This window comes from Mesoplodon mirus, assembly GCF_964341445.2.
Source record: "Mesoplodon mirus genome assembly, contig: SUPER_3_unloc_15, whole genome shotgun sequence".
Lineage (NCBI taxonomy): Eukaryota > Metazoa > Chordata > Mammalia > Artiodactyla > Ziphiidae > Mesoplodon > Mesoplodon mirus.
In genome coordinates this window covers 356888-501066 of record NW_028295592.1, presented here as the reverse complement: position 1 = coordinate 501066, position 144179 = coordinate 356888, and positions in this window count along the sequence as shown.

Sequence of the window (144179 nt, the reverse complement as noted above, 5' to 3'; positions counted from 1 at the left end):
CCTTCCTTTCTGAAAACCTCTAGATTTAGAATGCTAACATTTGCTTTTGGATTTTGACATTGACATTCAGAAGTGTTTAGCCTGTAATTTCTCCTGTCCTGTAATATCTGCTGCTGGTATGACATCAGTATTCTCCTGGTCCGATGAAAGCAGTGTGGGTGTGTTCCCTCTGTATCTGTTCTCTGGAAGAGTGTGTAGGAGACGGGCATCATTTCTGTCTTAAATGTTTGGTAGAAATCAGAGGAAGCCACCTGGGCCTGAAGTTTGTTTTGCGGGGAAATTTTTTTGCATCTCTTTCTAATTGAAGTTTACTTGGTGTATTGTACAGGGCACAGATCTTAAGTGTAGAGCTTTATGGTGTCTTGTAAATATAAACACATCTATTACCAACACCCAGTTCAATACACAGGACATCCCCAGCACCCTCACAGCCCCCTGTAGAAGGGGAGAAGAATAAGTGCTAACTTATTCGGTTCTAAGAATGAAATCAGTTACTCCGTGTATATTCCAAGTGCAGTGATTTACACACAAATAACTCAAAATTAGTGTGGCAGCACAATCAGAGAGTAGTGGAGGGCGCTGGAGGGCTGGGAGAATCCAGTCCCTTTGGGATTTCCGCTGTGGAGGTCTGGGGCCAGAGTAAGGAAGCTGAGAGGAGCTTCTCAGAAGCATCTGGGCTTTTACAGAGGGAAAAACTACTGCTCCCCAGAGTGGAGCGCCCATTGTAATTCACTGAGCCCTCCCTTTGCGGAGAGTGCTTTTCTATACTTGTGTGTTATTTTACATAGAAATGTTTAAAAAATAAACCAAGGAGGAGATCAATTTTGCTTGATGTAAGAGCCTCCAGTGTTAAAAATAAAACATATATCTAAAATTAATGCTAAATCTGTACAGCTCTGACAGGAAGTAACCGGCACTCACTAGCTGACTCAGGAGCGGAGGGGGAGCAGAGAGGCGGCCCTCCTTCCTAGGCCTCGTGTCTCATTTAAGCTGCCAGACGCTGCACAAGCTCCATCCCCTCTGAGTCTCAGGCTGAGGCCTCCAGGTCACGGTCTTCACAGGTGTCAGACCAGAACCTGCCACACAAAGGCAGGGACTGGAATCAGTGGGGAGGTGGGCTCCCTGGGGTCGGTGTGTGGGGCCCAGGGGGCTACTCAGACCCTGGAAGTGACTTTGGGCCCTGACATCCACAGGGCTCACATCCTCAGGGCACTGAGGCCTGTTTGCTGCTCTTTGCCAAGTGTGTTCTGGTATAAGAGAGAGATGTCCTACAGGGGCGATTTAACCTGGGCATTTGGCTGGGCGGCGTTCAAGTGACTGGTCCCCTGAACAGTGAAAGTGATGCAGAGGAAAGGGGAGGCCCTGGGGCTCCAGGGTGAAAAGTGTGGGTCCCTCTCACCTGGGCACTGTGAGGAGTGGGAGGTCTGATGACACAGGTGGGAGTAGTGACCCTGTCCCTCCAGCCCACACACAACACGGCCCATCATGAGACCAGCACAGTGGAAGTGGGCAGAGAACCGTAATGTTCCCTTTTCCCCTAATACTCATTTTTCTTTCTTTAACACCCCAGCCAAACTTGCCTGTGCTTTTTAATTTAAAAATATCCTGATGATCACTGCTTTGTGACCGCCTGGAGGGGTGGGATAGGGAGGGTGGGAGGGAGGGAGATGCAAGAGGGAAGGAAAAAAAATAAAAATAAAAATATCCTGATGCTGTGGTAATAGAATCATAAATTTTATAGCTTTGCTATATCCCAACATGAAAAGTTTACAGAAGACACTGCCTTTCAGAGTGTAATAAAACCAGATGTATTTGTTATTTAATTTTAAGGTCATAATTAATTTGGAATCCTGGTCCTTCAATTCATCCTAAATGAGCATTGCCTTGAATTGCCTTCATTTTTTGTGTGTGTTGTATTCAATTTTTACACATCTATGAAAAATCTATAGAACCTCAGGTTGAGAAATGGTGCCATGAGGTGACCCAGGCCTTTCAGTGGGGCTCCACAGAGGCTGAGGGGTCCCCAGTCCCCAGGGGTTGGGAAAATCCCGGCCAGGTGTGGATCCTGCAGTGTCCCCTACTGGATACCAGGGCTACCGCGTGCCCACAGGGACGCAGCAGCGCTGGGCCAGGTGAGCTGTCTTCTTGCATGAGAAGAAGCCCCGGTGCCTCTGTCCTCCTCACCCTTTCCCCAGGAGGCCTGAACTGGGGGGTACCAAGGCCACTCCAGATATCTCACCACACCTGGTGATTAACTGGGGATGTTGCCTGCTGACCTTGGCGGGTTGGGAGGGCAAGGCTGGGTCCTGCAGAGGGAGATGTTGAACCTCACCAGGGACACTCTTTACAAAGAACACAATGTGAACACCACCACCAGGAGTGATGTATGTGGTGACCCCACAGACGCCTCCGGCCCCCCTCTAAACATAAGAGCCTGGCATCTTCAGGGGTTCTATGGAACGGGGACCGTTACCTGGCGAGATGCACTCAGGTCATCCTCCAGTTGCCTGCGCAGATTACCACCATTCTCTTGTCTCCACCTTTTTGTTCACACGCAGTGGTGACCACCTCCGTGCTCTTTTCTGGCTTTTGGGTTTTCCTGAAGCGCCAAAAAAAAAAAAAAAAGTCAGGGATGGTAAGGGAAGCACATACACTTAGTTGCCTTCTGCTCTTCCTCCTACCCTCTCCACGCTCACATTTCCTCTTCTTGTTCTTCCTCACCCTTTTACTTCATCCCTTCTCTTGAATCCAGGACGAGAGAATTTCTTTTCTTTTTAATTGGATGAGTCAGTCTTCTTTTATTTATTTATTTATTTTTAACATCTTTATTGGAGTATAATTGCTTTACAATGGTGTGTTAGTTTCTGCTTTATAACAAAGTGAATCAGCTATACATATACATACATCCCCATAACCCCTCCCTCTTTTGTCTCCCTCCCACCCTCCCTATCCTACCCATCCAGGTGGTCACAAAGCACCGAGCTGATCTACCTGTGCTATGCATGCAGCTGCTTTGCACTAGCTATCTATTTTACGTTTGTTAGTGTATATATGTCCATGCCACTCTCTCACTTTGTCACAGCTACACTTCCCCCTCCCCATATCCTCAAACCCATACCGTTTTTATGTTAAGTTATATTCTACATGTAGCTGGAAAAATGTTAAAATATTTTAAAGAACTGCACATCTATTTTTGAAGTTGATTTGTCTGTTCAAGGCTTGCTAGCACTTTATCCATCTCAGTACTACTTCACTTAGTAAACAAATGCAGTTGCCATAATTGCTGCATATGTGTCTGTGTTCCCTTCTAGGTTATATGTTTTTGAAGTTAGAAACTATATTTATATCACAGCCCCTATGTATAGCACAATATCCATTGCTAATTCAGATTGTGTTTTAAGATATGAGACAAAATTTAAGACTTTTATTATAGTCATAAACATCTAGCAAACCAACCAGAAAATAAAAGCTAATTTTCAATTGGTTGTCCAAGAACAAAAAAGAGAGGAATACCTAGTGCAAAACCATATCTCTAATAACTACTGTTGGATTTAGAGCACACACATGCTAACCTTATTTTAAAATATCTTCTTATCAAAGATTTGAGGTTGAACCTGAAAAAATTATATCAGAAGTGAAAATAATTATGTGGTCTGACCAGCCTGGATCACACAAAGTAAGTGTACACTATATATAAAGTAGATAAACTACGAGGTCCTACTCTATAGCACAGGCAACTATATTCAATACCTTGTAATAACCTATAGTGGAAAAGGATCTGAAAAAGAAATATATATATATATACATACATATATATATATATATATATATATATATATATATATATATATATCTGAATCACTTGGCTGTACACCTGAAACACAACACTGTCAATCAACTATACTTCAAGTAAAAAACAAAACAAAACAAAACAAAACAAAGTAAGTGTAAAGGGAAATATAGATTTATAAATTCACCTCTGATATCCAATGGACCAACTGAAAGACAACAGAAACTACAACTTTCTAGGAGACAGGACATGGCTAGCAAACCAGGCCGTTACCCTCGGTAATGGTCATACCTGCCAAAAAATATACAGACTAGCCTGCATTCATGAATACATAGGTATTCTTCACTTATCTGGCATTATTAGGCAATGAGGTATTGTATGTTAGGAGAAGTTTTTTTTAAATGACAAATTTAAGAGGAGTTATTTTAACCTTCACTCGGTAATTTTTTTCTAAAATTAAGAAATGTATCCACTGGTGTATCTAATGTTTCCGTGATAACTCGGGGTCATCAGTTCAATCAACGTTTGCATGAATAATGCAAATGGAAACAAGACAGGCATGCTTAATGAAACTGAAAATGACATAGCACTGGCTGGAATAACTGATGAGAGAGCAAGAAAAAAACAAAAATGAAAACAAACCGTGATCAAGAAACAATCAGTCAAGTTCTGACTTTCTGTAGTTAGTTTCAAAAAGAGATATCACAAATCCCAGCGAGAGACTCCAGCATCATTAGCTGTCTTTCTCCTTTGTTTCCACCTTCCTTTCCTTTTCCTTCTACCCTAGATTGTTCCAGGAAATGTTTATAGCTGCTTCCAAGACAAATGCTAATACTTACTTTCTCTCACACAAACTTCACAATATGTCACGTGATAAATAGTGTGGAGGTAAAAGACAATTCATCACAGGGACATCTCCTATGAAAATAAAATTAGAAACTAGCTTCTAAACATGCAGAGAGAAGGGCGTGGTGTCAGGCACTAATTTCCTTGCAAATTCCTCTCCATTTCTAATAGACGTTCTTATTTACCAAGATCCCTTTTTATTGGTGTCCTATTCCAGACTGCTCCACTCCGCCCATCCTCATCCTGTAAAATACATTCACACTCTTTTGTGACCCTACTTATTTGCCCATTAAATAATCAATCATAGAATTGTCGGAATTAAACATAGCGTGAAATTAAAATACTGGAGTCACTTGGAGGGTTTAAGCAGCTCCACCAGAAAATACTGGGCATGGATTTAAAGAGGCTGTGCGGGATTTGCTCTTGTCCAAGTTCTTTCTCAAGAAGTATCTGAAATAAGCCTAAATTCAGAGTTAATCAGATTGGCCTGCTTTCTCAGGGGGACTGGAATTCATTGTTCTTTCCCCTCAACTCCCTGATGTTAATGGCACTTTCCAGAGATGAGGTGGACTTCTCTGCCTACTGCAGAAGCTCAGTTCCCCCCGGGCCCACTTCCTGTCTGAATCCCACACCTGAGGCCAGATGCCAGCCTTCCCAGAACATTCGTGGTCTCATTTCAGTTTTTGACCTGCTCAGATTGAATCCCTGTAGACTCTTTCTCAGCTTGAAACCTGATCTTCAACCCCTTTCCCTGACCTCGATGGTTACCTTCCTACTTTAGGTCTCAGGTGCTTTAGCTATAAAATGATATAGTTGCCCTTAATTCTAAAGTCTTCTTTCTAAAGCTCTACAATGTGGTGGCTCCTTGAAAATGTTTCTCTTTGCTGGTTTTAATTTTGTAGAGAATTAAAACCACAGCTACTCTAAAAGACAGTAAGTTACATTGGATAAGGAAAGTGTGTTTTTGTAGTTAGATTAACAGGGATAGAAGACGACTTAGTATGTTTTAACATACTCATGATCCATTCTCGGGAGAGTCAGGGGAAGAAGGGGAAGGGAGTTAATAAAATACCAAATCATTGTGACAAATTAAGTTAACCAAGATGTAGCTGATTAGTTACTACTTGAATAAGCCACACATATCCAATTCAAGTTTTCCTTTATTTTTCTAAGAAGGGATCCCAGTGAACTGAGTCCCATGTTCAGTAACTCCACACTCAATGGCTTAGTCTTTAAAAACTGTTATGTTGCTGGAAGAAGAAATATTTCCCATCAGTCTTAATTGATGTTCAGCTATCACGCACATTTGAAATAAATTTATTACTTTTCCTGATCTCAGTGTAATACATTCCAAAGGGGGCAAAGAGCACACGAAAATTTATGAAGTCTCTATCTTCTACACTAAAGTGTGTAATAAATTACATACTATTTGTCTGTGAAATTCACAAGCCATAGAAATCACACCATTAGCAATGTATACAGTGGTAAACAGGTAATGATAATGATATAAAACAAAATAGACTGTGTATGTTGGCACTGCAGCCAATAAAGTAATCATTAAATGCATTCATATGCATCTATGCTAGTTAAGCTCTTTGAGGGCAATTGCTATGAATTCTACATACCTGTCAGGATATTATATAAAGCCCAGTTTCTATGGCCTTTATTCAAAGATGCTGAGAAAGGGTTACTGTGGGTAAATTCAGACCTTTTCTCAATATAGAATTTGGTCAAAATGCATTCTGAACAACAAAATTTCACACTGCTTTCAATTTTCCTACATTAATTGCCACCTCAACAAATGCAGGATTAAGTATAATGGATTATAAGAAGTTAGAAAGGAAAGATGGAAGAAAAGAAGGAAGGTAGAAAAAAGGTGGGTATGGAGTACTTCAATATTTATGTAAAGAGTGGACCTAAAACTAACCTGAGGTTACCCTAAACTATTAGCGTATGATATAGAAGCGTAAGTGAAAAAATAAAAAAAAAACAGCAAGGAAAACTCAAAGATTCTTTGTTTTTTCACTTTACTGCATATACACATCCATCTTAAACAATCTATATGCTTATATCCAATAAGAGAGCATTGTTTTGCAAGGCTATTTGGGTTCTATCAGCATATAAAGGTTGGACAACTCAACTTTAGCAGAGTTAGCCTTCAGGTGAATAATTGCTTCTTTCAGGTTGTGAGCATTTCAATTTTCCACAAATGTTTCCCAAAAAATGAAAACTGAAAGAGTCCTAGGACAGCGTCCTTTAGAAGTTTTATAGTATCAAGGTTTTTGGAGGAAGAGTATCCTTGTCAATTATCAACACAATGATTCCAAGCAGGTCAATTTATGCTGAGAATATTATATAACAGAACCCACTTCACCTCCATTATACTGAAAATGATCTTCCTTACTTCAACCTTGTGCTTCTTAGTAAAGTTGAAAATACTGAGCCAAGAACAGACAGTGACAATGCCAGAGACTCAGATGTACCTATAAGGTGCCTTCAGACAACATCAGCCACCCAGGCTAAAGTCCTGGTTTAAAACATCCCAACATGAATGAATCTCAAAAACCATATGCTGAGCAAGTGAAGCCAGATCAAAAGGGCACCTACTGTATTATTCAACTTACATGAAATTCTAAACTGGGCAAAATTCATCTCTAAAGATAAAAATCAGATCCGTGGTTGCCTTGGGGTGGGAGACGGGGATACTTTTGCAAAAGCCTAGGAGGAAACTTTCTAGGGTTTTAGAATTGTTATCTATCTTTATGGGGGTGGTAGTTATACAAATGTATACATTAATTAAAAGTCACTGAACCGTTGACTAAAAATGTCTGCATTTTATTGTGTGTAAATGATACCTTAATAAGGTTGATTGCAAAATGAACCAAAAACAAAACAATGCAGAGGAAGTACCTCTCAAGACCTCAAAGGAAATACACTGTTTTCTTCCAGGGTACCAGATTGGAAATGAGGCACTGGTCTGTTCTACCCTCAGATTATCCCGAGGATTATCTAGTCTATTTTAAAGCACTAGAGTCTCCTATCAGAAAATCTCACCCCATGTTAAATTACTTTGATTTCTTCTCTGCCTCTTCTCCCAACACAGTGAAGTCATTTACGGAAGAAAAACCAGCTTTTTCCAACTTTGCATCATCACATATTCTTTCCAAATCTATTATTTATGGAATAAAATTTAGCTACACTTTGTAAAAATCTAGCTTTTTGAGCCTTACAAATCTTAACAGTTAACCTATTGCCTCCATTGGAATTTTGAAAAAAAAATATTTTGAAAATGAATAGCTGAGATTTGACATTTTTGTGTTTTGTGATTTTCTCTTCACCTAAGAGAGAAGTGAGTAGGAATGAGAAACACATACATAAAGAAAAAGCAAATTATCTTGCTGCCTTTGCATGGTTATAATTTATAGGAGGCCCTTTTTAACAATAATCTATTATCAGGGTCAATAAAATATAATCTCCATGAAGGTCAGGCCAGGATATTTGTCTCTTTTTCAGCAGATTGCAATACAAACCACATTCATGGATATGCTTCTTCATGATCTTTGTAATACTGTAACAGCTGACCATTTCCTCATGCCTCTTCACCTTAACTTAAACCTGGTTTTTCACTAATGACCTCACATTTCCTTCTGTATCACTTGGTTATCGGCCTCTTTTCCAACTCCAACTCCAACTCGCATTTCACTCTGCAACCAAAGGAAGACTCACACCTTTCTGCTTTTTAGTGATACCTCAAGGTCATTACATATTGTGATCACCCTGAAGAATAGCCAGACAATTGTTATTTCAGAGCCATCTGACAGTTTGTAGCTCTAAAAATTAACTAAGGACCGCATTTGTTAAAAAATATCCTAGTTTAAGATTTTGGTAATACAGCAACAGTAATTCCGAAGTCATTTATGACAATCAGTGTGGGAAGCACCCTCCTTCGGGAAGATCCTTTGCCATACAATACACTTTCCCTGTCAGGTAATAAGGAAGCACGGCCATGGAAAGTAACCTTTTGTGGAAAGAAATACTTGGCTTCAAGAAGGCTTGAAGTTCATACATTTTTCTTGAATTAGATTCCCCATTAATTACTTTACCCACAAAGAGGTAATTATCAGAATTATGTAAGTGATTAAGGAGATGCTACTCCACATTCTTTCAGCTTGTTGACCTTTCTCACTTTATTTCATGTGGCTATCTGAAACATCAGTGATTTACATGTCTTTCTTTTTTTTAACAGATTTCTGTGTGTGTGTGTCCCCATGATGAAAACATCATTAAAATAAAATATCATGAATAGACTCTTAAGAAACAGAGTCTACGTAAAGTCCTGGAAAATGTGAAAGCACTAATATTCATGGACAATTCTACACTCTGAAAGTTACTCCAAATTTTGTTGATCTCTATTTTGTCTAGGAGTTTTTCAAATTTCCTACCATGATCATTTGTTAGTTTTATAATTACATAATAAAGGCATTACATCATACAATCTTTTGTTATCCATTGCAGTTTTAAAACTATTCCTTTCCTTCTCCTCAGCAGATATGTCATAGATTATTAGTACACAAGCAAAGACTTTCAACTTAACAGTACTTTATAGTGAGAAAAACTATACTGAGCTATCTCTATCCTAAGACAATGCACTAGAAAAGCACTAGGAATTCTTAAGCAGTAGGAATACAGAGACGATCAAGGGGCAAGTTCCTTGCCTTCGAGTATACATAATCATTATAGCAAATGCTTAAATAGCACTTAGTATATAACTCACCACAGTGGTCTTATTATACTCCTTTTTAATAGGTGAGCAGAGGAAGCCACAGGGAAGTCATAGGGTAAAGCCAGAATTTGAACCTAGGTAGACTAGTACACTCTCCATGGCTTTAACTAATATGTTAAAATATATATATATATATATATAAGTTATATATATATAACTCCAAGTATTCCAAAGTTACAAAACACTTATCTACGAAAATTCAAAAAGGAGCACACAAACTTGAATAGAAAATAAACATGTAAAAGGTCATAAATAAACCACAATATAACCTGCTCCACATAATACACTGACTGCAGTGTCCTGAGCCTCTCCCATCCTTAGGTAGCCGGAAATTACAACAAAATAATACTTTTCACTTTTGGAAGCCACACTATCTCTCATACCAACTAACCAATTACTTCCTTAGAGAGAATAGGAAATTAACCTGAATATCATAAAATATATCTATCTATATATATATAAATACTGATGTAGAATCTTTGTTTAAAGACAATAACTTCGATAGCAGAGGGAACTTTACCACTGCAGGCTTCAGATAACCTCTATATTTCTCAAAGTTCATGCTAAATCATAAAATGCCATACTGTGTCTGAAGCTATTTTATCCATAGTCCATTTTCTTAAATGGACTAGCAAAGCAGTAAATACTGAGGAACATTTTGGCTCCCAAATCCTAAAGCCATTCTGATTATGCCTGGGTCATCATGGGGACATCATCCGAACTACCAGAGGACTGGCAGAAATACCAGTGTCCTGGCCAGCTTATAAATTAGAAATTATACAGAATCCAAGTTTATTTTTTTGTTAAGTAATTCCTATGAGGTTTTTGGGATGTCAATGTAAAGTCCTTTCATGTGTAATGTTTATCCATAAAATAGGGAACAACGCCAATCCCCGTCATAAATACTTTCACAATCTGACACAGAAAATCCACTGTAGGGCATAGGACCTGCAAATAGGATATGAATCACACACATCCATCCACTCATTCAGACAATCCACAAATATTCATTTTTAAGTCTACTATATGCCAATAATGTACCGGGCTCTAAGATGCTAAACCTTGCTAAATGCTGAAACAGACATACTCAGTTCTGGCCCTCCTGGAACTTATGACCTACAGAAGTGCCTTCATTGTAAATGGTCAGGACTCAGCCGATGTTATTATCATCAGCAGGTGACCAAATGATAGAGCTTGCTTTCTAAACAAGCTCCACACTCTTTGCTTTCAACATTTTTGCTTTCCTTCAAGCCACATAATCCAGTGGTCAGTTTCTCCCAGTTAGTGAGGTTTGGGGAAAATGTACCCAGTGAACAATTCCTTGTGGCCTCACTCTTTCCTCACACTCTCCTCTGTGCTCTTGAGCTAAAGAGACCTGGATTCAAGTCACTTGCTCTAACCTTATTATTTTAAAATAGGGCTGCTCCTGCTTTGAGGATTTCCACGGGATCAACACAGTAGCAAAGCAGCACTGAATCAGAAGCAGGTACATTTCAAAATGACAGCTCTAAAAATATCCACTCTCCTTTTGTTCTCCTCCTATCCCTTTGCTCTGAACACCTCTGCTCTGAGGCTTTGCCTTTACCCTTCTCTGATTACTGCTCCAAAAGGGTTTCCAAGAGCGGGGAGTATTTATGGTTTCACTTGCTCCCAAGTCCTTGGTGGAAAAGGATGCTTGCTTCCTGATTCTTACTAATTCCACACTCACATCGTTAACACAAAAATCATCATTTAAAAAAAATTTCCTCAGCTTCATATATCTTCTGGGCCAACACTGAAATAATATTTTCAAAGAAACAATATCCTCTCTCCTTTGCTCTTCTGAGTTTCATGTTCTTACCTCCAGTCTCATTTTCAACCCTTATTACAGGATGCATCAACAAAATAGAAGAAAGTTCTTTCTGCTTTCCCTGTACCAGCCAATTATTCTAATTTGTTCTCTGTCTAACGAAGAGAATGCGAAATCAACACAAAGCCTGATTATGCGACCTCTTCCAAGGGAAAGGTCTGAGGGTTGTCTATTTACTAATGAAGCTCAGTGTGTATTAAGCGTTGACTGAAGCAATCATCAGGAATTTTCTTCCCTTTAATTAGCGTTTTCCACCAGATGCACATCGTTCATTTCAGATAATACAACTTTTAAGTTCAGGATACAACAGGACAAAAGAAAAGAAAAAAAAGTAACCAACACAACATTTGCAGTAATAACACAGTAACAGCTATCATCCTTCCCTGAGGAATTCAGCCCACTTTATGGACACAATTTAGTACAAACTCACAAGAAAGCTAACAAAGCCCAAAACCACTTCACAATAGCATAGAGAGGTAAAGGTCAAGAGTTATTACTGCCAGGCCCAGCAGACAATGGCACCTACCGGAAAGAGCACAGGACAGGAAAACCTGGAAGCCTGTGTTCCAGTTTCGGTTATTCCTGTAAGCATTAATAGGATCTGAGTGAACTCAGCCTACCCTGCCTTTTCCGTTTATAAAAGCCTACATCACCCTCTCAGTAGACTGAGATGCCACATCTGAAAAGTTGCAGATCTCTTTAGGAAAGAAACAAAACTCATGCTTTCCAACCAAAATGGAATAATTCAGTCAATGGAGACTTAATAAAAATCTGCCATAAAGCAGCTGTTTACTTGAAATCTATCTTTTACGGTATATTTATTGGGATAAGGAGTGTAAGGAAATCATAATTAGAGTTACCAATTATTCCAGAAATCAAGGTCATTAAGTTCAGATTCCAACTTTGACCTTGAACCAGGCTTACAGAGATGTAACATGTCCCAATACCTCATATCCACCATACATGGGAGAAACAAGGTATGCAGACAGATCCTCTTATGTAGTGGTTTTAATACAGGTTCTCAGATTCCTTGCCATTCTTTGCATCCACATGTGCGCATTTTCCCTTGAATTTGGGCAGGCTTTCCATGGCTTCAAACAATAGGGCAGGGGTCAGTAAATTATGGCTGGTGGGCCAAATCTAGGCCTCTACCAGCTTTTACAAATGAAGCTTTACTGGAACACAGCCATGTTCCTTAGTATATGTATTGTTTGTGTCTGTTTTCACATCACAGCAGCAGAGCTAAGTAGTTGCAAAAGAGACTGTATGGCTTGTAAAGCCTAAAATATTGACCATCTGACACTTTATGGAAAAAGGTCTCCAATGCCTGCAATAGTATATAATGAAAGTGATGTTATGTAACATCTAAGACTAGGTCATAAAAGGTCATGCAGGTTTTGCATGATTCTCGTGGAATGCTTGAACTCTGGACACTCATTTTTGGGATACTCTATCTTGAATCCTAACTACCACGTTATGAGAAGTCCAAGCCACATGGGCAGCCATCTATAGGCACTCCAGGCAACAGTCCTTGTTGGGTGCAGTGTTCAAGTCATCCCATCTCAAGGGCCAGACATGTGAATTAAAATTACCTAGATGATTGCAGCCCCAGTCATTTGAATCCTCATGAGCTGAGGTTTCAGACATCAGTCACAGAGTAGAGACAAGCCATCTCCTCTGCGTACTGTTTGAATTGCTGACCCACAGAATCTGGGCACATATTAAAATTTTTGTTTGTTTCACCACTAAGTTTGGATTTCTTTATTATGTAGCAATAGATAACTATAGCACTGTGTTTATACACAGGAGATCTACATTTCACAGAGCACATACTTTTAGATGTGAATGTTGACTGCTCAACTTCTAAGAGGAACGTATACACACATATAGGTACAAAATGTTTATGTATATGTAAATATTAGACCTATATAAACTAATCTATATTATCCATAAAATGAGGGGCCCTTGATAATGGCTAACATTTCTTTTCGGTATTTATTGTGTTCCAAGAACTGATAAATTCTTGCATTGTATGAATTTTCTCTTTTAACCCTCATAGCAACTCGCTGAGAGAAGTAATGTTATCTCTATTTTATAGATGAGAAAACTGAGGCAGAAACAGATAACATGCTCAAGAGTACTCAACAAGTAAATTTTAGAGTCAAGATTTGAACCCAAGGTCTCAAGTTTTAGATCCCTTACTCATAGTCACCAAGCTATATACTGAGAAAGGGGATGAAAGCTGAAGCCATTACCTCATGCTCAAGAAGTTAGACAGAAACTTAGCAGGTATGGTTGAAAGAAGACAGGACTTGGAGTCATAAGTCCAGAGCCTGAGTGATGAAATGAATTCTCCTCTCATCTAGATATAGGTTTGTGTTTAGAAAATGAAGAAGAGCACTGCATATTTTGATTGTTAATTTCTGTACTTAATGATGACCAAAGAATGGCATTTTACCAGGGAGCTATTTTGCAATGACATAAATTATTGATTCAAAATCAAACTTTTATTATAAATTCTTGATTCAAAATCAAACCTTTATTATGTCTCCCTTGCATCAGAAATCTTTCCCACTCTTCATTTGTTTTTAAACCCTTTTCTGTCTACTCTTGGCCAAAGCTTGAAGCCTAATTTAACATTTGGTAATAAACTACTGAAATAGTCATAACACAACAATTCCAATGCCTATTGAAATGGAGGCTCTAAATATTTTTTCAGATAATTTAGGAAATTAAAAATATTTACATCATAGATGCAAAGACAGAAGTTATTTGTGTAATAAAATAAATGGTGAGACAAAAAGTTTCTGGTCAAGTAGATTTGTTTAAATACGAACACTAATCTGAGTTCTACCCCTGTGCTAAAACCCAGTGACAGGTTGAATACAGCTTCTAAATGGATAGTTCAGTGCATTGGGTCAAATTCATGCCCTAAAATGTGGTATTAGTAGTAGTACTAGAAGACAGAGTGTGACTGTCTTCTTTGGGACATAGATGAAGACCCCAAGATAGACAATATCAAGGACAAGTTATGTAGAATGAGGTATTATCTCAGTCCTTGGAACATGTCATCCAGGATAGAACAAGAAGTAGATTTATTATCAAGTAATGAAGCCAGAGACAGTAAGCAATGAGTGGTACTTGGTTAAAATAGACAGGTTTTAGAAGTAGAGGCAGGGATGTAGAAAACAAACTTAGGGTTACCAGGGGATTGTCGAGGGGAGTCTACTGGGACTGAAATATACACACTACTCTATGTAAAATAGATAACTAATAAGAACCTGCTCTTCTTATTAGCACAGGGAACTCCACTGAATACTCTGTAATGGGCTATTTGGAAAAGACTCAAAAAAATAAAAGTGGGGCTTCCCTGGTGATGCAGTGGTTGAGAGTCCGCCTGCCGATGCAGGGCATGCAGGTTCGAGCCCTCGTCTGGGAAGATCCCATATGCCGTGGAGCAGCTAGGCCCGTGAGCCATGGCCACTGAGCCTGCGTTTCCAGAGACTGTGCTCCACAATGGGAGAGGCCACAACAGTGAGAGGCCCGCGTGCCGCAAAAAAAAAAAAAAAAAAAAGTGGGTATATGTATATGTATAACGGATTCACTTTGCTGTACACCTGAAACTAACAACACTGTAAATCAACTATACTCCAATAAAAAATTTCTAAAACATAGTTTTTAAGAACCATAGTTAGGGAGCAGTGTGGATTGGAAAGACCTGGCAAGAAATATTTCTGCAACCTCAGACAGTGCTCCCCAAGCTGGCTATTGCAAGGGTGAGCATTTAAGAGATCTTTGACCTAAGGAGGACAGGAGATTAACAATCTACCCCAATGTGCATGAATTATTCTCCTCGGTGCTATCAGAAATCAGATGGCATCCTAGAGCAAGGGTCAGCAGATCTTTTCTGTAAAGGGTCAGATAGGAAATATTTTGGATTTTGTGTACCATACCTCTCCGTTGCAACTGCCCATCTGCTGCTGTAGCACAGAAACAGCCATGCACAATACGTTAATGAATGGGTGTGGCTGTGTTCAAACAAAACTTTATGTACAAAACCAGGAGTCAAGCGAGATCTGATCAGTGGGACAGAGTTTGCGGACCCCAGTTCTGGGTCAGTGTTCACAGCTGAATGAGTCATGAGGCCTTAAGTTCCAGTTCTCATTGTACTACTTTCTACCTGGGTGAACTTGGGTTCATCCTTTTATTTATATGGGCCACTATATTAGTCAAGGTTCTCCAGAAAAACAGAACCAACAGCAGGTGTATACAATGTGCCCATATATATTGATAGATCTAGATCTAGATATCAATATTGATACCTAGATCTATATCCATATCTATATAAAGATAGAGAAAGAGAGAGAGATTTTAAACAATTGGTTCACACAATAATAGAGGCTTGGTCAATTCAAAATCTGCAGGTTAGGCTGGCTGTCTAGAGACTCTAGGAAGAGTTGCAGTTCAAGTTCTGTAAGTCTTCTGGCAGAATTCCTTTTTGCGACAGGGAGGCCAGTCTTTGTTTTATTAAGAGCTTCAACTGATTGGATGAGGCCCACCCATATTATGGAGGATAATCTGCTTTACTCAAAGTCCACCACCAATTTTAATATGAAATTCATCCAAAAACACCATCACAGGGACTACCCTGGTGGCACAGTGGTTAAGAATCCGGCTGCCAACGCAGGGGACATGGGTTTGAGCCCTGGTCTGGGAAGATCCCACATGTCATGGAGCAACTAAGCCTGTGCACTACAGTTACTGAGCCCAAGAACCTAGAGCCTATGCTCTGCAACAAGAGAAGGCACCACAATGAGAAGCCCACATACCACAACAAAGAGTAGCCCTCGCTTGCTGCAAATAGAGAAAGCCCACAGTTAGCAACGAAGAGCCAACGCAGCCAAAAATATAAATAAATAAATAAACAAACAAACAAAAATTTGAAAAAACACAAAAGCACCATCACAGAAATATCCAGAATAATATCTGACCAAATAACTGGGCATGGTGGCCCAGACAAATTGACATGGAAAATTAACAACCGAAGCCATAGTTTTGTCATCTTTTACTGAGAAATTTGAATTATCTGAACTATTCTGATACCTAGAAGATACCTTCTAGAGGTAACACCCTCAGGTTTTCACATGGTAGGCAGCAGAGGGAAAGAGCCCATTTGCCCAGTCAGATGACACCTAAAGGATAAAATTCTGTCTTCTCTCTCCAACCCACAAGGATGATTGCCAAAAATATATCATTTATATCTGCTTTAGCTAACATAGGATAGGTATGGAACAGACCTATGCTCCAAGTAAGTCTCATGAAATGCTGCTTCATCAAGGGGAGTGTTTACTTGTTAAGATTACAAGCAAAAGAGAGTGGTGGATGAAAAACTGCCCAAGGATATAAGTTCATGCAAGGAAGCAGGAAAGAGAATGGGTATCTGAAGATGTGCGCTCTAAGCCAACACTAATTCCACAGCATCAGGTTGTGATTCAGGGAGTCCAACTGCTGGGGGGTTTTCCCCCTCTTTTTTGCCCCCAAAGAGGGACAAATCAAGCATACTGACAAAGGAAGAGCATTAGTTACCACAGATAAATTCCTTTTTAGAGGTGATCTCGCAAATGATTTGGCTCAGTGTAGACTATGATTTGGCTCCAAAAACCATAAGCTAGAGCATTTCATTCCAGGTCCCTCCTCAAATATCCATGATAGGTAGAAATTTGGCATCAGTAGTTCTTGAAACCTCCCCAGGTGATTATAATATGCAACCAGGGCTGAGAATCTAGAGATGTAGAGAGAATTTAAATTGAACTTTAAACAGTAAAACAAGCTCTGACTCTACTGGCTGGAGCTCGACAAGGGATATGTATTTAGCGGGATGTGAAGATAGAGAACACTAGGGAGTAAATCAAATGTTTTATACCTGTGCTTAGCTAACTGCTACTCAGATAATTCAGACAATCTTACAGCACCTGAACCCTGAAATTCCTTAGTTCTGTTTAAAAAAAGTAACTCTTAAAGTAACTGAACTCTGAGAATCATGTAAATCATAAAGAAAAAGAAGAAATCTTATTTTCTGAATTAGTTGATTTCATATATACTGTTTCACTTTCATGATATTAACTAGTTAGCTTTCCATTTAATGTTTGAGGAAAGTAAGGCTTTAAAAATCTCAGTAATTTTCTCAAGGTCACTTGTTAAGGGTGTGGTAGGAAGCATAATGGCTCCTAAAAATGCCCTCACCCTAATCCCTGGAACCTATTAATATGATACCTTACATGGTAAAGAGAACTTTGCAGATATGACTGAAGTTATAAACCTTGAGGTAGAAAGATTATCCTGGATTACCTCATGGGACAAATCTAATTGCATGCGTCCTTAAAAGTAGAAAACCATTCCCAACTGTAGAAAGAGAAAGAGAGAGATGTCCTAATAGAAGCAGAATCAGAGAGATGCAACATTTTGTGTTTTGTAGGTGGAGAAAGGGGACTCTGAGTCAAGGACTACAAGTGGCCGCTGGAAGCAGATTAAGTCCAGGGAACAGAAACACCCCTAAGAGCCTCCAGAAAAGAATGTAGCTCTGCCAACACTTTTTTTTCTTTTGTAACCATCCTTATTGGAGTATAATTGCTTTACAATGGTGTGTTAGTTTCTCCTTCATAACAAAGTGAATCAGCTATACGTATACATATATCCCCATATCTGCTCCCTCTTGCATCTCCCTACCACCCTCCCTTCCCGATCCCACCCCTCTATGTGGACACAAAGCACAGAGCCGAACTCCCTGTGCTTTGCAGCTGCTTCCCACAAGCTATCTATTTTACATTTGGTAGTGTATATATGTCCAAGCCACTCTCTCACTTCATCCCTGATTACCCTTCCCCCTCCCTGTGTCCTCAAGTCCACTCTCTATGGCTGTGCCTTTATTCCTGCCCTGCCCCTAGGTTCTTCATAACCATTTTTTCTTTTTTTTTAAATTCCATATATATGTGTTAGCATATGGTATTTGTTTTGCCCTTTCTGACTTACTTCACTGTATGACAGTCTCTAGGTCAATCCACCTCACTACAAATAACTCAATTTCATTTCTTCTTATGGCTGAGTAATATTCCATTGTATATATGGGCCACTTTTTTTTTTTTTTTTTTTTTTTTTTTTGCTGTAAGTGGGCTTCTCACTGTTGTGGCCTCTCCCGTTGCGGAGCACAGGCTCTGGACACGCTGGCTCAGCGGCCATGGCTTACAGGCCCAGCTGCTCCAGGGCATGTGGGATCTTCCCGGAGTGGGGCATGACTCATGTCCCCTGCATCAGCAGGTGCACTCCCAACCACTGTGCCACCAGGGAAGCCCTGTGCCACATCTTTATGCATTCATCTGCTGATCCTGCCAACACTTTTACTTTACTCATTGGAGACCAATGTCAGACTTGTAAGGTAATAAATTTACATTGTTTTGAGTCACTAAATTTTTGGTAATTTGTATGAAAGCAATAAAAAACAAATAGAGAAGTCCTACAAGAGCCAGGCTATATATTTAAACTTAAGTATTTCTGAAATGAATTTAACCTTGTGATTGACAGCAGCAGCAGCTTCCAAGGGATCCCACCACACACCTGAGGCAAAAGCAGCCTAATACAAAGCAGTGACAGCAGCAGGTCACTGCCCCACACTTGGGGTAGAGGGGGACTTGATCTACTGTAGCAGCAGCATAGCCTGAATGGGAACCCATCCTCCTGTGGCACTAGTCCCATCAACATTAGTCTAATCTGTTAGCATCTGCTGTGCCAACAAGCCCAACATATACAAACCCTCCAACTCAGTAGCATTAAGTGAGCCAGGCTCAGTGTTTCCTGAAACTCATATCCAATGGCACTGGAAAGCCCAGATATCACCTACAGTTATGAAAACATAAAAAAACAATAATAGAAGACTGGGAACTTCAGAAAGAAAAGGGGAGCAATGGAATGGGTGAAAACAAATGGGGTAAATAGAAGAGACTATCATTAGCCTCATGAGTTTCTTAAATTCTATATGATGGTCAAAGCAAAAATTATGACACCATCTGATGTGGTTCTCAATGTAGAGAAAGGAAATACTACAGAAAATCATACTTTAAAACTGGGGAATATTAAGAGACCTAAATGGAAGTAAAAATTTGAAACTTCACTTGAAGTAATAAAACACTGATTCCAGTAGGCTATGATAAGTTACATATGTATAGTGTAATGCCAAAAGCAACCACTAAGAAAACTATGCAAACAGTATACACAAATGATTATAAATAAATTAAATTAAAATGGGCTTATTAAAAAATGTTTAAGTAACCCACAAGAAGGCAAAATAAGAGAAACACAGGATTGAGAAACTAAGGTAAAAGACAAAACAAAAAATAAAATGGTAGACCTAATCTTTAACATAGCAATAATTACATTAACTGTAAATGATCTAAATAACCAAGTCAAAGACAGAGATTGGAAGAGTAGATTAAAAAATCATAAGCATGATCCAACTATATACTGTCTATAAGAAGCTTACTTTAAACATCATGATATAGGTAGTTAAGAGTAAAAGGATGAAAATGATATATCATGTGAACGTTAATCAGAAAAAGCAGGAATGGATAAATTAATATCAGATAAAGTAGATTTCAGAGCAAAGGAAATTATTAGGGGCAAACAGGGTCATTACATAAAGATAACAGGAATAATCCACCTAGATGACCTAGTGATACTAAATGTGTGTGCACCAAACAACAGAACTTCAAAATACATGAAGCAAACACTGAAAAAGGTAGTAAAAGGAGAAAATTCTAAATCCACAATTATTATTCGAGACTTCAACACAGCAATTTATTGAACTACCAGAGAGAAAAATCAGCAAGGATATGTAAGAACTGAAAACATCATCAATCAACAGGACATAACTGACATTTAAAGAACACACTCAATAAGAGAAGAATACATATTCAAGTGTCTGTGGAACATTCACTCATATACCATATACTGGGTGATAAAAATCATTAGCAGATATAAAAGAATTAAAATCATATAGAGTATGTTCTCTAGCCATAATGGAATCAGACTAGAAATCAATAACAGAAAGACAACAGGAAAATCTTCAATCATATGAAAATTAAACACCACAATTCCAAAAAAACTCATGGGTAAAAAAGACGGCATCAAGGAAAACATTTTTAATGCATAGAATAAAAGAAAATGGAGATATAACAGATCAAAGTTTGCAGAATGAAGTTAAAGTGATGCTGAAAGGGAAGTTTACAGCACTAAATTGGGAAAGAAAATATTTCAAAGCAATAATCTCATTTTCTATATTACAATAGTAAAAAAGGAAAAGGAAAAAACACTAAACAAGCAGAAACAAGGAAATAATAAAGATGAAACAGAAATCCATGAAACTGAAAACAGGAAAATGGGGGGTGGGGGGAATCAATGAAACAAAAGGCTGGTTCTTTGAAATAAACAATCTAATCAATAAAGATCTAGCAAGACTGATAAAGATAAAAAGAGAGATGCCACAAATCACAGATATCAGAAATGCAACCAAGGATACCATGACATATCCTGCAGGTTAATAAGGGACAAGTTATTATGAACAAGGCTACACTATAAATTCAAAAATGTGGATGAAATGGGACAGTGCTTCTACACCCAAAACTACCAAAACTCAGTCAAGATTAAATAGATAATCTCAATTTTACTGTAACCATTAGAAACACTGATTTTTCATTTTAAAACTCCCAAAAGAAATATTCAGGCTTAGATGTTTCATTTTACCCAACACTTAAAGAATTAAAACCAATTTTTCCTGATTTGACAAAAACAGAAGTAGAGGGAACAGTTCCTAATTAATTTTATGAAGCCAGTATTACCTTGATACCAAAACCAGACAGGGATAGTATAGAAAGAAAAAAAACTACAGACCAATATGTTTTATGAAATTGCCTGTAAAAATCCTCAGCCAGATATTAGCAAATTAATTCCAGAAATATATAAAAATAATAATATACCATGACCAAGTGGTATTTATTCCAGTTATGCAAAGTTGGTTAAATATTTGAAAATCAAACAATGTAATCCACCATATCCAATAGATTAAGGGGGGAAAGTCATGTGATCCTACCCATTAATGCAGAGAAAGCATTTGACAAAATTCAATCCCATTCATGATTTGGCACATATATACAATGAAATATTACTCAACCATAAAAAGAAAGAAAATTGAGCTATTTGTAATGAGGTGGATAGGCCTAGAGTCTGTCATACAGAGTGAAGTAAGTCAGAAAGAGAAAGACAAATACCGTATGCTAACACATATATATGGAATTTAAGAAAAAATAATGTCATGAAGAACCTACGGGTAAAACAGGAATAAAGACACAGACCTACTTGAGAATGGAATTGAGGACATGGTGAGGGGAAAGGGTAAGCTGTGACAAAGTGAGAGAGTGGCATGGACATATATACACTACCAAACGTAAGGTAGATAGCGAGTGGGAAGCAGCTGCATAGCACAGGGGGATCAGATCGGTGCTTTGTGACCACCTGGAGGGGTGGGATAGGGAGGGTGGGAGGGAAGGAGACTCAAGGGGGAAGGGATATGGGAACAGATGTATATGTATAACTGATTCACTTTGTTATAAAGCAGAAACTAACACACCATTGTGAAGCAATTATACTCCAATAAAGTTGTAAAAATAATAATAATAAAATAAAATAAATTTTAAAAAAGAAGAAAAAAACTCCAAGCAAACTAGGAATAGAAAAGGAACATACTGAAACTCATAAAGATGATCTACAAACAACCTCTACCGACATTATATTTAACTGTGAAAGACTGCTTTCTCTGTAAGATCAGAAACAAGGCAACAATATCTGCTCTCAAAACTTTTATTAAATATATTATTGGAGGTTCTACTATGAAAATAAAGCAAAAATAAATAAATACATAAATTTAAAAGTTAAATTTTTAAAAAGTTTATTTAAAAGATAAAAGGACTATTCCTACTATGTTGAATAGGAAGGAACATATCCTACTGAATGTTGAATAGTAATATATCCTATTATATTGCCTAAGGAAAAGTAAAACTGTCTGTATCTGAAGATGAGATGATAATCTAAATGGAGAAAATACCAAGGAATCCACAAAAAGCTTGAGAAATCATATTAGTTTGTAAATGTTTTAGAGTACAAGATCAACACTATTTTATCAGATTATATATTACTAACAAATGTGTAGAAGCTTAAATAAAAATATGTGATGCCATTTACAACTGACCTAAATAAATACTTAAATACAAGCCCAATAGGACATTTATAGGACCTCTATACTGAAAATTACAAAATGCTGATGAAGAAAAATTTAAAAGCCCCAAACAAATAGGGAGACATACCTTGTTCATGGATTAGAAAACACAACATAATAAAGATGTCAATTCTCCCCAAGTTAAGAGGCTTAACACAGTTACTCTTAAAATGCCCTCAAGGTTTTTGTGGATATAGACAAGCTTTTTCTAAGATTTATATGGTAAGAAGAGGCAGAAGAATAGCTAAAACAATTTGTAAAGGAAGATTAAAATGGGAGGAATTAATCCACCCAATTTCAAGATTTTGCAGTAATGATGGAGGGTAGTTACATAGATCAATGGAATGGAATAGAGAACCCAGAAATAGACTGACATAAATACATTTAACTTGTTTTTGACAGCAGTGTGAAAGCTATAAAGGAAGAATAGGCATTTCAAAAAATGGTACTGAAACAGTTGGACATCCCTTGACAAAAACAAACAAACAAAAAATGAACCTTAACCTAAACCTCCACACCTCACACAAAAATTAAATCAAAGTGGATCATAATCTTAACTGCAAAAGCAGGACATTTTTAGAAAAAAAATAAGAGAAAATCTTTCGCATCTAGAACTAGATGAATAATTCTTAGACTGGACACTGAAAGTATGATCAATAAAAGCAAAAACTGATACATTGATCTCATCAAAATGAGTTAAAAATGCTTCATAGAAGATCCTTTTAAGTGGAAGAAAACTCAAATTACACAGTGGGAAAATATATTTGAAAATCCCATATGAGACACATGACTTGTATCTATAATATACAAAGAACTCTCCAAACAACTTAAAAAAATCCAAATGGACAATAGGCAGAAGACAGGAACAGACATTTCATGGAAGGGAATATACACATGGCAAAGAAGCACATGAAAAGATGCTCAACATCATTAGCCATTAGGGAAATGCAAATTAAGACCATAATGAGATATCAGAGAATAACTAAAATTAAAGTATATTGACAATATCAAATGCTGGCGAGTATGTAGAATAAATATATCACGTCACTGGTGGGAAAATAAAATGGTTTAGCCACTCTGAGAAACAGCTTGACAGTCTCTTTTAATCCTAAAAGTAGATTCACCCTACAACGCAGTAATTGTACTCTTGAGCATTTATCCAAAAGAAAGAAAAACTTAATTAAGTTCCCACAGAAAATTACACATAAATGTTCATAGAAGTTTTATTTATAATAGCCAAAAACTGACAATTACCCAAATGTCTTTCAATGGATGAATGTTGAAACAAATTGTGATAAAATCTTATGATAGAATACTACCAAGCAACAAAAAGGAACAAATTATTAATATATGCAAAAATTGAAATGAACTTCAAGGGAATGATGCGAGGGAAAAATTTTAAAAAGCCAACCTCCGAAGATTAAGTAATTCATGATGATGTTTACATATTATTCTTAAAATAACAAAACTGTGGAGATGGAGAACAGATTACAAGTTACCAAGGGTTAGAGATGGGTGTAGAAGGTACAGTGGGAAAACTTTGTGAGGTTTTTGTGGTCCCAGTACAAATAATACAGCACTCTTGGTTTTAATCCCTAAAGATGTTTAAAAGCAATTCCTAATAAGAGGAGTCCAGATATTTAGCAATGGCAGCAGATTACAGGTATAGCTCCCCAACATGACAACTTCAAAAGAGATCGTACTAATTCAATGCATATGTTAATTTTAAAAACGTCAGTCACAATACTTAAATGGTATATATCTTAACGATATTATTCTAAGTATCTAGCTATACCAGATGGACTAGAAGGACTTTCCGTACATTCAAGCTTATTTAAGACAGTAAATCTTATAATAAGAGAGTTAAAAAAGGAAAAAGAAAAAAACCCCTTAACTACAGTTGGATATTCTCATAGAAATGAGGTGAAAATATGTAGCAGTGGTTCAAAAGCTTAAGCAGTGGCACCTAAATTTGGCTGCACATTAGAATCATCTGAAGCACTTTTTATTTTTTTTTATTTTTTTTTTGAAGCACTTTTTAAAAACCCACACACTGACGGTTGGTCATCCTAGACCAATAAAATCATTTTAAATCTCCTCAGACGATGCCAGTGTCTAGCCAGAACTGAGAACCAGCAGACTAAGCAGAAGGGGATGTTTCTACAAAGATTTCTTAACAATAACTCCTTTCAACAATCAGATTTACCTTCCCACAAAGGGGTAAAGAAGGCTAGATGTTGTCCATACTTGCTTAGCTTTAATTAGCACTTGTGACTTGCCCAAATCCTAGATCATGTTTCCCCTAAATTTCATGTTATTCCCTAAGTTTTTCAAATCCAGGGCTAAGGGGTTTGCCAGGATGAGATTTTAAGTGTTCACACAGGGGAAGTCCCTGGCAAACCAGGACAGAGGTCACTCTACACTGAAATGTAAAGAATCCTAAATAACCCTGCCACTGCTCCTAGATACTAGTCTGTGCCAACCAGTGGAGAAAAGGCATTCTCCATTACTACCACGACAAATGCTGCTGTACTTGCCTTGGCTACTCCCTGTCTTTTCCAGGCATCACTCCTCTTCACCTGCTCTTGGACGCTTTGGCAGCTGACAATGCAGATATTTTCAAACTTTAAGGTGAATAAAAATCATCTGGAGGGCCAGTTATAACAGAGATCACTGAGCCCCATTAGAGCTGCTGATTCCATAGGGCTGGGACAGGGCCCTAAAACTTGAATATCTGACACATTATCAGGGGACGCTGGTAAAGCTGGTCAGGTTGTTACCAAATGCACGTTCGTGTGTCTGAAGCACAGTGAGGCCAAACAAACCGAAAGGTTGGAGTCTGGAGCAGAGAAAGGTTTGTTGCAGAATCGAGCAAGGAGAGGTTTGGCCCGTGTTCCAAAAACCCTGAAATCTCCAAAGGATTTCAGCAAAGCATTTTTAAAGGCCAGGTGAGGGAGGGACGTCCCAGGGAATGTGATCAGCTATTGCACAATCATCTGACTGGCTGATGTTGAGGCCACAAGGCAAGTGACATTATCCATCCTTAGGTGCCAGAAGGTCTGGGGGCTACGTGCTCATGATCATCAAGTTCATTTCTTCCATTGGGTGGTGGTTTTTAGCAACTGAAAACTCAAGAAATATGCCTGAGATACTATTATCTGAGTACTTCAGAGAGAAACTACAATAGAGGATATGGCGGATGGGTCTGTCCTAGGAAGGCCCCATAGGGTACTGCTTGGTTACAAGGTGACCATACTTTGAGAACCACTGCTCTAGTGGCTTGGAATGTTAAGAAAGTAATGGAAGAATCCCTTCCCAGATCTAGATTCTAGTATCACCAGCTATTTTGGTGGGAGGAAGGGTAAGTTTTGTCCTTGCTTGGACTTCTTGTTCATTTATATCAAAGCATATTTGAGGCAGTGCATTCGGCAGTCCTGCAGATCTGTCTTTTGCTTCAACAGTGTTTGGAATGAACAGACCCAGGGACACTCCTTGCTCCAGCCCCTGACACCGTCCAACCTTTCTTTCTGTCGCAACCTTTGGAATCAGACACTCAGCTATCCTCAGCCTCCAGGACAGGCCAACACCATTTTTTGAGCTTAGCTCCTTATCACTGATCAACCACGAGTTCCCAGGTTCATCAGAATTATTCCACCGAGGTGGAGGCCGCCGTCCACCTCCTGTTCAACATGCATCTGTGGAAACTTACCTCTCTCTGAGCTTCTATTTCGACAGCAACAATGGGACTCTGGACAGTATGGGCCACATTTTTCGCCAACTGGCTGAGGAGAAGTGTGAGGGCGCCCAGTGTCTCTTGAAAATGCAAAACCAGTGCTGTGGCCGCGCCCTCTTCCAGGATGCACGGAAGATTTCTCAGGATGAGTCGGGTAAAACCCAGGACACTGTGGAAGCCGCCATTCTTAGGGAGAAGAACCTGAATCAGGCATTATCGGATCTGCGCGCCCTGGGTCCTGCCCCCGCAGACTCCTACCTCTGTGACTTCCTGGAGAGCCGCTTCCTGGAGGAGCAGGTGAAACTCATCCAGAAGATGGGCGACCACCTGACCAACCTCCGCAGGCTGGCTGGTCCGCAGGCTGTGCTGGGCAAGTATCTTTTCGAAAGGCTCATGCTCGAGCACAAACAGGAGTCTCTGAAGTCCAGCGGCCTCTGAGGAGCCCCTCTGGCGTCAGAGCTTCTGCCTGAAGCCTAGCTCTGCAGCCATTAGGAAGCTTTGTAACTGCCCTGGAGCCCTCTCCCAACCCTGGACCAATGGAAACAATAACGCTTTTTGCAGAAGGAAAATAAAAGCCTATTTGAAACACAAACAGAATAAAGAGAAAAAAAGAAATATATATATATATATATATATATATATATATATATATATATATATGTTCATGTTCTTTTAACATATGTATTGCCCCACTTTATCTGTGTGAAATACATTTGTTCCTGTTATTGGGCTGGTTCTCAAGCTTTGCTGCTCGTATGAATTACCTAAAGAGCTTTTTTTTTTAGTATTAAATATTTTTTTAAATTAGTTTCTGCTTTATAACAAACTGTATCAATTATACATGTACATCTTTTCACATATCCCTTCCCCTAAAGAGCTTTTAAGAGAAACTTTGGTGTCTGGGTCCCAGCCCCAGAGATTTTGATTCAGTAGGTCTAGGGAGGAGCCTGGGCACGGGGAGGTCTCAGAGTTCCCCAGGTGATTCTAATGTGCAGCAACTTTGTGAACCACCTCTTGGCTTCAATCCAGCTAGTGATCAGATATTAAATCTAAGACACATGGGCTAGTGCGTGAGCTCTGTTGCTAGGTGTATTTCATTTTCTTCCTCCTGGAAGATTCGTGCCAGGGAAAATGATTGATAGTTGTGTTACTTCTCTGAAATGGATGGAAATTTCCAATTAGCATGAACAGGGGAGGGTGAATGGGTGAATGCAATAAGGTGTATCATTTATGTATTGCCCTATGTGTATGGCTAGAAGCTTTTGCAACTGAGGTCTGCCCTACTTTTCGTGCTAATGGTAATGCTTGTCCTCCTAATGCAGCTGTAAACTTTATAAGCTCATAGGTAGACAGCATCACAAAATATTTACCCTTCCCCACTGGCCCACTCTCAAGCTTCACTCCCCTTCCCCAATACACAAATGTACATCAATGCGCTTGAGACCAATATCAACACATGGACCTTCAATTCTTCTACTTTGCAGCTTCCCTCTTATCAGGGTGTGTCAGCATTTAGTGCCAAGAGGAGGCGATTCCAGTCATCTCAGCTTAGAGGTCAAATATCCAAATATCCAAATATCCAAAGTAAAAAAGGTTAAAATGAAGAAGAAGAAGAAGAAAGCAAGGAAGAAAAGAAGGAAACAATTTTCTTATCTCATAGTAATAAGGCAGTTTTCCTTAAAAAAAAATAAAGACTTAAGCCTTAAATTCTCTTTCCTAATCAAAATGTGCTTTTCTGTCTTTAGACTATTCTTCTTATATCCTGTATTATTCATGATGTTTAATTCTTGAAATAGCACATGGCTGAAAACAGAAGCTAACCTCTTGTCCACTATGAATTAAATCTTCTTTCGTAGGACCCGTCTACAATGTACAATTTGGGGTTTGCCAACATAATTATTTTCTCTGAAATAAGGTACAGCATTTTGCCTTTTCAATATATAGTTATACAATACATTGTTAACACAACATAGTTAATATAGTCAATATAGTCAATACAACTATAACACACATGATATGATGCCACTTTGGTGATTTTCTTCATCCATGTAATTCTGAAATTTGACAGTATAGTTTTCATATTCTAATGAGCTGAGTATTACCTTTGCAAGGATAGAAAAATAAAATAAATTCATAATATTCTTGTGTGGTTTGACCCTGGGGTGGATTACCATAATGGGGGCATATTTTTTTTTTTTTGGCTATGTTGGGTCTTCATTTCTGTGCGAGGGCTTTCTCTAGTTGTGGAGAGCAGGGGCCACTCTTCGTCGTGGTGCGTGGGCCTCTCACTATCGCGGCCTCTCTTGTTGCGGAGCACAGGCTCCAGACGCGCAGGCTCAGTAGCTGTGGCTCACGGGCCCAGTTGCTCCGCCGCATGTGGGATCTTCCTAGACCAGGGCTTGAACCCATCTCCCCTGCATTGGCAGGCAGATTCTCAACCACTGCGCCACCAGGGAAGCCCGTATGGGGGCATATTTGAGCCTTTCTCCAAGTCATTATAAAACCTCAAGCGAGTAGCCCCTCGTCCTCTCCAGGAAATTGTGGGAAAGTATCTTTAATCACAATAATCCTGGGGGAAGAAATCGCGGAAATAAGATATCTGCTTCTGTGCTTTGTTGTTTTGCAGAATAGCAATGATTGCTTTAGCAGCTTCTATTGCCATATGTGTATAGTAAGTAAATGAACATAAAATTGTATGAACGCATAAAGGAAGGATAAACCCACCCAGTTTAACAAATTCACTGTCTCACCTGCTGTGCCCTGAAACATGAAAGAAAGAATCACGGGATCATAAGGATTAATAAAATAACAGTCTCTGTTAACAATATTGACAGGAGGTATAAGGATAATTTGTCTGATGTGGGACCAACAGCTTAACTGCTTAATCCTTTATTTTTAAGGGCAAATCATTCATTTATTGTTTAAAGATTGCAAGACAACATCTGAATTTTTGTAGCACAATTTAAATGTTTTACTTTTTTGATAAAGCAGAGTATAATAGAAAAACAATTAGTTTTCAGTAATATCTATATATCTATTCAGAATTAAGTCTTCCACAGACATGTAACCTGGAAACAAAAGCCTGTTACAATAAGCAAAACTTCAACGGAGTGGCTACTTTCCAGGCCAGGGAAAGGTTCATCCCTATAGGAGGATGATGTGCTATGTAAAATGGCTGCAAGGTCACAGCCTTGAGGGCGTTGGAAGTCTAGTATCCTATTCCACATTAAGTAGTTTGGTGAACTTCAAATGACCGTTCATCTGCAACCAAGCTGCCAACCTTTAACTGATATTTCAAACAGGTAAAAAATAAATGAAAAGAAATCCCTACACTGATGTTCCTTGATTTACACTGTTAAATGGTTCATTAACATGTAATTCTGGCTAAGAATTACATTTGAGACTCCTTGCTCAGATTTTGGTTAACAGTACTAATCTTTAGAAATTCAATTTCTTATTAATCAATAATTTGTCAGCTAGGATACATTCAGGCATCAGCTGCAACTACAGAATAGGTGCACTGCCTCAGCGCTTTGGAAAGACATAATCTAAAACACTACTAGCAGACAAAATATCTGTTACTAGACAGCATGTGTGCAGGACAGCAAGACAAAAACATATTCATATGTGTCGCAGACCAGCCGGAGAAAGAGGATTTCACCGCCCAGGGTGAGAAGGGACGGGGTAAGGAACTGAAGTAGCACGGACGAATGGAGTCAGAAGGACCAAGACAACTGATGGTTGCAAGGCAAGTTTTATTATGCTATGGTTGCAGATTATATAGACTAGAAATGGAAGGTTGCCAGATGGTGGTTTACATTAGCTAATGACTGTCTCGGCTCAAGGTTAACTTCCCTGGGAGAAAACCCATAAGCCCAGAATCATCCAAAATAACCTGCACGTGCAGGGTGGAGACAGCTTTGCTTGTCTCATTTTACATTCTTTCTGATTTCTGGGCCCTGGTGATTTATCTCCCATGGAATGGAACAAGGAGGGGAACAAGTAGGGACAGTCCCTTTGAGCAGCGGCGGCATGCCTGGCATGTCCGTAGCCTGCTCTCAAGGCTGACTGCTTCCCACACATATGTTGGCTTGTTTAAGCCTCAAGCCCTCGATCCTTTGTTGAAATACAATAATTTCATTCCTATAGTTTTCAATACCAAAAACTCAACCTCCAGGAGGGCTAAAGTCTAATTTGTACTCCAAACCAAGTAGCAGTGCAGTTCGCTACTACTGAGGCTGAATCCATAAAGATTTCAAGACCACGACCAGAAGACAAGTTATTATATATAATACCCTAGAAGGCCTGAAACATAATTATCATATACATAGCTGGTCCTTCAGAGCTTTTTACCTATAACATGTTTTTTGATGAAAGTTATTTAATGTACTGGAGATAACTGTGACTTACTGATCAAATATTTGAATACTTATACTTACCTGGGATTTCATTTCTGCTGAAAGAAAAAGGAAGAACAGGACTCACCTAAAAAAACAAACTTTAGAAATGAAAGTAAAAATCTTATCACAAACTATCACTTTTGGAAGCAGCATAGAGGGGCAGTCAACAGTAAAACACTGGTGAAATAGGTCAAAACTCTAGGCCAAAAATCCATTATTATTATCGTCAGTGACAGTACCACAACTCTGCCCTTCATAATTAATAAGCACTCCTAAGAATCTTCATTTGGCACCAGATGATGTGTTGAAGAGAAACACTCTGGGAGGTTTTGAATCACACTTGGTATTTTGTTAGCCAAGTTACAGGAGAATTTTTAAAGTGGGGGGAAGGGAAGAAGGAAACGGACCAGAAAAAGAATTGAAGCCATCATCTACAAACCAACAAAGCACTGAGACTTCCAAACGTTATGTCAGACACTAAAGTGACTGATAGAGGCTCAAGTGGTTTATAAAACCTCTAAAAAGACTACACCAGCAAAGTCCCCATTTATCGGTAGAGTTCAGAAACTAAAACAAGGAATATTTTAGCTTAAAACCTTATCTCAAGAGAATCATATACACTTCACATGAATAAAAATACCTGAAACCAAACATTTTTAAAAGCTCCAATACCCAAAATATAAAGAAAAAAATTAATTCAGAAGACTCAATCAATCCATGATAATCACAAAATGGCTGGGCAATCTCTATCTCCCTTCCACACTAACCATCCATCCCCTGGAAGACCAAGGGAGATCAGACCTTCCAGACTTACCTTCCAGACCCTCCAGACACCTGGCTGCTGCAAAATTCGATGGAGACTCCTTGTGGAACAGCAGTTTCGCATCTCTTGGGTCTCTCCCTATCGTGATCATGCAGGAAGCAAGTCTGGCTGTGCTATTTCTTATCATTGTCTGTCACCCATCTGCACCATGATATTGAAAAAGTAGTTCCCTTTCCCCCAGAAGGTTGAGGCTCAGCTACAGGGGTAATTCTCCTGGGCACACAGTCATTATTTAGGCCGACTCAGTGACTTCAACCGGCTTAATCATGTGATCAGGTTTGTTGCCAGCTGCATAATGCTCCCACATCTGTAGGTAGAGCCGCTCTCGTTCCATTGTGTATTGTTTGGTGTTGAACAGAGGGCTAGATGTTCTCTGCTTCCAGACTTTGCCACGAATTTTCTTCAGGTATTCGAGATCAGTTCCCAGTTTCACAGCTATCTCTTCATATTCTTGCCTATTTTTAGCAATCAGCTCAAGACAGCCTAAACAAGTGAGCTGGGAACCTGCAACTCGGGAAGCAAGAGTCTCTCCTGGCATAGTCACCATGGGGGTCCCTGCCCAAAGGACATCCATCCCTGTGGTGTGGCCATTACAGAGTGGAGTGTCCAAGCAGACATCAGCCAGCTGGCCTCTCCGAACATGTTCCTCTTTAGGAGCAACAGGGGAAAAAATGATACGGTTCGGGGGAAGGCCCATATTTTGTGTGTACTGTTGAATATTAGCTTCTCCTGCTGCTGGAAAACGCAACAGCCAGAGTACACTATTGGGAACACGCTTCAGAATATTTGCCCACATCTGCAAAGTAGATGGGTCAATTTTGTATAACTGATTAAAGTTACAGTACACAATGGCATCTTCCGGTAACCCGTACTGAGAACGTGTGGTTACAATAATGGTACGGGGAACCTCCTCTCCAGTGGCAGCCTTATTGTTGATCAGGGTAGTTGCCAGGCCATTGCTAATACTGAATCCATTCATTGTAATCTGAATTTGTCCTCTGTTAATCATTTCAATAACTGCTTCTGCAACAGTATTCATAGGAATGACAGGCATATTAAGAGCTGTATTACTGCTGTCTGCGTTGTCTTCTCCATCAGGACATTTCATCTTGACTATTTGCACATCTGATAGACTATCAAGAAATGCTTGGAGGTCGATGCCATTCAGCACAATCCGATTGTCATAAAGGTGCCCATTGGACTTAAAATCGATGACGGCTTTTTTCTTCAGGTGAGGGAACATATTAGCATGATCACCAATAAAGAACGTATGGGGCATATAAGCCAGTTTCTCAGAATACTGCTCAGCAACTTCAGCAGGTGACGTTTCCTGATCAGTGATGATATAATCCATGAATAGCACGCCACTAGTCCCAGGGTACCCCAGCCACATTGCCTGAATAGGAGCTGGCCTGAGAGCAAAGAGTTCATTTCGAGCACCCCTGGTATAACCATTCATATTTACAAGGATGTGTATACCATCTTGATGGATGTGATCAGCTGCTTTCCCATTGCATGGAATCTGAGAAAGATCAGTGAAATGATAGGCTTCTGCCATCACCTTAACTAGGAAGTTTGTGCCATCATGTGGGCTCAGGGCATAAAAGAATATCTCAAATTTATCAGGATTGTGCATGCCTGGAATAGACTGCATAAGGTGAGAAGTAGGATGGTTCCCAAAGTCAGAACTCACGTATCCTACACGCAGTCGACCATCACTGAGCTTCAAGTCTTTTGGATGTTCATACGGTGGTTTATGAAGGACACTTATATTAGCCAAGCAGAGGTTCCCATGCCTCTCAGCAATAGCCTTCCTGAAGCCATGAGGAAGAGGATAGAGCATACTATGATGAGGCTGCACAGAAGGCAACCTATTCTTCTCCAACTGGTCAGCCACAATGCTGACCAACTTCTTCATTCGCTCATCATAGTCTGTCCAATCACAGACAACCTGCAGGCAATGAGCCAAATTACAATAAGCGTCAGGAAAATCAGGTTGAAGCTTCAGAACAGTGCGATAAGAAGCAATTGCTTCTGGAATATTCCCTGAATCCTGGTGAATGGAAGCCAGATTGCTGTGGGCATCCGCAAATGCAGGGTTGATCTGCACGGCACGAGTATAACACTGCAAGGCTCCCTGAACATCCTGCATCTCCCATAGAGTGTTTCCCATATTACAGTACGCATCAGCAAAGGTAGGACTGATTCGAATAGCCTCCTTATAATGCATCAGAGCTTCGTGCAGTTTTCCCTGCTGCTTCAATACACTTGCTAAATTTGAATGGGCATCAGCAAAGTCTGGGCAGAGCTCTAATGCTTTACGATACAAGCGAACTGCCTCTTCACTGTTTCCCTGTTCTCCTTTGATATTGGCTAGGTTATTCAGAGAGTCTGCATGGGTGGGACACAGCCGGAGAGCTGTATGATAACAATCTTCTGCTTCAGCAACACTGCCCTTCTCTTTGAGAGCGTTGGCTAGGTTGCAGTAAGCATCAGGGAAATGTGGTTGCAATTCAATAGCTCGCCTGTAGGTGTCTATTGCCAGATCCATCAGGCCTTGCTCATAGTATACACAAGCCAGGTTGCCATGTACCACTGCATGATTTGGACTCAAGCTTAGGGCACGAAGGTAAGCTGCCACAGCTCTGTCAAAAATCCGTGCCTCATTGAAGACATTTCCTAAATTGATATAAGCATCCAGAAAATTGGGGTCAAGGGTGACAGCCTTTTCAAAGTGATGAATTGCAAGCCAAATCTCCCCTTGTGCATTGAAAACACAGCCAATATTACTCCAAGCTACTGCAAAGTTCGGTTGCATCTCAATTGCTTTCAAATAACATGCCTTGGCTTCTTCTAAGCCACCCAGGGCTTTGAGCAGGTTCCCCAGGTCACTGAGAACACATTACAAAGAAGGATTGTACTGAAGAGCAGAGACGTAAGCTTGTACTGCCCCTTCCATGTCACCTGCTGCTACCAAAGCGGCTGCCAGGTTAATATAACCATCGATGAAATCTGGTTTGAGACGCAATGCATGCCGGTAATGCTCAGTTGCTTCCTGCAACTGCCCTCTTTCCTTGTACACATTCCCCAAATTCGAATAGGCTTCTGCCAGAAGAGGGTTCTGTTTAATTGCCAGAGTACTAAAGTGGGCAGATCTGTCCAGCCTTCGACACTGGAAGTGTATAGATGAAAGTAATAAAAGTACACCAGTATTGCCTGGCTCTTGTCTCCAGAGCTGCATGCAGTGTCTCTCAGCTGTCTCAAAATCTCCTGCCTGATATTCTCGATGTGCCAACTCAGCTAACTCTTGGAAGGAAAGCATACGTTTCGTTGGTTCTGTGCTGTCGGCCACGTTGCCCACGGAAGACGCCATCTGGAGCTTCTGGAGAGAGTGAAAAAAGGGGGTAATTGAGTCCCGCTGCCGCCACTACTGGCAAGAATGTTTCTAGTGGTAGCAAACACGAGCGCAGCAGCCATACCACTGCTTTGGCATGCTTAAGTGGTGGCAACAGTTACAGGCACCGAACCTTAGGAACTATGGTTGGCCATCTACCTCTCATGCTCTTGAAATCTTAATTCTTAACCCTGCCCTCTTCCACCATTTTTCTCCTAATCAGGGAATAAAAATTACCTATACATTTGCCTTAGGAGAAATCAAAAGTCAGTAGACCAAACACTTTTTAAAATATTGTTTTCTGTCCAGTTGGAAATGAAATACATGATTGACTTTTCTTCATCATTCATATAGTCAACGTGGGAAACATTAGGGCCGTGAATTTCAATACAGTAAGATGAGAAAATTTTAAATTGGCCTTCCCAAACCACTAATAAGTAACCGATGTTGTATAGAATGCTAAAATCTTAGAGACTGAGTTTGATATTTTAAAAGTTCTGCAAACATTAGCTAATTTCTCCTCATCAAATTTCTCATGCCTCAAACCTGAGTATTACTTTTTAAAAGATAAATTTATTTATTTTTATTTATTTATTTTTATCTTGGCTGTGTTGGGTCTTCAGTGCTGCATGCAGGCTTTCTCTAGTTGCGGCGAGCGGGGGCTACTCCTTGTTGTGGTGCCCGGGCTTCTCATCACAGTAGCTTCTATTGTTGTTCCACAACTCTATGGGTTCCTTTTTAGGTCCTACGAAGAACCCTAGAAATTAGTTCATGTAATTATAGGTTTTTGCAAAATTGTCAAAGTGAGATATTTTAATTTCCATCAGGTAAGTCCAGCGTCTATTTCTTTGTCAATTTTCCTTCTATCATATTCTGCTATGTTGGATCATATTGGATTGGTCACAGGCTTTCTTGAAATCTGGCTAAGGAGATGTTTTAAGTGAGGCTATTATGTGATTTTCAGACACCACCATATGTAATTGACTATATAATATCCCATTCCAGGAATAACTTCCAGTACTCTTACTGACTACTCTACTGACATAACTAGCACAAGACACAAAGCGTAAGGACAAAAACCACCTTACAATATAGCCATGTCTTGCACTTCACAGCTCTCAAAGCATGTGCGTTTGAAGAAGAAAAAAAGAACTGAAAAGTATAAAACCAGAAGTTATTCTGTGGAAAATTATTTCAATCATCAGGCATGTGAAAGATAAGTCAAAGATTCAGTTTTCTTCAATGCTTAGTCAAAACGGAAATTTCCTTCTGTCAAGAATATACTCCAGGGCTTCCCTGGTGGTGCAGTGGTTGAGAGTCTGCCTGCCGATGCAGGGGACACGGGTTCGTGCCCCAGTCCGGGAAGATCCCAAATGCCGCATAGTGGCTAGGCCCGTGAGCCATGGCCACTGAGCCTGCATGTCCGGAGCCTGTGCCCCACAACGGGGAGAGGCCACAACAGTGAGAGGCCAGCATACTGCAAAAAAAAAAACAGTATACTCCAGGGGCTTCCCTGATGGCACAGTGGTTAGGAAGCCACCTGCCAATGCAGGGGACACGGGTTCCAGCCCTGGTCCGGGAAGATCCCACATGCTGTAGAGCAACTAAGACCGTGTGCCACGACTATGGAGCCTTTGCTCTAGAGCCCGTGAGCCACAACGACTGAGCCTGTGAGCCACAACTACTGAAACTTGTGTGCCTAGAGCCTGAGCTTTGCAACAAGAGAAGCCACCACAATAAGAAGCCTGCATACCGCAACAAAGAGTATCCCCCGGTCGCTGCAACTAGAGAAAGCCTGCTCACAGCAACGAAGACACAACAGACTCAAAAGTAAATAAATAAATAAATAAATAAAAGAACATACCCCATCAATAATGTGTGTAATGGAATGGTGTGAGTGAGTATTTTATCAGAATTCCTGTAATGCACAAACCTATAGCAGTACTGAAATCAGTAATGCATTTATAATAGTAAATATTTATGAGGAAGTAATCCATAGAGGTTTTCTCAAAGTTAACAATGAACATTAATGCGACATTATCAATAATAAATTGTGACGCTGAAATAAACTTTTCTAAACTATTAATAACTAAAAGCAAACTCTAATCAACCATGTGAAAAGAAATCTATGTCTATAAACTACAAAGTTTATTTCTTAAAATTTTATTTCTAAAACACATAAACTGTCATATGAGGAGGCAGTTAAAGAATATATAGCTACAAGAGTGGGGAAAAAGTTTTATAGAGACACATCTGGCAGTAGTTAATTTTCAAATGTCATTTTTCTAGATTTTGTGACACCTATAGTATTGATATTTGAAAGCATTTAAAAAATTGTATTTTGAAGATTTGCTACTTCCAGGTAGAGTAAAATATTTTGAAGCAAAACAACATTTCCACTGAGAAAAATTTAAAAAGCCAAATAAAATAGTCAGCATTCAATCAAAAAGTTCTAGACATACAAAGACATAGAATCATATGACTAAAATTCTAAGAAAAGAACAGATAATACACAAATATTTATATAAGATATAGTGTATATTTATCAGGAAAAGTCTTTATCAAGAAAAGACTTTAAAATCATCAGAATTAATATTACATTTTATTTATTTGTATATTTTATTTATATATAGATATTTATATATTTATATAAAGAACTTAAAGATAAAGCCCTAGTTAAGGCAGTGACAAAAGCAGTAGCAGTGGCAGTGAAAAGAAATGGTTATATTCAAGGATATTTTGTCAGTAAAAGTCCAAGATCCAATGTCTGACTGCATACATGGGATGGATAGACGGAGTGGGAAAAATCAAAGTTAACTATAGAGGTTCTAGTGAAGATGGGGTTGCCATCACCCAACCCAAGGGGTTGCGATCATCCCCAAGGTCTAGGAGACTCAAAGGGAAGGTCATGGTCGAGGAAAAGTTAATTGCTGGGAAAATAAGACTCCCAGTCTCTCCATCTCCTTACACTAGTTTTTTTTTAAACATCTTTATTGGAGTATAATTGCTTTACAATGGTGTGTTAGTTTCCGCTTTAAAACAAAGTAAATCAGTTATACATATACATATGTCCCCATATCTCTTCCCTCTTGCATCTCCCTCCCTCCCACCCTCCCTATGTCACCCCTCTAGGTGGTCACAAAGCACAGAGCTGATCTTCCTGGGCTATGCGGCTGCTTCCCACTAGCTATCTATTCCTTATACCAGTTTTGTTTTTCTGTTCATATACGTAGCAGCATTTCATTCAAGGGGAAAGTCATTGATCTGACTGGTCAAATTAAACACCATAGTTCAAGGCACATTTACAGTGGTTAGTTCCTCCACAATTTAGAAAGGAACATTCACAATTTCCCTCTTCCTACACTGCGGAACACATTGGCCATTCCTCCAAAGTTTCCACTCCATAGAGTGGACCAGAGATGACGTTAGCCCAGAACTGAGAGCTTGGCATGAGATGGTGTCAACCCCACCTAGAGCTCTGGCATAAGTTATGACCCAACCCAGCTCTACAGAGAGTTCTGCATGGAATCTTGTCTCAGCCATAATAATGTGATTCTGTTTTTCATTTGGTTTTCTTCTTTGCTGAACTTTCCCTGGCCACTCTGACAAACAAAATTTCAGGCAATCCTGGGCCACTCACTAACTTTATTCCATCTAATGTTATCCAGATTCCCAAGAAAATTACTAACTATAAAGGGGGAAATTTGGAACATGGTGAGTTTTAGGTGCCTGAAATATACAGGTAACTGAATCCAGTTAAGTAGCAAATTATTTGGATCTCAAATATGCCAGTAGAAGAGCAGACTAAGCTCAATTTAATGTACTCTTACTGGAGACACCTGTAAATTCTGGGTCAGTTTTGAAAATGTTAAAAGCACATAGCTGAGATTAAAAGAAAGAAAGGAACACCTGCATGTTTCAGAAATTAACAGAGAAATTAAATCCAGAGAAATAAGAGCAGACTGATGTGTATGGGTTCCGTTCCTTAGTATAGGCCTTATGTACATAGGGGCTGGAGCTAGAAGTCTAACATTACCTTGAGGCCAGGAATTTAGACTCAGGATGGAACAATATGGAGAAGTTAGTACAGATATCCTACAGAACTTTCATGAGGAACTGCTTAGTCCATTAAGAGGGCCAAGGGAGGTGGTGAGGAAGATTGATATCTCTTGAAAACCTTCAGGTACAGAAAACATCAACACCTCTGAAAAGTAGGCCTGTCCTTCCCAGAGTTGTGATGGCCAGGTTGTCACTAACCTGTAAGGCCCTGTATGAATCAGAAACTGCAAGGAGAGTAATTCAAAGAAAACCGGATGCAGGATGGGTGTGGCAATAAATCCTAGGACCCTATCAGAAACAAAATTAAAACCACTCTAGAGGGAAATTTTAACAAACCAGGGCAGAGAGTATCCTAACCAGAACAAAATAATAATTCTGAGGAAGTTACTTTACTTATTTAAGTAAGATTCAATGCATTTCCATGGCCAGGCCCTTTTGAAGAATTCTAAAACATATACAAACAATTCATTTACATCTTAGATATCCCACCATCCAGGGCAAAATTCACTTAAGAACTGTACTGGTGGAAATTGGGCAGCACTATGGAGAAAATAAAATGTGTTTACCATCAAAAAACATGAAGGTAAGAAAGATAATGTCTAATTTTTTAATTATCTTGTGGTTTCTTGAAATCTTTTGGAAACCCAAACTAGAGAAACCTAGGAGGAAATGAAGATTTAAATATTTAGAGATTTATCAACTCATCTATAAAAGCTTTATTAATCTCTTCTTTTAATAACATTCCTGAGAGGTATAAATGTGTCCAGTGATAGGGTTGAATAAGCCTGAGAGAATTTCAATTGTTTACTATTCTTGGTCAGCTCTTAAGACCTTTCAGGAGCATTTTGATTTTCATGGCCTCATCCAACAAAAGCAGGATATTTTACAGAAAGTCCTGGGCCACTTTTCGGCTTGCTTTTGTGTTTATGTTTTTGGTTTTTTCACATCGGGTGGTACATTAGGCTACCTATTGCATACTCCCTCATTCATGCATGCATTCATTCAAACAATATTGACTGAGTTGAGACATTTAATTAACACTCAATAAATGATGTTTAGATGAATGAATGTGCTTTCTATCAAAGTAAGTGTAAGTACTGAGAAAAATTACAGAATGTATGATCCCAGCCCCACAAAAGCTTATAACTGTGTTGAGGATATAACATATGCTGATGAAATAACTAATATATCATATTGGACAGTGTCTAAGTTCAAAAATGAGTTTTTATAAATAATCAGAGCCTAAGGAGCACAAAGAAGGGACAGTTCATTATGGGTTGAATCTATCAATAAATGTACATTTCAGGTGAGGTTTGAGATTGACCTCAAAGAAGAGGACTTAGATATATGAACAGAGAACAAAAAAGGCATGGTGATAGCATGTGCATAGATAGTGTGGCCAATATTTATGTTCTTCATTAAAGATAGTCAGAGATAACCCAAATGTAACTGTTTCCATGGGTCCATTCTCAGTATCCAAAGAGAACGGCAAATCCTATCTTAGTAAAACTAATGAAAAACACAGTCTTTAACAAAGAGATTGTGAAGGAAAGGGGGAGAGAAAGGCTTGCATCCCACACCACACAACAAAACTTATTGAATTATTTGTTTAATTTTCTCCCTCTGAAAATTTCCTCTCCCTCTCTCTGTACGTGTCTCTTCTCCCACATCTGGCCACACTCTACCAGCCATCTTTCCAGATCTTTCCAGAACTCTCCATCCTAGTTTCATTAGGCCACAATTTAAACATCTCACAGGTCTCCAGGATGCATCCCCATCACTTATTCCACAAAGACAAACAAAGGACACTTCTCAGGATCACGTTTCTTTGAAGGAAGAGGTCATGAGGAGTGATTATAAATAATATAAGGTGGAGAGCAGTGACTTAAAATACCATTTTTCACCTTAGAATGTGAATACAGGGAACTTTGGGAAACTATAAAATCTAGAAAGGATTCACTGATAATTATTTATGTTCAATGAATAAATTTATGTTCAATGAATAAAATAAAATGTAATAATACGGCTAAACTCTGACAGATTCACTTTTTCAAAAGTTGCTTTCACACACCTTCACTATTGGGATGTTTGATAAACACACCTTTCCTTCTTTACTTTCTTCTTTCTTTGCAGATACTGGCACCAAACTTTCAAACAATAACAACCTTCCCATAAGTCCCTTGCCAGGCAAGATTAAGGTATAACAATCCAAACAAAGTTTTGAAGAAGATAACTGGTTGAAAGCACAGGAAAAGAGCTGGGTTTCTCTTATTCAACAGTCACATAATGAGTAATGTGCGAATTGGTTTCAAAAGTCTCTCTGCATGAGGGGCTAAGGTTAAGATTAGAACTTCTGAGGCCAGAAGAGCAAAATGACTACGACAATCCACATATTTTCAAGAGCTGCCCTTTGGATGTGAGGCATTGATTTTTCCCACTATTTTTTCAGCAACCCAACTGGTGTCTTTATTAAACGACATAAGGGAATACAGTGTGGCCAAGAAGGCTTAGATTTCCTTAGCCCCAAGTCAGATATTCTCCAGTGACTGTCCACTCAAATAAAAAAGAGAGATTTACAAGAGGGAACTGGATACAACTGAGTGTACTTTAATTTTACCTGAATTATTTGTTTTGTTTTCAATTCTCCGCTGAAGTGCCTACATCAATATATTTTTAAGAACATTTCCTTAAGTTGAAGTATGCATTCAGTATATTCATTTATTTTAATTTAGAAAAGCCAAATGATTTAGGCAAATTCATTTCAATATTGCCACAACAGTGTATTGTGAACTAAATGACACCTGGCAGTTCTTTACGCAGATACTAACTCAATTAGAAGGCAGAACAAGGATACCTACCCATTCAGGGAAGGAAAGGTCACTTAGCCTCTGTAGCTCTCTTAGGTCTCTTATCATCACAGTAACAAATTGAAGACTAAAAACCATATGATCATCTCAATAGATGAAGAAAAAGCTTTTGAAAAAAATTCAATATCCATTCATGGTAAACACTCTCCAGAAAGTGGGCACAGAGGGAACATACCTCAACATAATAAAGGCCATATACGACAAGCTCATAGCTAACATACTCAATGGTGAAAAGCTGAAAGCATTTCCCCTAAGATCAGGAACAGGACAAGGATGCCCACTCTCACCACTCTTATTGAAGGTACTTTTGGAAGTCCTAGCCACAGCAATCAGACAAGAAAAGTCAATAAATAAAAGGACTCCAAAATGGAAAGGAAAAAGTAAAACTGTCACTGTTTGCAGATGGCATGATACATAGGAAATCTGAAAGACACCATCCAAAAATTATTAGAGCTCAAAAATGAACTTGGTAAATTTGCAGGATACAAAATTTATATCTAGAAATCTACTGTATTTCTATACACTAACAATGAACTATCAGAAAGAGAAATTAAGGAAACAATCCCATTTATAATCACGTAAAAAAGAATAAAATACAGAAGAATAAATCTGCCTAAGGAGGTAAAAGACCTGTACCCAGGGAACTATATGACACTGATACAAGAAATTAAAGATGACACAAACAGCTGGAAAGATATATCTTGGTCACGGATTGGAAGAATTAATATTGTTAAAGTGACCATCATACCCAAGGAAATCAACGGATTCAATGCAGTCTGTATCAACATACCAAGGGCATTTTCCACAGACCTAGAACAAATAATTTTAAAGTTTGTATGGAAACACAAAAGATCCTGAATAGTTAAAACAGTCTTGAGAAAGAAGAACACAACTGGAGGAATCACGCTCCCTGGCTTCAGACTGTGCTACAAATCTACAGTAATCAAAACAGTATGGTACTGGCACAAAAACATCGATCACTGGAACAGAATAGAGAGCCCAGAAAGAAACCCATGCACTTATGGTCAATGAATCTATGACAAAGGAGGCCAGATATGCAGTGGAGAAATGTCTGGGCTTCCTTAGGGATGGTTTCATCAATTAATTTGTTTTCTTAAATGGACCATACTTTTCCATGTCTTTGTATACCTTGTGATTTTTTTGGTTGAAAATTTGTCTTTCAAATAGTATAATGTGGTATCTATGGAAATCAGATTCTCCCACTTTCCCAGGGTTTCCTGGGCTTTTGATTGTTGGAGGCTGTAGTAGTCTGTTTGTTTAGGGACCTTTCCAAACTATTTTTGCAATGACTATTTTCCTTATCGTATGTACGCACTGAAGTCTCTGTTCCTTTAGTTCATGTTTAGCTAATGTTTTGACAGAGATTTCCTTGAATTCCTGCAACTAAAACAAACAAAAATAAATACACACAAGCACATCCACATGCACACCCAAAACCACACACCTCTGCCCATTGTGCAGATTGCTGGATCACTCCTTCAACATTTAGCTGACCTGCATTGAGTTCAGGGCTCAGCCCATGGTAAAAGCTTGGAGAATCCTCTGGTGTTTTCAGAACATGCATCTTATCTCGAGTATGCATGTGGCTTTCCTAATTTCTCTGGACACATGTGTACTTTTTATAGGTTCTAATTTCCCAAAGAATCTCCCCCAACTTTGGCTCCTGCATCTTCTGTGGTCTACTGTATTTCAATGCACAGTCTTCTGCCCCAGCCATCTGTGATTTGTTGGTTCACCTTGCACTTTTTTTGAGCATTGACCACTGCTTTTCCAGACTGTGTTCCAAGTTAGCTAGGACAGAGATAAGCATTTTGTGTCAGTCCTTCAGGTAGTTCCCAGACAGGTTAGAACAGATACACATAATAATCTGAGATTACAGTCTCTTCTGCTGCCTCCTGAAGCAGGATTGAGGGTCCCATACTAGGAATGGTCTGCTGCTACCTTAAGACTATCACTGCATTAAGACTCCACCACTTTAACACCATCACTACACTAACAGTGGATGGGGCAAGGGCAAGTAAAAATGCCACAAAGCTTTCCTGCCATTTTCAAATTGCCTCTTCCCTGGTTCACTATGTGTTTGGTTGCTATAAATCTTTGGCTGATTTCAGGACTAAGAGAAACTCAAAGAACCCCACAGCAAAAAACAGTATAATCAAACTCTCAGAAGCCAAACGACACAGAATCTTTTCTCCCAAAGGAGAAAGAAAAAAGAAATTTGTTACAAAGCAGGGATCCTCAAAAAGATTAGAGCTAATTTCCTATATGAAACCACGGAAGCAAGAGGCCAGATATATTTAAAGTGCTGAAAGAAAAAAATTGTCCACCAAGAATTCTATATTTGGCCAAACTGGTTTCAAAACTTGGGGAGAAATTAACGCATTCCCAGATGAACAAAGGCTGAGGGCATTTATTTTACAACTTCCTACCACTGCCCTATGAGAAATGCTAAATTGAACCTTCAGGTTGAAATGAAAGGACACTAGACAGCATCTTGAAGCTGTAGAAAGAAATAGAAATCTCCAGTAAAGATAAATACATGGGCAAATACTAAAGCCAGTATTGTGTTATTGGCTTGTAGCTCTACTTTTTATTTCTTACATGATTGAAAAAACAAATGTATAAAATAATCATAAATCCATGTTATTGGGCTCACAAAGCAAAAAGGTGTAATTTGTGACAATAATAATGTAAAGAGGAGGAACGGAACTGTAGAGGAACAGAGTTTCTGTGTGCTACTGAAGTTGGTTTCAATTGAAATTATATTGTTTTAACTTTAGAATGGTAAATGTCATCTTCTTGATAACCACAAAGAAAATATCAATAGACCATATGCAAAAAGAAATGAAAAGGGAATCAAGAGTTCACCACAAGAAAATCGGCTAAGCACAGAAGTCAGTAATGGAGTAAATGAGGGGCAAAAAATGCATAAGACATACAGAAAACAAGCAGGAAATAGACAGAATTAAGTTCTTCCTCATCAGTAATTTTTGAAAAAGTAAGTGGATTAAGCTCTCCAATGAAAAGATAAACATTGGCAGAATGGACTTTAAAAACAACCATAATCCAAGTATATGCTGTCCGCAAAAATCTCACTTGATTTCAAAAGACACAAGTTGCTTGAAAGTTAAAGCATAGAATAAAATATCCCATGCAAATAGTAACAAAAAAGAAGGAAAGAGAGACAGAAAAAGAAACGAAGGAAGGAAGGAAGATAGATCTGGGATGGCTATGTTACTATCACACAAAATAAACTTTAAATCAAAAACTATCACAAGAGGGAAAGGAGGCCACTATATGTTGATAACAAGTTCAATCTATCAAGAAGATAGAACACCTATAAACATATATGTACCAAACAACCCCCAAATACGTGAAGCAAACTTTGACAGAATTGAAGGAAGAAATAGATAGTTCTAAAATAATAGTTGGAGATCAATACCTTGCTTTCAATAATGGAAAACACATCTAGACAGAAGATCAGTAGAGAGGTAGGGGGACTGAATAACACATTTAACCAACTAAACCTAACAGCCGTATATAGATCACTCCACTCAACAACAGCAGGATACACCTTTTTCTCAAGTACACATGGAACACTCTCTGGGAAAGACCATATGTTAGGCCACAATACAAGTACCAATACATTTTTAAGAAATTGAAATCATACAAAGTATCCTCTTTAGCCACAGTGAAATGAAGGTAGAAATCAATAACAGAACCATTGATAGCCATTTCCCATCATGCCTGCCACACATGATATAAAGCAATGAAGGGAAAAACATAATTTCCCACTTAGAAAAGTGGGAAAGAGGACATACCATTGACACAGAGTGTGTGCTGTTTCCCATTGTCAGGGATAGAAATAAATTAGCATCATTTATTCATTAGTGTGTTAATTTCTTGGTCAATCATTGGACAGCCAGTGTTTCTGCCTGATGGGAAGACTTCCTATACTCAGTGTTGAGTGGAGCCAACCTTGAAAGGGACATTTTAAAGGATTATACTGTGATGGGCTTCGCAGTACCCTTCCTCCTATGCCAGTATTTAGGCTGGGGTATTTCCATGGAGTGTGTACAATCGTAGGCCCCAGTTCACCAGAATTTAGTTTGACTCGTTCTGTTAATACATTCCCTCAGTACTTTGTCTTTTGTATCCTTTTGCATTTACTTCATTCTTTATTATCATTGTGAAACAACTTTGTTTCCTGTTCAGATGCCAAAAAGTGGATATCAATACCTCCTGAGTTTTACACATCACAGATCACTTTTGGATATCAGGGACAGAGACAACAGCTATTTCCAATGACTTTGAGACATACTTTGAACATGTGATTAACATGTTGAGTGTTGAAATGTGTGTCGAGCTCATTATACGTGCTCGAAAAGGTTTCAAACTGCAAATATTTAAAAATCTCTATCTTTGAATAGTTTTCCTGTGCTGTCCCTTTGTGTCAGACTGTTAATGTGCCGTCTGGCACCTTCAAATAATGTGGCTTTGTAACCAATTATTTACATGTTGTTTTATCCACAGAGAATCTTTTTTTAAAAAATAAATTTATTTATTATTTATTTTTGGCCGTGTTGGGTCTTTGTTGCTGCACACAGGCTGTCTCTAGTTGGGGCCAGCGGGGGCTACACTTCGTTGTGGTGTGCAGGCTCCTCATTGCTGTGGCTTCTGTTCTTGTGGAGCACGGGCTCTAGGCGCTGGGGCTCCAGTAGTTGTGGCACGCAGGCTTCAGTAGTTGTGGCTCATGGGCTCTAGAGCACAGGCTCAGTAGTTGTGGCACACGGGCTTATTTGCTCTGCGGCATGTGGGATCTTCCCAGACCTGGGCTCGAACCCATGTCCCCTGCACTGGCAGGCGGATTCCCAACCACTGTGCCACCAGGGAAGTCCCCACACAGAGAATCTTAAGGTCAAAACATACAACTCGATTAACTACACTTCCTCCTGTTCACATTTCCCTCATCTTTTCTTCATCTTCTGTCTATGTTTCCTTGGCCTTGTTTATATTAAGTGCTTTTGCCATTATATTTGATTGTTTGTATTCCGGTGAGTTACCACAATGCTTTATGAGACACGCTAGGATATAAATGCATTTAAGTAATATATATATATATATATATATATATATATATATGTGTGTGTGTGTGTGTGTGTGTGTGTATATATATATATACGTATATATATATATATATATATATATATATATATACACACACACACATATATGTAGTTTGCTTGAGTGCAGTGTTTTTTGTTTTCTGTACTGAATTCATTAGCATGGGTCGGTATAATATTTAGCATAGGTTGATATGTAATTTGTAAACTAATACAGTCTTAAAAGTGAGGAAATAAGTCTTTCAAATTTAATTATGTATTTTAAAGAGCAGAATAGCATACATAAACAGGTGCCTAATGAAAACTTGTATTCTAATTTGGAACTCTCATGAACACCTATTCTTTTGTTCTTCTAATGGTATGATTGTAGGCCATTTGATTATTTTTATTTCTATGGCTTTAACTTTAGAATAATGAAATATTCGTAAATTTAAAAAAGTATTTTTCTTTATTTGATGGGGGTGGGATACTGGAGAAATGAAAGGTCAAACACCTATTGAGGAATCCATACTTGTCTATATAGTGTGTACTTTTATTTCAATAACTGATTTAAAATTCCTAAAAGGATGCTATAATAAGTTATTATGCCATTTTACAGACTGAATTAAGTGAATTTCAGGGAGGTATGAAACTTGCCTAAGGCTATCCAGCTGCCAAGTGGTAGAAGTGAGAATTAAATCCAGGTATACCTATCGCCAAAGTTTCTGCTCATCTCTTTACATCATCCACTTTTAATAGCCAATGCTTTTCTGCTTACAAATATGACTGAGGTTTCCAGACAGTCAACATTGCTTTTTAATCAGATAGAAAAATTACTGTTGCTTCTCTAAAGACATATTCCTTTTCCATTAAGTGACTTTAGTTGTTCAGATAACACTTCCAGACAGTAGCCATCATACAGTTGGAGACTAAGAACAGAACTCAGGGATGTGTCTAGCAGTCAGTAAAGACCAACTGGGCTCACTGATGGTACTTATGGTCATTTCCTCTAGACTAACATAATCTTATTAATAAGACCCTAATAATTCACAGTACTGCCCTTGCCTGATTGTTTGTTCTTCTCCCTCTATCACTCTCTCTTTCCCCATATGATTATTATTTTTGACAATTTTTGGTGAATTAAATTCAGGGATTAGTATTCAGGAGCGCTAGTCAGAAAAGCAGAGAATCTTAGCTCACACCAAAGGAAGAAAATAGAGAAAAAGTATAAATTATATGAATACACACATATCACACATGTACCAACTATATGTTGCACTTCTCCAAAATCTATTCGATATCTGCACATTTATTGTATATTAGCAGTAAGACAAGAAATGAGCGTAATGCTCTCTTTACAAGATACAGAAAACAGACCCAAATATGGAAATTACTAGCGATGAGAATGGGGAAAAAGACTACAACAAGGAATGTAGATGATATTTTTGTTTCTTAGCTATGATGCCAAATATTGAACTTTCAACTTGAGACAAGGAGGCCATAAAAAGTTGTATTAGTTTCCTAGAGCTGCCATGACAAAGTACCAGAGACTGAGGAGGTTAAACAACAGAAATTTACTCACTCATGGGTGTAGAGGCTAGAAATCTGAGATAAGGTGTCAACAGGATTGATTTCTTCTGAGGTATCTCTTCTTGGTTTGTAGATGCCATGTTTTCCTTTGGTCTTCACATGGTTTTCTCTCTGTGCATGTCTGTGTCCTAATATTTTCTTTTTATAAGGACACCAGTCATATTGAATTAGAGCCCACCCATTTGACCTCATTTGACCTCAGTTACCTATTTAAGGGCCTTATGTCCAAATACAGTCAGATTACGAGGTATTGGGGGTTAAGACTTCCACATATTAACTTGAGCAGGACACAGTTCAGGTGATAATAGAAGATAAGAATAATTTAAGCAAGTAAGTAACTATTGTTTACAGTGAGTTGCTTAAGGATATGTATTTACTCAAGAAAAACAAGAAGAAATTACATAACACTGTGTGTTATACAAAGATATTAAATTAATCATCATAACATCCTGTGAGACGGGCATTAAATTAGACTAAGCAAGAGTAAGCAACTTATCCAGAATTGTATAGTTGGTACTTTCCAGAATTTAAACCAGGTATTTTCCCAGTTCCATTCTACGTTATATATTCATTTCATTATTTGAAATGAATTTTGAGTCTTCATTTTGCTTAGTTCCTGAAGTTATATGGGGATAGAGTGGAGTTGGATATTTTCAGTGACATTCACACATGGGGAAGGAAATTGAGTCCACAAGCTTCAGCAATGTTTCCATGGAGAACGCTAACAACAGAACCAGAAACACTGTTATCCTTTTGGTTCAGTGATCTTTCCTATAGCACTACAAGAATCAATTTTAAGAAGCCCAATGTTTTCCAAACTTTCACCAATGGGCTCTGTAGGGTCCTCTAACAATATCTAAGAGACTAACTAGTTTCACATTCCAAGCCACTTAAGACAAGGAGTTCTGATTGTTCTCTGTGAGGAAATCAAGTGACAATCATAGCTGGTAATTTAGGATAGTTTCTTCAGGGCCCAGGCAAAACCTAATACACAAGTGATAACCATTGTTAAGTGCATCTTTGACAAGGATTCATCAAGTATCAAAGAGGTCTATAAATTGGGAGAAATTATGATCAAAGACAAACATAGACCACAGATATTTAATTAATGCTCAATTATTTATGAGTTTAACTTTGGTTAACCTCATTTTCCTTCTTCTAGACAATTTCCAATTCGTCTCCACAAAGAGACCAGAACACTTACCTTCCAAAACAAGATTTATTGTGTTCCTTTAATTCAAAGCATACAGTGACTTCTACATTCACTCCACCAAGTTTTGCTAGGAGAGAAAAGGAGACATTATATTTTGTCTTGACTTACATATGCCACCATACTTGACTTAGCTCATCCTACTGGAAGCACTTTGTCGGCAGATTCTACAGTCTTGTCTTACATCCTCTACGGAATCAAGCCAAGGGAATCACACATAGTTACAGCTGGAAAAACGTTTGTTCTGGGTTGATACTTTTAGCCTTTACCACCAAGACTTTATCACCAAGATCTATCTTGACAGTCTCTAAACAGGAGACCTTCTTGCCTTCTGTTTTCATATTGACAAGGAAGGTAAAGGGAAGAACTGAGAAGTACCCAAAGTCAGCTAGCAGCCAGAACAGATAAATCATCTGTGGAGATATTGTTTCTTTCAAAAGATATAAACATAAGAGGAAGTCCTAGTGTTTGAAACAATTGTGCATAATAAAATACTCCATGAAAACCTAGAAATCCAGATGCAGATCAGTAACATATTGGCTAAATAAGCTGTTATGTTCATGCAATGGACAAGTGTACAGACATTAAGAAAAATGAGATACACTTTTCTATGAGATTCTCTTTCACTGAACTCATCAGTGCTGCAAAAACAATGTTACATAATACTTTTTCTTTAACATTATATCAGGCATCCTCATCTTGTCCTGCATTTATTGCCAGTGTTACTAAAGTTTATCATTTACCTCTTTCTCTTGTAGACATATAATTTCTTCTTATTTTGGAAGCATTCATCAATCCCTATTTTACTCTTTCTTTTAAATTACAAATGAATATTGAATTTTATAAACTATCTTTTGTGGGATATTTCAAGTGATTGTATAGTATTGCTCTCCTTGGACCTTGTTATATGGTAAATTATATTCTGTTATTTTATATATGCTATTTATTATATGTCGTATTATGTTTACTAATTACATTTATTATATTATAATTACATTATAACTAAGGTAGCATTTTGTTTTAGATAGGCAAAACAACCAGTGGAATAGGAAGCATCTTAAAATTAGATGCAAGAGCATAAGGGAATTGAGTTTAAAATAAAATTCACATTTTGGATCAGTAGCAAAAATTATTCAACAAAAGTGGGAAAATATGGCTATCATTACTAAATTCTAGATACAGCAAGTAGTTAAAAGTTAAAAAATAATGAAACTGTAAAAGTATCAGAAACCTGGGAGACATGAAATAAAGTATTCATGAGGAATACCTTTCTCAGATACAAAGAAAAAAGGATACATTTAAGTATATAAGAAATAAAATTTGCCTCATGGCAAAATGCACTACAAAGTTCAGAAAACAAGCAAAAGAAATTGGGAAATATATTAAGAAATGGATATGCTTTCTTTACAACTTTTGAGGAAGCACATGTTTCTTTTTCCTTTAACCTGTTATGGGGGTATTAATCTATAATGTAAGTGCATGGTTCCTTTCCTTTAACCTGTAATGTGAGACTTAATCTATATGGTAAGTGCATGGTTCCTTTCCTTTCATCTGTAATGTGAGTGTCAACATGGGGCACTGTTTCCAAGCACAGACTTTGGATGTTCCTGTACTGGTCTCATCACTGACCATCCACAAAAACTTACAAATGTTGCTTCACTTTCCTGGGGGTTAGAGTCTTAGCTAAGAAATGGAAGCAAAATAGAACTTTCCCGCAGGGATGTTAGAAGGTTTAAAGAAGTAAATAAGTAAGTGACTTAGCACAGTGCCTAGTACAAGAGAGATCAATATAAGTACTTATCATTTTTAAAAGAGACAGATGAAAGAAATAAAATGTGGTGTTTTCAATCTATTGATATATATCCTTGACATTAAACTACCTTTTCATTCATTGGATTACCTAACTTGCTCATGCCTTTTCTTACTCTAGTGAACTTGGGTAGCTAATATCATAGTTTAACATTTTTGCTTTTATATTTACAAGTAAATTTGACCTGTAAATTTCTTTTTCCTTACAGTCCTAATCTATTTTCAGTATTAGGATTATATAGACTTCATAAGATGAATAAAGGAGAATTCTTCCTTCGCTATCTCTAGAAGTTTTTCTTTGTTCATATTGATGTTATCTGTTTAATAGAAGTTCCATAGAATTCACCTCCCAAATGATCTGGCTGGGTCTGGTATTTTCTTGGTGAAAGATTGTAAACCATTGACATAATTCTTTTACTGGTGAAAGAAATCCAGCTATAAATTTCCTCTTGTGTCAGTTTTGGTAAACTTTAGGAGCTAGGAAATTGTCCACTTTACAGAAATGTTCAAATTTACGGGCATTTCATATATTCTCTGCTCTAACATTGTCCTGATTCTTTCTGTATATTATTTACTTATGTTTTTGTTTTGCTTAATCAAAGTGTGTTTTCTAAATCTTTTCAAAGAATATTCTTTTGACTTACTAAATCACCTCAATTTTATACTTTTTTTCTGTTTTATTAAGTTCTGCTCATATATTTATTATCTATTTTTCTATGTTCTCAGGGTTTATTGTTTTACTCTTCTGATGTCAATTAAAACACTTGGTTATTAATTTTAAGAAATATTTTTAGTTATAAATAGTTGAAATTTTTGAGGACTCCAGATTAGTTGTAAGTATCTAAGGGTCAGCTCGTCCACACTGTTGCTAGCCTAAGGCTTAGTTCACCCTACCGCAATGTATATATTGACATTTTTTCCCCTCGACTTTCTGTGTTTTGCTACTTCTCACTTTTCTTTGGAGAGAAGCCCTTTGAAATAACCTTAACTTATTTTACAGCCAATAAGTCTTTAAAATAATGTGTATTTTTTAAAGATAAATCTACTTATATAATTAGGCAGAAAATCTGACCTGCCATATTTTTAAAAACAGCATAAATTCACACTTCTCCATGATTAATCTGCTGTATTACACAACCTTCGAGTTTCTAGCTTTATCAATGACATGTACTTGAAAAATGTGTTAAAGATCCTACCCAGTCTTTTAAAACATCCTTGTTCCTTGTATCAGTTCTAGTTTTATGTATATTTTCTGCCTTGCACCTGATTGTTCCAACATCTGATGGATGGCCTTGGGAATATAATTCTGGTATTGATTGTTTTTTGCTGATTCTCTCCACTTCTAGCTGATTTCTTCATTATTGTGTAAATTTAGATCATGAGCTCATGTTTAGCTAAACTTTATCTGTGGGAATGCTATAGGCCTGTGTTGAAGGTCTACCTCTCCAGAAAGGGTTTAGTTTTGTGTTTGGAATACCACCGATTTGGGAGCATTTTAAGTTAATTTCTTAGCTTCTGTTTGCAAGACCGCACATAAATTTGCAACCCAAACACTGGGAACACAGATCTGGGGTTCAGAATTCTCAAGATTTCCTACCTGTTTCCTACCCAGAGCAGAGGCCAAGAGAATTTGGTCTTAGTCTCCCTTTGCCAGCAGATATTTTTTTCTCCTGGCACACCCTTTCATTGAAGGTGAAACTAGGGATAGATAGGTTTAGTTCTAACTTCCCATCTAGTAGGGATGGAGTCTTACCTCCTGCCTCTCACGTGGTTATGGCCATTTATAAACAAGTCTCTATGTCAGGTGTGTCATTAAACTATGGCCTGTATTACAAATCCAGACAGATGCCTATTTCTATGGCCTGTGAGCTATGAATAATTTTCACATTTTAACTGGTAACATTTTAAATGGTTACCTAAGTACCTAAATAATATCCTCAATTTTGCTCTTTGGTCTACAAAGCCTAAAATATTTGCCACTTGGCTCCATAAAAACAGGATTTCCAGCTTCTGTTCTAAGCTATCAAGATCTTCAATCCACTCCTAATATAGCTATAACTCTCACACATGTACCACCCTTCTTTCATGGGTCCTGGAAATTTCTACTGCATACTTCAAAAATCAACCACACACTTAAAAATAAGTTGTGTACATTTAACCTAGCATACCTAACCGTTTTCCTTCAGGAGAGTTTTTCAAGTAATCTTGCCCACCGTATTCTTTAGAGCTTCATTAATAATGGCAAAAAATTAAAACAACTTAACATTCAACAAATGGGAATTGTTCATAACAATTATAGAAGCACATACAGTAGAAAACTATAAACTCTTATTGAAACAGTGAGACATAACTAGTTTTATTCTTAGAGAACTATGTTTATTTAGGTCCCTTTTGTTTAAATAAGTATATTTCTGTGTATGTATGTATATAGTCATGTATTTATATACACATACATTATTTGTATGATATAGTTATATAAACGTATGAAATACATACCTATACACATACCTTTGATTTATATTTGTATACATACACAGGAATATAATTATATATATTATATAGTTATATACATTGAACTGAAAACTGGTAGTATACATATATATCGTGTATAAAAGTGTGTCGTCTATGTGCATGTGTAGAAAAGCAGGTTGAGAGATATGGAAGCATGAGTTAGACAGGGCTCACGATTATAAAAGTAGTTATGTGTAGGTAGTGAGGTTAAGGCCCATTTGATTGAAAATATTGCATATTTTTACATCAATTGTTAGGATGAACAGATTCCTATGTAAATAAAATTATAAATAGCTATACATACTTGTATGTGTAATGTATAATTAAAATATATATATAGTTTTATAGATGTATTATATTTATATTACATAATATAATTGTCTTATACTAATACATTACATATTGTGTTATATAGAATATATTAACTATAGTGTATTATATCAGATAATAATAATTATATATTTATAATATATATAAATATATATATTTATAATTTATATATTATGATATAATTGTTTTATAATCAATTTTACAGGATATATCATATTAATATTATGAACATATTAACCATATAAATACATTTCATTACCCATATATTTTGTATATAATATACGCTAGGCAAAAATATATATTAATATAATACATAATTGTTATACATTAATATAAATATTAGTATATTAAATTTATATATCAATATAATATTTAATATTGGTATATTTATATTATATTTAATATATACATAGCTAATGCTCTTTAAAGCCATCTGCTACAAGTAGAATAAGAACAGGAGTATGGCCAAAGCAAATTCTAAAAATATTAGATTACTTATATTCATTTATATGTCATTTTCCTGGAATCTGCATGTGGCTATTAGAGAGGACACACAGCAAAATCAACACAAAGTGCCCAGGAGGACATAGGATCCTTTATTTATCGGAACCTCAAAGGAAACACAGTGCTATCCAGTCCCCCATCAAAGAGCCAAGAGCAAACCTTGAAGCACCCAGTAAAAGCCCATTCAAACAAAAAAGCTTTCCCACTTAAACTGGAAAAAGTTAAGTTCCCAAGAGACCCCCTACACCAACCACCGAAGCTCATTTGGCAGTAAAAACAAAAATGTTCACCGAACAACAAAAAACCCAAAACAATAGTTGTTTTAGCACAAACAAAAAAAAAGCAGCTAATTAGTGTCTCTCCTGTTTGAAAGAAGGGGGTGGGAAGTGGGCAGAAGACCTGATACGAAAGATAAAAAGAAAAGGAAAAGGAAAATAAGTTTCCAGTTTGACACTCAAGCTGTCTTCTGCATCCATTTTGTCAAGACAACCAAGTCAATGTGGAGGCTTTTTCCTCTTTCCCTTTTCTTTTCATGAGACTGATCACAACCAGCACTGCAGATTCCATCGAATTAAGGAATGCTGTTGCCTACATGTGTGAATGAGCTGTGAGTAAAGTACTGAAGTAGAGGACACCTGAAGTGAAACGTCTTCATGAATGTCCATGTGGCTGAGCAGGAAGTTAACCTTTCATAGATGTGCTAAAGAGGAAGAGTTGCCTTTTATTTTATTTACTTTTCCCTGGACTGTGTTGAATGACTATCATCTACAAGTTCAGGCTACTTTTTGCTGAGGATTAATGCACTGGGAGAGCTGAGAGAAAACTGAACAGTAGAGCTGTCTTTTTCTTGACCAGTTCACCTTACTTTCCCAAACTCTAAGGCTTTCCCTAATTCTTTCTCCTTCTTACTGTAGTAAAATGAACAGAACACAAAATTCACCATTTTGATCATTTTACAATTCACTGTACCATTCAGTGGAATTTAGTACTGTCACAATGTTGTGCAACTATCACCGCTGTCCAGCTGAAAAACATTTTCATCACCCCAAGAGGAAACCTACACCCATTTTAAGGAGTCATTCCCTATTTCCCTCTGTTCCAAGCCCCTGGCAACCACTAATGTATAATATTTGCCGTGCGTATGGATCTGCCACTGCTGGACATTTCGCATAAATGGAACCATACCATATGTAGGCTTTCATGCCTGATGAGAAGTTGTGCAGTGGTTGGAAAAACTAAAATGCGATGTACTGTATGATGTAAGTTTTACTGAAGTGGCTTGGTCAGATTATAATGATTTATGATAAAATCACGTAAAGCAAGCATCACAATTCTCCAGGAATGTTCTGAAGAATGCTAATGTTAATTATGAATATGTGAATCCTAAATCTTTCATTTGTATTGTCCTTATCTCATTAATTCTTCTCCCAACACTGCTATAACTAGAGTTGAGTTCTAAAATGTACCTTCCTCTTTTCCAATAGAAATTGTCCCACAATTTCAAAAAGTTCTCAAAGGTGAAAAAGTGCACACGACGTTTATCACGTTTGCAAATGCCAATGGAAATGCTAAGCTAACACTGTCCAAAATGCAATATTCTTCTGTGAGAGCTCCCAACTTTAAACAAATAAACATATTCTAAATACAGCTTAGATATGTGACATGTTTTGGCCACTGAAGTATGAGCAGACATGATGGCCTTAAAAGAGCAGAAGAGGCCTTAAATGGGCTTGTGCGGTTGGGCTCACCTCTTATGTTTCAGTGAACTTTTAGAGAAGACAGGGCCTGGGAGCTGCGGCCTCACAGTTGGGCTCCAGATGAAGAGGTGTGTGACAGACCTCAAACTGACCCAAAACACGGAGCAAAACTAGCCATCTAGAGGTCTAAAAGAGAGCCACTGCAGCTAGCCCATAGGTCCAAGAGAAATAAATTCTTGTTTATGTAACTGACTTTGGTGTGATTTGTTCCAAAGCATTATCACAGCAAGAGCTGACTAACACAACATCCTCCAAATCATTGTTATGTAAATGGATGCCACCATGCCTACATTTAAGGCAACTGTGTACTCAAATTGTGAGAATTCTTGAACTCTTGGTGCCTCTCCAACACAATGTACATGGCTAAATTTCCACAAATAAGTTCACTAATATACCACAAAGATCTCTCTAAACTTTTATTAAATGTAATGCAAAGTTCTTTCTTTTCATTTTCTGCTTCTACATAGTTAAAATGCTGTTTATCAATGTACAACGGTTCTTGCTGTTTGGCTTCTGTCGTTAGAGTCTTTTGAACTCTTTGACTTTTCAGCTCCTAGGCTGTAACATTTGAATCAGCAAATGCCCCAAGGAGAAAAGCTGCACCAAGTGTCAAGCTTGCGTCCATGTTTCCCTTCTCTCCAGAACTTGGCCCACATGTCTTGGTGTCTCTCTAACATTCAGACACCAGCGAACAGAAGTTTTCCTACTCTATCCAGCTTGTCTAAAATTTCTTTAGACTTCGACTGATCTTATGTTATTATTCAACTATCATCCCAGTTACCCATAGGAAGAAAATTTACAATTTTTGAGAGAAAAGGGATCCCTGGTACACTGTTGGTAGGAATGTAAACTGGTGCAGCCACTGTGGACAACAGTATGGAGGGTTCTCATAAACTAAAAATAGAACTACCATATGACCTTGCAACTCCACTCCTGGGTATAAATCCAAAAAGAACAAAAACATGTGTTTTCAAAGACATGTATTTGAAAAGATACATGCACCCCAATGTTCGGAGAATCAGTATTTACAATTACCAAGATATGGAAGCAACCTAAGTGTCATCAACTGATGAATGGATAAAGAAGATGCAGTACATATAACCAATGACATACTACTCAGCCTTAAAAAAGAAAGAAATGTTGCCATTTGTGGCAACATAGATGGACTTGGAGGACATTGTGGTAAGTGAAATAAGTCAAACAAAAACAAACACTGTAGGATATCACCTATATATGGAATCTAAAATATACAGCAATCTACCGAATATGACAAAAAGAAGGGGAGACACAGATATAGAGAACAAACTAATGGTTGCCAGTGCGGAGGGGGCAATACAGGGTGGGGAAGTGAGAGATGTAAACTACTGGGTGTACGATAGGCTCAAAGATGTATTGTACAACACAGGGAATATAGCCAATATTTTGTAATAACAGTAAATGTAAAGTGACCTTTAGAAAGTATATAAAAATGTTTTAAAACAGAAATCATACTGAAAATTGGAAACAATTTAAATGTCCATCAACAGGAAATTGCACATATAAATTATTGTACTTCCCTACATGGGAATCCTACATAGTGAGGAAAGTACATGAAGTAGACAGATCTTTACATGTCAGCATGGATGAACCTAGCAAAGATAACACTAAAAAAAGCAAGTAAGAAGAGAAAACATAGTAGAATACTATATGAGGTTGAAGAATACTTAAAAATGTAGCCTAAATAGAAAGACATCCATGCAGTGATGGAGACCAAGTTCAGAAGAGTGGTTACCCAGGGTCAGCTGGGGAGTGGCTGTGTTTGGGAAAGTGGTCACAGCAGGCTCTTCAACAGGAATGGTAATGTTTCAGTTCACACACTGGCTGGAGGACGGAGGAGTGTCTGCGATATTATAATGTGAGCATGCTGCATGTGAAAGCCATTGCTGACCACATCTAGGGGATCTGATACGCGGGAGCTGGTAGTGGGTGGAGGCATCCAGAAGGTGGTGGTAGAAGAGGAACGTTGTATGCATAACGCCTAAGGCCTGACCAGAGAACGACCACTGTTCTACAAACTGGACACAACTCCAACTTCTACGACCAAAGTTTAAAGACAAACTGAGGCATATTGAAAATAAGACTTTACGTGAGCAAAAATAGATTCAATTCAGGCACCACCAAAGCGGAAATGGTGAGGAGCACTCCAGCCACAGGAGCTGCAGAGATGTTTATTTTAAAAGGGCAGAAGCAAAGCAAGGAAATGACTGACTTGCTATAACTTTAAAGCCTAGATGGTGGTTTGTGACTCGTTGTCCTCAGCAGTGTTCGCCACCCTGAGGCTTTGACAGGCTTAGATTTTTGTTGGTTTACGTAGGCGGCCGCATCACTAGAGCCACCGCAGGCTAACGGCCTCCTTGCAGGGTTAATTTACTAACACCAGTTGTCTGAGTCCTTACTCTTACTCAGTCACTTCACTTCCTACGCCTCAGTTTCTCTTCTGGAAAGTGGATATTCAGTAGTAAATTCTCTGTGGAGTTGTCAGTACCAAACAAAGTGATTATTAGTAACCACGATCATGTCCTGAATGCATGGAACACGTCACCATTTGCCCACTACCGTGTCAAGTTAGCAGAAACTACAGAAATTAAGAGCTCTCCACATAAATTCACACACCTGTGCACCAGGTAAAGGACCACAGACAGACGTTCACTCAGCCTTTCGTGTGTCCCTCACGGAGTGCACGCTCTCTCCTGGGTGGGGGGAGCACAGACACTTACGGGAGTTTACTTTTAAAATGCGTTGATACAACCAGGTCTCAGTTTTGTTTGGATGAGTCAGCAAACGCTTTTTGGAAACCCCAAAGTCTCCACACCTCGTACGTTTCGCGCTGCCTTAGTCTCAGAGCTCAAGCCCCTACTTTTCAGGCCGCGTCACCATGGCAGACAGGGCTGCGTGCGGACGCACAGCGAGCGTGCTGACGTCCTCGAGCCCCGCCCCAACGGTCCCGCCCGCTGACATAAACCCCATCCCTGTGGCATGGAGGGCTTAGATGCCTGCGCCAACACCAGGCCGCGCGGGGTCTCCGGAGCGCGGCATGGGGGGGTTGGCGTAGCTGGGGCCCGTGGCCCTATGTCTTCTGGCTGCGACCCTGGTCCTGTGCATGCTGCGGGGCCGCAGCCAACGGGCGGTGGGCACCCGAGGGGCCGGGGCCCCCAGGCGGTGTGGCCATCGTGTCCACAGCCAGCGTCCCCGAGGCCGTGCTCGGGCCATGATCACTCAGTGAAGCTGCACCGGGACAGTGCGGCCGACTTCTTTCCACGCTCTGAGGACCTGTGCGCGCTGCAGGACTTGGTGCCTCTGCCCTCCATGCGCACTTCCCTGCGGGACGCCCCGCTGGACTTAAGGCCGACCACCTCCGCGGGGTGCACTGGGCGCCGCTCCTGAGCACCCGCTGCCCCTGATCTGTATCCAGATCTTCTTCCAGCCACGGCTTGTCAAGACAGGTTTGTACTTCCCGCTTCCAGGGACCCTCGTGTTGGCGCTGAGAAGTGGGGTTTTCGATGGTGCAAGGTGGACGGTGGGCACTAGAACCAGTGCCCAGTGCCCGGGTGTGCGTGCACTAGATGGGGCGTGCGGCCTAGGACTCCTGCCAGCTCGGTGACCCAGGCCGAGTGCCTTAAGGCTTCTAGGTCTCAGTGTTCTCATCTGTAGCGTGGGCTTAACAGGTCCCAGTCTCTGTGGTGGTTACAAGGATGCACTGTGTTAATGCTTCTAGACTCTACAAAGTAGAACACTTAGCACAGTTTGGAGCATCATTAATTGTTGCACAGATGTTACCTGGTCTGTTGAATGACTTTGCCTGGTACACACCAACGCGATTAGGAAATGGATATATCCCAGCTTCATTGCCTTTCCATCGAAACAGGGTTCAGGAAAAATTTTTTTTTTTCAATAGTCGTATCATATAGTGCAAAGATCACCGGTGTGAAGGCAGCTTAGGGTATAAATTCCAGGGCTTATGCTGTCTGTGGCCTGGGCAGGTTTCTTTTGGACTACAATCCCCACACTTGTAAAATGACATTAAAAACCACTCTTTCTGTGGGTTCTTAGAATGAATTAAGCAGGTTATGTGTGTAAAGTAGCCTGGCACTTGAATGAGTTGTCAGAACCAAGGGCTGTTGGAGACGATGCTTCTGCCCTAGGTAATCTCCCCTTCTACTGGGCGGCAGGTAAACACAAGCACAGTAGTCAGTGCTCTGGAAGAAGTGAGTTCTGATGCTACAGAGCATAGAATCTTTTTTTTAAATTTAATTATTATTTTATATTGGAGGTTAGTTGATGTACAATATTGTGTTAGTTTCGGGTGTACAGCAAAGTGATTTAGTTCTTCATGTATCCATTCTTTTTCAGATTCTTATCCCATACAGTTTGTTACAGGATATGGAGTAGAGTTCCCTGTGCTATGCAGTAGGTCCTTGTGGATTATCTGTTTTATATAGAGTCGTGTGTATATGTTAATGCCAAACTCCTAATGTATCCCCCCCTCCACCTTTCCCCTTTGCAGAGCACAGAATCTTGGAAGAGAAAGTTCAGGGTAGGCTTCTTGGAGGAGGTGGCATCCTTTCTAAGGATATGTAGCAGCTCCTGGGGTGGCAGGAGAGAGCAGTGTGTGTTGAAGTTTGAGAAATATAAGAAAATATGGCAAAACTAAGGTACAGGACTGGAACTCAGGGTTTGGGAAAGAAATGAGAGTTGATACTAGAAACTTAGTGGGGCCCAAGATAAGGGGGCCTTGTTTGTCCTTTCAGAAGTTTGGGTGTTTATCCTGAAGGCTGTGGGAAACACCAAAGAAGAGTGAGATGGACTTGTGGTTTAGAGACTCACTCGGACCTCCATGTGGAAGGCAGTTGATTTCATGCAGGCTGAGTTGTAATCTGAGGGTCCCACTTAAGTTATAAAAGGTTGGACTGGATTTTGCAGATCTGAGAGAGAATGGGTGAGGTCTGGTGACCAGTTAGAAAAGGGAGGGCAGCAAGCATGGGTGACAGTTTACAGCTGCATCTTTTTGAGAGATACAGAGCACAGTAGAAAGGGATTGGGGGTGGCAAGAGGATCTTACTTCATCTTCAGTGCTTTAGAGGGGCCTGGTAGACGGGTCTGGACCCAAGGTACAGATCTGGGCTTTTTGGGAGGACAGGTTTTTGAAGGCATGGTAGAGACTTAGGTTACCCACAAGAAGATCCAAAGAATCATAGGTCTGAGAGATTTTTAAGTGGGTATATTTGAGGATGTTTATAAGCTGTGAGAAAGTAACCAGCAGAGTAAGAGTGTGAAGATGTAGGAGAGGAAATGATTGTTCATTTGTTTTCAAAAAGCTGAATACTCATCGTGTGCCTGGACCTTTTCCAGGATCTGGGGTTCACACCATCTGTTATCTCTTCTGCAAGGATAGTTCAACTCATCCCCTGGTGAAGAGAAGTCAGATTATTCTTTGCATCCCATTCAGGTATAAGAACTGTTCTGTACCTCTGAAGGGACTTTACTTAACCAGAGTAATAAGTTAGAAATCAAAAGAAATTAGAGCTGGAAGGGACCTTAAAGGCCACTGTACTTAATTTTGCCTAATATTTTACATTGAATGTAAGAAAAATTTATTGTAGAGCCCATTCTCTTCAGAGTTCCTTCACTGAACTTTCTTTATGTCTTGCATCCAGTGGGTCTGTCTTGTAAATTTTGGCCTCCTCCTAAATTTGCTTCTTCATCCATATTACATTTGGCCCAGACTATGGCAGAAACTCCTGGGTGGTTCACGGCCCCTGGATTCAGTTCCTCTAAGTTCATCCGCCTGCTTGGGTTAAGTGATCTTCTAACATAAAAAGATGTGCTTAAAATAATGCTGCTAATGGCTTGCCCACACAGAGTTACTGCATAGTAGCCGCCCAGCGTGTGCTCTGCACGGAGGCGTGTAGTGTGAACTGTGTTCGGACAAGCCTCATAGGGCTCTTTGCCCTGAGGAAGGGGAGCTTTTTGTGATCACTCCCTTTATCTAGTCGGTCCTTCAGCAGCGGGGAGCCTTTTTCTAATCAGCGGAGGCACCCTTACTCAGCCAGTGGTAGCCCCAGGTCTCACCACCTGTGGGATACAAGCCATGCTTTCTCCCAGGCTTGCTTGGGCCAACATCTCTTTCATTTCTGTCTCTTCTCACACTTGGACCCCTGGCCTTTAGTCATCCCCACCTGCAGTATTTACAGTGCCCAGCAGGAGTCAGGCTTGAGTGTCTTTTCATAGATGTTCCCTCTGCAGTTAATGCACCTCCTACTCCAACTCTGCATAGCCTCATCTTTCTAGATTCTGCTTCAGGGTTATCATGAAGCCATCACTTCGATATAACATTCTGCCTCCAAAGGAACCTCTGTGCATAAAGGTTATGTTTCTTTAGCTCATGTGATTGAAATTATGAGTTTACACATGTCCCTCCTTAATGAAGGCTTTAAGGGCAGGAGTTGTTTCTAATCCTTAGCACAGAGCAGATGCTTTTTTTTAATGCTTTTTAATGATAAAATGTGTGTTTTAAATCACTTATTTTACAATAATTTTGCTTTAGCTTCTGGCAGAAATAAAGTTTACAGAAGTCGTGTTCCTGTGAAAAGAAATAAAGATGTGACCTTCCAATTGTGTAAAGCTCTTAAACGCTGTGTAAGTGCATCGGGTGCGCTAAGGAACGTGGAGCTAAGTGGGCTAGTTGTGAGAGAGAGAGGCTTAACTATGTTAACAAAGGTAAGCCTTCATTGTGTCCTGCCAACATTTGATAGTTGCTTTTGGGGCAAATTAAACCAGTAAAATTTTAAACTCTTCCTCCATATTAAAGGGATTGAATAAATTGGCCACTTTGGTGCACCTGTGTCTTGAGAATTGTCCAATTGGAGATGGAGGTTTAGAAAGTGAGTTTCAGTCTTGTTTATGTCTCTTCCCATCAGACTGGTCTCGTGATTTCCTACACACCATGTTACTTCCTGTCTACCTTTTCTTGGTGTTGGTCATGCCTGGATTGTCTCCTGTACCTGCTCAAACCTTGGTCCATTCTCATTTGTACCATGAAATTTTGTCATTCTGGATACTGTCAGAACTAATTTTACTTAACTTTGTGTTAAGCCACAAAACACACATTTTGTATACTTTCTGTTTTTTGTGTTTGTCTATATTTTTATGGTTTCTCTTCAAGAAATATTATGGGAAGGGAAATAGCAAGATGTAAAGAGCAAAAAGTCATCATTCTCTTTAAATTGTTAGAACATCTATCTGCAATCATAATTATGATGCACTGTGGTATGTGTTAAAATAGTAAATACATGTAACGTCCCGTAGGAGCAGCAAACTCAGTGGTGTTGGTGAGGGTGTGTCATGGAAGTAATCACAAAGCAGGTGACTGTTAGTTTGGGTCCTGAAACATTAGTGCGCCTTCCCTGTGTCCAGTAGTGGTCTGGAGGGCTCAGGAAGCCTGCTTTTCAATTTGAGGGAACAGAGGGTTTGCTCTATTGCTCTAGTATACTGCATAGCAGCTAATAAAATATGGGGTTTATAGTTGACGTTTAAATCACTGATTGATCATTAAGATTGGGATGTATCTTTGGAAATGAAAATAGGAAGAACCTTATGCTTTTTCTTTTTTTCTTTTTTTTTCCTATATCTGAAAAGGTATGTAGTACTTTGCTGAGTGGTTGGGAATAAAGTTTGCAGTATTCAGTGTATTCAGTTTTAGTATCTAAATAGAATTAAACTGTTGCTGTAAACTGGAATAGCACTTTGTTACTGACAAGTTTTAGAATGCATCTGTTCATCAATTACCTGTTTGGGAAGATTGTAGTTAATGATTTTGAGAATGTGGCTATAAACCTCCAATTGACTCAAGAAAAGCAAATAAGTCAAGATTGACAAATGTATAGGCTCTTCATCTTATTGTGTATGTGGGTTTTTTTTTTCCTTTTAGTTATTTGTCAAGGTATAAAGAATTCTATCACACTTAAGACAAGTTAAGTAAACTTCACGGGGTGTATTCTGACATGGCAGGGAGCAGATCACATGTCCTAGATCTTAAAGGTGATTTTATGTTTAAACTTTCATGAAAACATATGTGATTGAAACACATTAATATATTGATACAGAGGGCAGTTAATTTTTGTCTTTTTTTTTTTTTTTGCAGTACTGTTGTGGCCTCTCCCGTCGCGGAGCACAGGCTCCGGACACACAGGCTCAGCGGCCATGGCTCACGGGCCTAGCCCCTCCGTGGCATGTGGGATCTTCCCGGACCGGGGCACGAACCCGTGTCCCCTGCATCGGCAGGTGGACTCTCAACCACTGTGCCACCAGGGAAGCCCTAATTTTTGTCTTTTGATACATGTGAGTGCAGCTTTCATTTTGCTGAAAGAATATGACCACTTTTCAGTTTGGGATTCTACCATTTAATAAAGATAGTCCACTTAATTTTAGAAATAAGAGATTTAATATATAATACCTAATAATACTTTTATGTATTTTTTTACTGAAAACATTTATTGTAATACTGTGAAGAAACTATGCTGTTATAGTCTTCAAGAGTTAAATGAATCGTTTATTAGCTGCTGTAGTTTTTAAACTAATAAAAATCAGTACATCAGCAATTTGTAAATACAGTTTTTAAAATAATACCTTAAAACTTTACAGTGGTTATTATGACTGTATTTAGGCCTAAGGTTATTTAATAATTTGATATGAAGGCTTTTTAATAGTTTGATGATGCAGCTCAGGGATAGGTAAACTCTGGCTGGTAGGCCAGATGCAGCCCGTTGCCTGGTTTTGTAAAGGAAGTTTTTTTGGAACATAGTCGCACCCATTGTTTACATGGTAGTTATGGCTACATTCACCCTACGCCAGTGGGGCAGAGTAGTTGCAACAGAAACTGTATAGCCCACAAATCTGGAAATGTTTAAATTTAGATTTTAAAAATTGAAAAATTCTTTGAGCCTATACAGGGCAAGTCCATTGACCCCTGAGTTAGAAAACAGTCAAGAACTTGGGTGCCGAAGCCAAGTGGCCTAGGTTCAAATTCCCTTTCTCCCATTTCATAGCTAGTGACCATGGGCAAATTACTTAACCTCTGTGCCTCATTATGAGGTGTAAATGCACTCATTTGTATAAATAGTGCCTGGCACATACTAAGCACTGTGTAAGGGATTGCTGTTGTTTCTCCTTGGAGCTTTGATAAGTTATTGTTAATAGAAAAATGACACTAATGATTTTCCTTTTAGAGTAACAAAGGCACTTTGAGTCTTTTATTTTTTCAAGAATGTAATAAGACTTTTTTCATTTACAGTCAGTGTTCCCTTTTACCAAAATTTACTTTATGAATATAAAGAACTGAATGTCTCTAAGACAGTACTTTTGCTTAAATGTCAAACCATTATTTTTCCAAGGCACATCAAACTGGCTGTGCATAGTCCAGGCCTCTAAAGCTTGTGTGCATACCCTAGGTAGCATGTGAGATATACATTTTGTAAATATAGTTTTTAAAATAATGCTTGAGACTTCCCTGGCGGTCCAGCAGTTAACACTACGTGCTCCCAATGCAGGGGGCTTGGGTTCTATCCCTGCTCGAGGAACTAGATCCCACGTGCCTGCCATAACTAAGAGCCCACATGCCCCAACTAAAATATCTGGCATGCTGCAACTAAAGACCCGGCACAGCCAAACAAACAAATAAATAAATATTTATAAAAAATAAGTAAAATAAAATAATGCCTTAGGAGTTAGGAAAAGAAAATATTAGAACATTTTTACCTTTGTATTATTTTAAAAAATCTGTGTAGTTTATCATGTACATAAATTATATGTATGGAACTTTGTGTATATAATTTGTTAATAAATAAGATGCATATTAAAAAGTTCTCTTATGGTTTGTCCAGTCAGGTGTTTGGAGACCATTGGAGGACAGAATGATGAAATTTAGAGTATCAGCGATGATAGAATTTAGAACCAATTCCCTGACTTAGAAGATAAGGAAAATAATTCACAGACTGTAATTGAGTTGTCCAACTTTACATAAGTGTTCAGAAACAGTCTATCCAGTGGCTAGAATCTAATCACTGACCGAGTGGAATCTGGGTCACTGGACTCGTAAACCAGAAGTGACTGTTGAATTTCTCAGGTTGATGCTCCTGGCATATATGCTTGATATGTGTGTGTGTGTAAATCTCTGACATAATAAACCATACTCAGTAGGCACACCCTGTTTCCTTATTCAGGCATCTTAATTTCATCCCATTAAATCTTTGACATATCAGACTACCAGAAAGCATGAAGAAACCTGGGCTGAGAGTCTTCGTTCCAGGAGACCTGATCTTGACTGTATGGCTGGTTTGAGGCGCATCAGTCTGAACTGCACCACGCTCATTGGTGACCTGGGTGCAAGTGCTTTGGCAGAATCTCTTAGTGAGGATTTATGGCTTAGAGGTAAATTCTAAAATTGAAACTATTGAATTTTTAATATGAAATATGCTTAGCTTTTGGCATGATACTATTGTGATAGGATGTTTTTAAAGCCTCATTTTACTGATAGCTTTTATTTTGCTTTTAAACTTTCTCTAAGAGTTGCATATATCCTTTATAGAAAATACAGAGTAACAAGAGAACAATTACCTATAATTTTAATACCCAGACATAATCACTGTTCATTTTGGTGTATATACTTTCAGTCTTTTTTTTTCTACAAATATATTTGTACACTTAGGGATTACAAAAATAGAATTGTAGTATACTTGCTATTTCATATTCCTGCTTTTTTCACTTAATGATGTATCATGTAGTATTGCATCGTATTGATGTCCCATAGTTTAATCAATTCTTTGTAATTCGACTTAGACTGTTTGCTTTTCCCTGTCAGAAACAATGTGAATACGTTGTATATACATCTCTGTGTCCATCGGGATTACTTCTGTAGAATAAGGTACTACAAGTGGAATGACTAAGTGTGACATATTTTTAAGACTTGATACACATGGCCAAATTACCACCCAGGAATGCTATGCCAATTTATAGTCCACCCCAACAGTAGATGTGAAGCCTGCCTCTCACAAACAGTGGCTTGTAGCACTTGTAAAAAAATGTAAAACTACAAAAATGAGTACCTCTCCATTTTCTATGCAAGTGGGATTACTCCAAATTTTATAACTTTTTTCAATTAATTTAGTATGAGCATTTTAGCAAGTCAGTAAATTTGCATCTCCTGCATCATTTTTTTGTGATTGTTCAGTATTTCATTATATGATTATGCCACAGTGCACGTAGCTTATCCATTCTTGTATATAAGCTTTGTCCAGTTTTTCAGTTACAAATAGTACTCTGATATATATCCTTACCTATATCTCTGACTATTTCTTTTGGTTAAATTCTTAGAAAGAGAGTTGTTGGATCAAAAGGGTATAGACATGATTTAAAGGCTTTTCTTACAGAATCTTGGCTTCATCTGATAGGAAAATAACTACATTTTGTTTTATTTTGTATTCATTTGATTTACTGGTGAGGTTTACTGGCTGTTTGTATTAATTTGGCTATTTGGTTAATTATACCCTGTGTCCATTCTTCTGTAGTGAGAGTTTGTAAGGGTTGTATCATATCCTGTCAGATCCATATGTCTTACTTGCTATTTCTATGTGTCATGGGGGTGTTGAAAGACTCCAGTTATTTTAATGTGATGGTCCACACCACACTTAAAAAAAAGACTCATCATAGTTTCCTTTCATGTAATATTTTTTAATACCTGTGCTTTGGTGATAATCCCTTTGGTTTAAATGAGTAGGTTGTTCAGCCCCAGAACTACTAGAATTCATGTTCAGTGTTTCTGGTTTTTGTCTGACTTTTTATGGAGAGAGTTCTTGACCATCATACTTTCATGATAGGTTTTTACTATGTATTCTCTATTCACACATTGTTTGAATTTGTTATTATTTGTATCCTCTTAGACTTGTCCTTTTTTCCTCTAAAACTAACAGTTATTACATTTCTTCTATTTTGTTTTCCCCTTTTAACTAGTTTCAAGTGTGATTTGGAGCTGAAGATTATGATCAAAAGAATGCAGTGCATTTCTGAGCTCCACCAGGTTTTGCTTGTGAGGTTTACATGCCTCTGCCGCCCTTGCTAATTATGAACTGAGATTCATTTTGTGATGCTTTTTGCTCATACGTTATATACAGTTATTCTTCAGTTCTGTAATTGTAAAATATGTTGGATGATTTATTGATACTAAAGCCAGGGTTATCATTGCACATTCAAGAAGAGGTTTTTAAATTGGATTATGCATTATGTGTGTGCATATACGTTTCTGTTTTTTTCCATACCCAAAATTACAAACCTGCCATGACTTGTCTTGTGCAGGACTCTTCCACACGTGAGAAAATGAGAGTTGTCTATATGTTAAACCTGTAGAGTTAGGAAGTGACCTTTTGTCTTCCATCGAAAGCACTTGACCTGCAGCAGTGTGGCCTCACCAGTGAAGGAGCAAAGGCTTTACTAAGGGCCCTTGAAACCAACAGAACTCTGCTCGTTCTGGATATAAGAAAAAATCCACTTGTTGGTATGTGGTCACTTTTTTGAAATTGATAAACCCGTAGCAAAACAAAAAGAATTTGTTCACATATTGACAGTTTTTAAAAATTTAATGTGTTTAACTTTCCTCATCACACACAGTTGGCCCTTGAACAACGTGGGGTTAGGGGTGCCGACCCCTACGCAGTTGAAAATCTGGGTATAAGTTTATAGTCAGTGGTTCCACATCTGTGGATTCAACCAACCTTGGATCGTGTAGGATGATAGTACATATTTATTGAAAAATATGCGTGTGTTAGCGGACCCGCGAGGTTCAAACCCATGTTGTTCAAGCTTCAACTGTAGTTTTCTAGTGTTGCACTTCCCTTATGTTTTTAGCAGATAATGTACTAATTAAAGTGAATTTTACCTGTAAATTGTTCTTATCTCTACTCTGAATAGAGGTGAACCTAGATACTAAGCCTACTTCCACCAAGAGCATTCTTTCTTTCCTGTGAAACCTCTGAATTCTTGGCAGGAGCACTTTATTCATTTGTCAGAATCACAAGCAATTTTTAAAATATCTTCTGTGTGCCAGATATGGGTGTAGGCACTAGAGATAAAGCAGTGAACCAGACAGACAAAAGTCTTGCCCTCGTGGAGCTTACATTCTAGTGAAGGAGTTCAGATAGAAATGAGTAAACAGATAAGTGATATAATTTTAGAGAGTAGGAGGTGCAAAAATACCTTAAAGTAAGGAGAGTGAGGGAGTTCAGATAGAAATGAGTAAACAGATAAGTAATATAATTTTAGAGGGTAGAAAGTGCAAAAATATCTTAAAGTAAGGAGAGCGAGGGAGAGCAGGTAGGACTCCATTGGATAGGTTTGTTAGGGTACAGCTTCACTGGAGAAGTGGCATTTGAACAGAGACATGAATGAAGAGAGGAGCAAGCCATGGAAGAACTGGAGTAAGCACATTCCAGGACAAGGAGGCAATGAGTATGCAGGCATGTAGGTGGGTGGAGTATTTAAGGAAAAGCAAGGAGGCCAACATGGCCAGAGTACCGAGTGAAGAAGAGTGTGGTATGACATGAGGTCAAGGAGCTAGCCAGGGGTCTGCTCTTGTAAAGTCTTGAAGGCCAGAGTGAAGATGTGGATTATTCTAAATGAGTAGAGGGGTTTGAACTGGAAAAAGGCATGATCCAAATAGTATCTCAATAAGGTAACCTGGTGTAGAGAATGGACTTGGGAGGATAAAGAAGAGAAACAGGGAGACCAGTTAGGAGACTGTCACAGTGCTCCAAATAAGAGAAGTTTATGGCCTAGGTTAGGTTGGAAGTTTGGAGCAAGTGAAAAGTGGTTGAATTCAGGTTGTGTTTTGAGGGTGTAGCTATCAAGACCTGCAGATAGATTAGATGTGGGGTATGAAGGAAATAGTAACAAGGAGACAAGTTGTTGATGATTATGTGTGCAACTGGGTGGTATCACTTAGAAGAAGGGGGCTGTTGGGAGGAGCAGCTTTTGAGGGACTATCAGGACTTTGGTTTGTTATCTTGGATGCCCTTTAGGTATCTAAGCGTCTGGATGGTGCTCAGACTGTACTTTCTATCCAAAGGTATCTAAAGCCACTTTAGATGCAAAATGTTTAAAGCTGACCTTTGCTGCTGCCAAAATAGTAGTCACTGGGGGCAGTCTGCAAGATGGCATCTTAGGTTTTTGAGGAAGAAATTAGAATACACAAAGGGGGAAATAAGTGTATAATTACATAATGTAGATTTCATATTTAATTTTATGGGAAAAGCAATAATTAGTTGGCTTTTGGTTTTAAATGGAAATAGCCACTCATTGGGAAATAATTACTCTAATTTCAATTTATTTTACTTTAAGTCATTCTGTGCTGAAAGCAGTTACCAAAAAAGGTCTCCAGAATGGAAGGAGTGCCAAGTCAGAGGTATATAACATGTTTTAATTCTCTCGGAAGAATTTATCTTTAATGGCTTGTTTTTCTTTCCTTCTTAAAAGAAAATTATCAAGGTACTTTCTGCCATCTTAAAACTAAGTTTTTAGTCAAGTGAAATGGCTGTTCTGTTTTTGAAAATGTTGTGTGATGCTTTAATTTAGCTTCCCAGAAATGCAGATTGAAGACCTTTTATTAACTTAAAATATCTTAATTTCTAATGCAGATCAAACCCTCCTAAACTACCTATAACTTAAATGGCATATTTATCATTTCTCTCTCAGTACCAGTGGATAACTTCTCCATCGGTGAAGGAACCATCCAAAGCTTCTAGACAGAAAAAGAGAACTATAATTTTGGAAAGTGGTCGAAAAGGAAAAGCTACTATTAGAATTGGTAACTGTTTTTTTTTTTTTTTTTTGTGGTACGCAGGCCTCTCACTGTTGTGGAGCACAGGCTCCGGATGCACAGGCTCAGCGGCCATGGCTCACAGGCCCAGCAGCTCCACGGCATGTGGGATCCTCCCTACCGGGGCATGAACCCGTGTCCCCTGCATCGGTAGGCGAACTCTCAACCACTGCGCCACCATGGAAGCCCTCTTTCTATTTTTTAATGTTACTAGAACTTATACCCCTTATATTTTCTGGTGTGCTAAAATTAAAACAGCTTTAATGGTTATTCCTTAACGGTTAATTACTTCCTTAACGGTTAGCTGTTAATATTATTTGTGGTTCTTATGGAACGTACCTAGGATGTTCCTGACACATAGTGTTTAATATTTATTAGATATGAATTTTAATATGATAAAGCTCTTGAAGTGACAAAATCCATATCCAGATACGAGGTCACCTTTTCTCCCTTTCATGTGGGGTCCAGGCCTTAGGAAAGAGGGAAGCATGTGATGTGTCTGTTGACAACCCCAAAATAAAATAAAGTAGGCAGAGCCCTTGGCACTTCACAGATATGAATACCTTTTATTTTCATCAGAACCTTGTGAACAGACAGTGTTTTACAGCAATGCAGACAGGTTAGGGTCAGGTGCAGCGGGGAAGTGGGATCAGGCAGGATAAGAACATGGGGAGATTGATGGGGGGGCTGTTTCCAGAGCCTTTACTAAGGAAACAACAAAAATCACAGATGATCATGACTGTTTTTTTTCAAAATGCAGTAATCAGTGGAAAAACTAGAAATGATCATGTTCAGAATTGTCATCAGTTGTGTCTAAGTATGTAGAAGTCAGTTACTTTCCCATAAGCCAGAAATAACACTGAAAAACAAGGAAAGATCCCATTTGCAATAGTCACAAAAATTAGTAAATATCTAGAAGCCAGTTCAGTGTTCTCCTGAAAAAGTTAGTGCAAAAGGATCGATGAAACGTTTTAAACATATATGTTAACATTAATAAAATGTAATGTTAACATAAGATCTATTAACATATAAAGCCACTGGCAGAGGGAAACAGAGATCGGAGGAGAAGTCCAGAAACAGGTCCCTGTTTACTTGAGAATTGTATTTTAACTTAGACAATTTTACAGTCTAACTTGACTTTTTGTCTAATTGATTGATTGAAGGATTGATAATTCATTTAAACAGAAATTAGATATTTGCATCATAGCATACACAAGTTCTAGTCAGTCGAAAAGATGCAAAGGCAACTAAATGTAAGAAGCAAATATAAAATACAGGAGAGAATTTCTGTGTAAGTGTAGGGAGTACAGAAGTCTTCCTAAGTAAGCCATAAAACTCAGAAGCCATAAAGTAAAAGATATTTAATTCCATGAAAATTTAAAACTTTTCTACAGTTCAAGACATAAACAAAACAAAATGACAGACACCAAAGTTGGGTAGTGTATTAACATATAAAGGTTACTGTTGATATAGAGAAGAACCCACAAATAAATGAAAAAGGATAAGCAAATTTTAAAAAGGCAGGGGGTGGTTTCTACCTGTATGAGCAAACAACTAAGAAGAAACAGCTGGCTACTAGACAGTTGAAGAGGGGCCAACTTCTTTAGGAAATGCAGATTAAAACCATGGGATTTTCTTCCCCTCTGATGGGCAGAAATTCTAAAGACTGATAACATCTGGTGTAGACGAGGGAACAAACACACTTTGCCTATGTTAAGTATAATAAATGTGTTCAATTTTGGAGTGAGGTTTGCAGCGTCCATCAAAGTTCAAAACTCTCTTGCTCTTTGACCAAAGACTTTTACTTCTAGGCACCTGCCCTCTGCCAGTACTCTGCCTTGCACAGAAGTGTGCATAAAATCAGGCACCCGCAAGTCCAATGAGGGATACTTACATAATGGGGAAAATGTAGAGACAACCCGATGTCCTTCAGGAGGGGTCTGATGACGGAAATTAGGATCCATCCGTGGTATGGAGTAATGTGTGTGTGGAGAACGGGGAAGGTCTGTGAGCAAACTGGGAAGATGACCTGATATGTCATGAGGTCAAAAGGAAAAAGAGCAGGTGTAGAAAAGGACATTTCTATGATTCCACTTAGAAAGCCACAGTGTTTGTATTGGTAAATACTATATATGTATATATGTACATAAGGAAACACGCATATATACACGTATACACATTAGTGTATCTGATCCTGAAAATGCACAAAAGACTGTTAATGGCAACCACCTCTATGGAAGGGAATAGATCTTTATATTTTTACTCGTTTTCCTAATTGTGTGCAAATTTAGAGTTAATTTTTTATTTAAAAGTTAGGCAGTCAGGAGAGGCCTAGTGACTGTTTTGTGGGCTTCTCTCACCTCAGGATTCACTCTTCGCGCCCTTCATGTTTCTGGTTTGTCTTTTGGAGCAGACACCACTGAAACGAGCGTCTTGTCATCGCTTGCCAGCTGCCTGCGGTTTTCTTGCGCCCTACTAACCGTCACCACCTTTGTGAGATGCTGTTTCACGCTGAGGTGGTGCCTTTCCCCTCACACACACCCCTCTGGTACCTTGGGAAGTCCAGGAGTTTCTCAGTGGGCATTCTAGAGTACTCATCCCAGAGATGCAGTGGGTTTTTCAGCCACATGCATTTGGGGAAAACTCTGTTCCAGTATGAATTATCCTCTTGGGAGTTCACGATTCACTGGAGCTCTTGAGACGCTCTAGGAAGTTGAGTCAAGAAACCCGTGTAGCCCTGTTAATCCAGGATTTCCTAAATTTCTATGACTGACTGTGGCACCGCTTTTCCAGTCACAACCATCCTTATCCGCTTCCGTCCTAGACTCCCTGGGGAGTGCTGCTCAGACTCTGTCCTGTAAGCTTTGTAGTCCCAGGATTACCTGCTGCTTCCACACCCACCCGGCCCCCTGCTAGCGCTCTGTCAGCCTGGCACCTTCTCCCTGCCCCCAACTTATTCAGCCACAGGCCCTGCCCCTGCTGTGGGATTGAGTGATAACTCCTGGGAGCGGTGGCCCAGCACAGCCCACGGCAGTTCTCGGTGTGGCTCACAGGGTTTAAAACACACAATTTGAGCCCTTACTGGAACATGGGAAGATGATTTAAATCCAGATGTCTTATTTCATAATCCCCGTGTCTCTGAAAGTGGGAGAAACAGACTGGGAGGGCCGTATGTTTCAAGCAAAAGGGAGACTGTTTCTCTGTGGAAGTAAAGAACGGGCCCTCACAGTTAACAGGTAACGTAGGGGGTTTGTGCTGAGTCTGTCATGTTGGGCCTGTTATACTCATTTATATGACCGTTGGGTCCTTATTGGCATTTTCATTTACTGCCCATGCTTGAAACTCCCCAGTGTCCCTGTCTTGATCACGAGTCCTAATTCTGTTGACCTAGAAAGTTCTTTGTGGGAGCTTTCTAGCAGGCCTCTCCCCCAGTGTCCCCACCCTCCAGCCCCTGTGTCCTAGTGCTTTTTCTACAACGCAGAACTCCTTGTTGTGCAGACCTGATTGCTCCTCGTGCTCCAGGATATGATGGATCCAGTTCCCAGGAGAGCGTGTCTGCAGGGCCCTCTGCGGTCTGCAGTCCTGCCCCCAGCCAGGGACCCAGCACCCCAGGTGCTGCAGAGAACTTGCTGCGGTCCCCCGTGCCTTGGCAGAGACAGCTCTCTGACAGATGCCCTTCCTTCGTCTCCCCCTGTTCTGACCCTTCCCACCTCCCTTCCGCTGAAACCTTCAACCTTCCCTTGGGCAGAGGTACTTGCTCAGCTCTGTGCTTCCACAGCGCTTATCCTGTGGAATCTGAATTCCCTCCACAGCCGTCTTGCTAGGTTGGGCGCAGCTGATTCCCCTTCAATTTTTTCTTCCTTCCCTCAGCCCCACAGCAGGGACACTCTCAGGCACCGTGCAAATTTAATCTTCAATTTCTAGTTGTTATGACATTGTTGCTGTCAGGATACCACCTACGTTCACAGTAGGATGGGTAAATGTGTGGGGGACGACTGTAAAGACAGATTCTTTGTAAATCCAGGTTCTTAATTCTTCCCCCTTTTAATATTTTTTCCCCTTAAATCACGTGTCCTTCTTGCTGCTCCAGCTCTATAATTGGACTGTCACCTGGGGAGCCTGAGGCAGCAGAATATCAAAGAGGGTAGACACTACATTTTTAACGTCAGTGTCAACCAGGATACCTACTACCTGTGCAAAGGGGGGCCCAGAATTCAGGCTCAAAGCCTATTACCGTATACTTGGTTTCCCAGCTTGCGTCTCTTCTGTCTGTCGACGTGCACTTGACTCCTATTAACTTTAACAGGAATTATGTGTGTGCCCTGAGGGCCGAGCATAGCTTTTAATGGGGGCTTCCACACACTGCTTTTCTTTGCTGTTTACTTTTAATGAATCCCACCCTGCAGAAGTGGAAGAATAAAATAGGATGTGCTTGAGAAAATGGAGAGAGTTATGACATATTTTCCTTGTAATCCAGAATAGCATGTCAGCTCTTCTTCTGTTTGTCTCCTTTGGTTGTCAGTGGAAGATAATTTTGGCTTGCTCACTCTCCACATCAGAAACTGAAGTCCAATACTAACGTATCCTAGATGAAACTTGACCCATTCATTTTTGAGAGTCTGTATGATCCCTGTGCAAGGTGCGGAGAATGACAAGACAACTCTGTTGACTTCAATTGATATTTACATAGCATTGAATGTGTTCCAGATGCTGTTCTAAATTCTATCAGTTATCTACTTTTGCATCATAGAACACTTCAAGACTGTGACTGAAAGCCACAGCCATTTCTTTTGCTCAGGATTCTTTTCAGTCAGCAGGTGGGGCTGGGCTCAGTGGGGTGGTTTCTTCTGCTGGTCTCATCTGAGATCACTTATTCAACCAAAGTCATCTGGTGATCCACCTAGAGTCTAAATGGCCCCCCTCATCTGTCTGGCAGCTGGTGCTGGCTGTGGGCTGGGCCTGTTATTTCCAGCAGGCTAGCTCGGGCTTGCTTCCATGGCAGTGATGTTTTAAGAGGGCAGGTATAGAAGCCTCATGCCCCTTGAGGCCTCAGCTTGGAAATTGCACAGCATCACTCTTGTTGCAGTCTCTTGGTCAAAGCAAGTCCACAAGGCCAGCCCAGATTCAAAAGGTGTGGAGCACTAGACCCCACCTCTTGCTGGGAGGGCTGCAGAGAATTTGTGGCCATTTAGTCCTCACATCAGAGAGGCACAACAGAGAGATTTAGTAACTTGTTCAAGGTCACACAGCTTGGGACAACACAGTGTTTTAAGTGCTTTGAAAGCTGCTGCTCATTATCTTTAAATCTTACCGCCACTATTCGGAACAACTTAATTTTTTTCTCTGCAGCCTTGTAGAGAAAGGGTCATTCACATTGCTGGGTGGCTGCCATGGGTTGAAAGCTTCATCTATGTTGTACCACTGAACTGTCATAACTAGTATGAAATGGAGATATTATTATTATTGCTAATATTCAGATGAGGAAACTGAGGCTCTTGGAAATTAAGTATGAGTCGTATAAGAGAATGTTAACTCACTGTTCCATATGCAAGAGTGATCTCCCTAAGTAAATGATAAATGTGCTGGCACAGATCTTTTTTTTAATCTCTTGTTTGCATCTGGAAAATGGTTTTTAAAACTTTTCTGTTGCTTTGTTAATGGCAGTTGCACATTGCAGAAAAATAGCTGGAAGAAAAAACATGTTTTTCAGATGTCCAGTGCAGGCCCAGGATAGAAGCAAGATGAATATTCCATTCTGCATTGGCAACACCAAAGGAGATGATGCTTTAGAAAAAAGATTTCTTGACAAAGCTCTTGAACTCAGTATGATCTCCCCGAAAGGGCATAGGTGGTGAGTACGTGTCCCATCCAGAAGCTTGTCAGAGACTTGGTTTAGTTTTCAGACGCTGAAGGAGACACATCTAGGAGCCTGTCCATCCTTGAGTAGCAGTTATTGTAACTAGTTGGGAAAGACCGTTTGTTACGGGGGTGCTCCTGCTGCTGCTTACAGGCCCCTTAGCACGATTCCACGGCCGAGAGCACGGGGGGGGGGCGGGCCACACCTTCTAGGAGCTTTGGTCAAAATTTCCTTTGAAAATCTCTGCTCTGACAGCACAAAGGGTGCCATCCCATCTCTAGTGCAGCTGGCACAAGCCTGTTCAGTGTAAGAACAGACACTGTTGCTCCCCTGAACATCAGAGAGAGTAGTTAATTCTGTGAGCTCCATGGAAGATGTATGTTTTCACGCATGAGAATAGCTGCCCGCTCCCTGCCGCCTGCACAGCAGGCTCATTGAAGAGTTGAGCTAACCTAGGTTACCTGTGAGCATGACGGTCCTTCGCTGCCTTTGGAAAGGAATTTTCTAATGACTGAGATGTGTGACGCTCCTGGCCACCTGCAGGGGCTTTCAGGTGGGAGGTTGGACACGACGGCCTCAGGTGCCGTGACTCTCGCAGGAGCTGGTGACGGGAAGGAGGGTCATCCTGATGCTCAACCAGATGCTCCTGTTCTTAACGGCTGCATCGGTGGTTCTTCTGGGTCCGTGGGAGGCATTTAGGCCTCTCTGTGTAATGCTGTCACCATCGAAGATGTCAGAAGCTGGCAGCCTTCATGAAGCATTTTTTGGAGATGCACCAGCTATGAGCACATCCTAACTAATATACACTCTGCCCTTGAACAGTGTACAAAATTGAAAGTCACCTGGGCATGGCTAAAAAACACAGTATTTTTTCCGAATGAACATACTTATGATAGATTTTCTTCTTTTTTCAGAGAACACAAAAGCATCCACAGCTATCCCAAGCTGTTGAAACTTAACCTTAATTCTGACTTGAACTGGAAGCTTTTAAAAAGTCTTCTCTTACTTTTCTACCAAATTCCAGCTACTGTTGTCTTTGCTGTCTTTGCTGCCTAGATCTCATATTCAAAGCTGCCTATGGGTTTAATTATATACTAATTGCAGGTTATTATTTTTAGAGAAACACAGACACACAGCATGGAGGGTGGGTGGGGCCCTTCAGGTGCTGAATTTTGATCCTTTGCAAGATGACAGCAGTGGGGTCTTCTGGATTCTTTCTTTATACGGTTGTTCTCATAAAGCGATAGAAGTGACTTACTATATGTTTATATAGCAAGGTCTGTTTTTACTACCAAATAGTTTATATATCTATGCATTTATATCTCTGTGCCTTTATATTTCTAATAATATGGTTCTTGTTGGTATATGTTGAGACTTTGAGAATTTGTTAGGATCCTTGACCTTTTGCATTAGAGTGTTAGGTTCTCAACAGTCGTGTGCCTCCCCTTCCCCCTCCCCTCTCCCTTTTTAAGCTGCTTCACAAGATTTGGAAGCTCCCTGCTTCACTTTTCCTTTCCTTTCAGTGGGTAGAAGATCGGTTGGTTGGTTGGTTGGTTGGTTTTGTTTTTCAGTTATGCTGTTAAACTAAAAATCTGTGTTAAATTCCCTTACTGTTGCTTCACGTGATCGTTCTCCTTCTGGTGTTTGACCAGTGATGCCGAAGAAGGAAGATCTTTGCTGAATAGTCTTTTCCCCTATTGTTCATCCATTGTCAGTGTTTTATGTTGACCGTGTGAAGGACATTAAAGTCCTAAAACATCTAAACCTTTGTCAATGAATTTCTTTACATGCTTTTTAGATGGATTGTTCTTTTAAAAACTTTATGCTGGGAAAACTTGAGTCTAAAAATAGCATCTGTGAAGGGTATTTTTTTCAGAACCGTGTAAGACTTGAGTCCTGTACCTCCATGTTTTTAATGATTCAGCGTACTGGTAGCTTTCCGTTGGCTTTTGGAATGGACGTTATCAACAAACCACCTTACAACACAGCTCACGATATAAAGTTGTATGAACTTTGTCCCACTTAGGCTGGAAACATGCCACTAGGACAGTTTTGAGCCATCTTTGTGTTTCTCTGGATTGTGTAATGAGGACTACACTGATCTTTCGTCCCAGCTCTGCACCAATTAGTTGGGTTAGGTGGGTTTCCTGCTTAGGGCTAAACCTTGCCAGTCATGGTTCTCTCATCTGTAAAAAGGAGGATTGAAATAACTCCCCCACTTATCTCAGGGATGTTTGAAGAGCTTAAAACAAGGGCTCAGTGCAGAATGTGACTGTTTAAACACAGTAAGTGTTTCAACAGCAAAAGCCGGCCAGTCCATGGACGCCATCCAAGTGTTCACATATAATAGTGCTCAGAGTCTATTTTGCCTACTTCCTCATCCATTCATATGATGGTTCCAAGTCCCTGTGGTTTGTACCGGCCCCAAATCTCTTGAATCTCCACTTATTTCCATTCCCATTGCCACAGCCAGCTCTGTCAGCCCTCAGTGGATCATTTCAGCAGCCTCATCTGCCCCCACCTGCCCCTACCAGCACCACAAGCTGGACCGTCACTTCCCCTTCATGCTCCTCCTTGGTTCATAAAAATCCCAGACTTCTGAGCCCAACGGTCACAGCTTTGTGGTGTCTGGTCTGGCTTCTTCTTTCTTGTGTTTCTGGTTCTTGGAATGTGGCAAGCATATATGCCCGTGCTACGTCGGGTAAACCTGGAGTTTCTGCCCCCCCCTCAGCAATACTGATGTTCCTTCAAGACACCTGCCAACCTCCTGAGCTTGTTTCTGTCTCCTGCACTGGAAGGATGCGCATTTCCTATAAGCGTGACCCTTTTATCCCATCACAGCACCTCCATTCTGTGTTTTCCTGTGCCGAGGGTGTCTGCTTACGTGCCTTCCCCATCGGAGCAAGGAACAAGCCCTGTTTCTCCACCTCCATCACCTGGCATCCTGCCTTGCCCTTAGGAGGTGCTCAACGACTATGTGTTTAATGAATGGAAAGGCAGGGCTTCCTGAATTTTGCAAACAGCCTGCAGTAAAGGCAGAGGTACAATCTCACATACGTGGATGTTTTAATTTTTCAAAAGCTTACTATATAATTTCATTTTAAACTAAAATTTAAAATCTTGGAGGGCTCCCAGGCTCTTCTTTACATATGTGTGAAAGTGTTTGGAAAACGGCGAGCAACTGCATTCATACCAGGACAAAGGGTAGTCACTGTTGTCTGGAGCACAGATCGCTGGAAGATACTCATTGCGCGAAAACCTTGACCTTTGAATGTCTCAAGTGAGTGAACGGACGCCAGTCTGCTGACTACGTGGAGAGTGGAGAAGGGGAGATAAGGATGCAGGCCCAGGGTCTACAGGCTGCGGGAGCCACAACTGGCCAGTCTTTAAGGTTAAAAGCAAAGTGGACAGACAGGTGTCTTTCAGGCCTTGGGAAATCTGTGTAAGCCTTGGTGGCCTCACATTCCTTCAGATCCTCCGGAGTGTCCTCCTTCTTCTCCCAAACTGTTTTTGTTTATTTTTCTCTTTCAAAATTTGACAACACATAACCATGTTAATACCACATAAGTGAGAAAAAACAGATTTGTTCCCACGTTGCTTATGTTTACCTGCACACACTGCTTTATCCCCAGCACTGTGGCTCTGTTCTTTGCCTGAACAAGAAACAAAATTGTTCTGTTCGGCGCTAGTCTATGTTTATCTAAACATCTAATGCTGTCTCATCACAACTTAGCAGATGCTGGAAGGTTTGGCAAGCCCTTAGGTGAAGTATGTGATGTAACAAATAATTAGTCCCTTTTCTCCCCTTTAGAGCTTAAGGAGCCAATAAGACCCTGTAAAATGGACAAGACCCATTGATAGATATCCAGCTCTGCCTAAGGCCCTTGCAGGTCTGGCCTTGTATCACTCTGGGATTAATGTATGTTGTATCATGTCCTTTGGATGGAAAATAAAATGAGGAAGAATTTTCTCACATTTGATCCAAATGAACATAATTAAATGTGAAATGCTACTGCATCTGCAAAGAAATCAATCACTTTAATTGCAAAGAAGATTCCCTGCCTCTGTTAGTAATGGGGCTCTTGGTAATTTAGAATCAGAATCCATGACAGCTTGTGATGAATTGGCCCTTTTGGGCTAAAGAAGGTAAGAAGTTCTAATTACCCCTGGATTATTCCAGAGTGGGTGGAAAAGCTTGATCAAAGAGATATTGGGAGAGATCTAGAAAAGCTAGCAGTGAGCAAAGATTCATTGAATTTCTTTTTAAGAATCTACAGAATAAAATAGTTCATTTGTTGTGACAAAAACAAGAGCCTGTGGTATTTGAAATCCCAGAGCAAATTGGATTTTCTAAGAAAATAGGGAACTGGGCATATGAGAAAAAATTTACGTACCCAGAAGTCCTATAGTTAGGTTATAGAAATTGGCCTTGCTTCCTTGTTAGCACACGAGAATACTGACAGCCTTGTGCCTCACTTGGGGAAAAGTATGGAATTCATCCTTTGAATGTTTAAATGTATAAGTAATTGGCACTAAGTTGAAGGCAGTCCAAAATGTTTGATTCAAATGAAAGCATAATTTAAGTTAGTAGAAATGTACTCAGGGTCCTAATGAATAGATCTACGGACCCAATCCCTTTTGGTATCCTAGCCTTTGTTTCTCTTCAGATTGCCAACAATATCTGAAGAATAGGCTGGGTTTTAGGTTGATGCATTTTATTTTGAATTGTGTGTGTTGATTTTTATATATCTATATAGATGTAGATATATAGTTATAGATATAATTTCAAACTTAAAGAAAAGTTGCAAGATTAGTACAAAGAACTCTTGTATGTGCTTTACCTAGATTCACCAATTATTAATATTTAGCTTTATTTGCTTTGGCATTCACTGTCTTTCCATATATACATGTTCTTTTCTCCTGAACCCCTTAAGGGTAAGGACACATTTTGCCCTATTCCCTGGAAATAGTGATTACTTCCTAAGCGAAACAACATTTTCTTACCAAACCACAGCACAGTGGTCTAAGTCAGAAATTTAACATTGATACTGTTGACTGATCTACCATCCATATTCCAATTTTGCCAGTTATTCCAGTAACATCCTTAGTGGCTAAATTTTTCAGGCCAGGAACCAGTCTACAATCATGCATTGCACTTAGTTCTCATGTCACTTTGGTCTAAGTATGAAATAATTCTTCAGCCTCTTTGTTCCTCATATTGTGAGAGTTTGTGACGAGTATAGGCTGGTGGTTGTGTAGAATGATCCTGATTCTGGGTTTGTCCTGTTTCCTCATGGTTCTTTCATGTTCTGTGCTTTGGATGGGGTTCCACAGAGGTGACGGTGTGTCTCTCTGTGCATCCTTACAGGAGCCCCTTGATGGTCATCTGTCTCATTAGCATCTTGGTTAAGGTGGTGCCACCGCACTTTCTCCACTGTGAAGTTATTATTTGTCCCTTTGTAGTTAATAAGTAATTTATGGAGAGATATTTTGAGACTCAAAGTATTCTGTTGTTCATCAAAATTTTGAATTACATACTGGTTCACAGAACCAGTAATTCAGGTGGATTTATTTATTTATTTATTTATTTATTTTTGCGGTATGCGGGCCTCTCACTGCTGTGGCCTCTCCCGTTGCGGAGTGCAGGCTCCGGACGCGCAGGCTTAGCGGCCATGGCTCACGGGCCCAGCAGCTCCGCAGCATGTGGGATCCTCCCAGACCAGGGCACGAACCCGTGTCTCCTGCATCGGCAGGCGGACTCCCAACCACTGCGCCACCAGGGAAGCCCCAGGTGGATTTATTTGATGAAGAAGGTGAAGTGATTCTTAATGCTTATTTTGCACTAGTAGTTTTACAAGCCACTCTTCTCTCTCCCAAAGGAAAATAAATCCTAAAATATAAGCAGCGGAGCTGTGCAGAACAGTTCATTGACAAAAGGCAACCGTTGGAGGATATGTATTCCAGGAGCTCTGAGAGTAACAAACATATTTTGAGAATGTGAACAGTATGAGCAAGTGTGCTTTCTGGTGAATCAGGGAAGGAGGAAAAGAATCCCCTGATCAGGCTATGGGGACCGACTTGCAGACTTTTCCTTCCCTGACTAGTCAAGGTTGTTTATTTCTCAATAGTTGTAGAAGTACAGCCCTTTGGCCACACAGACCTTTAATCTAAGAACCAGATCATGAACCACATAGCCTGATTATGCTTTAAAAGATGTGATATTTATAATAACCTGAAGTTAAAGTTGCTTCTAATGACTCTAGCCCAGCAGAATAGCCCCCAAGAGAAAAGTAAAATCTTGGCTTCCATCTAGCCAGGTGAAAAGCTGTAGGCATCCCGAGAAATGAAACTTGAAGTTGAAATGTAAGAAATGTAGGAAGTCACAGGTCATTCTGGGGGAAAAATTTAATGATCTTATCCAGCAGAGTAAAAAGCGGCTAGAGGCTGAATCATTCTTTCCTGTTCCCTTCCCCCAATTAAAACCATAGGTTCTGTAGGTTGAAAGTCCAGGATTTGAAGCAGAAATCTTTAGGAGTTCTTAGGAAATGACAGGTGAGCAGGTTAATAACCTCAGGTAGGAACAATTCTGCTGTAAAACACACCGGGGAAAATACTCCTGAATTTCTGATGAATTTAAATCTTGGGCAGTCTAACATATTTTCTAAAGAACTATGTTCAAATTAAGGCTCCAGCTGATGTTACCCATTTACCTCCCCCATTAAGCCATCTCCAGTTCTCCCAATGGCATATTGTTCAAGATATGGTGTCTTCCATGAGCAACGTTCTTGTGGATACAGGGACAAGATATATCAGTTAGGATTTTGTTGGTCACAATACATAGAAACCTTGGTACCAACTGGCTAAAGCAAAAAAAAAAAAAAAAAAAAAGAAAAAAAATATTGGTTGATGTAACTGAACAGTCCAAACACAAGGGCCAGCCCAGATCTGGTTTACTCGAGAGGCCCATGTTGTGTATCCTTTGGAGCCACCTTTCTGGGACTCTGCGTCTTTGTCCTCCTTCGTGTCATGCTTCATGATAACCACATTGGTGACATTGCCTCTTCAGAACGGGTCTGTAGCTCTGCTTTCCTCGCCAGAGTGTCCAGCCTCACTCTGCTTGGGCTGCCTTAGATCAGGTTCTCGTTCCTGTGCCAATGAGTAGGACCTGGAGGAAGGGACATGCTAACTGGCTGGAATACAACAGGACCCATCTTTGGAGCTGGGTAGGTGGCCAATCCCACATAAACCATATAGAAGCCTGTGCAGTTTGCCAAATAAGTTCTGCTTTTTGTTGCCCTTATGGAGTTTACAGCTTCATCAGGGAGGCAGACAAACAAATAAGCAAATGGATACAAGATATGAAGTGAAAGAACAGAGCTGCGAGAATAAATGTCAGGGAGACACAGTCCAGACGGCGAAATGGGAAGTGACATTTGAGTTGAGATCTGAATGGTTGCGCAGGAGTTAATCAAGAAAAGAGGTTAGGGAGAGACAAAAGCCACGTGAGCATTTGGGGGAACCTTTATCACTTGACTTTCTCTTTGGAGAGTTGGTGTGTGATGCTCAAAATATTGAACAACTAGTATGGTACCCTAAAGAGGGCCAAATTACAAGTGGCCAAAGGAGGATGACTCCAGGAAAGCACCACCTTGCCGTAGGTGGCCACAGATGAGTGGCCCACTGCTGGGGTCTGAGGCCCACAGGGCTAGGGCTGGGGCAGAGACTGTTAACCAACTAGGATGGAAGTAGTAGATAAGTATATAAATAACTGGTATGGCAGCAGAGGCGTGTACCTGGTGGATTTCAAGCCTGAGTGTACCCCCTTTTTTTCTGGGCCTCTTTCCACTGTTTACTGACCACCAAACTTCCCCATGCGATAGTCAATAAATGTTGACTAAACATATAGATGACTATATTGGTAGCGTTGGAAAATTATCTACATTCATGCCTGATTGACATTGATAGAAGATTTCGCCCCAGAGCAAATTAGCAAATGCTTCCCTAGATTCCGCAGAGCATCTCAGACATTGATTTTCAACTAGAGGTTTCTGGGATTTGAATCAGCATCTGCCTGAGGTTTGCAAGTTGAGGGGAATCTCAGCCTGGAGACACATGTTGATTCCACGTAAAGTGTTGGAAGCCCGCACGGAGTAATAAACTTATAGTTGTGTTCTTTTTGAACCATTTAATACTTATTGACTTAATGGGCATGTTAAAAAAATCATGAGATGAAGCATTAACATCTTGATTCCTGTCTTTTCTTGAAGGGGGAGAAAATTTGGGCCTGCATTGCAGCATGGAGTTTTGTCTGCAGCCAGTAGAGGCTGCCTCTTTAGATGGTGGGCTCTAATTTGCCTTTCTTCCACCTTTCTCACTTTTTTTTATATTTGTGACGTACTTGCCCTTGGGTACCGGGTCTGAAAATAGCAAGATTTCAGCTTTCTATTAGAAAACCATTGCGAGGTCAAAAGAGTACGATGATCCTTGGCATCACCCTTCTGGCCTTTTCCACTGTTTTAACCCCAGCAGCAGGAGCATAAACTTTCCAGCTGTGTGCAGGACTCAGAACTGAGCCAGAGCAATCCCCAAACCAGCTGAAGTTAGTCTATTAGCTTTGTGCAGCCTGAAAGCTTTACATAATCATTTGCAGTCATATCTTCTGGTCATTTCCCTTTAGTGTACAGTTTCCACCTCCAAGTTCTTCTCTTACACCCTGAGAGGCTGGCCCAGAACTAACCTAGGAGCCTCCACTTGGGTGAGTAATTGTCATTAGCCTCCCTTGAGTCTCTTAAGCATCTCTCCTGTTTAGGGCTGAAGTCTAGTTCTATACGATTTCAAGTAAAAACTCCCATCCACAACTCACTGATCCATTCATCCAACCTTACCTAGTTAGTTAGCAAAATGGGGAATCGTATTGACAAGATCATTATCCTTAAGCGAGTTGGAGCCTAGTAGGGAAATTAAAATGTCAACATGCAATTGTCATACTCTGGAACAAGTGCCTATCAGGTAGGGTTGCAGATAAAATGCAGGACACCCGGTTAAACTTGCATGGTTTATTTGTTAAATCTGATACCCCTACCACCGGGGAAATTCTTGGGTGCAAGGGAACACAGGTGAGGAGGACCAGGGACGTCTTCCTAGAAGTACTGCCATTGAGGCCAACGTGAGAGGGCTTAAGTCAGAAGAGGTGCAGGATAGGGGAGGGCTCTGTGAAGACAGCAAATAGCACGTGTGAAGGCCCTGACTTGAGAGCCGCCCCAGGAAATTCAGGGGCCTGAGGTTCAGGATGTGGGAGTGTGGAGGATGGAAGCATATGTCAGGGGAGGGGAGACTGGAGACGTGATGAAGTCCTGCCATGGAATGTGGACTGGATCCTAAGCACAACGGGCCAGCCATTGTAGGACTCGAAGCAGCAGAGTGACGTAAGATAGGCATTTGAGAAAGATCCTTCTGGCTGGAGTGTAGTGACTGATTAGAAGAGGGAGTCTGGAGACAGGAGAAGGCAGAGCGGTGCTTGCTGCAGTAACGATAGTGAATGATGGCGGAGGCTGTGAGGAAGAGAGAGGAATGGATGAGCTCCTGAGAGGATGGATGGGTAGATGTGGGAGATGGGGGAAGAGAAAGGTTGCACATGAAGATGGTTCCACTCAGTGGCACAGGAGAGGTAGGGAGAAGTGGGTACTGCGCTGCCATTGTCCTGTTTGCCTCAGACCAGCTCCCTGTCTTTCCACTGCTCTGCGCGGTGTCACAGGGCTGATCCTGCAAACCCCATCGCCCAGATTTCCTCGCCAACTCTTTTCCAGGTAGGTTCAGCCAGTGGAAAACATTGGCCAGAGGTTGGAGGGCAGGGGGATGGGAGAAGCCAACGTATTTTTCCCTCGCCCTCCACTCTCTGTTCGGGCAGCTGCAGCAGGGTTGGTGGCCACTTTGCTCTGAGTGGCTGCCCCAGGCACTTCACAGTGCTTAGTATGATCTCTAGGTCCATCCACAACGTTGCTGCAAATAGCATTATTTCATTCTTTTTATGGCTGTATAATATTCCATTGTATATATGTACCATATCTTCTTTATCCATTCATCCATCAGTGAACATTTAGGTAGCTTCCACATCTTGGTTATTGTAAATAGTGCTGCAATGAACATTAGGGTGCATGTATCTTTTCTTTCTTTCTTTCTTTTTCTTTCTTTCTTTCTTTCTCTCTTTCTTTTCTATTTTTTTTGTCACATGGCATGTGACAGGCCAGAGATGGAACCCATGCTCCCTGCACTAGAAGGACGGAGTCTTAACCACTGGACCACCAGGGAAATCCCAGGGGTGTACGTATATTTTTGAATTAGAGTTTTCTCCAGACCTATGCCCAGGAGTGGAATTGCGGGACCCTATGGCAGCTGTATCTGTTGTCTTCACATCTCACATCAACCACCTGCACTCCAATCCTTGCTCTCAACGTCATCTTTGGGGAACCCAACCTGCGACAGGGACCTTGACAAGAAGAAATGGCTCAGGGAAAAGCTACTTGCACAGGGAGGAGATAGAGGCCATCGACCCTGGGGTGTGGCGGGGAGAGTGGGCACAGAGATTTGTCATTTCACCCCCGATACTCAGCCCTCCTGGCTGCCCCACTCTAGGTCGCCTCATGATACAGAGATGACCCAGTTAGAGTCCCTGTCTGTGCAGGAATCTAGGGGCACCAGCGGGTCTGAATAATATTAGTGCAGGGTCTCCCCCACAGCACTGGGGTTATTTGGGGTGGGTCATCCTCTGCTGGGGGCCCCTCCTGGGCACTGTGTGGGGTTCAGCAGCATCCCTGTCCCCACCCATTTGATTCCAGTGGCCCCTCCCACCCAGTTGTGACCACCACAGATTTTCCCCAGACATGACCAAAGAACTGGGTGAGGCGGGGGCAGGATGGCCCTGGGTGAGGACAGCTGTGTTGAAGCAACCAGCCTGTCCCAGGGCAAGGTCTGCCCCAATTCCGTCAGAGCCTGCATTTAGAACTGCCCCTTCCCTTTCCCAGCCCCCCTGCCCTGCAGTGGTCTCCGAGACATCATCCCTATGTAATAAATCACACCTTCTCAGTTTACTGTCCCCAGCACCTAGAATAGTGTCTGATGTGTAGCAGATGCTTCATAAATACTTGCTGAATAAAGGAGTTGAATAAAGGGATGGGTGGATGAATGAATGAAGGTTACAATGGAATGAGGTGGGAGATTACCTTTCTGGCTCTCGGGGGTTGGGAGATCAAGTGAGAGATCCGTCCTAAATAGGCTGACCAGCCTTCTGGGGTTCCCCGGGAATGAGGGTTTCCCCACAGTTCCAGCGCTCAAACCTGAGCGGTCCTGGGCAAACTGGGGCGGGTGTTGGTCACCCTATGTAAACACAGTAACAATTCCAACTGCAATAGCAATGACCAAGGACCTCTAGGGTCTTATTGACCAGGCAGAGTTTTTTACCTGGCGGGGAAAGTGGCACAGGAGGGAGGGAGGAGTCTAAGGAAGAACATCCCACACGACAAAGTGTGCCAATGGCCCTGGGCCCAAGGTCACACCTGACCAGGGCTTGCTTGTTTTTTTCTCTAATTTACTTTTTCCCACATGGATATGCAATTTTCCTAACACCATTTATTGAAAGCTCCTTAATTTCCCCACTTTCTGTCATATCAAGTTCTCATATATCTCTTTCTGGACCTTTATTCTATACCATAGAGCTGTATGTCCCATCCTAGCACCACTAGGGCTGTTTCATCACTATCACTTTATTTTTTATTCATTTATTTTTTTGGCCGTGCCGTGCGGCATGTGGGATTTTATTTCCCTGACCAGGGATCGAAACTGCGCCCCCTGCATTGGAAACTCGGAGTCTTAATCGCTGGACCTCCAGGGAAGTCCCCAGGGCTTGCTTTGACATCCATCGAATGGTGGTGGGTGGACACGGGGAGCAGCTGTCTGTGAGCCATCCTGTGTAGAAATGCAGGGTGGAGGGCAGGACAGCTGGAGCGGGAGGGGAAGAGGCGGAGGAGGGAGGGAGGGCGGGCGGGCGAGAGACAGAGAGTTTCCGGAGACAACAGCTCTGGCCCTGTCCTAGGGCATGAAAGCTGAGCTCCTAGTGCCAGGAGTCTTGGAGCCGCAGCCCGTGAGCCAGGGTGACTGGCTCTCCTCCCTGGTGTGTGTGTGTGTGGGTGGCTCTAGTCTTCTCAGGCTGGGAATGGGGTGCACGGAGCAGGGACGGAGTAGGGACCCTTCTCTCTGCGACCTCGAGGGCCATCCTTAGCTCACAAAGCTGAGCCACTCCTGGCCCTAAGGGTGGGGGTCTTATCCTCCCTGTCCCCTGGACTGCACCCTCTCACACACAACTTCCCTGTGTGTGTTCCCAGCAGCCAAGAGAATCTGTTTGCAAAAGATTTGGGGGAGGGGGGTAAACATACAAACAAGAGCAGAATGGATACTTTTTCAGAATGGGAATGGCTCTGTGTAAGCCCACCCCTAGGGTAACCACAGTCCTGACCTCTAACACCCTTGACGTGTCAGCCTTGTTCTGGGCTTGCGGACCCACGGAAGCTTCCTCATCCCCTCCTTCAGACCCAGTCTCTCCCTCGGCGTCTTTGTGAGAAGCACCCGGGGAAGTGGGACTGCTAGGCTGTACTGCTGCTAGAACTCCACCTGGGCTCCACTAGGCTCCAGCCCCCAGCCCTGTGCACCTCTCTGACCCTGAGGCACCTCAACTGGTAGGAGCGGCATCACCTTCCCTCCCGGGACTTGTGACAGAAAGGACAAGTGTTTGGCTCCCTGGCTGGCAAAGGGCAGGTGCTCAATTGTCATAAGTGTCCGTATCAGTGAAGGTTCTCCAGACAAACAGAATCCATAGGGTTTATGTGTGTATATATACACACACACATACATATGTACATGCATACAAAAATATGCAGCTGTGTATATATGCAGTATGCATACAGACATATACACATATAGTATATACAACACACACACATATATACACACATATAAAATGCACAGTTTGTATATATACAGTATGTATACACACATATACATTACACACATACATATACACTATACATACACACATAAAATGCATAGTTTATATATATACAGTATGTACACATACGTATAACATGCAATAGACACCTAGGTACATATATATCATACATATATACACACATACAAAGATATATAGGTGTGTATATATATATAGTATGCATACATATATAATATATGCAATACATACACACACATATAGACACACATATACACCTACATATAAAAGCATGTAGCATAAAAATATATATGTATTGTATATATAAATTCATCGTATATATACATATATCATATATATAAGATATATACACATACATATACACAATGTATACACACACATACACACCTATATGTAAATATGTGCATGTAAATACACATATAAATACATACACAAGTGTGTCTATATATAGTATATACATATATACATATAATACCTATACAACGTATACACATACAGGTATACAACATATATACACACCTATATATAAATATACACTGTATACATACATACATACAGTGTACATATACTGTATATATACACACACCAATATATCAATATATGGGTGTGTGTTGAAGGAGAAAAACCATATGATCATCTCAATAGATGCAGAGAAAGCTTTCGACAAAATTCAACACCCATTTATGATAAAAACCCTGCAGAAAGTAGGCATAGAGGGAACTTTCCTCAACATAATAAAGGCCATATATGACAAACCCACAGCCAGCATCGTCCTCAATGGTGAAAAACTGAAACCATTTCCACTAAGATCAGGCACAAGACAAGGCTGCCCACTCTCACCACTCTTATTCAACATAGTTTTGGAAGTTTTAGCCACAGCAATCAGAGAAGAAAAGGAAATAAAAGGAATCCAAATCGGAAAAGAAGAAGTAAAGCTGTCACTGTTTGCAGATGACATGATACTATACATAGAGAATCCTAAAGATGCTACCAGAAAACTAATAGAGCTAATCAATGAATTTGGTAAAGTTGCAGGATACAAAATTAATGCACAGAAATCTCTGGCATTCCTATATACTAATGATGAAAAATCTGAAAGTGAAATCAAGGAAACACTCCCATTTACCATTGCAACAAAAAGAATAAAATATCTAGGAATAAACCTACCTAAGGAGACAAAAGACCTGTATGCAGAAAATTATAAGACACTGATGAAAGAAATTAAAGATGATACAAATAGATGGAGAGATGTACCATGTTCTTGGATTGGAAGAATCAACATTGTGAAAATGACTCTACTACCCAAAGCAATCTACAGATTCAATGCAATCCCTATCAAACTACCACTGGCATTTTTCACAGAACTAGAACAAAAAATTGCACAATTTGTATGGAAACACAAAAGACCCCGAATAGCCAAAGCAATCTTGAGAACGAAAAATGGAGCTGGAGGAATCAGGCTCCCTGACTTCAGACTATACTACAAAGCCACAGTAATCAAGACAGTATGGTACTGGCACAAAAACAGAAAGATAGATCAATGGAACAGGATAGAAAGCCCAGAGATAAACCCACGGACATATGGTCACCTTATCTTTGATAAAGGAGGCAGGAATGTACAGTGGAGAAAGGACAGTCTCTTCAATAAGTGGTGCTGGGAAAACTGGATAGGGACATGTAAAAGTATGAGATTAGATCACTCCCTAACACCATACACAAAAATAAGCTCAAAATAGATTAAAGACCTAAATGTAAGGCCAGACACTATCAAACTCTTAGAGGAAAACATAGGCAGAACACTCTATGACATCAATCACAGCAAGATCCTTTTTGACCCACCTCCTAGAGAAATGGAAATAAAGACAAAAATAAACACATGGGACCTAATGAAACTTCAAAGCTTTTGCACAGCAAAGGAAACCATAAACAAGACCAAAAGACAACCCTCAGAATGGGAGAAAATATTTGCAAATGAAGCAACTGACAAAGGATTAATCTCCAAAATTTATAAGCAGCTCATGCAGCTCAATAACAAAAAAACAAAGAACCCAATCCAAAAATGGGCAGAAGACCTAAATAGACATTTCTCCACAGAAGATATACAGACTGCCAACAAACACATGAAAGGATGCTCAACATCTTTACTCATTAGAGAAATGCAAATCAAAACTACAATGAGATATCATCTCACACCAGTCAGAATGGCCATCATCAAAAAATCTAGACACAATAAATGCTGGAGAGGGTGTGGAAAAAAGGGAACACTCTTGCACTGCTGGTGGGAATGTGAATTGGTACAGCCGCTATGGAGAACGGTATGGAGGTTCCTTAAAAAACTACAAATAGAACTACCATATGACCCAGCAATCCCACTACTGGGCATATACCCCGAGAAAACCATAATTCAAAAAGAGACATGTACCAAAATGTTCATAGCAGCCCTATTTACAATAGCCTGGAGATGGAAACAACCTAAGTGTCCATCATCGGATGAATGGATAAAGAAGATGTGGCACATATATACAATGGAATATTACTCAGCCATAAAAAGAAATGAAATTGAGCTATTTATAATGAGGTGGATAGACCTAGAGTCTGTCATACAGAGTGAAGTAAGTCAGAAAGAGAAAGACAAATATTGTATGCTAACACATATATATGGAATTTAAGAAAAAAAAATGTCATGAAGAACCTAGGGGTAAAACAGGAATAAAGACACAGACCTACTAGAGAATGGACTTGAGGATATGGGGAGGGGGAAGGGTAAGCTGTGACAAAGTGAAAGAGCGGCATGGACATATATACACTACCAAACGTAAGGTAGATAGCTAGTGGGAAGCAGCCGCATAGCACAGGGAGATCAGCTTGGTGCTTTGTGACCGCCTGGAGGGGTGGGATAGGGAGGGTGGGAGGGAGACGCAAAAGGGAGGGGATATGGAAACATATGTATATGTATAACTGATTAAATTTGTTATAAGGCAAAAAATTTAAAAATAAATAAATAAATAAATAAATAAATAATATATGGGTGTGTGTATATATACAGCATGTTCACATTTATAATATGTATACTATATATATACACATACATACATGCATACAATATATACACACACATATAGGCTTGTGTGTATACTGTATATAGTACTTATACTACAAACGCACGCACATATAAACATGTGTATACATATATAATATGTATACACACATATACAAATTAATAGGCTTGTGTATATTCAGTATTTTTACATATATAGTTTTGTTTTAAGGAGTTGACTCGTGACCGTGAGGCAGGCAAGTCAGGGCAGGACTCTGGGCTGGAGACACAGGGAAGAGCTGATATCCCAAGGCCATTGGAGGAACAGTTCCCTCTTTCTAAGGAACCTCATTTTTCTCTCCAGTCCTTCAACTGATGGACGAGGCCCACCCACGCCGCGGCATTGACAATCTCCTTTACGCAAAATGGACCAATTTCAGTGTTAATCTCTTCCGAAAAATACCTTCCTGGCCACATCTGGAATAATGTTTGTGGTTGCCGGGGCCCCATGCAGTGCGCACATGAGATTAACCATCCCCGTGGCGATGATGACACTTTATTTTCTCCCTTGACCACTGTCACTACTATTCCAATTAAAATGGCAGTGCCATGAGGGCAGGGCATTTCCTTTTTTTGCCAGTACTGAGCGTCCGCGGTCTGGTGCCTAGCATAGGCTAAATACACGGCATTTTTGTGAACAGAAGCAGGGATTCCGGCTGTCATATTTAATGAGGAATTATAGTCTTCTTATTGGGGGGGAGGGTGTGTGTGTGTGTGTGTGTGTGTGTGTGTCACGGTACCTCAAGGGCGGGAGTCGAACCCGCCACCCCAGGCCCCGAGGGCTCTCCTCGGGTCCCCACTTCCGGCCGGTGGGGGTGGCCGGGGGCAGCCGAAGACGTGCGTGCGTGCGTGCGTGCGTGCGTGCGTGCGTCGTGAGAGCGGGCGAGTCCACGGTGTGGGTCGCGCGCGCCCTGAGTGTTTCGTCCCGGCCCCCGGCTCACTGTGCTCGTCTCACGCTGGCCCGAGTTCGCAGCAGCGCTGGAGGCCCGGGGCCTGTGACCACAAAGAGGTAGCCGGGGGCCGGACGGGAGCGCGGCGGCGGCGGCGGCGGCTGAGGCCCAGGCCAGGCCCCCTCCCCATAGCCGCCCGCCTGCCCGTTTGCCCCGCCCCCGCCGGCGGCGCCGCGCCCCTCCCCCAAGCGCCAGACTAGCACGGTGCGGGGGCCGCGCGCGAAGACATGGCGGAGAAGCTGGAGCTGAGGCTGGAGTCGCTCGTGGGGGCCGAGCCCACCGTCTGCCTGTGGCCGCTGCAGGTCTACGTAAGTGCCGCCCGTCCCCTCCTCCCGGACCCCCGCCCCTCTTCCCCCACGGCGCGCGCTGAGCCCACCGAGAAACGGAGCGACTCGAGTCGCCAGACCTTCTTTGGAGCCCCCCTTCCCCCCCCACGCCGTGGTTCTCCGCGGCCGTTTCCAGCCCCCGCGCGCAGGGTGGGCAGAGGGGAGCCGGCGCCGGCCGGGGGCGCAGACTCGGCCGCGGGAACACCGCGCTTCCGAGGGGCGCCCGAGCCGGTCTGCGGTTGGCTCTGCAGGGCTGGGGACCCCGGTCCCCCCGGGCCTGGACTGCCGTCGGGCTTGCCCTTCTGTAGTTTAGGATCTGACATGTAGGGATTCTGTTTCCTGGTAGTTTATTCTTAGCGCTGTCAACATGCTTAGGTTTTTTTTTATTTTTGAGGGCACCCTTTCCTCCCTCTCTCCAGTTTTTTGTGTTTCTGTTTTGTTTTGTTTTAGTTAGGCATTTTGTCCCTCTGATCTTGAGTGGGTGGGCTGGCAGGACACTTGGAGAGGAGGCGTTCCGTCCCCTGATCTTGAGTGGCCTTTGGAAAATGACACGGCAAAGAGAAATTTACACAGAAGTCCGGTGATTCCAGAAATGCAGGGTGTCCGGCCAGGTGGGCGCCCGGCTTCTCGTCCCCTGTGGCGGCGTGGTGCGCGTGTACCTTGTCTCAGGGTTTACGCTTGGGCCCCGCAGCCCACCTTCCAGAGGGAAAGCGCAGCGGGCGCCTTGGGCCGGCGCCTTTGGGGCGCCCTTTCGTGCGCTCAGCTTGCGGGGGACCGGCTTCCAGGCGACCCGGCGGGGAAGCCCGCGTGACCCGCCCCTCGCGCGGGCTCCGTGTGTGTCAGTTTTGTGGAAACTGTGTCGCGACCGGGGTTGGGGTTGGGACGCTGGGACCGCCTGGGAGCCGATGTTGACTCCGAGGCCCGGTTCTCCGCAGTTATCTGAGGTCCGAGGGTTTCCAGCCCTCCACTGCGCACTGGCGCTTTCTATTTTTGCCCTTCCTGTGCCTGGAGGCGTGGCTGAGCCTGGGCTCTGGCTTTTCCGGTTGGGTAACTCCGGGTGTCCCGGGTAGGCGGCCTGAGCAGCAGTGGGCCGGGCGGGGAGACATGCCATGGGAGGGAAACTGAAAGTGGGGAGAACCTTCAGAACTCCAGCTGATCCACTTGCCTCGCCTCCCCGCCCCTCTTACTGCACTTGTCATGCACGGGGTGGCTGGCCGGCGCATTTTTCAAAATGTAATAATTTGTGTGTCCTTAGTAGCTGTGAAGCCTAGTTCACTTGTAGTGCACAGTTGTAGGAGTTTTGATCGCCATCAGGCGGCAGAGCAATCCTGTCATCCCATTTGCTGCCCTTTGGCGCCAGGGTGCCTCTAGCCTCTTGGCCACTAATCTCCTCTCTGTCCCTAAGGTTTTGTCTTTTCCAGAAAGTCAGATAAGTGGAACAACAGCATGTAGCTTTTTGATTCTGGCTGCTTTGGCTCAGCAAAACCTATGCGAGATTCCTCCCGGGTTTGTTTTTTTGTTGTTGTTGTTTTAAATATTTATTTAGTTAGGTATTTACTTGGCTGTGCTGGGTCTTAGTTGCGGCACATGGGATCTTCATTGCCGCGTGCAGTATGTTTTAGTTGCGGCGTGGGGGATCTAGTTCCCTGAGCAGGGATGGACCCCGGGCCCCCTGCATTGGGTGCGTGGAGTCTTAATCACTGGACCACCAGGGAAGTCCGTCATCCCTGCTGTTGCGGGTATGAGAAGCCACTCCTTTTTCTGGCTGTGTTGTATTCCATTTTCCGTTTGTCCATTCGCCTGCAGGTGGCAGGACTTGTGGGATGTTTCCACTTTTGAGGGGATCAGGAATAAAGCTGCTGTAAACATCCCAGGGCAGGTTTCCATGTGAACTTGGGTTTTTACCTCACTTGAGAAAATACTCAGGAGTGGGACTGAGGTCTGTGCTAAGTGTGTGTTTAACAACTCTCCTGCATCTTAGAAATTGATATTTTTGAATATTGGAAGAGTTTAGAAATCCACTGTGACCCAGCACCCAGGCACTTGAAACGAAGTTGGAAGTTCATCTGGAGATGGTCACATTGTCCCCATCACTGTCTTTTATTCGAAGCAGAGCAAGGCCACAGATTTGTAACCCTTGTAAGGAAGGCCTCGTGTGTCCAGGCCCTGGCAGGACCTGGCTTTCTAGTGGTGGGTGGTTCTGAAGTGGAGAGCGTCTTTCCCTTGCTGGCCAGACCTCGCTTGGCAGGGTGCGGTGTGTGCTGCCTGCGTGGCCGGGCGCTCTTTCTGCCGGTCAGCAGCCGTTCCTGGTGTGTCTGTCCTACTACCAGGCAGGCGGTCAGGTGCCCTAGTGAAGTGCTCAGCGAGCCGCAGCCTTCCTAAAGTTTGCGGGTAATGTCTGCTACCCTCCCATTTCCCTGCTGAGGAATTTTGCTCTCTCATGGGAAGTGAGGGGGCAGTACTTTATAAGAGTTCATGTTTTGTGATGACTCGATGCTGAATACATTAAGAAAATGGGCTCCTTCCAGAAGCTTAACTTCTCAGAAGGTCAGATTATGCATGTGACTGCACGTTTGAAATGAGTGAGCTTGTTTGTTCATTGATTCATTCATTCTGCAAGCACCTCCTGGATATTTACAGTGAGTGTTCCAGGGGGCGTGGAGGACAGTAGACAGTATTCTTCTTTCTTTTGATTTTTGAATTTTACTTTATTTTTTTATACAGCATGTTCTTATTAGTCATCAATTTTATACACATCAGTGTATACATGTCAATCCAACTCGCCCAGCTCAGCACACCACCATCCCCACCCCCCCACGGCTTTCCTCCCTTGGTGTCCATACGTTTGTTCTCTACATCTGTGTCTCAACTTCTGCCCTGCAAACTGGTTCATCTGTTTGAGACAGCTTTGTACTTCCCGCTTCCAGGGGCTCTCATGTGGGCGCTGCGAAGCGGGGTTTTAGATGGTGCAAGGTGGAGGGTGGGCACTAGAACCGGTGCCCAGTGCCCAGGTGTGTGCGCTGGATGAGGCGTGTGGCCTAGGACTCCTGCCGGCTCGGTGACCCCGGCCGAGTGCTTTAAGGCTTCTAGGTCTCAGTGTTCTCATCTGTAGCATGGGCTGAACAGGACTCACTCTCTCTGGAGGTTACAAGGTCGCACTGTGTTAATGTTTGTAGACCCTACAATGTAGAACACTTAGGACAGTTTAGAGCATCGTTAATTGTTCCACAGATGTTACCTTGTCGGTTGAACGACTTTGCCTGGTACACGCCAAAGCGATTAGGAAATTGGTATCTCACAGCTTCATTTCCTTTCCATTAAAACAGGGTTCAGGAAAAAAAAATCTGTTTTTCAGTAGTCGTATCATATAGTGGAAAGAGCACCGGTGTGAAGGCAGCTTAGGGTTTGAATTCCAGGGCTTATGCTGTCTGTGGCCTGGGCAGGTTACTTTTGAACTGCAGTCCCCACACTTGTAAAATGACATTAATAACCACTCTTTCTGTGGGTTCTTAGAATTAATTAAGCAGGTTATATGTGTAAAGTAGCCTGGCACTTGAATGAGTTGTCAGAACCAAGGGCTGCTGGAGACGATGCTTCTGCCCTAGGTAATCTCCCCTTCTACTGGGTGGCAGGTAAACACAAGCACTGTAGTCAGTGCTCTGGAAGAAGTGAGTTCTGGTGCTACAGAGCACAGAATCTTTTTTTTTAATTTAATTATTATTTTATATTGGAGGTTATTTGATGTACAATATTGTGTTAGTTTCAGGTGTACAGTAAAGTGGTTTAGTTATTCATATATCCATTCTTTTTCAGGTTCTTTTCCCGTACAGTTTGTTACAGGATATAGAGTAGAGTTCCCTGTGCTATGCAGTAGGTCCCTGTTGATTATCTATTTTATATAGAGTCGTGTGTCTATGTTAATGCCAAACTCCTAATTTATCCCTCCCCCTGATCTTTCCCCTTTGCAGAGCACAGAATCTTGGAAGGCAAAGTTCAGGGTAGGCTTCTTGGAGGAGGTGGCATCCTTTCTAAGGATATGTAGAAGCTCCTGGGGTGGCAGGAGGGAGCAGTGTGTGTCAAAGTTTGAGAAATATAAGAAAATATGGCAAAACTAAGGTATAGGACTGGAACTCAGGGTTTGGGAAAGAAATGAGAGTTGATACTGGAAACTTAGTGGGGCCCAAGAGAAGGGGGCCTTGTTTGTCCTGTCAGAAGTTTAGATGTTTATCCTGAAGGCTGTGGGAAACCCTAAAGAACAGTGAGATGGGCTTCTGGTTTAGAGACTCACTCGGACCTCCATGTGCAAGGCACTTGATTGGGTGCAGGGTGAATTGTAATCTAAGGTTCCCACTTAAGTTATAAAAGGTTGAACTGGATTTTGCAGATCTGAGAGAGAATGGGTGGGGCCTGGTGACCAGTTAGTAAAGGGAGGGCAGCAAACGTGGGTGACAGTTTACAGCTGCATCTTTTTGTGAGATACAGAGCACAGTAGGAAGGTATTGGGGGTGGTGAGAGGATCTTACTTCATCTTCAGTGCTTTAGAGGGGCCTGGTAGACAGGTCTGGGCCCAAGGTTCATATCTGTGCTTTTGGGGAGGAGAGGTGTTTGAAGGCATGGGAGAGACTTAGGTTACCCACAAGAAGATCCAAAGAATCATAGGTCTGAGGGCTTTTTAAGTGGGTATATTGAGGAAGTTTATAAGCTGAAAGAAAGCAGCCAACAGAGAAAGGGTGTGAAGATGTAGGAGAGGAAATGATTGTTCATTTGTTTTCAAAAAGCTGAATACTTATCGTGTGCCTGGCCCTTTTCTAGGATCTGGGGTTCTCACCATGTGTTACCTCTTCTGCAAGGACAGTTCAACTCATCCCTTGGTGAAGAGAAGTCAGATTATTCTTTGCATCCCATTCAGATGTAGGAACTGTTCTGTACCTCTGAAGGGACTTTACTTAACCAGAGTAATAAGTTAGAAATCAAAAGAAATTAGAGCTGAAAGGGACCTTAAAAGCCACTGTACTTAATTTTGCCTAATGTTTTACATTGATTGTAAGAAAAATGCAGAGCCCATTCTCTTCAGAATTCCTTCACTGAACTTTCTTTATGACTTTCATCCAGTGGGTCTAGCTTGTAAATTTTGGCCTCCTCCTAAATTTGCTTCTTCATCCACATTACATTTTGCCCCAACTATGGTAGAAACTCCTGGGTGGTTTTGCGGCCCCTGGTCTCAGTGCCTCTAAGTTCATCTGCCTACTCGGGTTGAGTGATCTTCTAACATGACAAGATATGCCTAAAATAATGCTGCTAATGGCTTGCCCACACAGAGTTAGTGCATACTAGCCGCCCAGCGTGTGCTCTGCACAGAGGCCTGTAATCTGAACTGTGCTCAGCCAAGCCTCCTGGGCTCTGTGGCCCTGAGGAAGGGGAGCGTTTTGTGATCACTCCCTTTATCTAATTGGTCCTTCAGCAGCGGGGCGCCTTTTTCTAATCAGCGGAGGCACCCTTACTCAGCCAGTGGTAGCCCCAGGTCTCATCACCTGTGGGATACAAGCCATGCTCTCTCCCAGGCTTGCTTGGGCCAACATGTCTATTTTTATTTCTGTCTCTTCTCACACTTGGACTCCTGGTCTTTAGTCATCCCCACCTGCAGTATTTACAGTGCCCAGCAGGTGTCAGGCTTGAGTGTCTTTGCACAGGTGCTCCCTGTGCAGTTAATGCACCTCCTCCTCCAACTCTGAATAGCCTCATCTGTCTTGATTGTACTTCAGGGTTATCATGAAGCCGTCACTTAGATATATCTTTTGGCCTCCATAGGCACCTCTGTGCATAAAGGTTATGGTTCTTTATCTCATGTCATTGAAATTTTGAGTTTTTAGATCTTCCTCCTTAATGAGGCTTTAAGGACAGGAGTCATTTCTTATCCTTCGCACAGAGCAGATGCTTTTTAATGGTGATAAAATGTATGGTTTAAATGACTAATTTTACAATAATTTTGCTTTATCTTCTGATAGCAATAAAGTTTCCAGATATTGTGTTCCTGCGATAAGAAATAAAGATGTGACCTTCCAGTTGTTTAAAGCTCATCAATGCAGTGTAAGTGCGTCGGGTGTGCTAAGGAATGTGGAGCCAAGTGGGCTAGTTGTGTGAGAGAGAGACTTAACTATGTTAAGAAAAGTAAGCCTTCATTGTGTCCTGCCAACATTTGATAGTTGCTTTTGGGGCAAACTAAAGCAATAAAATTTTAAACTGTTCCTCCCCATTAAAGGGATTGAATATTTGGCCACTTTGGTGCACCTGTGTCTTGCGAATTGTCCAATTGGAGATGGAGGTTTAGAAAGTGAGTTTCAGTCTTGTTTAAGTCTCTTCCCATCACACTGGTCTTGTGATTTCCTACACACCATGTTACTTCCTGTTATCTTTCCTTGGTGTTGTTCATGCCTGGATTGTCTCCTGTACCTGCTCAAACGTTGGTCCATTCTCATTTGCACCATGGAAGTTTGTCATGCCGGATACTGTCAGAACTAATTTTACTTAAGTTTGTGTTAACGTGCAAAGCACACGTTTTGTATATTGTCTGTTTTTTTGTGTTTGTTTATATTTTTATTGTTTCTCTTCAAGAAGTATTATGAGTAGGGAAATAACAAGATGTAAAGAGCAAAAAAGTCATCATTCTATTTTAAGTTGTTAGAACATCTACCTGCAATCATAATGCATTGTGGTATGTGTTAAAATAGGAAATATATGTCATGTCCTGTAGGAGCAGGAAAGTCAGTGCTGTTGGTAAGGGTGTGTCATGGAAGTAATCACAAAGCAGGTGACTGCTGGTTGGGGTCCTGAAACATTAGTGTGTGTTCCCTGGGTCCAGTAGTGGTCTGGAGGGGTCAGGAAGCGTGCCTTTCAATTTGAGGGAACAGAGGGTTGAGGTCCTCTCTGTTCTATTGCTCTAGTATAGCATACTGCATAGCAGCTCATAAAATACTGTGTTTATGGTTGACATTTAAATTGCTGATTGATCATCAAGATTGGGATGTATCATTGGAAATGAAAATAGGAAGAGTCTTATGCTTTTTAAGTTTTTCCTTTTTTTCCTATATCTCAGAAGGCTCTTTGACGGGGGACTTTTTATTCTCCCATATAATTCCATGAACACTTATACCCTGGCACTTATTTTAATGGCATTTTCAATTTATAAATGTCTTTGAAACACATACTGTAAACTATTTGAGGGTAATGACCATGGCCATTGATGGCACATCTTAAATGTGCATCGTGTTAATATTTGAGTGTCAAGTGGTCTACAATCAGTGCTTCCTTCTTTCACCCAGTTTTCTTCCTCATTTCCTTCCCCAAATTTGTCTCATTTTTCTACTCTCCCTTTCGCTTCTCTATTCTTGCTTTCTCTTTCCCATTGTGTGTGTCATTCTTCTTCTTCCCCGTATTCTTCTTCTCCTTTTGACTTCATTATTATGGCCAACCAAAACCTTTTCTAGGATTGACTCTATCTTCCTTTCCTCTTCATTGCCATCCACAAACTCTGAGAGAATATTCTTGCTTGACTCCCTTACTTCCTGGTATACCCATGTACTTCCTGATCACTTTAGAACATTGAAAAGGGTTTTAATTTTAAAAAAATAGGTAAATATAATCAGTCTTCTTTCACCTCTGGCATAAGACTCTTCTTCCTCAATCTGACCATTCTTAAACCTAGAAGTACTCCAGCTCATTGGTCTCCCTTACCCCCATGTTTAGGCCAAAGAACTTGTGAAACCTTAGCCCTGTTTAATACTTGAATTTACCAAACAGAAGAGGGTTAATTCTGCCTAAGGGCAGCAAAGAAGAATAAATATGCCACAAATAAAAGTTTAGTCCAGATTTATAATGGACTCTTAAGTGCCTAGTTGAGTGCTAACCGTTAACTCACTTGAACAACAGGGAGGTCATGACACAAACTAACATGTTAGTTGTATAGACACTTCACTTCAGCATTCCTCAATGTAGCTGATAAACTGCATCCAGTTAGTTTAAATAACATGAATGATGAATTTCCCTGCGTATATAAATCGGGAGTTCCTAAAGTTCTCTTTTTCCCTTTGTACAACTACTGACTGCCACCTCGCTTGGTCAGTGCAATAGAAAATGATGACTAAGAAACACATTGTCTCAATATCAGTGGACATAATGTCCTAGTATTCTATAAAAATCTCAAAATTCTTAATCTAAAAGGTAGGTCTGCCAATATCTTATATCCTTTTCCTTTGTTAATATAAATATCCAATCTATGAAGGTCTCAGTTTCCATACTTAGAATATGAGGTGGATAGATTTGCTAATATCTAGGGACCTTTCCAATTTTAATATTCCCTAGTTATAAGGGCTGAGCCAAATACAATGGCTCCCTTAATCATTAACCTCGCTCATGATGAAAGTTATCAGTAAGTTCTACTTGTAAGAGATCAAACATTCATATCCATGTATATTGTAGCACATTGACCTTTATAGAACTCAAAGTAACACAACATAGTTATATTCACAGATTTAAGGTCATTGTGATATACTTTACAATTTTTCTTTTCCCTAGGAAGGAAATGTAGATCCCTAGGAAGGGATTTCTTTCTCTGCCTTTTAGTAATATAAGCCTTTTATTATCTCTTGGATCCTAAAAATGGGTAGGGTTTTGGCAGGTGGAGCTTAGGACAGACATTCCAGGTGACAGGGACAACACGAGAAAGGGCAGAAGGAAGAATGGATTTTCAGAAGGACTTGATATCTTACATGATGAGAGCAGTGTTTCACAATCTCTGTCCTGCAGAACACTGGTTTTAGATGATGTTAATGTAGTTACAAGACAGAAGCATTTGGGAAGAGCCGTACTCTACATCCTGACATGAAATTCAAGTTTTACTTTGTTACATTACATACTCTGAAAAGTTTTGGAGGAAGGAATTGATTTATTTTTGTTTAATTCAGTCTTACTCACAGTTACTTGACAAACCTATATTCAGCTGATGGGACTGTATTTTGTGAAAGGCCAATCGGAGAAATGGTGAGATGGAGCTTAGGATATTTCTCTGTTGGGACAGGCATGTGATTATTTTTCTTATAATTCTTTACTGTTTGTCCTAACAATTGTTACTTTGCAGGAGTCAGTTTTTTTGTTTTGTTTTTTTTTACATCTTTATTGGAGTATAATTGCTTTTCAGTGTTGTGTTAGTTTCTGCTGTATAACAAAGTGAATCAGCTATATGCATACATATATCCCTAGGATTCAATTTTAAGCCCTCTGTTTTTACCTGAGTCATTGGGACTCTTAGAAAGCTCAACAATCCTGGAGTCTTCATATCTGATGTAGTTTCCAGAAGCTCCTGGCACTTACCACTATTTCCTCTTGATTCTTTTCCTCCGACTTAAGACTTCTTACAGATTGTGAGCTGATGATTTTCTAAGCCTGTAGTGTCAAAACCAGCTACCTCCCTCATCTTCATTGTCTCAGTTACAAGGTGCAATATTTCCCATGTTTATATGTGTCAAAATATAAGTCACGGATTGATACATAGCATATGTGTAATAAAAATTGTATTTCTTTTTTTTTCTTTGTTCAAACGTATCCAAACACTGGCCAAGTTCTTAAATTGAAAGTAGAGTGACCTAATTGTTTCAGCTCATCCAACCATCAATATTGAATATTTGTCTTTTTTCTTACACATATTTCTTGTAATCCAATTGTGACATTCTAGAGCACAGTGAATACATTTATAACTTATTACTGCATTACTACATTGGCTATTCCTTGACCAAAATTTACTTCATACAACTGACAGCCTAATGAAGCTACTAGAGTTTTTTTAATGTACGCATACATTAAAAAATCTCTACTAGGTTAACTGCATTGCTAATAACTGAATTTTTACATCTCTATGCACCCATGTATCCAACACCAGATCAAGATATTATAAAATATTTCTAACACCCTACACGGTTCTCTGTTACTTCTTTCTGTTCCATACTCTCCCAGGGCAACACCTAAGCTGACCTCTATCACCATATATGACATACATGGAAACACACAGTGTGTATTCTTTGGTATCTGGCCTCTGGTTACATATCATTATATCAGTAGTTTATTCTTTTATTGTGTTTTCCTGATTTTTTAAACCTAGACATTCATACAGTGTCAAAGTACCACTGAGTTCTTCATATTATTATGGTGACCTCCATCTTCAGGGTCTTTCCACAGTCTTCCATGTGTATTTCCACCTACTATCTCTTCCGTCTAATTATGTTTCATTTAACCAACCTCAGCCAGCCTTCCCCCATATTCCCCAACACGTAGCAATCCTGTGTTCAGCCAGTTTTGTCCCCTATTCCATAAGGCCTTTGTGCCATTCCTGACACTGTGCCTGTTCCCTGCCCGGAAGGCCTGTTCCCTACCCTCTATATACTTGTTCAAGACTCAGTTTAAATGCTACCTGTTCTGAGAAGTCTTCTCAGAAGAAGCCAGTACTTTTTGGAATCCTTCTTTAATGAAATCCCAGAGCAAGTGTCATCTGTCCTCCCTGATCTGGTAATTAATTATCCATTGTTCCTATCATATAGTGTTTGTTTTCCTTGTGTGCTGTTATTATTTATTGAAGCAGATTACAGTGACTTGAACCAGGAACTGGGTCATTTTCCTCTTCATTTTAGTGCAAGTTTCTATGATATGAAGTTAAACTCTTTTTCCCTCACTTCCCATTCACCCTCAGCAGTTGTTAAACATGAAGTACAAGTGAAACTTATTGGTTAACAGGTTTTTGTGGTCTTTGGTTCTGGTCCCTAGGTCTAAGCTGCACTTCTGTAGTGCTAATTTGACTGATTTTTTATTGTCACGTAACTCAGGAATTAACTAAATCATTACAAATTTAGATACATATAAGATAGTATAAAAAACCCAGTGGATATCAAAAGTTTTGGCCTGGAGGAGAGTGTTGTATGAGTCCTAGTTTGGTGGGGCTCACACTTAATGATCGAGCCTTCCAATATTCCACTGTAAGTAAGAAAGAGGTATGCAAATATATGGTTAATATTTAACAGTGTTGATAAAGAGAAGAGAGAAAGGCACAACAGATACTTTGAGGGCCTTTTGGAATTCATGAACAATTATGATTGGATGGGGAAAAAGAAGAACCGAGGGCTAACCTCTCACAAGTGAAGTCAGGAAAGAGAGAAGGGCTCATCTGGTATGCAGGTAGAGAGGTTTGACCTACAGAATCTTAGAAAACCTCAACAATCTGAGCAGTGTTTTCAAGAGCAAACTAAAGGGCTAACAAAAGTCTGCAAAAGTCTCACACAAAGAACTCTGGCATGGTGTTCATCATCTAGCTAATCTTAACATGCAGACATTTATGAGAGTAAATTCAGCTCTTTACCAGAGTGGGTTTCTTATTTGGGCAACTGGGTCAAATGAAGAAAGGCAGGTGTAGGCTGCCAGAGTAATAAATAAGGAGAGGAAGAACAAAAAGAATGAGACATATCATTCATCAGTGATTTCCCCCTAGTATTCTTAGCCTCCACCTTATCTCCATCTCACTGGTAACACAGGAACTAGACCAAACAGTGAGGTAAAAGGTCTCTACAGAAACTGAGGTAATATAGAAAATAAAAAAAACCCATAAAATTGTAAATTTTCTTCCTCGGGGTAATTGAGATGATAGTTCAATAATAACATAAGATCAGGTGAAGTCTAAAGAAATTTTAGAAAATCTGGATAAAGTAAGAAAACATCTGTTCTCTGGCATCTGAATGTTAGAGAGACACCAAGACATGTGGGCCAAGTTACGAAGAGAAGGGAAACACTGATGCAAGCTTGACATTTGGTGCAGCTTTTCTCCTTTGGGCATTTGCTGATTCAAATCGTACAGCCTAGGAACTGAAAAGCCAAGTAGTTCAAAAGACTATAACCACAGAAGCCAAAGGGCAACAGCTCAAGCTAAAAGCTACAACTAATGGAATGACAAGCTAAGTGTATCTTTAGTCTCACAGGGCTGCGGGAACCATTACATTTAAAGCCTAACAAATACAAGGGTAGTTGGGAATAGGGAGAATCCATACTTTCACATGGTAATCCCAAAGGGCAACCAACACCCGTAGAGGAAGGCCAAGACAAAAATAGAGCACCCTTCACAGAGACTTAAAAACAGCTTTGAATGAGCTCAAACTGAGAATGCACTAAGGTTTCCAGTCCCTATAGTAACTGTCTGCCATGGGCCATAGTAAATTTTTTCAGGAGAAAGATAACAACATCCAGAATGTGGGGGTATCTTCCCAATTTTAATATAAAAAATAATTGGACATACCAGGAAAAAGACTAAATGATCAAAAGTTCAAAAAAAAGAAGAAAGAAAGAAAAAAGACAACATCAATAGACACAGGAGGACAAGAGTTAGCAGGCCTTGGTTAAAAAAAACAACAAACCTACTATGGTTAAACAAAGAAAATAGACACATGTGAAATAAGCATATGAAAATATGCTACACATTCGATGTCATCAGTGAATTTTGAATTAGAACAATAATGAGATACCACTACACACCTATTTAAATGGCTAAAATCCCAAAACTGAAATACCGAAGTAGGTGATAATCAGAACAATTGGAATTCTCATTTGTGGCTAGTGGGATACTTGGCAGTTTCTTACAAAATAAACATACTTTTACCATACAGTGATCTAGTAATCATGCTCTTTGGTATTTACCCATAGGAACTGAAACGTTATGAAAAGTTATGAAAGTAAGAGCCTTTACAGTGAGAAAACTCTATGATTCTATGGTTTTTCAACTCATTAATTTGTGTAGTTCATCCATTTTACTCATTGTATACACTTAAGTATATTGTTCCTTGAAATGGCCATTCAAAGTTGTTTCCTGTGCCACACACTATGAATGTTAGGGTTGGTCCTGTGTAAATCTTACCCCCATTGAATTAGTATTATCCCTAAACAAGCAACTTTCTTCCATAAGGAAACAAAAAAGAGGTTCAGAAATGTCCAAACTAAGTTTTTATAAAACTGTGTTATCAAATCTTATTTATCAAAAAACTTCAAACATAGCAGTATGAGTTCCCATATACCCTTTACTCAGCTTCCCCAAATGTTAACATTTTATATTACTAGAGTATAATTATTGAAAGCAGAAAGTTTACATTGTCACAATGCTACTAACGATTTATAGACTCGTATTCCAATATTGCCTATTGTCTTGTGGTCCAGATTCAAATCTAGGATCGCTTATTGCATTTGCTTGTCATATCTCCCCATTCTTCTCTAATCTAGGATAGTTCCTCAGTCTTTTTTTGTCTGTTATGACCTTGAACTAATGGAAAATCCTAGCCAGTCATTTTGTAGAATTTTTCTCAAATAGGGTTTGTTTGATATTTTCTCATGGTTAGACTGAGGATATGTATTTCTTGACAAGAACACTTCAGGAGAGATATTATGGCATTTTAAGTACATATTAGAGGTATAAACAAATCTGTGTGTCTCACTACTAGGGATGCTAACTTTGATGATATAATGTTATAATGATAGCTGCAAAATCACCATTTTTCCCTTTGTAATTATTTGAGATTGTTCAAATATTCTGCTTCTTGTTTAATTTTCCCATACTAATTTTAGCATCCATCAATAATTTTTGACTCCACCAATTACTGTGGTGTTTGTTGATTGTCCATTTTCTATTCCCATCATTCCCTCTACATTTATTAACTATAATTTGAGTATAAGAAAGAGCTGTTCTTCTCCTTCATTTATGTATTTATCTGGTTATTTGTTTATATATATACATACATCAGTGTGAACTTGTGGATATTTATTTTATTCTACGGGTTAAAATTTATTACTATCATTAATAGTTTTGTTTCTCAAAGTGTTCCATATTTGGTCACTGGTACTCCTTCCAGCTGTCTCCTATATTTTTCCTACATGGCCATACAATTTTTGGAGTAATATCTTACTTTCTGACACCACAAAATGCTCCAGACCCATCTTTTACTTTCCTCTGTCTCAGCCTTGAATCAGTCATTTCTCCATGGCGTTCTTGTTTCTGGCATTAATAATGGTATTCAGAAACCAGAATCTTGGTATGAGGTGGACTTATCACTATCCAAGCTACCTCATTGTGTTTTCAGCAGAGAGAGCTAAATATATATATACGAATACATAAAAATATACAAGTATCTCTATTTTCATATTATCTATCTGGGTGTGTGTGTATACACACACACGTGTGCACACACACATTATCTATCATCTGTCTATCTACATATATATATAACTTCAAATTGATATATGAATTCAAATTGCTACCTTGATTCCAATCCAGCACCACAGGGTTTATTCTAGCCTCCCTTACCCTTTCCTTATTTGTCACTCTTTAACAATTAGAAACCTGATTCTCATTATTTGCAGTCTATTTAGTCATTTGCTCAATTCTGGAATACACATAAAATATTTAAAAATCATTAACCTGTACACGTGTGAAAAATAAATTTACTAACAAGTTCAATATATGTGTACATTTCTTTTTGTCTTTAGCCTTTCAGTATATATTGTTCATGGTTAATTACAGTATGTTAAAATACTATTTTCCAAAGTTACTTAGGTTACCTCTTTCCCACCTCCTTCAGTGTGGTTTTTTTTCTTCTGCAGTGTGAGAAAATCCAGTACTTTGTGTTCAACTTAGACTACGAAACCAGAAGTTCTAGCAGAAAAGGTGATAATCCATATGTTCAATAAGATCCCCAGGTGATTCTTTTCATTGGAGAAATATGAGGAACACTGCTTGACGTCTCTACAACTAAGATGTCTAAAATGAAACTTCAATTATTCCTTCTTCCAAACTGTCCCATCCTGCAAATCTTTTCTTCCTCAGTGAATGGTGCCATGATTCACACAAAAACTTACTCAGTGCAAAAACCTGGGAATGATCCTCAATTCCTTCCTTTGCTTCACTTTCTGCATAGATTGCATCATTAGGTCCTCTGGAATCTCATCTCTCTCTCTCTTTCTCATCACATACATAATGTTTCTCTTCATCTTCATTGCCACCATCTTAGCCACTACCATTTCTCCTTTGCTCTACTTGAACAGCCTAGTATCTACACAACTATCTTTTCATTTATTTGCTGTCTCTTGCATCTAAGATAAAGTCAAAATCCTTAGCCTTATAGATTCTGGCCTTGCCTTTTCTTGTAAGTTGTATTTTCATACTTATAAGTACATGCACACTCACACACACACACACGTATAGTTGGTATTTTTAGTTTAGGTTTTGTTTGCCCTCCCATCCTAGCATGAGAAAATTAATAAACAAAGTCAAACCAAAAAAAAAACTTAAAAAATAAATTTGAATAATATCCTTTCCCTCCAGAACATTTCTCTAAAGCAGTATTATCATTAATGGCAATCCAGACCAGAATTTTTTCCCTTAGACATAAAGGCATGGTGAAGAAGTCTCATTAAAAACTGGAATCTAAGCTTTCAATGTCAAATTCTGTCTCTAATCTTCTGCAGTAAGCCATAATGATTAAAGTATAGGAATCTGATCCAGAGGTCTGGTTTAGTACAATCTTTTTTTGTAATAAGCTTTGTACCTTAGACAAGTCATTTATCTCTCCTTTCCTTAATTTCTTCATTTATAAACGGAGATGTTAAGAGTATTGATATTCAAGGCTAATGAAAAAAGAATGCATCTAAGTACTGTATCAAACACTGTAAAAAGTGACCAGTTCAGGTTCTCTGCCCATTTTTAAATTGGAATATTTGGGGGTTTTTGATATTAAATTGTATGATTTCTTTAGATAATTTGGATATTAACTCCTTATCAGATATATCATTTGAAAAAATCTTTCTTTCAGTAAGTTACCTTTTCATTTTGTGATGTTTTCTCCTCTCTGCAAAAGCTTTTCAGTTTGACATAATCACACTTGTTTAATTTTACTTCTGTTGGCCTTGCCTGAGGAGAGAGACCCCCAAAAATATTGCTAAGATCGATGTCAATGTATTTTTCCTAGGGGTTTTATGGTTTCAGGTCTTAAATGTGAGTCTTCAATCCATTTTAAATTTATTTTTATGTATGGTATAAGGAAATAATTCAGTTTCACTCTTTTGCAAGTAGTTGTCCAATTTTCCTAACACCATTTCTTGTCTTTATTTCATTGTATGTTCTTGCCTCCTTTGTTGTAGATTAATTGATCACATAACTGGGGGTTCATTTCTGGGCTCTCTGTTCTATTCCACTGACCTGTATGTCTGTTGTTATTCTAATACCATACTCTTTTGATTACTATAGCTTTGTAGTATAGTCTGAGATCAGTGCATGTCATACCACCAGCTTTGTTTTTCTTTCTCAATATAGCTTTGGTTATTGGAGGTTTTTTGTTTGTTTGTTTGGATGATTCTATACAAATTTTAGGATTATTTGTTCTAATTCTGTGAAAAATACCATTGGTATTTTGATCGGGGTTACATTGCTTTGGGAATACATACAAATGACCAAAAGACACATGAAAAGATGCTCAGTATCACTAATCATCTGCGAAATGCAAACCAAAACCACAGTGAGATATTACCTTACACCTGTCCGAATGGCCATCATCAAAAAGGGAACCCTTGTGCACTGTTAGTGGGAATGTAAATTGGTGCAGCCACTATGGAAATCAGTACAGAGGTTACTCCAAAAGTTAAAAAATAGAATTACCATATGATCCAACAATTCAACTTCTGAGTATCTATCCAAAGAAAACAAAAACACTAATAAGAAAGGATGTATGCACCCATCTGTTCATTGGAGCATTAGTTATAATAGCCAAAATATGGAAGAAACTAGTGTCCATAAATAGATGAATGGATAAAGAAGATGTGGTATATATATATACACATATATATAATGAAATATTACTTAGTCCTAAAAAAGAATGAAATATCTTCATTTGCAACAACATGGACTGACCTAGAGTACTAGGTGCACTAAGTGAAATAAGTCAGACAGAGAAAAACAAATACTGTATGATTTCACTTATATATATGTGAAATCTAAAAAATAGAACAAAACAAAACAGAAACAAACTCGTAGATACAGAGAACAAACTGGTGATTACTAGAGGGGAAGGGGGATAAGGGATTGAGAGAAATAGGTGAAGGGGATTAAGTGGTACAAATCTCCAGTTATAAAATAAAAGTCTTGGGGATGCAATCTACCACGTAAGGAATATAGTCAGTAATACTGTAATAATTTTGTATGGTGATATTTGGTTACTAGACTTATCATGGTGACCAATTCAAATGTATTTAGATGTTGGATCACTATGTTGAACACTTGAAACTAACATAATATTGTATGTCAACTCTACTTCAATAAAAAAGTGACCAGTTATCATTAATTGGTATTATAATTACAGTTTCTCTGCATAAAGGCACATTTTATTGATTTTTTCATTATAAAGTATAAAAGTTCCTTTTACTTTCAAAATGAGTTCTAAGATTACTTGTTAATGTTAATATGGTAATTTAAAAGATGTCTAGATATAATTTAATTTTAATTGCCTAACACAAGTATGTCTGATATTCACCAGTATGAATTCAAACCTATTAGTAAAGATGTCAAATGAGTCACCAAAACATTTTTGTTTATTGCCTCTCATTGAACCCTAAATGCTAACAAGATTTTTTGTTGGAATGAGGGATCAAAGTTTTATACTCTTTAAGAACTAATGCCATAGCTGTTTTATTTTTATAAATAAAGCTCTTCCCATTTACTTTATAGTGTATAATTTTTGGATGGCTTGGAAAGAGAAAAATTATTCTTTGTGCTGACAAAAATGATAAAGAGGCTCATTGCTGATGAAGGGAAGAAGACTAAAAACAATAGAGAAAGAAGGATTAATTCCTCTTTCAAAAGGGGGACAAGATACTAGAGCTTTCTGCAGGGAAACTGAAGCACACCTTTCTTTCTGAGATTTGAAAGGAAGAGATGCCCTACATTGAAATATCTAGAGTATATCTTCCATTTAAAAATGAACCTAGCTAATCATCCAGTGGGGAGAAAAGAGTAAAATAGCCTTTGATCAAGTCCTTTCTGTGGTATTAAATGCAACTAATTATAATGAATATCACATATCTAATGAGTTCAAGAATTCCCCTTGGAAGAATTGGTCTGTCCTTTACAAAAAAGAGAGTTCAAGTGAGTTATTTGCATTTGGTAGGGAAGCTCTACTGTCTAAATCATACTCATTTAAAGGTCCAGTTCAGGGCTTCCCTGGTGGTGCAGTGGTTGAGAGTCTGCCTGCTGATGGAAAGGACACGGGTTCATGCCCGGGTCTGGGAAGATTCCAAATCCCGTGGAGCAGCTAGGTCTGTGAGCCATGGCAACTGAGCCTGCGCGTCCGGAGCCTGTGCTCCGCAAGGGAGAGGCCACAACAGTGAGAGGCCCGTGTACCGAAAAAAAAAGGTCCAGTTCAAAGTCTGCCATAATTTGTTATTATATATGTAATTTTTGAATGTAATATACAGTTATATATGTATATAACATCAACAAGAAAGTGACAGGCTTTAGAGTCAAGAAAATATATAGGTGAAGTGTAAAAGGGTTGGAATAGATATACCATAACAGTAACAGCACAACAAAACAAGACAACAACAACAAAACTGGAGTGGCTAAGAAAATATCAGAAACAAAATGTTTTAAGACGAAAATTTTTACTAGAGACAAAGACGTTTTTAAATGATAAAATGATTATTCCATCTAGAATGTATAATAATTATAAACTCAATGTACTCAAGAGTACTCAATGATGAAGTGCCCATGGTGACAGTGCCTATGCTGATAGTGCACATAATGGCAGTCAAAATAGTGACAGTACCAATGGTGACATTGCTCATGGTGACATTGCTTAACATGATAGTACTTGTGGAGATAGAGCGCATGGTGACACTGCCCACCATGACAGTGCTCTTGGTGACAGTGCACACGGTGACAACCCATGCTGACAGTGCTCACGGTGATAGTGCTCATGGTTGCATTACCCATGGTGACAGTGCTCACAGTGACAGTGCCTATGGTGGCAGTGCCCATGGTGACAGTGCACATGGTGACACTTCCCACGGTGACACTGCCCGTGATGACACTGCCCACAGTGAAAGTGCCCACAGTGACAGTGCTCACGGTGATAGTGTCCATGGTAACAGAGCTCTTTGTGAGAGTCCGAATTGTGCCAGTGCCCATGGTGAAAGTGGTAATGGTGATAGTGCTCACCGTAATAGTGCTCATGCTGGCAGTGCAAATGGTGACAATACCTATGGTGAGAGTACTCATGGTGAATATACCCATGGTGGCAGTTATAGCGACAGTTCTCATGGTGACAGTGCTCATAATAGCAATGCCCAAGGTGGCAGTGTGCGTGGTGCCATTGCTAATGGTGATAGTACACTTGATGGCAGTTCCCCTGTGGACAGTACTGAAGGTGACTCTGCACATTGTGACATTGCCCATGGTAACCTTGCTCACAGTGATAGTGCACCTGGTGACAGTGCCCATAATCACAATTCTCACGGTGTAGTGCTCACGGTGACAGTGCCTATGGTGACAATACCCAGGGTGACAGTGCTCATGGTGATAGTGCCTATGTTGACAGTGTCCATGATCATAATTCTCACGGTGATAGTGTCCATGGTGACAATACCCAGGGTGACAGAGCTCATGGTAACAATGCTCACGATGAATGTGCCCATGGTCACAGTACCTAGGTTGCAAAGCCCATGCTGAGAGTGCTCATGGTGACAGTGCCCATGGTGACAATACCCAGGGTGTCCTGCCCATGGTAACAGTGCTCATGGTGACACTGCTCATGTTGGCAGTGCCATAAGTGACAGTGCTCATTGTGGCATTGCTCACCGTGACAGTGCTCCCTGTGACAGTGCCCATGGTGCCAGTGCTCATGGTGACCATGCCCATGGGGCCAGTGCCGATGGTGATAGTGCCAATAGTGACAGTGATCACGGTGAAAGTGCCCATGGAGTCATTGCCCATGGCGATAGTGCTCATGGTGACAACCCCATGGTGACAGTGCCAATTGTGATAATCCCCGTGGTGACAGTTCTCAGGGTGAAAGTGACCATGGTGACATTGCTCATGGTGACAGTGCTCATGGTGACTGTGCTCAAGGTGATAGTCTACATGTACAGAGTGCCCATGGTGATAGTGCCCATGGTGAGAGTCCTCACGTTGATAGTGCACATGGTGACAGTTCTCATTGTGAAAGTGCTCATGATGACAGTGCCCATGTTTGTAGTTCACATTGTGACAGTGCTCACGGTGATATTGACCATGGTAACAGTGTACGTGGTGGCTGTGCCCTTGTGACAGTGCCCATGATGACAGTACACATGGTGACAGTGCTCATGGTGCTAGTGCTGACAACCCATGCTGACAGTGCTTATGGTGACAGTGCTCATGGTTGCAGTACCCGTGGTGAAAGTGCTCACAGTGACAGTGCCCATGGTGGAAGTGCCCATGGTGATATTTCCTGTGGTGACAGTGCTCATGGTGACAGTACACTTGGTGGCAGTTCCTCTGGGGACAGTACCGAAGGTGACTCTGCACATTGTGACATTGCCCATGGTAACCTTGCTCACAGTGATAGTGCACATGGTGACAGTGCCCATAATCACAATTCTCATGGTGTAGTGCTCACAGTGACAGTGCCCATGGTGACAATACACAGGGTGACATTACTCATGGTGACAGGGCTCATGGTGATAGTGCCTATGGTGACAGTGTCCATGATCATTTCTCACGGTGATAACGCCCATGGTGACAATACGCAGGGTGACAGAGCTCATGGTAACAATGCTCAGGGTGAATGTGCCCATGGTCTCAGTACCTAGGGTGAAAATGCCCACGGTGGCAGTTCTCATAGTGACAGATCTCATTGTGAAAGTGCTCATGTTGGCAGTGCCCAAGGTGGCAGTGCTCGTGGTGACAGTGCTCTTGGTGACAGTGCTCATTGTGGCAGGGCCCATGGTAACGGTGCTCATGGCGATAGTGCCCATGGGGACACTGCCCATGGTGGTAATGAACCAGGTGGAAGTGTAAAATAGTGACAGTGCCCATGCTGACAGTTCTCCTGGTGACATTGCTCATGGTGATAGTGCCCATGGTGAAAGGACTCATGGTGACAGTTCACTTTGTGCCAGTGTCCATGGTGACAGTGCTCACGGTGATAGTGCTCACGGTAATAGTGCTCATGGTGACAGTGCAAATGGTGACAATACCCATGGTGACAGTACTCATGGTGAAAATGCCCATGGTGGCAGTTCTCATAGTGACACTTCTCATAGTGACAGTGCTCCTAATAGCAGGTCCCAAGGTGGCTGTGCTCGTGGTGACAGTGCTCATGGTGACAGTGCACTTGGTGGCAGTTCCCATGGGAACAGTACCAATGGTGACACTGCACATTGTGACAGTGCCAATGGTAACCTTGCTCACAGTGATAGTGCACATGGTGACAGTGTCCATGATGACATTGCCCATGGAGACACTGCTCATTGTGACAGTGCTCATGGTGACAGTGTTCATGGTGGAAGAGCCCACAGTGACAGTGCTTATTGTAGCAGTGCTCATGGTGGTGACACTGCCGATGATGACAGTGCTTATGGTGATAGTGTTCACACGTGCTGTACTCATGGTGATAGTGCTCATGGTGGCAGTGCCCATAGTGACCCTATTCATGCTGGCAGTAACCACAGTGATAGACCCATGGTGACAGTGCCCATGATGACAGTGCAATGGTGAGAGAGCTCACGGTGACAGTGACAATGGTGACAGTGCCCACGGAGGCAATGGCCACGGTGAAAGGCTCATGGTGACAGTGCCCATGGTGACAGTGCCCATGATGAGACTGCCCATGGTGACAGTGCTCATGGGGAAAGTGCCCATGATAACATTAACCACGGTGATAGTGCCCCTGGTGACAGTGCTTAACGGTGATAATGCTCTTGCTGATATTGCCTTTGGTGACAATGCTCATGGTGAAATTGCCCATGCTGAAAATGTTCATGGTGACATTGCCCATGCTGACAATGCTCATGGTGACAGTGCCCATGCTGACAATGTTCATGATGACATTGCCTTTGGAGAGAGTACCCATGTTGACAGTGCCCATGGTGATGTGCTCATGTTGACAATGCTCACAGTGATATTGTCCATGGTGACATTGCCCATGGTGGAAGGGCACACGGTGCCAGTGCACACGGTGCCATTGCCCACAGTGACAGTGCCCACGCTGACAGTTCTCATGTTGATAGTGCCCATGGTGACATTTCACATGTTGATACTGCCAATGGTGACAGTGCTCATGGTGACAGTGCTCATGGTTGCAGTACCCCTGGTGACAGTGCTCAAAATGACAGTGCCCATGGTGGCAATGCCCATGGTGACAGTGCCCACAGTGCCATTGCCTATAGTGACACTTCTCATGGTGACATTGCCCATGGTGACAGAGCTCATGGTGAGATTCCGCATTGTGCCAGTGTCCATGGTGACAGTGCTCCAGGGGAAAGTGCTCATGGTAATGCTGCTTACGGTGACAGTGCCCAAGGTGAAAATACCCATGGTGACAGTACTCATGGAGAAAGTGCCCATGGTGGCAATTCTCATAGTGACAGTTCTCATGGTGCCAGTGCTCATGCTAGCATTTAACATGGTGAGAGTACCGATTTGGCAGTGCACATGGTGACAGTGCCCATGGTAACCGTGCTCACGATGATATGACCCATGGTGACAGTTATCACGACTGTTGTGCTGATGCTGATAATGCTCTCAGTCATATTGCCCATGGTTAAGTTGCCCATGGTTACAGTGCTCACAGTACTAGTGAGCATAGTGATAGTGTACTTGGTGACTGTGCCCATGGTGACATTTCTCACGATGCCAGTGCCTATGGTGACACTGCTCATGGTGACAGTGCCCATGGTGACAGTTTTCACTTTGATAGTGCCCATGGTGAAAATACCCATGGTGACAGTTTGCAAGGTGAAAGTGCTCCTGATGACAGTGTCCATGTTGGTAGTTCCATTGGGGAGAGTGTTCACAGTGATAGTGACCATGGTAAGATTGCAGATGGTGGCCATGCCATTGGTGACTTTGCCAATGATGACAGTACTGTTGGTGACAGTTCTCATGGTTCTCATGGTGATTTTACCCATGGTGACAGTACTCATGGTTAAAGTGCCCATGGTGATACTGCACATGGTGGCAGGGCGAAATGGTGACAGAGACTATGGTGACATTGCTCATGGTGACATTGCTTAAGGTGAGAGTCCTTATGGTGATAGTGCACCTGTTGACAGTGCTCATGGTGATAGTGCCCTTGGTGAAAGTGCCCATGGTGACAGTGCCCACAGTCACAATTCTCAAGGTGTAGTGCTCACGGTGACAGTGCCCATGGTGACAATACCCAGGGTGACAGAGCTCACGGTAACAGATCTCACGGTGGCAGTGCCCACGGTGACAGTGCCCATGCCGAGAAATCCCATGGTGATACTTCCCATTGTGACAGTGCCCACAATGACAGTGCCCATGGTGACAGTGCCCAAGATCAGAGTGCCCATGCTGACATTGCACATGGTGACAGTACTCATGGTGAAAATGGCAATTCTCATAGTGAGAGTTCTCATGGTGACAGTGCTCATGGTGGCACTGCCCTAGGAAGCAGTGCTCATGGTGACAGTGCTCATGGTGACAGTTCCCATGGTGAGAGTACCGATGGTGGCAGTGCACATGGTGAGATTATCAATGGTGGCAGTGCGCATGGTGACTGTTCTCATGGTGACAGTGCCTACGGTGACTGCTCACCGTGACAGTGCGCATGGTGATGCTGCGACAGTGACACTGCCACGGTGTAAGTGCTCATGGTGACAGTGACCATGGTGATACTGCTCAAGGTTATAGTGCCCATGGTGGCTGTCGTAACGTTGATAATGCTCATGGTGAAAGTTCCCATGGTGACAGTTCCCATGGTGAAAGTGCTCCTGATTACTGTGCCCATATTTGGAGTTCCCATGGTGACTGTGCTCATGATGGCATCGCCCTGGGTGGCAGTCCTGGTGGTGACAGTGCTCATGGTGGCAGTTCCCATGGTGAGAGTACCGATGGTAGCTGTGCACATGGTAACCGTGCTCACCGTGATAGTGCCCATGGTGACAGTGCTCACGGTGATAGTGCAGATGGTGATAGTTCTCACGGTGATAGTGCCCATGGTTAAGGTGCCCATTGTGACAGTGCTCACGGTAATTGTGGGCATAGTGATAGTGCACTTGGTGATCATGCCCATGTTGACAGTACACATGGTGTTACTGCTCAAGGTGATTGTGCCCGTGTTCACTGTGTGCATGGTGACACTTCTCATGGTGGCAGTGCCTATGATGACAATGTTCATCATGACAGTGCCCATGGTGACACTGCCACAGTGACAGTGCCAATGGTGACAGTGACCATGGTGATACTGCACAAAGTGATAGTGCCCATGGTGATAGTCCTCACGTTAATAGTTCCCATGGTGAAATTGCCCATGGTGAGAGTTCCCATGTTGAAAGTGCTCATGATGACAGTGCCCATGATGGTAGATCCCATGGTGACAGTGCTCACAGTGATACTGACCATGGAAAGAGTGCATATGGTGGCTGTGCCCTTGGTGAAAATGCCCATGCTGACAGTACTGTTGGTGACAGAGCTCACGGTGATAGTGCCCATGGTGACAGTGTACATGTTTGTAGTGCACATGGTGGCAGTGAAAAATGTTGACAGTTCCCATGGTGAGAGTGCTCATGGTTAAAGTGCACATGGTAACAACCCATGATGACATTCCTCATGGTTACAGGGCACAAGGTTGCAGGACCCATGCTGACAGTGCCCACAGTGACACTGCCCATGTTGACAGTGCCCATGGTGACAGTGCCCATGGTCACATTGCCTCTGGTGACAGCGCTCACAGTAATAGTGCCCATAGTTATAGTGCACTTAGTGGCCGTGCCCATGGTGACAGTACACATGGTGATATTGCTCGCGGTGATAATGCCGATGGTGACAGTGTCCATGGTGATGGTTCTCACGGTGAGAGTGCCCATGGTGATACAGCTCATGATGATAGTGCCCATGGTGACATTCCTCACAGTGATAGTGCCCATGGTGATAGTACACTTGGTGGCCGTGCCCATTGTGACAGTGCCCGTGGAGGCAGTGCCCACAATGACAGTGCCCATGGTGACAGTGATGACAGTGACAGTGCCCATGGTGACAGTTCTCACGGTGACAGTGCCATGGAGACAGTTAGCATGGTGAGATTTCTCACAGTGATAGTGCTCATTGTCACAATGCTCATAGTGACAATGCCCTTTGTGCCAGTTCCCATCAAGACATGCCGCACTGTGACAGTTCTCACGGTAACAGTGCCCATATCATGATATTACCCATGGTGAGAGTAATCATGATTAAAGTGCCCATGGTGACACTGCTCATGGTTGCAGTGTGAAATGGTGGCAGTGCCCATGGTGACATTGCTCATGGTGATATTGCTTATGGTGATAGTCCTTCCGGTAATAGTGTGTATGGTGAAACTGCACACAGTGACAGTGCTCATGGTGACAGTGTTCACAGCGATAGTGCCGATGGTGAATGTGCCCATGGTGACAGTGCCCGTAGTCACAATTCTCATGGTGTAGTGCTCACGGTGACAGTGTCCATGGTGACAATACCCAGGGTGATAGTACTCATGGTGACAATGCTCATGGTGACCTTCGGTCACCTGGCAGGAAGCTACGACGGCCAGACCTATGGTAACCTGTGCAGCGAGGTGATAGTCCCCATGCTGACAGTGCCCACGTTCACAATTCTTACGTTCTGCTCATATCTTTATTTATATTTTTTCTATGTTCTCTGGGTTTATTGTTTTGATCTTCTGATGTCAGTTAAAATACTTGGTTATTAATTTTAATAAATCTTTTTAATTATAAAGAGTTGAACATTTTGAAGATTCCAGCTTACTTGTAATTATCTAAGGGCAAGGTCCTCCACATTGTTGCTGGCCTAAGGCTTAGTTCTCCATAGAGCAATGTATATTTTAACATATTTTCCCCTTGACTATCTGTGTTTTCCTACTTCTCAACTTTCTTTGCAGACAAGCTCTTTGAAATACCCTTCACTTATTTTACAGCCAATAAGTGTTTAAAATAATGTGTATTTTTAAGATAAATCTTCTTATATAATTAGGCAGAAAATCTGATCTGCCATATTTTTCAAAACAACATAATTTCACACTTCTCCGTGATTAATCTGTTGTATTACACAACCATCGAGTTTTTAGCTTTATCAATGACATGTATTTAAAAATGTTTTAAAGACCCTCCCAGTCTTTTAAAACATCCGTGTTCCTTGTTTCAGTTCTAGTTTTATGCATATTTTCTGCCTTGCACCTGATTATTCCAACATCTGATGGATGGCCTTGGGAATCTAATTCTGGTATTGATTGTTTTTGCTGATTATCTCCACTTGTAGCTGATTTTTTCATTAATGTATTAATTTAGATCATGAGCTCATGTTTATCTAAACACCTCACCTTGTAAGAGGCTTAGGTGTGAACGCTCATGAGTTTCAGCAGAAAGTCGGCAAAGGTATATTTGTGTCCCTCCAATGAATTGCCCGCACGGACCCCGATTTCTAGAAGTGTTGGGCCAAAACTCCCTCTAGGGGCAGGGGACTCAGACAGGGCTGCTTTGCGGCCCCCGCTCTGGGGCATGGGCACTGAGCGGCCAGGGGCCTGGGCAGGTGCCTCTCCGCATGTTTCTGTGGGGAAAACCTGCCTGAGACTTCAGTCGCCTTGCAGGAAGCTACGTTGCCCAGACCTGTGGTTACTTGTGCAGCGAGGTGTACTCCGTGGACACGTTCTACACACACATCAAGTAGGAGGGCGACCTGAGTGGAAAGGTGAGAGGCTGGGTTGCCTCACAGACCAAGAAGGCGATCTTTGGCATAGGCCTAAATTCTTGTGCCACCCCACAGGGCCTGCCGCACTCTGATGGCCCTACATTGGTCCCCCTGCTCCCCTGCCCTTTGTTCAGTCACAGCAGAGATGGTCACACCCACACCGTCACTGAGGGCAGTGTTCCAACCTCCTGCAGCCCCGCCCCCTCTCCGCAGGTTGCCATGGATGACAGAAGCTGCATGCTGAGGCCAGGGCTTACCGAGGATGCAAAGGGCAGTCATGATGGCCTTAAATGATTTCATCTTAAAGGGCAGTCATGATGGCCTTAAATGATTTCATCTTGCGTCAGATTTGGCAAACTTTAAGAGCTAGGAAATTGTCCACTTTACAGAAATGTTCAAATTTACTGGCATTTCATATATTCTCTGCTATAACATTGTCCTGATTCTTTCTGTAGATTATTTACTTATGTTTTTGTTTTGCTTAATCAAAGTGTGTTTGTTACATCATTTCAAAGAATATTCTTTTGACTTACTAAATCACCTCAATTTTATACGTTATCTGTTTTATTACGTTCTGCTCATATCTTTATTTATATTTTTTCTATGTTCTCAGGGTTTATTGTTTTGATCTTCTGATGTCAATTATACACTTGGTTATTACTTATAATAAATCTTTTTAATTATAAAGATTTGAACTTTTTGAAGATTCCAGCTTACTTGTAAGTATCTAAGGGTCAAGTCCTCCACATTGTTGCTGGCCTAAGGCTTAGTTCACCATATAGCAATGTATATATTGACATATTTTCCCCTCGACTTTCTCTGTTTCCCTACATGTCACCTTTCTTTGCAGACAAGCCATTTGAAATACCCTTAACTTATTTCACAGCCAATAAGTCTTTAAAATAATGTGTATTTCTTAAGATAAATCTTCTTATATAATTAGGCAGAAAATCTGATCTGCAATATTTTTCAAAACAGCATAATTTCACTCTTCTCCATGATTAATCTGTTGTATTACACAACCTTCGAGTTTTTAGCTTTATCAATGACATGTACTTTAAAAATGTTTTAAAGATCCTACCAGTCTTTTAAAACATCCTTGTTCCTTGTTTCAGTTCTAGGTTTACATATATTTTCTGCCTTGCACCTGATTATTCCAACATCAGATGGATGGCCTTGGGAATCTAATTCTGATATTGATTGTTTTTTCTGATTGTCTCCACTTGTAGCTGATTTCTTCATTATTGTGTAAATTTAGAACATAAGCTCATGTTTAGCTAAACAGCTGACTTTGTAAGAGGCATAGGTGTGAACGCTCGTGAGCTTCAGCTTCAGTAGTTGTGGTTCACGGGCTCTAGAGCGCAGGCTGAGTAGTTGTTTCACACAGTCTTACTTGCTCCATGGCATGTGCAGTCTCATTTGCAGGTTCTGGGGAGGATTAAATGAGCTCATATGATATCCAATTGACTGAGGCAGAGTAGGCTCAGGATGAATCTTTGCTTGGTTTTCATTAGCTGCGGAGAAGAGGATGACAGCTTGGTGCCTCTCCAAATTTCAAATGGGTGTGCCTCCCTTGGGGATCTTGTTAAATGCAGGCTGGTATTCAGTAGTTCTGGGTGGGGCCTGGATTCTGTCCTTCTAAGAAGTTCCTAGGTGACGGTGATGCTGAGGGCAAGGGTCCAGCTCCTGCATTTCTCCCTTTCCAGAAGAGCAGGACGTCTGCCCCCCGGGAGGAGAAAACATCCACAAAGTGACTACTAGACACCAGCTTCCCTTACAAGCAAGGGACCTTTACCAGTGCTCCCAACCATTGTGTCTGAGGCACAGCAAGCCAAAACACTGAGATGCTGAGGTTTGCAGCAAAGAGGAGGTTTATTCACAGGGCAGCCATGCGAGGAAGTGACGTGAAAATAGGTCTCCAATCCTCCTTCCCGAAAGCAAGGGGCTTGGGGTATCTGTGGGATAAAGAATAAAGAAGCAGGGCAGTATGGGTCATGGGGAGCTTGAGGCAAGGTGATTGGACAAAGATGTGCTCCTCATTGTTCTGAGCTGGTGTAATAGTCTACAGGGCTCAGCACATTCTCAGGCTGGAGATTTTGGCCCTCTGATGGCAGAAGGCCAAAAGGCACTTGCCCAGGTGGAAGATCGGTGGTCCTCTCCACTCTAAACCAGCTCCGCCTACCTAGGCACAGCTGATTCCAAGTTCCTGGACAATACCGGGGCAAACATATTTTTGCTTATGCTACGTGCTACTTGGAGGACGTGCAAGTGTTCAAGATACCTTGATGAGTGAAGACAGGATTTCACTAATCATGACACATGGTTTCACTTCCAGGTGAGCAGAAGAGACCTGTAGGCTGAGTCTGGCTCCTGGCACCTGGCATTGGAGGCAGATGGTTTAAAAACGGGCTCCCCCACCCTCTGTGTGATCTGAGGTAGATAGACACACAATTAAAATGTGTGACTGGAAACACACTTAGTGGCATGTCTGACACACAGTAGTTATGCTACCGTAGGTCATTCTTGGAAACTGAAGCCGTGGTTTTGAGGGATCATCAAAACGAGTACAATGCTTGCCATGTTTCTCCTTGTTCATCCTGGTGACAAACCTGGTAGAGAGAGCTCCATCCTTTCCCACAGGACCACACCCCTAGTACTTAGAGTGAAGTGGTTATGTCTCACTTAAGGCACCTTTTCCTTTTCCTTCCTTCTTTTTTCTTCATTAATCTTCATCCAACTGGCCTTTCTAAATTTTACACGAAACAAAACCATTTCTCAATGGATTCAGATACTACCCCAAGTTAGTATTCCAACCAAGTTCTTGATCTTCCGGGTCTCATCATCAGAAATTTCTGAGCCTAAATCTTCTCTAGTTTCTAGGATCACTCACTGTCTCATTCTCCCTTCTCCTTTCAGTTCAGAGTCTTGCCAATTTAGTCCCTTCCCTAACCACAACTTATAATAAGGTGACACAGCAAAGTGATGAAAGTCTAGACGGTCTGGTTTTACTCCTGGGTTTTTGCCACCTACTTACTGTGTGGCATTAGGCAAGCTATTCAACGTCTCTGGGCCTCAGTTTCCCCCCAAAAGTGAATATTATGAATATTACCTGCCGGGCTTCCATAGTGGTGCAGTGGTTGGGAGTCCGCCTGCTGATGCAGGGGGCACGGGTTTGTGCCCCTGTCCGGGAGGATCCCACATGCCGTGGAGCGGCTGGGCCCGTGAGCCATGGCCACTGAGCCTGCGTGTCCAGAGCATGTGATCTGCAGCAGGAGAGGCCACAACAGTGAGAGGCCTGCGTACCACAAAAAAAAAGAACATTACCTGCCTATAGGGTTGCCATTATGAGGAATATGTGGGTTAATATTTGGTAAGAACTTAGAATAGTACTTGTTATAGTCTAAGCACTACAGTTGTGCTTTTTAATAATAATAAATGAAATTGCAAATGTATACCTTACTCAACTTTCTGTCATAACTTTGAAGTGTTGGTCTATCTGTTGGGACTTGTCAGCCTGTAAAGGAGGAGAGGTGTCCGTACCTTTGGTGTGAGACATGCTGCCTGCCGAAACACTGATGCCCGTCAACGCCGTGACCGCCAAAGCCATGAACGGGTGCTGGAGAAAGCAGGAGCAGAATGGAAGATGACGGCGTGGGAAGGAGGTGTGGTGTCCATAGGTTCGGGGCCTGAGGTGCTGCCTGCTGAAGCACCAATGCCCGCCAAAGCCGTAAATGGGGTGCTGGAGAAAACAGGAGCAGAACGGAAGATGATGGCGTGGGAAGGAGGCGTGGTGTCCATAGGTTTGGGGTCAGACGTGCTGCCTGCTGAAGCACCGATGCCCGGCAAAGGCGTAAATGGGGTGCTGGGGTAAACAGGAGCAGAATGGTAGATGATGGCGTGGGAAGGAGGTGTGGTGTCCATGGGTTCCATATCAGAGCTGCTGTGTGCCTGATCTGAGAGCAGAGAGTGACAGTGGGAGAGCTTCTCACTCCTTTTATATCTGACGGCTCCGCCTGCCTCTGTGACATGTCCATTGTACGTGTCACAGAGAAAGGGCGGGCGGGGCAGGGGGTGAGGCAGAGGGCACATGCGAGCCCAGCTGGTGGAGAAACCCCAGCCCAGAGGCAAAAGGCGGGGCCCCTTCTGGACGTTCTAGTGGCTGGGTCTTCTCGCTGTGGGTGGCAGGTGTTTGGCACGGGATGGGCCACCATGCAGAGACTGTTGGGGACTGTGGAAGCCTTCTCCTTCAGAGCTCACCCTGCCTGGGCACCGGCTCTGCAGGCCCCTCAGCTGCGCGTATGTATCGGCCAGCCCTTCCCCACTACGGGGCCCAGAGGCCAGAGGCTGCTCAGAGCTGAGGGCAGGAGGCACCCAGAGATTGCCAGGGTGTGGGCCACCTCCTCCGGGGACCTCCCCAGCTTCTCTGCGAGGCCTGGAGACAGGATCGCCTTCTCCAGGGCTGCTCAGCTGCCAGCATCACCGTGAGCCAGGTGGCGAAGGTTTCTGAGCAGGAGATGCAGAGCCCTGATCCGACTGCATGCTGCACCCCACGATGTCCCTTCCTGGCAGGTAGGTTCTTTCTTCACTTCTTTTTTGAAATTTGGTCAGACAACACTTAAACCTTGCACTGTTCTTCAGGGTATACAGATGGTAGTGGCTTAGCCGGGATTCAAAGCAAGCCTGTGTGATTCCAGAGCTCGTGTTCTGGACTGTGGTGCCCCCTTATCATATATGCTTCATGTGTTCCTTGTTTTTCATTTTTTCTTGTAGTCCTTATGGTACTTAGCCCTAAGTGCCATACCTGTAACGAACAGCTACACTGCCCTGTGGGAGGTCTTCTTCTGTTCAACACATGAATTGGTCATCCACCGCACTGTGTTCTAATCTCAGAAGATACAGGTCAGGGACCACCGGTTGTCAGCTGGTGCTACCATTGGTGCTGCCATTCCACATGTCTAACTGAGGCTTGAAGGCCGGATTTTCCCTTTGTCTGGTTTGAAGGATCCAGATATGTAAAGATTATATTCTAGATAAATCATGGGCTATCCTGAAAGAAATTCACCAGTGAATTGTTCCGTATGGATTAGAAGCCAGTTTCTCTGGCCTTCCTGGAGTATATCCAGCAAGGCGTCTCATTCATGTCTAGAAAGCCAATATATCCTTTATTGCAACTTCAGCGTGGAGCGATGTATTGGTTTAAAGTACGATCAACACAACTTGGTCATTGTGAGTAGGCCAGCTGGGTCCACTCTTTATTACACATATGTAACTCGAGAGATTCTTATGCCCAAGAGAGGAGACGTACTCTTGGTTGTCTAGGACAAGGGAAACATGTGTTGTTATTCAGGAGCTGGAAGCTGATGGTCTACACATCACTTGACCTTGTTTAAAACTTGTGTCTTTGGCTTGCTTCATTGGAGTGTTTTCTCTCTCCTGGGGCTGACATTGTGTGTTATGTATCACACAGGTGACATGTAGAAGTTTCCGAACCCAGAATCATATAGATCTGTCAAAATGTATTTCTGTATTTTTGTTCAAAGTGTATGGAAAATAACACTGGGCATAATTCATATATTCCAGAATTAGTTGGACCCTCTGCTCATGAGATTCTTTTTATCGTATGTCACAGCAAATTTGGACTTCCATCCCCAATAAACTTTGGGGTTGGAGGACACAAAAAGCTTTTGCTCACACCTAAATTATGTCTGAAAGAAAAGGGTAAATATTATAAGCCCTTTCTAACCTCTCCAAGAGCAGAAATGATTTACAGCTGTGGCATTGAACCCTAATTCCTCGATCTCATTTGAGGAGAGTTCAGTAAGAAACAATGTCTTGATTTTTGTTTGTTTGGTTTCTTCCCTGTTTTCTCATCTTGCTTACCAACAATCCATTGTAATTCATGAGTTAGTATGGCAGCAGGCTGAGTGTTCCCTGGAGCTCATTAAATGATCTTTTTTTCCTAAAATAACTTTTGTCTCCTTGTTTTCAGCCCCTCTTCTTTCCTCTGCCCTTTACTACAACCAGAGCTCAGCCAAAGCTGACTGGCTTTGTGCAGACCTTACTTAGGGTTAGTCTTTTCTTCATTATTTTATTCATGGCTCCTCCATTTCATTGTTTGCCTTCTCGAAATGTGTTGAAATCTTTCTGTGGTGGATGACTTCCAAAATGTCTTGGCTTTGATTGGTTGATTAAGTTTGGTATTTCTACAGTATTGTTTAAATATGGTTTCAGGCGGAACAGAAAGTGAATATGTTTCCTTGTCTGCCATCTTTTTTTTTTTTTTTACACAATTTTTTTTATTAGTTTCTGCTTTATAACAAAGTGAATCAGTCATACACATACATCTGTTCCCACATCCCTTCCCTCATGCATCTCCCTCCCTCCCACCCACCCCATCCCACCCCTCCAGGCGGTCACAAAGCACCGAGCTGATCTCCCTGTGCCATGCGGCCGCTTCCCACCATCTATCTACCCCACGTTTGATAGTGTATATATGTCCATGCCTCTCTTTCGCTTTGTCACAGCTTACCGTTCCCCCTCCCCATATCCTCAAGTCCATTCTCAAGTAGGTCTGTGTCTTTATTCCCGTTTTACCCCTAGGTACTTCATGCCATATTTTTTTTTAAATTCCGTATATGTGTGTTAGCATATGGTATTTAGTGTTATCTTTGCTAGGTTCATGCATGCTGACACGTAAAGATCTGTCTGGTTCACGTACTTTCCTCGCTATGTAGGATTCCCATGTACGGAAATACAATAATTCATATGTGTTTTTTCCTGTTGATGGATATTTAAATTGTTTCCAATTTTCAGTATGATTTCTTTTAAAAACATGTTTATATACTTTTTAAAGGTTACTTTACATTTACAGTTATTACAAAATATTGCCTATATTCCCTGTGTTGTACAATACATCCTTGAGCCTATTGTGGACCTAGTAGTTTACATCTCTCACTTCCAGACCCCTGTATTGCCCCCTCCTCCCCCTCTGCGCTGGCAACCATTAGTTTGTTCTCTATATCTGTAACTCTCCTTCTGTTTTGTTATATTTGCTAGATAGTTGTATTTTTGAGATTCCATATATAGGTGATATCCTACAGTATTTGTTTCTGTTTGACTTATTTCACTTACCACAATGCCCTCCAAGGCCGTCTATGTTGCTGCAAATGGCAAAATTTTGTTCTTTTGTAAGGCTGAGTAGTATGCCATTGGTTATATGTACCACATCTTCTTTATCTATTCATCTCTTGATGACACTTAGGTTGCTTCCATATCTTGGTAATTGTACACAAGGATGCTGCGAACATTGGGTTGCATGTATCTTTTCCAGTACATGTTATTGAGATCACGTGTTTCTGGTTTATTCAGATTTATACCTAAGAGTGGAGTTGCGAGGTCATATAGTAGTTCTCTTTTTAGGTTTTGGAGAACCCTCCATACTGTTTTCCACAGTGGCTGCACCAGTTTACATCCCTACCAACAGTGTACCAGGGTTCCCTTTTCTCTCAAAATTGTAAATTTTCTTCCTAGTGGTAATTGAGATGATAGTTCAATAATAACATGAGATCAGGTGAAGTCTAAAGAAATTTTAGAAAACCTGGATAAAGTAAGAACACATGTGTTCTCTGGCATCTGAATGTTGGAGAGACACCAAGACATGTGGGCCAAGTTGTGGAGAGAAGGGAAACACGGACGCAAGCTTGACATTTGCTGCAGCTTTTCTCCTTGGGGCATTTGCTGATTCAAACGTTACAGCCTAGGAGCTGAAAAGCCAAAGAGTTCAAAAGACTCTAACCACAGAAGCCAAAGAGCAAGAGCCGATTTCCATGGATAAAAAGCATTTTAACTATGCCAAAGCAGAAAATGAAAAGAAAGAACTTTGCATTGCATTTAATAAAAGTTTAGGGAGATCTTTGTGGTATATTAGTGAACTTATTGGCGGAAATTTAGCCATGTACATTGTGTTGGAGAGGCACCAAGAGTTCAAGAATTCTCACATTTTGAGTACACAATTACCTTACATGTAGGCCTGGTGGCAGCCATTTACATAACAATGATTTGGAGGATGTGGTGTTAGTCAGCTCTTGCTGTGATAATGCTTTGGAAGAAATCGCCCCAAAACTCAGTTACATAAACAAGAATTTATTTTCCTTGGACCTATGGGCTAGTAGCTGCAGTGGCTCTCTTTTAGACCTCTAGATGGCTGGTTTTGCTCCGTGTTTTGGGTCAGTTTGAGGTCTGTCACACACATCTTCCTCTGGAGCCCGAGTGTGAGGCCACAGCTCCCAGGCCCTGCCTTCTCACAAAGTTCAGTGAAACATAAGAGGTGCATGCAAATAGCAACCATAAGCATGCTGAAGTGGCTATACTAATACCAGAAAATATAGACTTTAAAACAAACAAAAGAGTTACTAGATATGAAAAGGGACATTTTATGATAAAAAAGGGAAGATACCAAAATTTTTAACATATTTGCCCTGAATAAGATAAAACCAAAGTACATGAAGAAGAAAATACCAAAACCCATGAAGAATTGAAGGAAGAAATAGATAATTGCACAATATTAGGTAGAGGCTTCAGTACTCCACGGTCAATAATGGATAGAACAATTAGGCAGAAGATCAACAGCGATATAGAAGACTTGGACAAGACTATGAATTAACAAGACCTACTAAATGTCTAGAGAATACTCAACCGAACAGTAAAATGCTCATCCTGCTCAACTACATGTGAAACGTTTCCCAGCATAGACGACATGCTAGGCTGTAAGAAAAGAGATTAAAAGCCACATACATTGCTGGTGGGAATGTAAAATGGCGCGGCCATTTTACAAAACAGCTTGAGAGTTCCTGCAAGTGTTAAACATCGAGTTACCCTATGACCCAGCAGTTCCATTACTAAATATATACCTAAGAGAAATGACAACTTATGTCTGCACCAAAGCTTGTACGTGAATGTTCAGGGAAACATATTTCTAAAAACAAAAGGTGGAAATAATTCAAATGTCAATCTGATAAATGAAGAAACAAAATGTGGAATAGCCGTACAATAGAATAGCATTCAGCTCTAAAAAGGAATGAAATATTGATCCATGTTACAAAATGAATGAACCATGAAAGCATTATGTAAAGTTAAAGCAGCCAATCACAAAAGATCACATATTGTATGGTGCCATTTATATGAAGTGCCCAGAATAGCCACTCTGTAGAGACAGGAAGTCGATTAGTGGTTGCCTAGGGCTGAGAGGGTTGAGGAGAATGAAAAAACCTTGTTAATGTGTAATGGGTTTTTTGTGAGGGGACAAAAATCTACAATTGGATTGTCGTGATGGTTCCACAAGTCTTTTAGTGGTTACACTAAGAACCACTGAATTGTATACATAAAAGAGTTGAAATTATGGTATGTAAATGACATCCCAATAAAGCTGTTAAAAGTATGATAATTTTATAGTTATAAATTTGAAAATTCATCCCAAATTACACATTCTTAACAAATGCAACCTAACAAGACTAACCCAACAAAGAAAAAATATCTAAAACACCTGTATCTACTCAAAAAGTTGTTTGTATAGTTAAGTACCTTTACAGAAAATGATTTCCAGGGATAAATGGGTTTCCACGTAACTTCTTCCAAATATTTAGGGAAGAAGTATTGGTAATCTTACATAAAAATCTTCCAGGAAACGGAAAACTATATATTGCTCAAAGTATTTATAAGGCCAACCTAAGCTTCAGATCAAAAGTAAAAAGAAGGGCTTCCCTGATGGTGCAGTGGTTAAGAATCCACCTCCCAATGCAGGGGACACGGGTTCGAGCCCTTGTGGGGGAAGATCCCACATGCCGTGGAGCAGCTACGCCCACGTGCCACAACTGCTGAGCCTGCGCTCTGGAGCCTGTGAGCCACAGCTGCTGAGCCCGTGTGCCGCAACTACTGAAGCCTGCATGCCTAGAACCCGTGCTCCACAACAAGACAGGCCACCGCAAGGAGAAGCCTACTCACCACAACAAAGAATAGCCCCCCGCTCACCACAACTACAGAAAGCTCGCGTGCAACAATGAAGACCCAAAGCAGCCACAAATAAATAAATAAAAAAGATAGAATCTTAAAAACAAAACAAAACAAAATCTATAAAGAATATTACAAGAATAGAATCACAGGCCAGTTTCTCTTTTGAAAATGCATGCAAAATGTGTAAACAGAAGCACAAACTGTACCCATGGTATGTAAAACAATCATATATCAGAATCAAAGTAGCTTTATTTTGGTAATGCCAGGTTGCTTTAATGTTCAAACATGAACTCCATCCCAGGAATGAATTAGAGTGGGAAAAGAAGTCATTTTAAACGAAGCCTTGGGAATTCCCTGGTTTTCCAGTGGTTAGAACTTGGCGCTTTCACTGCTGGGGCCCTGGGGTCCAATCCCAGGTCAGGGAAATAAGATCCTCCAGGACATGAGGCAGGGCCCCAAAAAAAAAAATAATGAAGTCTTAACCAGGAGAAGCACAAGATCGAATAAACATAACAGATAACACCTTATGAAAAGTAGGTGAAGATTATGGAATATTCTAAAATTTAAAACAAAAAGAAACTTTTAAAGATTCCAAAGGATGTGACTAATATTGTACATAGGCAAAAAATAAAATGAAATAAAATATACAAATGATGGGAGCCCCAGAATCCAGAAGCCCAAGTCCTCTCTCTGAAGATTCTCATTCAGTGGGTCCTGGATTTCCTCTGTGTGTCAAAACCTACAGGTGATTCTGATACGACTCACAGACACAATGTAAAGCTTCTGCTTTGCAGGAGAGAATACCAGATTATTCTGTTATTTTATAGTTATACTAACAGGTTGTACTATTGACGGATAAGTCTGATGTCAAAATGCACTCCCCACTAGGGATAAAAAAGGAACTAGTAGTCTCTACTGCTACTTGGTGGCAGCATGCATGTATTGCAAGAGCAATTATTGTAGGAATCCAAATTAGTGGAACATTTTAGAATTGGAAAACTACATACAGATCATCTAGTCAAGCTTCCAACTGTTATAGTTGTAAAAACGAAGGCCCATATAAATGAAATGATTTATCTTCAAGGAGTGTTAGTGAAAGAGTATGAAATAAAAAATATCTCTGAACTTTTAATTTAGTGCTGTTTTTATTAATCTCAAGTACTAGCTTAAACTTCAGTGTGACAGATTTGGGATTGAATTCTTGCTCAGATTGACTGATTGTGTGCCTTTTAGTAAGTTACTAAAACACGGTTTATTTTGTAACAGGTTTATTTATTTATTTATTTTTGGCTGCATAGGCTCTTCATTGCTGTGTGCGGGCTTTCTCTAGTTGCAGTGAGCGGGGGCTACTCTTTGTTGCAGTGCGCAGGCTTCTCATTGGGGTGGCTTCTCGTTGTTGCTGAGCATGGAGTGTAGGTGTGTGGGCTTCAGTAGTTTTGGATCACGGGCTCTAGAGCGCAGGCTTGGTAGTTGTGGCACACGGTCTTAGTTGCTCCGTGGCATGTGCAGTCTCATTTGCAGGTTCTGGGGAGGATTAAATGAGCTCATATGATATCCAATTGACTGAGGCAGAGTAGGCTTGGGATGAATCTTTGCTTGGTTTTCATTAGCTGCGGAGAAGAGGATGACAGCTTGGTGCCTCTCCAAATTTCACATGGGTGTGCCTCCCTTGGGGATCTTGTTAAATGCAGGCTGGTATTCAGTAGTTCTGGGTGGGGCCTGGATTCTGTCCTGCTAAGAAGCTCCTAGGTGACGGTGATGCTGAGGGCAAGGGTCCAGCTCCTGCATTTCTCCCTTTCCGGAAGAGCAGGACGTCTGCCCCCCGGGAGGAGAAAACATCCACAAAGTGACTACTAGGCCCTACCAGCTTCCCTTACAGGCAAGGGACCTTTACCACTGCTCCCAACCATTGTGTCTGAGGCGCAGCAAGCCAAAACACTGAGATGCTGAGGTTTGCAGCAAAGAGGAGGTTTATTCACAGGGCAGCCATGCGAGGAAGTGACGTGAAAATAGGTCTCCAATCCTCCTTCCCGAAAGCAAGGGGCTTGGGGTATCTGTGGGATAAAGAATAAAGAAGCAGGGCAGTATGGGTCATGGGGAGCTTGAGGCAAGGTGATTGGACAAAGATGTGCTCCTCATTGTTCTGAGCTGGTGTAATAGTCTACAGGGCTCAGCACATTCTCAGGCTGGAGATTTTGGCCCTCTGATGGCAGAAGGCCAAAAGGCACTTGCCCAGGTGGAAGATCGGTGGTCCTCTCCACTCTAAACCAGCTCCGCCTACCTAGGCACAGCTGATTCCAAGTTCCTGGACAATACCGGGGCAAACATCTTTTAGCTTATGCTACATGCTACTTGGAGGACGTGCAAGTGTTCAAGGTACCTTGATGAGTGAAGACAGGATTTCACTAATCATGACGCATGGTTTCACTTCCAGGTGAGCAGAAGAGACCTGTAGGCTGAGTCTGGCTCCTGGCACCTGGAATTGGAGGCAGATGGTTTAAAAACGGGCTCCCCCACCCTCTGTGTGATCTGAGGTAGATAGACTATTGATCCTTTTCTCCAATTAAAATGTGTGACTGGAAACACACTTAGTGGCATGTCTGACACACAGTAGTTATGCTACCGTAGGTCATTCTTGGAAACTGAAGCCGTGGTTTTGGGGGATCATCAAAACGAGTACAATGCTTGCCATGTTTCTCCTTGTTCATCCTGGTGACAAACCTGGTAGAGAGAGCTCCATCCTTTCCCACAGGACCACACCCCTAGTACTTAGAGTGAAGTGGTTATGTCTCACTTAAGGCACCTTTTCCTTTTCCTTCCTTCTTTTTTCTTCATTAATCTTCATCCAACTGGCCTTTCTAAATTTTACACGAAACAAAACCATTTCTCAGTGGATTCAGATACTACCCCAAGTTAGTATTCCAACCAAGTTCTTGATCTTCCGGGTCTCATCATCAGAAATTTCTGAGCCTAAATCTTCTCTAGTTTCTAGGATCACTCATTTTCTCATTTCTCCCTTCTCCTTTGAGTTCAGAGTCTTGCCAATTTAGTCCCTTCCCTAACCACAACTTATAATAAGGTGACACAGCAAAGTGATGAAAGTCTAGACGGTCTGGTTTTACTCCTGGGTTTTTGCCACCTACTTACTGTGTGGCATTAGGCAAGCTATTCAACGTCTCTGGGCCTCAGTTTCCCCCAAAAGTGAATATTACGAATATGACCTGCCGGGCTTCCATAGTGGTGCAGTGGTTGGGAGTCCGCCTGCTGATGCAGGGGGCACGGGTTCATGCCCCGGTCCGGGAGGATCCGACATGCCGTGGAGCGGTTGGGCCCGTGAGCCATGGCTGCTGAGCCCGCACGTCCAGAGCCTGTGATCGGCAGCGGGAGAGGCCACGACAGTGAGAGGCCTGCGTACCACAAAAAAAAAAGAACATTACCTGCCTATAGGGTTGCCATTATGAGGAATATGTGGGTTAATATTTGGTAAGAACTTAGAATAGTGCTTGTTATAGTCTAAGCACTACAGTTGTGCTTTTTAATAATAATAAATGAAATTGCAAATGTATACCTTACTCAACTTTCTGTCATAACTTTGAAGTGTTGGTCTATCTGTTGGGTCTTGTCAGCCTGTAAAGGAGGTGAGGTGTCCGTAGCTTTGGTGTGAGACGTGCTGCCTGCCGAAGCACCGATGCCCGTCAACGCCGTGACCGCCAAAGCCGTGAACAGGTGCTGGAGAAAGCAGGAGCAGAATGGAAGATGACGGCGTGGGAAGGAGGTGTGGTGTCCATAGGTTCGGGGTCTGAGGTGCTGCCTGCTGAAGCACCGATGCCCGCCAAAGCCGTAAATGGGGTGCTGGAGAAAACAGGAGCAGAACGGAAGATGACAGCGTGGGAAGGAGGCGTGGTGTCCATAGGTTCGGGGCCAGACGTGCTGCCTGCTGAAGCACCAATGCCCGGCAAAGGCGTAAATGGTGTGCTGGGGAAAACAGGAGCAGAATGGTAGATGATGGCGTGGGAAGGAGGTGTGGTGTCCATGGGTTCCATATCAGAGCTGCTGCGTGCCTGATCTGAGAGCAGAGAGTGACAGTGGGAGAGCTTCTCACTCCTTTTATATCTGACGGCTCCGCCTGCCTCTGTGACATGTCCATTGTACGTGTCACAGAGAAAGGGCGGGCGGGGCAGGGGGTGAGTCAGGGGGCACATGCGAGCCCAGCTGGTGGAGAAACCCCAGCCCAAAGGCAAAAGGCGGGGCCCCTTGTGGACTTTCTAGTGGCTGGGTCTTCTCGCTGTGGGTGGCAGGTGTTTGGCACGGGATGGGCCACCATGCAGAGACTGTTGGGGACTGTGGAAGCCTTCTCCTTCAGAGCTCACCCTGCCTGGGCACCGGCTCTGCAGGCCCCTCAGCTGTGCGTATGTATCGGCCAGCCCTTCCCCACTACGGGGCCCAGAGGCCAGAGGCTGCTCAGAGCTGAGGGCAGGAGGCACCCAGAGCTTGCCAGGGTGTGGGCCACCTCCTCCGGGGACCTCCCCAGCTTCTCTGCGAGGCCTGGAGACAGGATCGCCTTCTCCAGGGCTGCTCAGCTGCCAGCATCACCGTGAGCCAGGTGGCGAAGGTTTCTGAGCAGGAGATGCAGAGCCCTGATCCGACTGCATGCTGCACCCCACGATGTCCCTTCCTGGCAGGTAGGTTCTTTCTTCACTTCTCTTTTGAAATTTGGTCAGACAACATTTAAACCTTGCACTGTTCTTCAGGGTATACAGATGGTAGTGGCTTAGCTGGGATTCGAAGCAAGCCTGTGTGATTCCAGAGCTCGTGTTCTGGACTGTGGTGCCCCCTTATCATATATGCTTCATGTGTTCCTTGTTTTTCATTTTTTCTTGTAGTCCTTATGGTACTTAGCCCTAAGTGCCATACCTGTAACGAACAGCTACACTGCCCTGTGGGAGGTCTTGTTCTGTTCAACACATGAATTGGTCATCCACCGCACTGTGTTCTAATCTCAGAAGATACAGGTCAGGGACAACCGGTTGTCAGCTGGTGCTACCATTGGTGCTGCCATTCCACATGTCTAACTGAGGCTTGAAGGCCGGATTTTCCCTTTGTCTAGTTTGAAGGATCCAGATATGTAAAGATTATAGTCTAGATAAATCATGGGCTATCCTGAAAGAAATTCACCAGTGAATTGTTCCGTATGGATTAGAAGCCAGTTTCTCTGGCCTTCCTGGAGTATATCCAGCAAGGCGTCTCATTCATGTCTAGAAAGCCAATATATCCTTTATTGCAACTTCAGCGTGGAGCGATGTATTGGTTTAAAGTACGATCAACACAATTTGGTCATTGTGAGTATGCCAGCTGGGTCCACTCTTTATTACACATATGTAACTCGAGAGATTCTTATGCCCAAGAGAAGAGACGTACTCTTGGGTGTCTAGGACGAGGGCAACATGTGTTTTTATTCAGGAGCTGGAAGCTGATGGTCTACACATCACTTGACCTTGTTTAAAACTTGTGTCTTTGGCTTGCTTCATTGGAGTGTTTTCTCTCTCCTGGGGCTGACATTGTGTGTTATGTATCACACAGGTGACATGTAGAAGTTTCAGAACCCAGAATCGTATAGATCAGTCAAAATGTATTTCTATAGTTTTGTTCAAAGTGTATGGAAAATAAGACTGGGCATAATTCATATATTCCAGAATTAGTTGGACCCTCTGCTCGTGAGATTCTTTTTATGGTATGTCACAGCAAATTTGGACTTCCATCCCCAATAAACTTTGGGGTTGGAGGACACAAAAAGCTTTTGCTCACACCTAAATTATGTCTGAAAGAAAAGGGTAAATATTATAAGCCCTTTCTAACCTCTCCAAGAGCAGAAATGATTTACAGCTGTGGCATTGAACCCTAATTCCTCGATCTCATTTGAGGAGAGTTCAGTAAGAAACAATGTCTTGATTTTTGTTTGTTTGGTTTCTTCCCTGTTTTCTCATCTTGCTTACCAACAATCCATTGTAATTCATGAGTTAGTAGGGCAGCAGGCTGAGTGTTCCCTGGAGCTCATTAAATGATCTTTTTTTCCTAAAATAACTTTTGTCTCCTTGTTTTCAGCCCCTCTTCTTTCCTCTGCCCTTTACTACAACCAGAGCTCAGCCAAAGCTGACTGGCTTTGTGCAGACCTTACTTAGGGTTAGTCTTTTCTTCATTATTTTATTCATGGCTCCTCCATTTCATTGTTTGCCTTCTCGAAATGTGTTGAAATCTTTCTGTGGTGGATGACTTCCAAAATGTCTTGGCTTTGATTGGTTGATTAAGTTTGGTATTTCTACAGTATTGTTTAAATATGGTTTCAGGAGGAACAGAAAGTGAATATGTTTCCTTGTCTGCCATCTTGAGCTGAAAATCCCTGTGGATTTTAGCATCCAATGTTCCCATGGGAAAAAAACCCAACCTTGGCATTAATAGATGTGACACTCAAGATTTCAGCTTTTCGTGGGCAATCACTGAGGATTGGAATATGTGGTCATTTCTAAAGGGAAAATAATAACTACCTCATGGAGTAGATTTGAGGATTAAATTAGAGAATGAACATGAAAATGCTTTGTAAGGCTTAAAAATCTATAAAAATGTTTTTTGTTATTATTTGATTTGTTGCTATTTCAACTTTACTCGACAGTTGTTTATGACCTTACTTATGTGATAAAATGGCCCCTGGTTTATTGTTTTGAAAGCCAGCATATATTTTTCAATAGCTCGATGGAAATGGCATCATTTGTGAAGGTTAAGGGTGAAGGGATAAATGTTTCTTGACACCTATCACTTTACAGTGTTTTCAGGAACTAATTGACACTTGTATTCCTCTTCCAAATTTTGTTGAGCACCTCCTACGAGCCACATGCTTTACATCAGGTGTTGGAAAGCATTTTCTGGATTTTAAATATCTTAGGCTTTGTGGGCCATATACAGCTTCTGTAGCTTCTCCTCTTTCTTCTTCAACAAGCTTTCTAAATGTGAGAACCATTATTAGCTCACAGTCCCACAGATCCAGGCTGAGAGCCTGATTTGATTTGTGGCCATGATTTGCCGATTCCTGCTCTGCGTCCTCACTGAGGAGGGGGACCATGTTTGAGTAATCACGTCTTTGAATCAACTCTTGGTCTTCTGGGGCTTGTCCTTACTCTCCTACACTCTCTAATCAACATGGCATCCAGAGAGATCCTGTTAAAACATAAGTCAGATCATGTCACTGAAATCTCTTCAATGGCTTCTTCACAGAAGAATCAAAGTCCTCAAAGTGCCTCCAGAGCCCTAGAAATGTGGACCTCTGTTTCGTGTCTGACTGTTTCCTTCTCCTCTCCACTTTGCTTGCTCTGTTTTCCACACACTGCCATCCTTTCTGCTCCTTGGGTACTCCAGCCTACTCTAGCCTCATTGACTTTCCATCGGACTGTTCCCTCTACCTGTACTATTCACTTCCCAGATATGCTCCTTGCTCCCTCTTAAATTTTATCTTCCCCAGAAAGTCCTCAGGGATCACTTAGTTTCAGCTAGCAGCCTCCTCCTAGCATCTAACCATCTCCATCTCCCTTCCCTGCTTGCTGTTTTTCTCCAGCACTTCCCTTATATATGCCCGCACTGTCGCGGCTCAGCTTCAGCAAGTGATCATTGCCGCAGCATGGCCTCGGGGACCCTGGCTGCGGACACGATGTCCACACCTGCCTGGTGGCCCCTGCTCGCCTCACGGCCCCTCAGGTGCAGCATGCGCAGGACCCGCATTGCAGGCAGAAGACACAGGGCCACTGGCCCCAGCTAGGCAGGCCCCTCGATGCCGTGCTCATGTTGGCTCAGACCTCTTCGCTCTCCGCGCTGCGGTTCAAACCTGTGGGCAGCGCTGTGTGGGCGGGGATCGAAGACCTCCGCCCGCTCCTCAGTGTGTCAGCACGCAGCCCCGCCTCCCATGGGGACCCAGCCTGAGGAGCAGGGGCAGGAGATTCGAGACTAGGGTGGCGCGAAAGGTAGGAGGTGTGGAGAGTATGGGGTTTACAAAAAGTGTTTGCTGACTGATCCAAACAAAAGTGAGACATGGTTGTATCAACGCATTTAAAAAGTCATTAAACTGCCGCTAAGTGTCTGTGATCACCCCGCCTAGGAGAGAGCGTGCACTCCGTGAGGGACACATGAAAGGCTGAGTGAACGTCTACCTGTGGTCCGTTACCTGGTGCACGGGTGTGTGAATTTTTGCGGAGAGCTCTTAATTTCTGTTGTCTCTGCTGACTTGACACGGTGGTTGGCAAACAGTGACGTGTTCAGTGTATTCAGGACATGATCATGGTTACTAATAATCACTTTGTTTTGCACTGACACCTCCACAGAGAATTTACTACTGAATGTCCACTTTACAGAAGAGAAACTGAGGCGTAGGAAGTGAAGTGACTGAGTAAGAGGAATGACTCAGACAATTGGTGTTAGTAAATTAACCCTGCAGGGGGCCGTTAGACTGTGGTGGCTCTAGTGATGCGGCCGCCTATGTAAAGCAAGGAAAATCTAAGCCCGTCAACGTCTCAGGGTGACGGACACCGCTGAGGACAGCCAGTCACAAACCACCAACTAGGCTTTAAAGCTATAGCAAATCAGTCATTTCCTTGCTTTGCTTCTGCTCTTTTAAAATAAGCATCTCTGCAGCTCCTGTGGCTGGAGTGCTCCTCACCGCTTCCACTTTGGTGGTGCCTGAATTGAATCTAATTTTGCTCACATAAAGTCTTAAAATTTTAAATATGCCGCAGTTTGTCTTTTAGGGCTGGCCGTAGAAGTTGGATTTGTGTCCAGTTTCTAGAACAGTGGTTGTCCTCTGGTCAGGCCTTAGGCGTTCTGTGTACAACGTTCCTCTTCTACCACCACCTTCTGGATGCCTCCACCCTCTACCAGCTCCCGCGCATCAGATCCCCTAGATGCTCACATTATAACATCGCAGACACTCCTCTGTCTTCCAGCCAGCGTGTGAACTGAAACATTTCCATTCCTGTTGAAGAGTCTGGTGTGACCACTTTCCCAAACACAGCCACTCCCCAGCTGACCCTGGGTAACCACTCTTCTGAACTGGGTCTCCATCACTGACATGGACGTCTTTCTATTTATGCTACATTTTTAAGTATTCATAAACCGCATATAGTATTCTATATTTTGTCTTCTTACTTGCTTTATTTAGTGTTATCTTTGCTAGGTTCATGCATGCTGACACGTAAAGATCTGTCTGGTTCACGTACTTTCCTCGCTATGTAGGATTCCCATGTACGGAAATACAATAATTTATATGTGCTCTTTCCTGTTGATGGATATTTAAATTGTTTCCAATTTTCAGTATGATTTCTTTTAAAAACATGTTTATATACTTTTTAAAGGTTACTTTACCTTTACAGTTATTACAAAATATTGCCTATATTCCCTGTGTTGTACAATACATCCTTGAGCCTATTGTGGACCTAGTAGTTTACATCTCTCACTTCCAGACCCCTGTATTGCCCCCTCCTCCCCCTCTGCGCTGGCAACCATGAGTTTGTTCTCTATATCTGTAACTCTCCTTCTGTTTTGTTATATTTGCTAGATAGTTGTATTTTTGAGATTCCATATATAGGTGATATCCTACAGTATTTGTTTCTGTTTGACTTATTTCACTTACCACAATGCCCTCCAAGGCCGTCTATGTTGCTGCAAATGGCAAAATTTTGTTCTTTTGTAAGGCTGAGTAGTATGCCATTGGTTATATGTACCACATCTTCTTTATCTATTCATCTCTTGATGACACTTAGGTTGCTTCCATATCTTGGTAATTGTACATAAGGATGCTGCGAACATTGGGTTGCATGTATCTTTTCCAGTACATGTTATTGAGATCACGTGTTTCTGGTTTATTCAGATTTATACCTAAGAGTGGAGTTGCGAGGTCATATAGTAGTTCTCTTTTTAGGTTTTGGAGAACCCTCCATACTGTTTTCCACAGTGGCTGCACCAGTTTACATGCCTACCAACAGTGTACCAGGGTTCCCTTTTCTCTCAAAATTGTAAATTTTCTTCCTAGTGGTAATTGAGATGATAGTTCAATAATAACATGAGATCAGGTGAAGTCTAAAGAAATTTTAGAAAACCTGGATAAAGTAAGAACACATGTGTTCTCTGGCATCTGAATGTTGGAGAGACACCAAGACATGTGGCCCAAGTTGTGGAGAGAAGGGAAACACAGACGCAAGATTGACATTTGCTGCAGCTTTTCTCCTTGGGGCATTTGCTGATTCAAACGTTACAGCCTAGGAGCTGAAAAGCCAAAGAGTTCAAAAGACTCTAACCACAGAAGCCAAAGAGCAAGAGCTGATTTCCATGGATAAAAAGCATTTTAACTATGCCAAAGCAGAAAATGAAAAGAAAGAACTTTGCATTGCATTTAATAAAAGTTTAGGGAGATCTTTGTGGTATATTAGTGAACTTATTGGCGGAAATTGAGCCATGTACATTGTGTTGGAGAGGCACCAAGAGTTCAAGAATTCTCACATTTTGAGTACACAATTACCTTACATGTAGGCCTGGTGGCAGCCATTTACATAACAATGATTTGGAGGATGTGGTGTTAGTCAGCTCTTGCTGTGATAATGCTTTGGAAGAAATCGCCCCAAAACTCAGTTACATAAACAAGAATTTATTTTCCTTGGACCTATGGGCTAGTAGCTGCAGTGGCTCTCTTTTAGACCTCTAGATGGCTGGTTTTGCTCCGTGTTTTGGGTCAGTTTGAGGTGTGTCACACACATCTTCCTCTGGAGCCCGAGTGTGAGGCCGCAGCTCCCAGGCCCTGCCTTCTCACAAAGTTCAGTGAAACATAAGAGGTGCATGCAAATAGCAACCATAAGCATGCTGAAGTGGCTATACTAATACCAGAAACTGTAGACTTTAAAACAAACAAAAGAGTTACTAGATATGAAAAGGGACATTTTATGATAAAAAAGGGAAGATACCAAAATTTTTAACATATTTGCCCTGAATAAGATAAAACCAAAGTACATGAAGAAGAAAATACCAAAACCCATGAAGAATTGAAGGAAGAAATAGATAATTGCACAATATTAGGTAGAGGCTTCAGTACTCCACGGTCAATAATGGATAGAACAATTAGGCAGAAGATCAACAACGATATAGAAGACTTGGACAAGACTATGAATTAACAAGACCTACTAAATGTCTAGAGAATACTCAACCGAACAGTAAAATGCTCATCCTGCTCAACTACATGTGAAACGTTTCCCAGCATAGACGACATGCTAGGCTGTAAGAAAAGAGATTAAAAGCCACATACATTGCTGGTGGGAATGTAAAATGGCGCGGCCATTTTACAAAACAGCTTGAGAGTTCCTGCAAGTGTTAAACATCGAGTTACCCTATGACCCAGCAGTTCCATTACTAAATATATACCTAAGAGAAATGAAAACTTATGTCTGCACAAAAGCTTGTACGTGAATGTTCAGGGAAACATATTTCTAAAAACAAAAGGTGGAAATAATTCAAATGTCAATCTGATAAATGAAGAAACAAAATGTGGAATAGCCGTACAATAGAATAGCATTCAGCTCTAAAAAGGAATGAAATATTGATCCATGTTACAAAATGAATGAACCATGAAAGCATTATGTAAAGTTAAAGCAGCCAATCACAAAAGATCACATATTGTATGGTGCCATTTATATGAAGTGCCCAGAATAGCCACTCTGTAGAGACAGGAAGTCGATTAGTGGTTGCCTAGGGCTGAGAGGGTTGAGGAGAATGAAAAAACCTTGTTAATGTGTAATGGGTTTTTTTGTGAGGGGACAAAAATCTACAATTGGATTGTCGTGATGGTTCCACAAGTCTTTTAGTGGTTACACTAAGAACCACTGAATTGTATACATAAAAGAGTTGAAATTATGGTATGTAAATTACATCCCAATAAGGCTGTTAAAATTATGATAATTTTATAGTTATAAATTTGAAAATTCATCCAAAATTACACATTCTTAACAAATGCAACCTAACAAGACTAACCCAACAAAGAAAAAATATCTAAAACACCTGTATCTACTCAAAAAGTTGTTTGTATAGTTAAGTACCTTTACAGAAAATGATTTCCAGGGATAAATGGGTTTCCACGTAACTTCTTCCAAATATTTAGGGAAGAAGTATTGGTAATCTTATATAAAAATCTTCCAGGAAACAGAAAACTATATATTGCTCAAAGTATTTATAAGGCCAACCTAAGCTTCAGATCAAAAGTAAAAAGAAGGGCTTCCCTGATGGTGCAGTGGTTAAGAATCCACCTCCC